Here is a 144,179-nt window from a genome sequence, read left to right as displayed (position 1 = left end):
GATATCTCTATTTCTTCTTGGCTGTTTTTATACTAAAATGGCATTGGATATTATCAAATTATTTTTCTGCATCTATGGAGTTAAATCATGTGATTTTTCTCCTTTATTTGAAAACAAAGAGAAACTACATGATTAATTTTCTAATACTTAATCAATCTTGCATTCGTCCCTGGAATAAATCCCACTTGTATTATCTAGTTGAGGAGTTTTCCATTTGTGTTGGTAAAAGAATTTAGCCTTATTTTGCTTTCCTTGAAAGGTTATTGTATGATTTGGGGATCAATGTTATCCTGGTCTCATATAAGAAATTGAAAATAATCCCCTCTTTTTTCTATTTCTTGAAAGCTTTTGTGCAAGAGTGATATTATTCACATTATTTCTTCCTGACATATTTGGAGGAATTCACCAGTGAAGCTACCCAGGTTTCCAGTTTTTGTGCATATCTGGGAAATTTGTAAATCATGAATTCAATTTCTTGGACAGACATAAGCTACTTAAATGTTCTAGTAGTTCTCATGCCAGTTGTGTTTTTCAAGATTTATGTATTTCACTTGTTTGCAAATATCTTAGCAAAACGGCCATCATAATATGTTCTTTTGTGATTGAGATATAATTGTCTTCTTTCCAATTTCATGTTAAAATGTAAGATTCATTGGGTTTTAGAACATTCCCAAGGTTAGGCAACCATCTCCACTAGGAACTCTAGAACTTTTCTGCCCATCCCAAAAGAGATCACAGCAGTCACTATTATTACCCCCCCACCCTGAGGCTCTGGAAATCATTAATCTTCTTACTGTCTCTATAAATTTGCGTTTCTGTACATTTCATATAAATAGAGTGATACACACTATGACTTTTTGAGTCTGGCTTCTTTCACTTGGTGTAGTGTTTTCAAGGTTCACCATGTCATATCATGTTTCACTACTTTGTTCCTTTTCTATGGCCCACCAACATCGCATTGTAATGGGTCCATCACATTTTGTTTATTCATTAGTTGATGGACATTTGGGTGGTTTCCATTTTCTGGATGCTACAAATACTGTTACTATGGAAAATTGTGTAAAATATTTTGTGTGAACACATCTTTTCAATTTCTGTGATAAATCTCTAAGGGAGTTTTTTGAGTCACAGGCTAACTGTGCTTAACATTTTCAGGAAGGGCCAAACAAAGCAGCTGTACCATCTTACATTTCCATCAGAGCAATGTAAGAAGTCCTCATTTCTCCCCTTCTGCACCAGTACTTGTTTCCTTTTTCTTTTTAGTAGTCATCCTAATAATGTGGTTATGATCTGCATTTTGTTTACTACTAATTCTGAACATCAAAGCACATTCCTGCTACATTTTCTTTTTCTACCCTCTGTAGTGACATTACCTCTCTCATATCTCAGCTGAGCAATTTCTGTTCCCTCTACTTTCAAATTATCAGTCTTGCTGGAGCTGTCAGGTTTATTCAAACTTTTAAAGAGCACACTTCAGCTTTGTCAATTTTCTCTGTTATATATTTGGGGTTTTTTCTGTTATTATTTTATGAATTCTCATTCTATTGACTTCAATTTACTGTTTTTGAAATTTTATGAACTCTAAGCTTAGGTTATGTCTTTCAGTCTTTCATGAATTCTAATATATGCATTAAAGCAATAATTTCCCTCTAAAGCACTAATTTAGGTGAATCCCCCAAACGAGTATATTTTTTTTGATAGTTTCTTTTTTTTTATTGGTTGTTCAAAACATTACAAAGCTCTTAGCTCTTGACATATCATATTTCATACATTAGATTCAAGTGGGTTATGAACTCCCATTTTTACCCCAAATACAGATTGCAGAATCACATCAGTTACACATCCACATTTTTACATAATGCCATATTAGTGACTGTTGTATTCTGCTACCTTTCAGGTAGCACAAACGAGTATATTTTTACTACCGTTCAGTCAAAAACATTTTCTAACTTACATTCTGATTTTTTTATTGTTTTTAATTGACTCATGAGTTCTTTGGAAGCTTGTTACTTAATCCAAATGTTTGGAGATCATCCATTTTTATGTTGTAAATTTCCAACTTGTTTTCACTATGATCAGAAAATATGCTATAAATGATTTACATCTTTAGTGGTTTTTTTTTGAGACTTGAAATTAATACCAAACATATAAAGACAACCGCAAAATATCTTGAAATCAACAGCTATGACTTTCCATTTCGAGGTTGGGACCTAAAGAAGGATCTAATTTTTATTCTTTCCCTTTTTTTAATGTATATTTAAAGTAAAGATATATTGCTTAAAGCATAACCATAACAAAACCTGTGCATGCACTCTGTGTCTTTCTGTATGTATATAAACATCTTTATTAGTCAGGGTTTGGATATGTACCTATGTATAATTATAAAAGGGGGATTTTATAGATTTATTCGATTGTCTTACATGTTCAGAAGCTGGATAGCTTTTGATATGCTTTTGAACACTGGAGAGCCAGAAGACCCAGGAGCTGCTCAGTCGAAGTTTGAGCCCCAGAACAAGAGGGACCAAAGATGCACCCACTCTGTGACTGAAGATCTGGGAACTCTCTGGAGAATTACTGGTCAGAGTCCACATTGGAAGATAAAGGAATTGGAGTTCAATGTCCTCCAGGTGATGGCAGCAATAATCAGCGTACCCATTCAGGAAGACTTGAGCTTGCATCTGCCTCGTTTCCTTCTTCCCCTGTCTTGTGTTCCATCTGGGGCCTTGGTCTATGGAACTGGGATACCTATGTTCAGAGCAGGTCTCCCCTCAATTTGCTGCCCCACATGCCTGTTATCTCTGGAAACACCCCCATCAACATACCCACAAATCTCTTAATTCTAAGCATCTCCTAATCCAGTCAATTTGACAATACAGATTAACCATCACACCATTCTATATCAGACCCTATAAGCCAGTGTTCATGTCACTTGGGCAAATTTTAATTAATGAAAAGATGAATGAAGATTTTTTTTCTCATTCAACAATGTAATCAAAACATCTAACTCTTAGAAATTAAGTGAAAATTCTTTCCATGTGATCTGACATTGCTACCAATTTTGTCCTTAAATTTCCTGGAGTCAAAATCAAGAAAACACTTAATGGACATGGATTTCTTATTCGTGCTTTGAAAGTCCATTGTATAGATAGCTGTATTTATTACTAGCCATTGGCTCAAAACAGGTGTCCTCAGGCCCTTTGAAGTCTGTCCATCTTGTCAATGATTATTCTATTTTTATCACCTTGCAACAAGTGCATTATTTTCTGTGTTCCTTGTTATCACATCTACATACAAAATGATACAGAGCATATCAATACTGACACAGAGAATATATCACAGCTTCAAATTGCAAAGGGCAGAGAAAAGTAGGAGTGAAAGAGAAATCACCAGCCTGTCACTGGTTTTTACAAACTTGAAGTCAAATCAAAACTCTCAGATTCTTCATTTGAATGACAAAAGAAAAAAAGAAAGAAAGAAAGAGAGTCTTCAAAGTCTTCAAAAAATAACTTAGATTCTTAATGTATTATTGTCTTTCACATGGCTAGTGATTAAAAAACATAAATTATTTCCTTCCACCTCTCTTACATGAGATCCTGAGTTCATGGCTAACGTGTACTACAAAGGGGAAAGCAGTGTTGAGAACCAAAGTCCACTGTCAGGATAAGTAGCTCTGATGGACTTTGAAGACAGTAAAATTTTCACATACCCTATATGAAAGTATAAGCTCAACTTTGCATTGACTTTTTGCTCAAATTTTTAAATAAGGAAAAACTATATTAAAAGACACATAAAATTACACAGACTCTGACACCTGGTGGGCATTTCCACCCTTAATTTCAGCTGTAAAACAGCATCTTAACTAGTTACCAGTATCATTTAGGAAAAAGTGATGGAGATTTAGAGAAAGGGAGAGAGAGGTTCATATCTGGATATGCTACCTAACTATATAGCAAGATATTAAATTATTCTCCCCCCTTTTCTTCCCTCATGCTAACAAACACAGAAAGCACCAGAATAGTATCTGGCACAAAATATAAACGGAATGACCATCCATTCTGTTCTTGCTCATGGAGCACCCTTGATAAATATGCTTTCTCTCTCCTTTCAGGGCTCCTCCTATTTTTTCTGTCCACTTTGCTTTCCTCATATTCTCCTCTTATTTCTGTTGCCTCTACTCTCCTGCTCCTTCTTCTTCTCCTGACTTTAAAAAAAAAAAATATATGACAAGAAACCAGATGTGGTGGCGCACGCCTATAATCCCAGCAGCTCAAGAATCTGAGACAGCAGGATCTCGAGTTCAAAGCCAGCCTCAGCAAAAGCGAGGTGCTAAGCAACTCAGTGAGACCCTGTCTCTAAATAAAATATAAATTAGGGCTGAGGATGTGGCTCAGTGGTCGAGTGCCCCTGAGTTCAATCCCAGTACCCCTCCAAAAATAATATATGAGAAGTAGTGGGGAAATGAAAGGAAAGGCTTATTATAGCTATTTCTAGAATCTCTTTTCTGATACCCTTCAAATCTATTACCTAATATCTTAGTTTTTAAATAGTAACAAATATGGAAATAATGAAAAATGTATTTCTACGACATAGATGAACGCTAGACAATTTTTAGCATAGAAATTTAAGCCTACAAGGTTTTTATTCAGATTGAGTTTGAGCCTTTTCTATAAACACAAGAAAATTCTAGATATTAACCCTTTGGGGGAAGGAACAAGTAAAGAATCTCTGTGTAGCTGTGCTGTGTGCAGGAAAATATCCTTCATCATTAAATCCAACCTGACATGCAGACTTGCTCCTTTGTCTTTAGCAAATGGAAATCAGGTCCTTGAGCACACATCAGTGACAACGTTCTTCTTTTTTTAAGTTGCTTAATATAAAGAAAATTTTAACTGGGCTCTCTCAGTTGTTTGTATTTTAAATGCAGCTCCAATTGTGTTATATTTTTCTTCTTTTTTTCTGATGTTGCTTCACGATGAGAAGCACATTAAACATTTTGGGGAGGAATTTCACAGAAAAGATGCTATGCTAAGTTGTCATCATCCTCTTAAGTTAAGCATAACTTTGAATTTTCCCATTTCTGACACTAGCTCTGACCACTGATTAAGGGGGCTTCAGCTGGGTTTTCTTCACGCTATGTCTATTCTTTTGACAGTTAAGTATCTGTAGGGAAATACTTTGAGACTTAAAAACATATTGTTCTCATTAAATGTTCACCCAGAGTTTCAACATCCACTGATATTTCTTGGCTGAATTAATCATTATTTTGATTGTTTTCGAATTGTGATTTGTCTACTTTTATTGTACTTTTACACTTATTAGCTAACATCATAAGAAAAAGAATGGCTCTTTTTTTCCCGTCCTTTCTTTATATTAGTAAGTACTCAGAGATGATTTAATTCTCTTGATTATAATCCATTATTATCAACCCCATCCAAAATCACCCAAAGTAGGTCAGTGGGAATCTCTCCATGGTGGATTCTGGGTCCTTCTGAGACCACCCTTTCATTCTTTGAAACTTTCTTTCTTTCTGACACAAAATACTGTTCTGGGGTGCTTTCCCTCCCCTGGTAAGTAGCCTCCAGAGGCCCACCTCCTTTGATGAAGAGTGTTAAGAGAAGTCAGCATCTTCATGAGGGCATGCATATTGTTGTTGGGATACTGTTATCTCAGACAGAACTAGGGAACATGTATTGTGCATACAGGCTAATTTACAACTACTTTCTCACTGCCAGTTTACACTGATGAATCCATCACCTCAAGCTTGTATAACGTTCTCCTTTTGCACATTTTTAATTCCTGCCTCTGACAGTTTTTTCCACTGTCCTTCCTCCCCAATCTGTGTTTCCATGCTGAGCTGCTGCAAACTGCGTTGACCTCCTCCACTGAAGCTCCTCTTGCCCCACTGATTCCAACACCACACACCAGCTGAGGCCACCACACCCACAGGACTCCCTCTCCCATGGCTCATCCGCCCTGCTGTGATGGGAGGATGTCCTCATTCAAAAGTCAAAAAAGGCAAGTGATTCTCAAAGACTTATTCATCCAGGTCTTACAAGAGAGAGGCAGATGTGTGAAGTATGGGTTTAATGTTAGAATTTTGCTCAAAGAAATATCTGTGTGAGAAAAAAACAGGCCAGGAGCCAGGCAATGCCTGGAGAACTGTGGGAGTGTGGTGTCCACCCCTGCCATGCTCAAGCATGGGTTGCAAACAGCCCATGGGAAGGAAGTCTGGGAAGATCCAGAGCAGCACAGCTGCCAGCATCTCTCAGCAATTACATTCCTGTATCTGGACGACAGTGACCACATTCTCATGCTCCCCAAACTAATATCATTTTTCCCTGATTACAATTATTCAATATTGTAACACTGAATAAAGTCGGCATCACATTAAAATAAGCCTTCTTACATAAGTAATACTTTAGAAGTATACCCAGTTCAATATCATTTACCAAACCATGGGCCCTTTATTTATTTATTTATTTTTATCATAACACAAAGCTGAAGACAATGCCACATTATGTTAACTCTTTTCACACAAAGATTTCTGGAAATGTACAATTTAGGACCTTTCTAGAAAAGAGTCGTTATTGAATGACAGGATATTGCTTATCCAATCCCTGTTATGAACCAATTCTAAACATGGAGGTTGAGCTGGACTTTCTAAAAGAAAATTTTGATGAAGTTTATTCCTTATCTGTGGCTCATATATTTCAGAACCTTGATTATTCATTTAGAAAGTTGGTGTTTGTTTTGAACGTTGTATCACACATCCCAACATTCATGAATACACAAATATAAACAACAGGCAGATTGTTTACGTTTTGAAAAATGTAAGAAAAAGGGAGGGCATTGTGGAAATGTAAAGCTATCCTACACTGTGGAATTTTATTTGGCACTTGTAGACATACTCCCAGGCCTCAGAACTACAATTCAGCATTTCATAATCTCTTCAATTTTACCTTTGAATTTAATTCTCACATTTTAACATCAATTTGGGTGAAAGCCATATGTTTTAGCTTCATTAAATCCACTTAAATTTGGCATAGACAGAGAATGTAGCAAGTAGTGGTAGAAATTAACATAAAATTAAAAGCAGCAACAGATAAATATACGAAAATGTAAGATACCTGTAATGGCTTTCTGATGAAAGTCTTAAAATTTAATTTTCACAAACATCCCTGAAATTTAGATTATATTTCAAGTGGGAGAAATACACAGGGGGAAATAATTTGAGAAGATAAAACCTAAGGGCAAAACACTATTCTTACGATAAATATTTATACAAATATTTACCATTTATAATACTTGACACTTTGCCAACTTTTGCTGAATGGCTACTGTGATAAGACATACTGTTCAAGAGACATTAACCTTTAAGTTGCCCATATATTTTGAGCCTTTAAATGTGGCTAGTTCAAGCTGAAGCTGTACTACAAGTAGATGTCAGAGACTTAGAATGAAAAAATAAGAATGCAAAAGATTTCATTAATAATTTTATATGAGGGGCTGGGGCTGGGGCTCAGCATTAGCGCGCACACCTAGCACGTGCGAGGCACTGGGTTTGATCCTCAGCACCACATAAAAATAAATAAACAAAATAAAGATATTGTGTCCAACTACAACTAAAAAATTTTTACATATAATTTTACATAATTATATGCAAAACAAAATATTTAGAATATTTTTGGTAAAATAAAATATGGATATTATTTAACAATATTTTTTGTACTTTCCTAATGTGGATACTAGATAATTAAGAATTACAAAAATATAAATTCTGTCATATTTCTATTGGGAATATGTGATTAGTTTTATCACAATACATATTCATGATTTTTGCAGAACAAATCCATCTTTCCATCCTTCATGGTGCCCAGTAGGATGGCACGCCCTCTCTCCCTTTGAAGTTAAGTGTGGCCAAAAGGCTTCTTTAAACCAAAGGGTTTTGAGGAGAAGTGTCACTTCTCAGAAGAGGCTTTAAGAGCCAGTGTGCAGTTACCTCCCCCAGCTGCTGTTACTGCAGAAATACATTGCAAAGAGGCCTCTGTCTTCCCAGCTACCTCGTGACTAAGATTAGAGCACTCTACTGGCATTGAGGGCACAGAGATTGGAGGCAGATAGAAGCTTTCACTAAATATTCCAAAAATATGTAATAGAAAATAACATGCTATAAAGAAGTAAAAAAACAATTACTTAAAAGTCACTTGTGCCCATAACTTGGCTTCTAATACTATTCTCCAATTCTTCCTTGAGGAAAGGACTGATTCTATGATTGAGGCAAGATGAGCCTGCAGCATTTTGTTGTAACAGAAAAGTAAGAAACTGTGCAAAAGAAAAAAACAGAAGCCAACTTGAAGTGCTCCAGATGGCCAAAATTGAAACAATTGAAATAATACCACATTTCACTGTATTTCAAAATATAAAACAAATAAAACCCAAATCCATGCTGATATAAATTAATGGTTGAATAAATACATGAATGGGATAGACAAATCAAGTTTTCCTTCCACAAGAATTCTAAATAATTGACGTTAGTGGAGGTGAAGCTCAACTCCTCACTCGGAAGTACAGGCCATTCTTAGTATTTGTGTCCAGGTAATACAGAATGGAGACGCACATGTAGGAAACTTAGCTTCACTTGGAGAAGTTTGACAAATGCTAGGATTTCCAGGTGGCCCATGTTCACACATAGATCATAAGTTATATGGGTGGTATGCATCATTGATAGCTGTTGGGAATGGTACTTCATCTCTGTGTCCTCCTTGTCAATAATAATTATTAATTAATAATAATAATAATAACAACCCACCTAATCCGAGGGGGAAAATACATTAGAATAAAACAAATGAGGTTCATTCTGCAAGATACCACAATAAGACCTCTCCAAACTGTCAAGGTCATGTAAAAGCAAGGAAAGGCTGAGAAACCATCACAGCTCAAAGCAAGCAAAGGAGACACAACCAAATGGCCACTGGCATCTTAAATAGGATCCAGGTACAAAAAGAGAACTTTATAGAAAAACTAATACGGTCTAAATAAATTTTTGAGCTCAGTAAATAGTATTATATCATATATCATGTATTCATGAGTTGTGCCCATGAAATGTGTGTATAGTAAGACAAGATGCTAAGAAGGGAGAAAAATGAGTATGGTATGTAAGGGAACTTATTACACTGTCTTTAAGAGATTTCAGTAAATCTAAAACTTCTAAGATAAAAATTTTATTTAAATATTAAAAAGTTGATAACCTCTTTGAAAATGTCCTGATTCTTTAATTGTAAGCCAGCAAAGCAAGATTCAGATCTTTCACCTCCTGCCTAACCTCCTAGGAATTTTTCCTGACCTCAGAGACAAGCACATAGGTTAGAATCTTCTTTCATGCAGACGGAACAGGGGCTTTACTCTGAGAAAGATTTTTGGCATTAGTATTGGTGTTTGTTGTTTCAATTAGCCTTGAGAAATCACTGAAATCTGGAGTTTTTAGAAATTAGGCCAAAATTAGTAAAGTATAAGCATATGAAACTATGTTTGTTGCCCCCATTACTTCAGTGGAGATAACTCAGCTTTGAACGGTTCTGAATCTAATCAAATTTGGATAAAAAATTTGCTGATTTTTACCTATAAAAAATGAATTTTAATCCAGGCCCCTGAAAATAAATTGGATGCTAGAAATGACTTCACTCAAAGTCATTGCTAACTCACTTGTATAAACGCATGTACAGAGTGGAGGTCATGAACAGGAATTATTTTATATTATGGAGGTTAGGATTTTATATATACATTTGCATCCTTAACCATTCTCATAAAACTAAATTCAAATTTCAATTGAATAACCTTAGGATGAGGACCCCACCATCATTTCTTTCTTTTCTCCTTTGCTTTCTTCCAATGTCCATCCCTCTTCTTTCTTAAATTTCATGTTTTTTTTTTTTTTTTCTATATTTCGCAATGCTCTGGAGAGAAGCCTGAATTGGAGGTTTCCAAGTACATCAGGCGCTGATTGCTGGGTGGGAAGAGCCAGAAGTGCAAGCACACCCCCCCCCCCAGCCTGGTGTGAGTGGCGACTCAGCAGCAGCTCGAAGACCCCTGTGCATCTACCAGAGTCACATGTGACCTGCAGCCATTGTAGCCCGTATTCCACCAGAGCCCTTTATTAATGGGCCAACAATGAAAGAGGAGATGGAAAAATTACTGTGAAAATTACTTTCATCAGTCTGACCTTCCTCCTCTTAGCCTTCAATAACTAGTCTCAAAATATTTTGCTTTCTTTACCTTTTCTCTTTCTGAAAAGCTGATACAACTACTTTGTGTTGAATCCTACATAAATACACATACACATACCAGAGTTGTGCCAATGTTTACTTTTCGATGAAGAGTTACTTTGTTATACTAAACTACTCATTTCACCTGTGTGAAATACCTCTAAAACTGTTGTTTTAGAGCCTGGGGTGTTACTTAGTGTTAGAGCAATTATTTAGCATGCCTAAGGGCCTGGATTCAATCCCTGCACTGCAAAAAAAATTAATGTTATTTATGCAGCATTCTAGACTTCATGTGATGAATAATTATACACTCTATTTAAGGGTGAGCCTTCAGTGTTTGACTAAAATTTATAGTAAATATATAAGTATTACTTTCTTCTAGATAAAACCTATTGACTTAAAATAACAGTCAAATAGAACTCTCCACATGTTTGTCAACAGTGTTAATTTGGAAAATTATTTGGGATTCAAATTATCATATCATCTTAAAGTTCAGACTGGAGAGTCAGAGACCTTTCTTAAAGCAAACAGCCAGGAATAAAAAAAAAAAACTGCTGAGAATTGTCTAAAATTCACTTTCTCTAGTAAGGTTGAAGTGAATCATCTGTACAGAAGTCCAGACCCAAACTATTCTTTCTGGTTGTAAATAAACAGAATAAATCCTTGAAGATATTACTCAGATCTAAAGTATGCACTAAATATTGGTGCAGTGGTTTCTGAACTTTAATTTGTAAATGACTACCTCTTAACTCTGCATAATTTTTTTCAGTTATCAATGCTTTATTTTCTCAAATCTACCATATCCACATATCTAGGCTATTGGTTTAGGAACAGGGGAAGATAAAAAGAATTTTCAAGATGCAATTTCTATCCTTTGGGAGATGACAAATTTTTTATCATAATATTACAATATGAAAAGAAGAAGAAAACCTACTGTCATAAATGTTAAGACATGCAGGTAGATCAACAGTAAATCCTATGTTCTTCATTTTACACCCTTTTCCAGTCCCACCCACCCACCTCGACTTAGAAACATTACATTAAGCACAAGATAATGGAGAAATATTCAAATTTGTTCCCCCATTTCCAATCACCTCCCCTGGTCCTTGTTTCATTCCACATTCAACCTGGAGTGGTGATGAAGGTCGAGGCCCCTGGAGGGTGACTGACTTTGTCCCTTGGGAAGCTTTGTGACTTTAGATAAGCAATTTACTCATTCTGAGGTTCCAGTTTCCTCATCTAGTACATTATGTTAATGTTAGATTTTACAGTATTAGTATAAAGTTTAAGTTAATTTAATAACAATACTTAGATAACTGTGTTTGGCATATAAAGTGTCTGATCAACATCTGCTGTTGTTTCTGATCCAGGGTTTAATAGCATCCTTGGACTCGGGCACCACAACTTAGATGAATGCCCTTTGCTTCTACAGCCAGATTATGTTAGGGTAACAGCACCATTGGCTTATCACTATGTTCTGGGACAGAGAGGTTCAACAGAAGGAGAATGCTTTCCCAGTCTAAGAGTCAGGGTAATGCAAAACTTGTTCTTTTCCCACAGAAACTCATAATTATATAACATTCTGCACACAATGTTTGCTTCCAAATTTTGAAGTAGACTTGCTTTGGATACAGATTGAAATGACCCTTGGCTGAAGCGTTGGCCCATGACTCCTTTTATGAAAATAATTCTGAAATCTGACCAAGTTTCATGCCTTGAAATTTGACTGAAATGTGATTTTTGTCTTGTTCTTTAGAATCACCTCAAACATTCCATTGGGTTAGTTTTTTGCTATGGAGAGTTTAAAATGGCATTTGGCTACAAGTAGCCTCAAGTTTTGACCCAAGGACAAGTGTCACAGAAGTTGGGAAATTGAATGATAAGAATCCTTATCTCCTTAAGCCTAGCCAGCAGCAGCAGGTCATGCATAAAAATATGTTCTCTTTGTAAATACTTTCAGTTCCTCCAACATCTGAGTACAGAAAATCTGCACTGAGGAGAATGCAGCCTTCTCGAGAAGGACAGGCGTGGTTTGGCTTTGAGTGATAAGGATAATTCACATCGGTTTACAAATTAACAGCCAGTATGAAAAACATGAAGCCAGTCAGTATGTGACACGGGACATTATTAAATAAGTGTCATCTTGTAGTATGTTTAAATTAGTTAATTTGTTTCAATTCATTAATTTTTAAATGAATCGGTTCTATATTCTTTTGCGAAAAAACTAAAGGGATTTTCCTACAGCTCAACATTGCCCTCCCATGGACTAAAAGCCATAAGATGGTATTTCTAGTATTTAAAAAAGAAACAAAGAAATTATACTCCTGTGGCTCAGGCTTTTAAAGATGCAAATGACTCCTAGAATTCTGAATAGCAGCACACGACTATCCCCAGCATTCTTAGCACGACTATCTCATATCTGAACTTCCTCCATGGGTCAGTCTGCTCTGAACCTTCCTGACTCTAGACCACCCTGTGTTCTGGTGCATGGGCAATTACCACATAAAAATGAGCAACATCATGATAAATCAGTAGTTTACTTACAGAGTCTGACCAATTCCTGAACAGGCATTCCAAGGTAATTTCACTTTCTGAGTATTGTATGTTATCTAAGCTAAAAATTTAAAAATACTTGGTAAATATCTGGTAGGTGTGGTGAGCTAGGAAGTAAAGGAAATGTTGCACTAATTAAGAGAAGAATAAAATCCTTGTTGGTTTTATAACCAAGGGTATTAGATAGAAATGAGTCAAATTCTCCTAAGACTTGTGGCAGACTTGTGTTAGTGGAAGTCAAAGAGAGATGCAGATTAGAAATAACTTATGAATCCTAGAATGGTGTTGATTGATCCAAATCAAGCAAAAAGAAAATGGGAGGGGGTCGAGAAATTGATTTTTTTTAAACAAAAGACCATTTATAAATTTCATTGTCCTTTTTTGAAATGACATTATGAAGAAAGCGTTTGTAGATGATGTTGAAAATTAATAAGTGGCCCAATAGCACCTTCATACATTGGGCATGAAAAGAATATTCCTTGATCATCATAAAATAAGTTACCACCAGGTGTGATGGTACACGCCTGTAATCCCAGCAACTCAGGAGGCTGAGGCAGGAGGATCATGAGTTCAAAGCCAGCCTCAGCAAAAGCGAGGCACTAAGCAACTCAGTGAGAGCCTTCTCTAAATATGAAAACACACAATAGAGCTGGGGATGTAGCTTAGTGGTCGAGTGTCCAAGTTCAATCCCTAGTACCTAAAATAAATCAAAAATAAATAAAAATAAAATAATTACCAATCCATGTGAGATAAACTATCTTAATCTCTCTTAGACTCAATTTCCTCACCTGTGAAATGGTATTTTTATTCCTATTTTACAAATTTTAGGGTGCCAATGAGAAAGAACATAAGCATAGTTAGTCCTTGAGCCTGAATCTGGGTGTGTTTGTTTGAGTTATGAAAATGTAACCCAATGCAACTGAGCTGTGGCAAGGGGGAGCCACCATCAGCACCTTCAGACATCAGCTCCTGCTCCAAGTTGAAGGATGGCTGTACCCCAACACAGACTACGCTGGAGCCAAGTTGGAACTAGTGGGAAGGTCATTCTTAATGTCACTCTCACTTAGGTTTGATATACCCAAATGGAACTCTTTTCATAATGCATAGACCTTGGGCACAAGAAGAACAAGAAATGATAATTTATCTCAGAAGGGAAAAGCATTCAGAAACAAAGACCAGACAGCCAATTGCAGCCTTGACACCATCACAGAATAAGAATTTCCTATAAGACCCGTGGCCCTAAACACAAATCCTGCCTCCAAAAACAAACTTTCTGCCAAATTGGTGCAGATTCTTTCCATAAGATGTGTTGTAAAATTGTTAATAGAAAAATTCTCACCTTAAGTAACACTTTTCATAACTCCAATTTCAATCAGATCTATAATGCTACAGAATGCATTTTAAACATGCTTAGTGCTCTTGCATCCCTGAGCTTAACAGGAAACATGAAAAGCTATTTGGAAGTGGGTTTTTGTAACTTCCTTGTTTCCTCTTTGTTCTTCCTGTGACTCAGGAAGACAGAAGGTCCCACTGACTTTGGAAAGGTCACAGTAAGCAGAAACATGGAGAAGGAAGGAGTCTGAATAGAGATCAGAGGAAGAAAAATTCATTAAATGAAAAACCAGGAGAGGAGAAAATGGAGGAATCATGGGGGAAAAAAAATGAAGTGACTAAAAAGCCCACCAGTTTCTGTTACCTACAATATCGTATATCGTTTTAAAACTTATTAGAGCTGGAGTTGGTTAAATTTTCAAGTTTTGGCATCCTGAGTTTTACAGTTACATACTTTGTCATTTCAAAAAAAGAAATCCACAGCCAGGTGGTGATTACTGGCATATGCCTGTAATCCCAGTGGCTCAGGAGGCTGGGACAGGAGAATCAAAGAGAGTTCAAAGCCAGCCTCAGCAATGGGCGAGGCGGTAAGCAACTCAGTGAGACCCTGTCTCTAAATAAAACACAAAATAGGGCTGGGGTTGTGGCTCAGTGGTCAAGTGCCTCTGAGTTCAATCCCCAGTACCAATAAAAGAAAATCCAGTTCTAAGGGAGGGCAGGAGGCCAATATTTTTTTGTCAGTCATCTGATTTTAAGGATGTGATGGTTAAAGGGGAAAACCAGCACCTAAGATGTGGAAAGATACACGGTGTGGGAAGGCTGCCACCTACAAGGAAAATCTAGAGAAGCAAAAAGTTCTGGTTATGCTAATTAAGTCTGGTCTTGTACTAAGGTTTTCCAGCTTGTTTGCCAGGCTACTGAAATGGAAATAGAAATAAGATGTAATTACTGGTTTGCCCGTTGAGAATTACAGACTGATTGAGATGTAAGGAAAGTAACTTGAGAGATCACAAGCCTAAACTCCCTTAGGTCACAAACCTGAGTGCTGACTGAAGTCCGTGACATGGATGACGAAGGGAACCCTGGCCACTGTGGCACTTGGATGCATCTGAATGCCAAGGAAAATGCAGCACCAGTGTCCTTTCACCTCTGCTCAAGATGATCTGACTACAGGCACCAAGGAAGTGTAAAAAGGAGAAAGGAAGTGGGGGAGGGGCAACTGTTATGCAAATCAGGTAAATTGCATCTAGGGTACCAGAGCTCTGAGCCCATGCAATATTTCAGAGGTAAGGCCTTTGGACCAGGGAAGAGAAGAGGGTAGCCTGAGGACACAGTTACCTCGTGGGAGAGCCAAGAGCATGTCAGGAGGAAGGTTCTCTTCCTGCCTGCTTAGTGCCCCCTGGCTTTTGAAGATTCCAAAGTCCTCACAAATTCATACTGAAATTCATACAGTTCTGTGAGTTTGGCAGTGGCCTTGGTTGTGTGCTTCCACGCCCTTGGCAGATAGTTTGAAAAGTCTCCAGATAACCCCCAGCTCCACAGCCCATATGCTCTGATCCATCAAGTCAATTTTCCCTCCATTTAGGCCTCAAGTTGGCAGAGAAGGTTAAACACTTAATGTTTTATGGAGGTCCAAAGAATTGAAGTCATTGTGACAGAAATCTTTACTCCATGCCAGGCTTAATGTCTTAGAATCTGTCTTTTCTTTCTATTGAACACTTCAAAGTGGTGGTACCGAGCCGAATGTAAAAGTAGCTCCAGGAAGATAAAGATTTATCAAAGATCAGAGTTCCTAAAAAGTACTCTGACTTAAATTGTGGCAGGTGCAAATTACAGCCAAGGATTCCTTGAAAAAAAAAAATTCTTGAACCAAAGTTCTACTGGTCAAAAGCATAAAGATGCTGCATGAAACAAAGATCACAACTGGTCAAAGGGACAGTAAGTTGGTGAAAAATGAGAACAAAACATCAGATAACCAGAATAAACAGGAATTTCACACTGTTAGGTAGTCATATTATTTTATTGTACTATAAATATGGTTTCCTTCTGTAGTAAGGAAATACCTCAAAACACCTTCAATCATACAAGAGAAAAGGAAGTTTTAAGACATTGTTGAAAAGGAACAATGTATAAGTGGAAATGCATTTAAGGCTTTTAGCTCCTTCAATGACACATTTGTTCACAAACACCCATCGCCACATGTATCTGTTTATATCCTAGAAATGACTCCTACACGGGACTTGGCTTAGGGAATATTTAGAGAGTCTCACACAATCATGATTAAGATTCATGACTAATGTGAATTATAAATATTTATATTAGGTCTGCTTTTGTACCAAAAAAAAAATGACTAGTGTCTAAACACTTGAGAGAGTTGAGGAGGAAAATATTAGGTAATATGTGATAACTGCTGATCCCGGAAGTTCACAGTACAACTTTCCTCTTGGGGGTTGATATGATGACTATCATCAGGGGTCTCCTCCAAAGCCTTGGAGATTTCAGTAAAAGCCTTAAGGAGTCATGCATAAAAAGGAATTTCTTTCATGTGTTTTCAACTAACAGAATTTAATTAAACCAAATCTTCAGACTTGTCTGCTATTATTGATCGTGTTAATCAACAAAACCCAAAAGTTTGGGGAAAGAGAGGACACATGTAGTACTTACGATTAAAATCAAATGAGGAAAAGAAAAGTCCAAGTAACAAGGAAATGGAATTAGAAGTATTTTTTTTTCTACTAGTAAAACAAACATTCTGAGTTTTCAGTAACCAAATTCATTTCCAGAAATTTCATTACCACCGAATAGGTAGGACATGAAAGTGTTTCAAAATACAAAATACCTTTTTATCACACCTTTGTTTCTTTGTCTCCTGCTGGGCTGAGTGGTGCTGGAGATCCCACCCAGGGTCTCTCAGGAGCTAGGCAAGCATTTTACCACTGAGCTACACTCTACCCTTCAGGGAGGGCCCTTCCTCTCACCTAGCTTACCTTTGAAGTGGCCTGCAGCTCACCTGTGTGAGAGGTACAGCCTCTCCCAGGATGACTGATGAACACAGGGCCCTCCCACAGCTGCTGCTCCTTTGAGACACTTGTTTCCCACTCCTGTCTTTCCTCAGCTTCTGTTTTAACCCAGACCTTGGAGACAGCTTCATGCCCTTCCTGGAGGAAAGGTGCCATTTAACCTGCCATGGCTAATGACAACCTTAATACTGGGTCCACCCACACCCATCCTTATGTAGGAAAAGCCCCTCTCCTGAACCAGAGGAGTCTCAGATTCACCAGAGTGATCTCATCATTTCCCCCTGAACAGAAGTATGTGAACAGAACTACCATCTGCTCAGTGGCCCAGAACAGAACCTGGCTTATAAGTGTTGTCTGCCCTTTCTCCCCTGTGCTATGATTTCCAATCAACTATTCATTCTGATTTCATCCAGCAATCTCGTTTACCTGTAGTTGGCCAAATTGTCTCAGACTCATGTTGGAGTGCCAGGATGTTGTCTGAATTTTTCCCGTATCTTCTTAACTGGGTCTCCTTTTCATTTCTTTTTTAAGACCCTCTATAATTAGTTCATTTCTGAAGGCAGATTGACCTTAAAAAATTATAACGCTGGTGGTGTTCGTTTGCTAAAAACCTTCAAATGTTTCCCGTGTTCTTAAGGTAAAATTTAAGTCCTGCATGACTTGCCCTGCTGACATGAGCCAAGACTATATTTATTTTATATTAGACAATATTGTGTGTGTGTGTGTGTGTGTGTGTGTATATATAGATATATAGATATAGATAGATAGATATAGATATATAACTATGGCAACTTAATAATAAGAAATATTAATCGAATTTCAACTATGGGCAAAAGACTTAGACATTTCTCAAAGAAAAAAATATAAATGGCCAATTAACACAGGTAAATGTGTTTGAGAACTTTATTTATCAGGGAAATGCAATTTATTATGAAATTGATCATTTAACTCCTCTATCACCCAGATATTCCAAGCCTAGGTAAATTTAACCAAGAGAAACACAAAATATATAAAACACAGTAGCAGACTAAAACTGAGTGAGATTTTGTACAAAATATATGTCCACAAGAAAATGTATGTAAAAAAATCTTCATAGCAGTTTTATTCATAGCAACCAAAACCTGTGAATGGATTAATGAGGTTTTTTTTAATATAATGGGTTAATATTCAGTAGGAAAAAAAACTAATAATTCCTCGTAACATTATGTAAGAATCTTATAAATATTTTGCTGTGTCAAATAAGTCAGGAACAAAGGAGTATATATTGAATGATTTCCCTTACATGAAGTCTAGGCAAGAGAACTAACTAAGCAATGCTGAGTGTTTGGTGTGTGCAGAGGTAGTGACAGAAATCACCTAGGAATGTTTGAAATGTTTTACATATTGACCCAGTGTGAATGACATACGTGTATCAAACTGCAAATTGCACATTTTAAAATCCACACATTTCACAACATATTAGTTACACTTCAATTATTTTTCTTTTCTTTGTATTAATCAAAATATATTATTTCAAAGTTCAATGTATTTATTTCTATCACTCACCAAATTAAATACAAATATCCATAAAAATTTTTTAAATAAAATAATTTATTGTCTGACTTTTTAAGCAAATTTCAGTTATCAGTTTATATTAATACACTTCAGTTAATTCTTTTTAATTGGGGAAGGTAGTGAGAATTTAACCCCAGGTCTTGTGCATGCTAGGCAAGCACTCTACCTCTGAGTTACATTCCTAGGCCTATTATGTTATTTTAATAAGTTTATTATATCTTAACTGAGTAAAAACAAACCAACTCAGGTAGGCCCAGAAGTTATTACTTTTTACGTGACTTTGAAGAGGCCTCCAAAGAGCAGGTGATATCACCTGCCTTGGCTCAACAACTAGTTCTGATCATTTCCCTTTCCCTTCCTGATTGACAGAAGCTGACAGAAAAGTTTAGCCTTGTGCTGCATAAAAGGACCCACACAGTAAACTTCTGCCAGTTAGAGATTTCTTCCAAATTTTGTTACTGTTTACTACAAAATGGGATTGGCTGCCCCAGCCTCAGCCCTCTGATTCCTTAGGAGGCTTCTAAAATAAACTCATCTTGAAGCCCCAAAGCACTTTTCATCTGCGGCCCTGAAGAGCAAATTTAACAACCTGCAGCTCTTAACAAATTGTTTTCTGATGCAGGCGCCTTCTGAAATAGCTGGCGTCTCTTATCACAGATGATTACCTTTGGAAGAACAGTAGCAAACTAAAACTGAGTGAGGTTTAAAACAATATGAAGTGGTTTCACATAAAAAAAAATGTTATATTGATTATTCAAAGAAAATAAAGCTTTTCATGCTTGCCTGAATCCAGAGCCTCAAAAACACCATATCTTTTGTTCCATCTTACATACACCAGGATACAGAATCGAGGACATTTTCACAACCTTTTAAAATTCCACTCTCCATAATAATAGGCTTTTCATCCAAGACTGACATGGAAATTCCAATAAAAGGTTGGAAATTGAATATTTCCACTTTTCAATCTCAATAGGGGAAGAAGAGAAATGTGAGCCCACATCTGTTCATAAATTTTGATAGTTGGATGATTTCATGATGAAACAAACATGGCATCAAAACTTACTATCTAGAAATGGAATTCTTCCTCACAAATGCAGAGCATATTAGCTTTTCATAAATGTAGGCTTTAACAAAAAAAAAAAAAAACAGGAAACAGATGAACTATGTAAATCATTTAAATAAAAATATAGTGTGGTGTATGCACAGTTCCTTATGATAGTGTCCATAAAACATTCTCTGGAAAATGCAGTTGATCTCTCAATAACACAAGCCAGATGCTGGTCAGATGCTAGATATATCCAGACTTACCCCAAATGTGACTGTGCTGTTACTGTGGGCAAGCTCGAATTACTGCCCTCTACACTGTGTTTAACCTAGGCTTATACATTTACAAGTAATGGCACTCTGTGTTCTCAAAAATGCATGGATAGAAAACCTCAGCATACTCTGCGTGGCACAGCCCACTGGCACATGTGGGCTGATGAGTTTCTCCAGGGATAAGCAGTGGTGAACTGAGGCCACAATTAGAACGAGATTATAATGTGATAAAATGTGTAATGATTACCTTTTCAAAAGTGGATTCTGGGTCAAAGTTCAAGACTTGTGAATATAAACGTTCTCTTCTTGTTTACTACCTTTTACAAGATCAAGATCAAGACATAAAAAATTCTGTGGCTCTTTCCTAGAATTATTACCCTATTTTAGTGAATCTGAGATTCTAAACTAATTTGGAACCCAGGTTTATACTTTATGTTCAAGACGTCAAAGTCTTCATTGTCTGAAGTTAGATCGTTTTTATCTTTTAAGGAATACATATTTTACCTTTCACTTTATGTTAATACAAACTTATTAACCAAAAGTCTAAAGGGAAAGAGATGAATTCTTTTGAATTATGTCAATTTTAACAATTAACACTGGGAAGTAATTAAGAGTCCAACCAGTAAAATGAGGTTACATACATGAGACATTGTTGTTTGCCCCCAAATTATTAAAAAACTGTTTTCTTACTAAAAGAAAGAAGAAGTGTAAATAAATGAGGATTCAGATAACACTTTTCTAAAGACAGAAGTTATATCTCTAGTATCAACATAGCACAAGGACATAGCCAGGATTCTCACTGCAATTCCAGATTCTAAGAATCCCAACTACTCCTCACTAATGGACCATACTTTGAAAAATGAAGCCATAGAACATTTTTACTGGAGTGAAACTTCAAAAAGATGTCTCATTGTGTAATGTTTTGTTTCTCATCTGTTTCTTTATAACCCCAGATTCTCCCAAAATGCCTCTTCTTTTTATAACCACATGTCTGTCTAAGAGCAAATCTTGAGGATTTGACTCAAAGGAGGAGAAAAGGTTAGACCAACTTTACAATAATCTGATTCATGTTGAAGATGCCACAGAAAAGAATTTTCTAGAATGCTTATGGAATAATAATTCTACATTTATTTCTGTTTTAAAAACTAGCATCAAGTAAAACAGCTGACAGATAAGTCCCTCAATCTGTTCAGTCATCCCTTGGGAAATCCAAGTACATGAACCTATCAGAGGTTTCAGGAAGTCCTGCAGCACAAGAACATTTAGTATGCCAAGCATTTAGCACGGAGTCTCCCAACTCTCCAGACACCGGAGCACTTCCAGATGTGGCAGTGTATTTGGGGAATTGCTGGGAACGATAAAGTGGACATGGGAAAAAAACGTTTTCCGATGAAGTCTCTGTGTTAAAATGTCAGTGTGTCATGGCCACCACACAATCATGAACTCCACCAAAACCTTTCAAATTTACTGTTTCATAAACATCTGTGGACTACAAAGGGCACACAGTGAGCTCACCCATTTTCAAGAATAAGCAACTTATATCCTCTAAACTGAAGTGAGGGTTCCTGATCCGGGCAGAGTGATGTAAACAACTCCAGTGTTACTCAGACCCACAACCTGTGGACCAGCTGCACGAGGACTCTGAAAATACATGGTGGAAGGTGGCTCAGGGAAGAATAGCGGAACCCAAAGCAGTCAGAGGGGAGCTTCCTTTTCTTCCCTTTTGCCTTTGAATCAGCGCATGTTTTAGGTCAGGGCACCAGGTATGCACAGGAAGAATTCCAAGAGAAATTCCTCCTTTTTGTCTCGATATTGGGAAGTAAGACAGTCTGAAGGAGATTATGGGGAAGAGAGAACTCAAGAAAGGAGATCCCCCAAAGTTTTATATGAACCTCTAAGTTCATTTTTCTTAGGGAACACCCCTAAGAAAAATGGTAGATTGGACCCTAAAGAGTGTTCCTGAATTGTTCTGAGCACTGACCCATTAGGGAGGCCACCACCCACATCTGAGACTGTTCACCAAGTGTCCGGCATTGCCAGGGAGAGCTGCACAACACAGCAGAGGATTGGAAAAGCACACTGACCTTTGACCCACAGTCCACACAAGACAAGTCAGAAACTGCACCCAGAACTAACTGGGTCAGTGGTCTACCAAAACAAATAGACCAGGAGCACAGCAATCTCCACAAGAATTACTCCAGACTCAGACTCATAACTCAATATTTAAAATGTCTAGCATCAATCCAAAATTAGTCAACATATAAAAGACCCAGGGAATTCTGACCAAAAAAAAAAAAAATCAGAAAATAAATAACAGTAATACCAGTAGACATCATGAACCCAATATGAACCAGATGTTGAATTTCCAAAGTCTTTTAAGAAGCTTATATATATATATATATATATATATATATATATATATATATATATATATATATATAATGCTCAAAAAGGTAACAATAAGCATTCTTAAAGCAAATGGAAAGATATAAAGCCTCATCAGAGACATAGGTGTTATGAGGAGAACCAAATATAACTGAAAACCAAAACTGCTAATTCTAGAGTCTAATTTTTTTTATAAAAAATTCTTCACAGCAGAATGGAGACATTAAATGAAAAAGGGAACTTGGAGCTAACTCAATAGAATTATCAATTTGAACAAGAGAGAAAAAGTTTGAAAAAAAATAAATAAATAGAGTCTCAGGAGCCTGTGGATACTACCAGAAGTGCTAACATTTATATGCTTGGAGTTCTAGAAAGGTATGAGGAAGATTATAGGGCAATTGACAATTTGTTTACACTGGTATGGAAGTCAGGCCCTGAACTCCTGGGCTCAGGAATCCTCCTGCCTCAACTTCCCTCTCTAATCACTATTTTTTTCATTTACTTTTTTTCTTGTGTGATGCCTCAAACATTCTAGGCAAGGGCTCTGCCTCTGAGCCACACCTTAGTCCTGATGTATTTTAAATAACACTTTATACTTTCAACAATATTCCTTGTTTCCACAATTTTCAGCCAAGTGAATGCACTTTCTCTTACTGAAGGTTCCAAGTTTATTTCTCCAACCCTTTACTTGTGTTGAGCTGCATTACTTGCTTTGGCAAGTAATTGTTCCAAGCCGAGACCCAAAGAGGCCTTTTATGTTTCCACTTGTGCTCACTTTTCCTGTAGGAAAACATTGCCAGGGTTATTCAACCAGGCCTGAGAGGGAGATGAGGGGCATATAGCAGAGAAAATCCCACGGAACTGAGCCCAGTGGACCAGCAACCCATGAGGTTAAATTAATGGAACTTAAAGGCATTGTGTTTTTTTATGCCATCTTTTATGTGGAAGAGTCTGTTTTTTTTTTTTTTTTTTTGAGGGGGGGGGTTGTTGTAAAGCACAAGTTGATTGACCTCTCAACCCTAATAGGACCTAGTCTTAGGGTAACAGTTATGAGAATCAGGACACCTCATATGGTGATCCGACAAAAGGGATGAAAGAAATCAAGTTCCAGTAAGTGAAGCACAGAGAGACAAGATGATAGGTGACTGGGAGGGAGAGAGGAACAGCTTTGGGGCAGTGGAAAGGGGCCTCCAGAGAGATGACCCACTGTTTCTCTTGAGTTGGCCATCTAGGGAGCTCAGTGATAAGTGTTATGGTAAAATTATAGTAAGGTTTTCATCATTTCCACTAAGTGCTTTCTGACATTTCTTATCTTCATTTTCATACTATTAACATCATTCCTTTGGACTATCTTACTCATCTGAAGTGGATGTCTCCTGCTATATTCATATCAGTGTATACTTTTAGATCCTGAAATATTGCCTTTAGAATTGTACTTCATGATCATGATCAACACACTCAGTTGGGTATTCCAAAACAGGGATGCCATATGTGGGCCGCTCCTTGCCTTTTTTATAAATGGCTAATAGCATCAATTTTTATGAAATTTTATTCACTGTACTGCAGACTATCTTAACAACTCTGGGAAAAAAAAAGTGATTCCCAAGTGATGCCCAATGACTAAGGGGTGAAAATTTGAACCTCTGTGGTTGTTCCTGTTAAGTCTTATGCAATACCATGATTGATTTTAGATATGACAGATGGAAAGTTTTCTGCCAAACTTCCTAAAACACTCCTTTAACAGCTGAAGGATATCAGAAGTTGAAGTAATAAAAAAAAAATGTTTATTTTTATTATGCTTTATAACTCTGGGTCTTAAGTAAAAAGTGAACCAAGTTTCATAGCATTGAATCTTGTTTTATTTGGAAAGATCTTGAATTTGTAAAAGTCACTTTTCTATCCAGTGTATACTAGGCTAAATCATCATTGCCAATCATTCCAGCTTGTTCTCAATGTAATCTTAAAATACTATTATTTACAGTACATAGTATCCAAATTATATTATACATAGACTAAACAATATAAAAAATGTTAAGTTAATCCTCATATTCTTTCAAAATTCTTTCAAAACTTTTCAAAGTTACTATTAGAAAGTAACTTAAGTTTTAACTTTGTCAGAGTTTGACCTTAAAAAAAAATGTATTTGGATTGGGCCAAGGGTGCATTCCTGTAATCCCAGTGGCTTGGGAAGCTGAGGCAGGAGGAATTGAAAATTCAAGGCCAGCCTCAACAACTAGGCGAAGCCGTAAGCAACTTAGCAAGACTCGGTCTCAAAACAATCAAAAATAAAAAAGAGGTGGGGATGTGGCTCAGTGATTAAGCATCCCTGGGTTCAATCTGGAAATACTGGAAATACTTTCATCAGACATAATTAAATTGGAAAAGAAAGTTTTATATTTATATTCAATTTAGCCAAAAATTTTATATTTACATATACCTTGAGAGTAACTTCATTTAAGAGGAAAACTCATTTGGTTGCACATTAGAATCACTGAAGTGACATTGGAATGAATTGGACATTACTTTCCTATGTTCATATATAGATACACTACCAGTGGAACTCCACACTGTGTACAACCCCAAGAATAGGAAGTGATACTAAAAAAAAAAAAAAAATCACTGAAGCACTTTTAAAAATATCTTTTCTTAGGCCCTACCCCCAGAGATTCTGACTTAATTGGTCAAGACTAGAAAAGGGTGTCTATATATATATATATATTTTTTTTTTTTTTAAATCTCTCCAGGAGATTTTAATGTGCAGTCTGACTTGAAAACCAATGGTCTTATAAATCAATGTGGTATGACACCTAGGTAAGATGATGAAGTTGTAACTTTATCTCTACAAATATAATGACCATATCAAAGGAGGCCACCAGGGCCACTGCAGTAGCCAGGTGCTTCTGTGTCCTACTCAGGTGGCACACCATCAAGTGTGATACTGACTGAGGAGAGAGAAGCAGGGAGACCTAAGGACATGGTGGTGACGTGGTTGCAGAAGCCAGAAATGTTTATCTTGAAGAGTAGATTTAGGAAAATTATAATCCATTGCTAACAGAAGAAGAGGAACTGAGTCTGGTATATGTTTCTTTATGAGGCAAAACTTGGGACCCGGGCTGGGGATGTGGCTCAAGTGGTAGCGCGCTCGCCTGGCATGCGTGTGGCCCAGGTTTGATCCTCAGCACCACATACAAACAAAGATGTTGTGTCTGCCAAAAGCTGAAAAATAAATATTGAAATTCTCTCTAAAAAAAAAAAAACAAAAAAAAAACTTGGGACCCAATGGAAGTTAGGAAGGCACCTGATACTGGAAAGAGCATTCTGAGAAGAAGAGCCTTCTAAGCTCAAATGAGAAATCGTCAAAATACTCACGCTGAAATCAAGTGTTCTGCGATGGACATGGAGAGGGAGGCTGGACTATATGATCTTTTCTTTAATATTGCAAAAATAATCTGAAAGAACATTTTTAAGCTTTATAGAACTTGGTAAATCATCAACTTGAGGTTGGTCTTGCTGAACAGGTTTGTAAATTAAAGAAATACCATTATGAAAAGCTTGCTCATCACAAAGGGAACATGAGCCAGGAGGAGACTGACAAAATTATGCTTAGTAAAAATTTAGAGTCAGCTTTTACAAAAATTGCAACAGCCTAAAACTTATCATTTAAAGCCAATAAGGTAAAATTTAATTTAATAGCTTTTTTATACTTGACTCAACAAAAACAAGAAAGTAAGTACTGTAAAGTGCAGTTCTGGCTACCCAGCTTCTAATATTAAGCATAACGAGATTTTCCCTGATAAACTGCAAATTGTGGGCAGTAAAATAAAGTTGCCCATCCCCCACCAAAAGTAATTGGATATGAGATTGTATTAAAAATATGAAACATGAGTAATCCTTCTCTTTGTTTCTGGACCACTTACGTCTAGCTTTACCTGCCATGTTGAATTCAGATCTCACCAAAAACCAGTGGACCCATTGACAAAGCTGTGTGTCTTATGTTAGCCCTGTAAATTCAGCAAGCCATGCCTAGGCACGAGGAGTGCCCAAGGTGTGCAGACAAAGACTAGCAAGGAGTATGAAGTTCCTAAGTGTGGAAAAGATGATGGGGTGAGGCATAGGAGGATAAAGGGAAGAAGGGAATGACTATGACTTCTGCTGTTAAGTACTTCTAATCCCATATTGAAAGGCTTTCATTTTTTATATGATTCCCAAATGCACAATTATAAACTTTAAGTAGAAGTCACAAAAGACAGATTTCAACAGTTACCCCCAAACAAATAAAGTTTCCTATTGGACATAAGTTTCATATGTTCATATATGGATACATTACCAGGGAAACTCTGTATCATGTACAACCACAAGAATGAGAACCTAATTAGAATAAGTTATACTACATGTATGTACACTATGTCAAAATACACTCTACTATCCTGTATATCTAAAAATAACAAATTTTAAAAATAAATTTAAAAAAAAAGTTTTCTGCTTGCCTGTCACTGGATTGGAATACAAGATGGTGTCCAAGTCATGTTTAAAACTTCAGGTACAATGATGGGCACCTACCAAACGCCCAATAAGCATTTGCTAAAGGAAGTTTTCAAGAGGAATCTGAACAGCCAACAACTAGGGATGGTGAAAGGGGGTTTGTTTAAGGGCAGGGCAGGACAGAGCTTGGACTATCTAGCTTTTTTATGTAATTTTTTATTTATATATGACAGCAGAATGAATTACAATTCTTATTACATATATACAGCACAATTTTTCATATATCTGGTTGTATACATAGTATATTCACACCAATTCATGTCTTCATACCTGTACCTTGAATAGTAAGGATCATCACATTCCACCATCATTAATTACCCCATGCCCCCTCCCTTCCCCTTCAACCACTCTGCCCTATCTAGAGTTCGTCTATTCCTCCCAAGCTCCCGCTCCTTATCCCACTATGAATCAGCCTCCTTATAGCAAAGAAAACATTTGGCATTGGTTTTTTTGGGATTGGCTAACTTCACTTAGCATTATATTCTCTAATTCCATCCATTTACCTGTAAATGCCATGATTTTATTCTCTTTTATTGCTGAGTAATATTCCATTGTGTATATATGCCACATGTTTTTTATCCATTCATTTATTTTGAAGGGCATCTAGGTTGGTTCCACAGTTTAGCTATTGTGAATTGTTCTGCTATAAACATTGATGTGGCTGTGTCCCTGTAGCATGCTGTTTTTAAGTCCTTTGGGTGTAGACTGAGGAGAGGGACAGCTGGGAGGACCACTTCAATCCTCAGATTCTCTAGTTGATAATACAAATTAAATCAGAAAATCCTAAGAACCCTAAGATTTTATTATTTGAATATGAATGTGTTTCTCAATATATCTTCTATGAAAAGTTCAGAGTTGTATCCCAATAAACCCATCACAAATTGAAAATATACTAAGTTGAAAACATTCAGTTCAGCTAACCTACTTAGGATCATAGTTTGCAGCACAACCTCTGGAGAGGATTTGTTCTTTACTCTTGAGATGCTGGCTAGGAGTTGTGGCTTCCTACTGCTGCTCAACAGAGCATATGGCACTGCTTGTCATTAGCCTGGCAAAAGAAAAAAATTCAAAGTTCAAAGTAGAGTTCAATGCATATTACTGAATGCATATTGCTTTTCTACATCAGAAAGTTAAAAAAAATCATTAAGTTGAATTATCTTCAGCCGTGGACTGTCCCTATGTGCCTTCTTATAACCTGTAATTGCTTTATTAGCTTAAAATAAGTCAAAATAACAAGCTATGGCTTAACCTAAAACTTCATTTCTCACACAAATCTGTGTGGGCCTGGAAACTCTGAAGGGCAACATCTTCCAAATAGTGACTCAGAGATCTGGGCCTCTCAAAATACGGGCTTTAAGGGTCTGTGAAATGGGCTTTTAAGTGGTTGACTTAACGAGTGATGACTATCACTTGTTCATTGGCCACTGGTCAAAGGAAGTCAGATGGCCCCCACCTTACTGAGCTGGTCAGGAAATGTGAAGCACATGTAAATCTCACCTAAAATTAAGATCCACAGTTATAAGCACCCAAGAGTGGATACCAATTAATTATGTCACAGAGACAAGCACTGCTTTCATAATTCTTGTTCTTTCCTAACCATAAAAAGAAAAAAGTGTAATCCTCAGTTAATATTTGCAAGAAAGTCTGTTGGAGGATGAAACTGTCTGAAATGTAGTGTAGACACCATGACGTCCAAAAATAATAACCTGAAGTTGAAGCCAAAACAAATGCCCCAAATTAGTAGATGAAACCCTTCTCACCTATGCCAACTTGGATGTAGGTGTACATCCATTCTTCATGTTTTTACTTGAAATTATAAAATTTAAACCCTGTCATTTATCCAATTTCTAAGATTCTACGGAAGAGGTGTTAAAAAGAGGTTTGGTGGAAATCAACAGGCCACACCCAGTGAGCAACGAAATCTGTAACCAGGGAGCGACCAAGCGCCAGTGTAAACACAGGACAGGGCCACACCTTCCCTGGCATTGGAAAACCTACGCTCTTCCCATACTAGTGTTTGAGAAATGTTTTCTAGTTTAACACTAAGATAAAATACAGAATTTTTTTTTCCTAACTCACTGTGTAGACGTAACATAAACAATGTGGTGTGTTAATCACTCAGAGAAAGAGGGCCCATTAGAGATGCAGGGAAGACAAGGATTTCTGTTCAGTTACTGATTGCTGTGTAACAGCACATGGAAGCTTGGTGACTTCAAACTATGCTGTCCTTATCTCTCATAGCTCTATGGGCTCACTGGGCTCAGCTGGGTGGCTTGCGTTGGGGTCTCATGTTTGAGGGTGGGCAGACGTTGACAGGGACTATGTTCACCAGAAGGTCAGATCAGGTCATTATCCACTTACTTCATCCACATGGCAGGCCCGAGTGTGGGAGCTCCTCTTCAGCGGCTGGACCCTTGGGTGTGGCCCTCCCATGCTGCAGGGGCTCATAGCAGCCACAGCAGCTGGGTTCAGAGGGAGTGCCCAAGAGGTGTTCCAAGAACTCAGAGCCAGGAAGCCTCCGGTCAGTGAAGGAAGAGGTTATACAGAGTCGTTTTGATTGCAGTATTTAATTCCATGGGGCCCACAGGGAACTAGACACTGGAGGAAGCTTGGGAGGTGTGGTTCCTGGAGAACTGTGTTTGGACACTTGCTATTCCTGACACCAAATCATTTCACTAAAACATAATTTTCATTTCCTCTCCTCTGGGCTTATAGAAGATCAGTGGGGAAGCTGACCTGGGACAACATGAAAAAGAAGGATTCAGGCAATCAGCCAGGGCACAGGATGCCCCATGGAAAGGGAAGAGTGATCAGGGAGAATTCTGTGTGCTGAACGTTTGAATTTTTAAAAGCTGGCAAAAACTGGAACTACCTTAGTGAACTTCCTGTTCCTGTTTCCTGATGGTCAATAACATCAGGAGAAACACATTTCACTAATCTTGAAAAAGTCAATAACAGAAATTATAACACTCAGTACCTGAATCACCCCCCATTTTTTTTTTTTTTTTGCCACAGGATTCTTGTCCTCAGGGAGCAATCACCAGCCCTGTGCTGATTCTGAAGTAAAAAATGATTGTGATTTTTTTCCCCTGACACATGGCAATTAAAAAATAATTGTTTTTATGATAGAACCTGTGGAAGTGCTCTAGTACTTTGTAAGATATTTGGTCTACTGCAAACCAATTGCTTTGGGGGTTATAATTAGACTTACTTATATATTTATTTCATTATTAGATATGTTCGTGTCTGACATTTACATGAAACAACCATTTCATCAGAATTAACTGGAAATATGCTAGCTACTGCTTATTTCAGAACAAGGGGTTACAATTCCTCCTTCTAAAATAATGTATGATAATACACGAATTTCTAAAAAGATCCAATCTCTATCATTTTTACAGATATTACCCTTTAAGAAAATTTTTGAAAGCATGATTTGAAAAAAAAAATAAATATCTTGCATTCTGTTTAAAATTTAGACTCTATTAGTATCCATTTTGACCACAAGGTGGGGCTATGATGTCACAATTTGGCAATATTTATAAAATACATTAATTATGCAAACAGATAAAAATAATTTAGTTTAAAAAGATAATTTAGTTTAAAAAGATAAGTTTTCAAATATGCATTATTGTGAATTAATTAATTATCTAATCATTAATTATCAGCAGCAAAAAATGCTTTCAAGAGTCCATTTCTCATTAAGCTTTGTCAAACACAAAACTGTAGTGAGCAAGTATGGAATTATGTATCACCCTGTGATGTCCTTTGGGATTACATTCCCAAAAGAAGCCACCAAATTTTAGACCAGTATTAATAGGAATGTCTTTAGAAATAATTTTGCTAAAATTATTGGATAATTAATTACATGAGTCCATTATTCATTACAATACATAATTTTTTTGATCTTCCTAGTTGCCTTAATTCTGTTTTGTAATCTAATATTTACATTCATATACATTCATATCTTACATTTACATGAAACAAGCCATTTCATTAGAAATAACTGGAAATATGCCAGCTACTCCTTATTTGGAGGATTTGAAACAAACTGTTTCTTTGTTTATGTCATGATCTTTTTCATTTCAATTGTTACAATCATTTTGAAGGTGACTACTTGTGTTTTATATTGTGAAGTATGAAGAAATCCATTTCTAATTTTGAAAAGAATCTAGCATTCAGATTGTTTGCCAAACACTTTACAGTGAAGACAGATCAGCTTGCCAAACTAATCACTGTCAAATTATTTTCAAATAAATGCATATTATCACCACCTTACTCACACCTGTCATCAATGAAACCACTTTCAGAAATAACTGTTTTCTAATTCTATCAAGAAGGAAATAAATGTATTAAAGCCAATCCTTAAAATTTTAAAAATAAAAAGTTGTCAGGGAAATTTAAGATTTTGAAGTCCACAAATCCTAAGCCTATATTTTCACCCTTACAATTATTCTATTTCATTTTGTCAAAATAATTTACACAGTACTTTGCATTTTTAAAACGTATCCACATGTATAGTTTTCTATTCTCTTCATTACTTATTCTTCATCTTATTTTAAAATTCATTGCTTTTGTTAAAAACTTTCATACATTTCTATTTTTCACCCCAATGGCCTTTTTTCTTAACAGTTATTGTAACAGAAGCCTGTAATTGCTGTTTTCTAAGAGTACTGGAAAGCTGGTATTTGACAAAGCTAGTGTTCACAAAGTCTTGAAGACATTAATTTTCCGAACAGTCAACACCGGATCCAAGAGAGGGATTTACAGAATCTCAACTGTGAATAGAATTTTAAAATTCTATGTGACTTTTCTGTAACTTGAAAAGATCTGCTGTATAAATTATTCCATATTCCAGATGAATGGCAGTTCCCCCGAATATCATATAACATGGGAATTAGGACTAAGGTAGCAGGAAAACTGATAAGTGCATAAGGAGGCAGGAAAACAGAAGGAGGGAATACAGAGTCATCACTGAGATGGATGGCTGGGTTCACACATGTAGAGCTTCCCGTGTTTTTATTCCATAGGGGGCATTCACCTCCTAGGTAAATTACCAATAAATGACTATGTTTTTCAAAGATAAAGCAAAATGGAGAAGAGACTGGATTATTACTGGAGTATATACACTAGGAAAAAATATTCATGTGGATTCCTTTTTATTAAGAATTAGAAAGATGGGGCTGGGATTGTGGCTCAGCGGTAGAGCGCTTGCCTAGCATAGGCGGGACCTGGGTTCGACGATCCCCAGCACCACATAAAAATAAAGGCATTGTGTTGTGTCCATCTACACCTAAAAAATAAATATTTAAAAAAAAAAAAGAATTAGCAAGAAAATGGGGCTGGAGGTGTAGTTCAAGTTCAATGCCAGGCTTTGTGGAGATCCTGGGTTCAATTCTAAGCACCAAGGGGGAAAAAAGGTACTATTAGGAAAAGTGCCAGAATGGTGAGTACATATAGCCCTCTCTGCTCATGTAGCCCCCCCCCAAAATGAATGATTACTAATGACATTCATATACTTCCACTTTTTCAAACTTAATTGTGAAACTTCCCCCCTTTTCTTTTTCCTGTTTTTCCTTTATGGAACAATTAATACCCAAACACATTTCCATAATAAAAAATTTCAATGATATAGAAATACAAAATGAAAAAAGCATAAATTCTACTTCCTCCTCTATAATCTCACACTACTATTCAGAGTATGTTCTTTTCTAGAAAAGATTCTTTCCTAGAGATATCTGAGTGTGGGTTACATACATATAAATTTTTTTTGGAAGGCTTTTTTAATACTCTGCAAAGTGAGTGAATCCTACCATAGAAATGATTCCTGCTAGAGTCATCTACTGTTTCCAGAGCTGCAGTTTTCTCTTTCCAAACCTACTAGTTTCCTATTTTTCAAATTCTCTGATCTACTGATAGGAGTTTTTCTCATTGTCCTTCACTAACTATGAATCTTCCTTTTGTAAAAAGTACTTTTTTAATATTATTTCAGAGAATCTGTGATAAGAGCAAAGATAGAAAAATGTGCTCAGTCCACAGCCCTGATCCAATTTCTGGAAACAGGGCATGATATGACAATAATTACAGTAGGTGGCCACCCACCACACCCCACCTGAAAAGCACCTGGTAGGCATCTCTCCTCGAAATGCACCCAAAGACGTGAGGGCTTGTGCTGAAGGAACTCCACCTGCTTTGCCTCTAGGGTCACTAGTGACTGCTTGGGGTCCATGACACATCATTTGCTCTCCTGGAAGTACAATTATGTAATTCACAAACTATCATGCAAATCATTACCTAAATGTTTCCTTACCTTGTTGATGGGTAGGGATTTACTTTAGGTATTAAGGGACACCAAAGAAGAGAACAGAGATAGACCGCAGCTTGCTGATTTCCCAAGTCCATCTCCCAGCAACAAAAGCATTCAGGTGATCCCTATATATGTGCTCAGTGCATAGAACACAAATGAGCCCACAGGAGACACAAAAGCGCCACCAAATATATACTTAAATATGGAACAATCATGTGGCCTTTATTTCCTCACTTGTAAAATGAGTCACATCCAATCCCTAGTCCTTACAAGACCAAGATTTCACAATTAATTTATAATCCAACTAATAGAGTCTTGATGTTATATTTTCAAAGCTACAAAACAAACTGAAAAAAAAAAAAAAGACAGTCTTTGTATCCAGATATTATTTCAGGCTATTCCATCATTTATTCACTTCTAATGATAAATCACCAATAATAAAGAAAACAACAAATTCTTATTTTAAATAATTTTATTTTTCAAAATTTTCTAACACATGGTGTTAGAAAAATGAATTTTGGCACCATGATTAAAAACTTCAAGTTTAACCTTTAAATTAAAAACAGTAGCTACAAGAAGGACATTTACACCTCACTCAGAGAAATGGTAATAAATGAAGTCAACAAATTTGGAAGGGGCTTAGAGTAAAGTAGAGAAGAACTCACAGATTAAAAAGGATAAAACAGAGATCACAGTTAGAAGGAAAAAAAAAATGAATAACCCTCCCCAAAAAGATTAAGAAGAGAGACAAAGGGCAAAAGGGAAGAAGCCAGGCTCACCAACTTTATTTTCCTGATATAAAATTCAAGTACTTAAAAAGTTTTATAAAAATCATAAAATGCGACTAGTCTCAATTTTTTTTCTTTTTCTTTACCATTTTCTACAATTAAAAAAGATGAAACTAACAAAAATTCTGTTTTGACATAAGGACACTTACGGATTTTAGATCTGGTGTCTACTTAATATTGCCCACTTTAGATGGTCCATGGGAAGGAATATGGGGTTTAATTTCTAATACAAATGTAAAATCATCTAATGCTCTAGAAAAAAAAATGTTTCTAATGGATTTGCTCTTTGGTTGTGTTTCCATTGTTTCTTGAGAAAAACATTGTTATTTTCTTTGTATCATCCCATAACTACTAGAGCAAGGACCTGCATAGGTGGTCAAGAAAGAACTTACATAATTGCACCCAAATTCAGTTAGAATCAGTTTCCCCAGGTTTCAAAACCCAGGTTTTCAAAACTTTCCATTTATATCCATTCGTTCTACATTTCCCTTACATGTTGATAAATAAAATTCTTCTCAGGCTCCTCTTAAATAAGAAAACATTATTAGGCTTATTTGTTACTTGTACATTTGTACCTGAATATTTTATCAACTTGAAACACAAATCCAGAAAATTGTCATTATTCTCAGAGACAGTAAAGCATAGAAATAAATATTTTCTTTTACTTTTTTTTCTTTCTTTTCTTCTTCAACCTGTGTTTTAAGGCTCAGAGCAGACATTAAGAAACATCAAACAACTTTTTACAAAAAGTGTTTTGAATGTTTGGCCCAAAGTGAAGTTGTTCTGTTGAAGTTATTTAAATATTCCTCTCATCTTCTCAAGCACAACTTCAAAGATGTGTTCGTGCCAGTCATCCATTCCAGAAGAAAATTCAATTCAATAAAAAGTAAATAACTTAGGGATCTATAAATGACACTGCAATGTATCTTGTTCCATTTTTAACAGGAAGTCCTTCATGCAAATGGGTAAGTCTCCCAGGATGCATGAAGCTCCAGCCCTTTCGTGGTGATTCAATAGAGCAGTTATATCTTAGAAATTTGCATCCACCACCCTAAAATGTAAAAAAAAAAAGTATCTGCTTATTATTTTCAATTTTTAACCAGCGTTAAAATTTCAAATTATGCCATCTTAGCAGAATCTAAAAAAGAAACAGGTAAATCCCTCTTGATAACACCATATTTAGTTAGAAAACTCTAAACAGATGAGTCATACTTGCCTGAAAATCTTCTCCCACATTATTGAGAGCAATATTGATAGTAAACGTTGAAGCGTCATGGTGGGGACGTAGAGACCGCTGTCTATCCGGGGAGTATTTTACTACGAAATTCAATAGTGCAAACCCCTAAAAAAGCAAAGTCAGTCAGGAGATTTGTTTAACAATAAAAACATAAAAAAGCTTATTCATGTAGAATGTGGCAGGGAGCATGCAGGAGGAGTGGGAGGATAACTACCTTTGTATAATAGCCTGCAAAGACCTTCAGTGTAACAGGTGCAATAAACTCCCGGATAAAATGAAGCCATACATTCTCCAGATCAATTTGCTTCATGTGGATATCATCAGTCGGGACATTTTCATAACCACCAGATATACGGCTATCCTGGAAACAGCATTGACACACCATAAAGGGGAGCCCGTGTGTAATTCACATTACCATTATCTTGGTATTTTTTTTATAAACACAGCTCATAATAGACAATAAAAATAACAGTTGCTCAATTGTGGTGTACCATCTGCTTTAATTATAAAATGGTCAAAAGTACTCAGATAATACAGCTTTGCAAATGTATTGGTGGTGAAGCAAATTACTGCAGAGTCAGTAGACCCCTTTCCTACATATTAAATGTATACCGGAGGTTTAATTATACAATTACTAAAACAGACTTTCCAAAGCCTCAAATCGGCCCTAAAAAAATGACTTTGTATCATGACTCTCTGGGGTCCTGGCTGCCTGATGGGCACGCATTCCGCATATATGTGTCCCCCGGATTACAAACTACGGAAAACAGGTTTTCCCCGCCGTGACCCTTGCTTTCGTTTTATGAAATCCCAAATCTTTCAGTGATTTTTCTTCCATCATCCCACAACACACTGACTTCAAGTTCCTCCTAATATTTCAGACTTTTCTCTCCCTCATCAAGTAAGTAGCTGGGGTGATGTTAACTGGGTGGAGGCAGTGATATTCCAGAGTATTTCATTACAATCCCTGGCCTCTGAGGGTTTTCAGGGGAAAAGAAACACATGGAACCCACACCCATAAAAATCACTGCCAAGTATTCACACATGAACATAAATGCAAAGCAGGATTACGCTGAGGGCATTCAAAACAAATCCTCTTTTCCATATTTACCCACAAAAAAAAAAAAAGTTTGCATTAGCATTTTCACTGCAGGAAATAAAAGGTGATCTTAGAGAAGAAAGACACCAATCATTATAGACATGTCTTACCTAATGCAACTCCAGCACAGGGACACTGGCCCTTACAGACCACACTCTGCAATTACATGCATAAATGAGAAACTGGGGCCCAGACAGATAACTGACTTCTTAGGTGTTAAAGGATCAGCTTTCCTCAAGACAGACTGAAAAGAGCATTCTCCTGATGGCCTGGCCCGCTCAGTTAGGCCAAGGAAAAAGTTAGAATATATCCCTTCTGAACTTGAATATCTATCCTGACCTTGCCCAGACAGACACACATTCTAGCTCTTTGTGTGAAACAGTAACTTACATGATGTTTCCCCCCAGACCACTGGCCATAGTGCTCCATTTCTTCCACCAATTCATCACAGGCTTTTTCAGAAAATATGGGGAACCAAAAGACATCTGGACAAGGCTATAAAACATGGCGCCACCATTAGAAGACATAATAATATCTGTGTCTTAAAAAGTTTAAACAACTCTTTGATATTATAAAATTTTAAGCATTTAAATGACAAGAAAATATCATCATAGTTTAATTTTTCTTTCTCTAGATACATAAGATAATGGCATATCTCGGAAATGAGGATAGCTTATACTTGGAGAATAGGTAAGAGCAATAATCTTGAACACATCTAAAAGAGAGTTCATTTTTAAAAAGGTCTCTCAGAGAAAAATCTCTTAGAAAGAGAGCCCAATGTCTTTCAAAGTTAAATGTTTATTGAAAGAATTCCATACCAGAAATCTTTCAATGATTCCTTATTTTGAAAGGTATCATAAAGCCAGAAAATTTAGGACCATTATTTTTTTTTCCAAAAGTATTATCTTAAAATATATTGTTAAATCTCCATTTTCACATCTGTATGATTCCAAGGCTGCAGAGTTGCTAATAAGCCATGTGAATTTTACCCAAAGGCCAGTTTCTCTATTTCACATTTTCCACTAAAGTAGTATTACACTAGAAATGCTTTCTTCTGGAAAATACAGCAAAATGCTCTATACATCATAGTAACTATTAATACAAACCTGTTCAACTATGTTTTCTGTGAAAATTTTTGGATAATCACGGTTTATATACTTTTCCTTCCAGTCCTATCAAAAAAAGAATTGTACATATTAACACAAATATCTTTTTCACAAATAATTCACTAGCAAATAAAAAGTATTTACTTTTTATGAATTAAGCAACTTAGAAATGGCTGTGTATATTCAACAGAACAGGAATTTTCAGAAACTAAGTTTATATTTCAATTTTTTCCTAATTCTGTATGTGCTCACATCATTGCAGGAAACATTTTTTTAAAAAACTTACTATGTTTCATGCTTCAGAATATTAAGACTTTAATAATCCTACAATGACTAGTTTTAGAATGATTAAATGTGTGGCATTTAAAAATTAAAAATAGGGCTAGAGGTTTAGCTCTATGGTTGAGCACATGCTTAGTATGCTTGAGGCCTGGGGTTCAATTCCCAAGACCAAAAAAAAAAAAGAAGGATAAAATAAGGAACAAAATTGTACCAATAAATAATAGCAAAAAACCATTAGTGAATTAATTAACTAGGGTCTTATTCAACTAACAAGGTCAAGAATTAGGTCCTTGTATTGAAAAAGGTTCCTCTTCATCTAATTCAGAAATTTTATTCTCTTTGACCAATCTCTGGCATAAATGAGAAAGTTTATGATGAAATATGGAGTGAATTAGGTATCTCCCCAATATCTTCTTAAATGCATTTAGACTCTTGAAAATTTTTTAACTTTCTTTTTTATAAAGTACAAATATGGGAAGTCACAGCATAAGCACAGACTCTAAATAATTTTAATAAAAACATGTTTCCAAAAATATTTATATTAAATATATCTCTGAGGCTGGATTTTGGCAGAGCAGATGATTTATATCATGCTAAATTTATATGCCATTCTTAGTTTTGTATGTTTATATGGAGCCTGTTTTTGATGTGGAGAAGCCAAAGCTATCTTCAAATTCTTTAAGGAATGTCATTTATACATAGTGTACAAATATGATGATATATTTTCTGCATTATTTCATTATTTCTCTAATATTTATTCATTTTCTAATTCTAAAATTTGATATAAATTAAATATAAATAGTCAAACAAGAAATTCAAGAATATATTTTTTTCCTATGCATCATTTTAAAAAAATTTCTTTAAAGTTTATGGAAAACAAAATCCCCAAGAATTTTACATTTGGGTATTAATAGTAACTTTTCATTTTAGGCAAACTTTCAAGTCATTGAGCAAATTGTGATTGTACTAATTTCTTAGGAATTTTGATGATGGGTCAATCACTAAGTATTTTGCCATGAGACAGCACTCAGCATATCCACAATTAGACTAATGTTTCAAAAAAAACAAAGAAAGCCATAGAAAGAAAAGTCATTTCTGTTCAGTTCTGACATTTTCATCCTATCCTCTCCAGAGACTGGAACTCTTACACAGAGGTGCAATTCAGGATATAATTTAGGGCATCTTGCCAGGAAGCTAACCTGCTATCTGAGAAGCCAAATAATTCTACACTCAAAACATTAAGAGATTCAATAAAATATGAATTCTACCCTCACATAAAATAGACCTCTTTTCAATTCTACTCCCATGAATGATAAAGACATCCAGCTAAAACGGGGCAAAAGTACTTTAAAAATACCAAAATGTCAAAAAACATTCTTTCTCTATTCAGGAGAGTATTCAAGAACTATTAAATTTACCATTTCTGGAACTCTCCCACAAAATAAAAGACAATTTTCATCAGGTGGAGTGAGTCTTGGTAACTGAAAACTTTTACTATTGCCAGGAGGAAAATCTTAAAAACAGCAGAGTAAGAGAACATGTCCCTTGAATAAATGTGTGGAGCTTACGAAAAGAAAGAAATCATTATAAAGCAAAAACAGAAGCTTTTTACTATCTGATGAAATCTTTAAGAAAACAAGAACACGTCTTTTAGACTTTAGAAAGTAAATCCTTTCTTCAACTTAAGACTTTTTTTACGCTGAAGGAGCTTACTCCTCAATTTTCTCTGGCTCTCTCAGGTGTACATTCACAAAACTGTCAAAACGGATTAACAAAATCATGAGATACTGTGTATTTTCCTTAGCTAATTCTTGAATTTTTCTTCCTGAAAATCAAAATATTATACACAAACTATTTGTAAACTTTTCTCTGAAATGGTGATTAAAGATTGTATAGAACTTTTGAATATATAACAGAAAATATGAGAAACCAAAGAAACTGATAATTAAGTTCCTCAAGCCTAAAATATATCTTTATGACACAAGTTCTTGGTAAAGTTTAGATCTACTCTATAGATCATTAAATACAATTAACTATTTCATTTTTTAAACACCTCTTATCATATTTTCGTATTATTAGCCAACTAGTTTATGTCCAGTTAGACTTACAGGAGAATAAGTAATAAAACAAGTTGAATATGAAACACATACCACAGGATTTTCAAATATCTGCCAGAGGTCATTATTATAATGGGAAGTGTTGTAATTAGCAGTGGATAGTAGTCGTCCAAATTCATGTCTATTAGAAATGTACATAAACACACCCTATATGCCAAAAAATAGGAGTGTTAATCTTAGAGGAAGGTACAAAATATAAGTTTAACCATAGATAAATATATAGTATGGTATATTAATTTCAACTTTTATAATTTCATTCATAAACATGCATTTTATTTTTCAAGTAAAACGTGCATGATTTAAAATAAAAGAAAGAAAATTTGGATTGTAAATTCAGACACCACACAAAACTAACAGATAGCACTGACACTCAACTGAAAAAAAGAAGATGAATGTATTGTTTTTATGCCTTTCTCTTTGGTCCTAGATGGAGACATCGGGAAAAAAAAATTCCTGTTTGAAAGCAGAAATATTTTTGAGACACCAAAATGCAATGGATTAGACCTTCTTTTGGCTTCTTTCCCTTTCAAAGAAGACAGTGTTACATTTTTAAACAAGAATTAAAAATGTCATTAGTGCATCACTGCATTTCATTCTTTTGTTGTTCTAATGTCTAAAGACAGAACACAAAACTTAGTCATGCATTATAAAGGCAGCTAAAAAAAAAGTGTGTTTCATATCCTTGCCATAAACCAAATAATCATGGCAAACACAACTGATGCAAGGACGTTGATTTTTGTACCTGTTTTAGTGGTAAAAGGGTTAGCGATCAATAAAATAAATCAAGAAGAGCTCCCAAGTCTCATTTCTTTAATCAAGATGCACTGTATATCCACCTCTACCTCTTCTCCCTGTCACCCACCAAAATAAAACCCAAAAGAACGAGTGCAAGAAACTTGGGTTTAACTTTTTCAACTGTCAACTATAAAATATAAATCAGCTCAAAGATCCAAGTGTTAACTTCCAATATCGGCTCAAAATCACACAGATATCTCTCTCTCTCTCTCTCTCTCTCTCTCTCTCTCTCTCTCTCTCTCTCTCACACACACACACACACACACACACACAGATTACTAACCCATGAACACCAACATTATATAAAGCTAAATGCAAAGAAGGTTCTTAAATAAACTTTACTTCTATGCAATTTACCATATTTAATATTAATTACATAAACAAAAAATAAATAAAAAATAAATAAAAATAACACCTTTGGGTGGCTGAGCATTTGGAATGTTTCCGGAGTAGGGGAGTCTTTTTCCCTTTGTAAAGTCTAAAATGAAGAGAAGCATTGGGTAAGTTGACTGCACACCCACTCTCTTGGGTATTCTTTGGTAAATAAAAAAAAAAAGCGGCTCTTGATGAAAAGCTGACATTCTGACATGTCCTTCACAGACAACATGCAGAACAAGCAAAGCTTATAGCGCACACAAAGAAACATGTCCAGCCTTTTCTTTCCATTTTTTTTTTTGGGGGGGGGGAGTCAAACACACATCCAAGCTCATTTCTAAGCAAAATTCATTAGAGACATATTTAAGACAAAGGAAAAAATAAATAAGATGCCATTCCGGGATGCGCTGTTGAGTGAAACCAGCCAAACATGAGCACAAAATACAATCACAGGTACTGAGGATATTCAATAATAACAAGGCACATAGATTTGTAGGAAAAACAAACAAATTCAAACAAATCATGCTTTGTTAAAATAAGAAAAAAATACTTGCCAACTTTTCTGATTTTTCTTAAACCACAAATACTTATATAAATTTGGGACTAATGTACACCTCCATCGTTTCTAAAATAGGAAATCATATAAATACATTTTGAAATATCCTGAAAAGGCAAGCTATTTCCTATAATTGTTTAATATTTATACTGACATTGTATTTGTAGAACAGCAATGTATCATTAATTTTTGACATCAGATTAAATATTCTACTTATTTTGACCTTTTTTCTAATTCTGTGATAAGGAACCTCTTTTGTTGATGTTGTTCTTTTTAGTTAAACATGACAATGGAGTCTATTTTGATATGTTTGTACAAATATGAAATACATCTTATTCTAATCAGGATCCAGTTTTGGTTTGTACATGGTGTGGAGTTTCACTGTGGTGTATTCATGTATGTAAACAGGACACTTATGTCAGATTCATTCCACTGTCTTTCCAAGAATGTGAGGTTGAGAACTACAATATACACCCAGCTAGAAAAAATGCAGGCACCACCTTCTAAACATCTTAAATATGTAATGATTATTTCACCTAATAAACCTTATTTAACTAATTTTATCTAGGATGAGTGAAAGCTACAAAACTTCAAATAGAAGAGAAGATGTATTCTTAAGACCAAAGCTGATCCATAAAAATTCCATCTTCATTATTAAATCTTGCTGTGATGGGTATGAGTCAGCCTCAATTAAAATTTTCAAACCACTTCTACAGGTTAATGTTTAAAAATAATACCCCCAAACTACTCTCAACTTTTTCAATGCAGTACCAAAAAAATTGGCTAGTACTTACATATTAGAGAGGAAAAAAAGGTATGAAAACACAACTGGCCAAGCAAGTTGTCTCATGAAAACATTCAAGCAAGCAGCCACTTGTGCATCTTACCATTTCTCTAGCATTTCGGCAAAGAGCCATATCAGGATCTAGTTTATCACGAACAAAATAATTCCTTTCATTCATCTCCGAACGGAGCGTTTTTCCTTTAATTAAGTACACATTAGCCATGTATGGGACATTCCATAGTCCTCTGAAAGTAAAAAAGACACTCCAAAATACCAGATACAAAAATATCTACATTTTTCTTACGTTTTTAAAACAAATGCTTTGTGTGCGTTTAGATTTTGCATATATAAGTTATAGAATCAACACACAAACACATTCATTGATACTTAACATACATAAAAGATTACTTGGTAGACATATGTTTTATGAGATTGAAGAGACAAATGACTCTCTAACTTCAATTTAAATAGGGCGATATCTGCTTGGCATTTTTGTCTGTTGGGTCACAGCTATGGCAGTAGGATCATAATATGTTGTTTTATAGAATGTTTCTATTTGTGATTGAAAAGTTTGATAGAGAAACAGACACAAAGAGCAGTGGTGTGCTAGAGCTCGCTCACACTGGCCCCTAGAGCTGACCATTAGTTCCAAGTCAATGGTTTGTGATTTCACTTTGCAAACTTGACATCAGACAGGACAGTAGTATTTATACCACGGAAATGGAAAACACTAACATTGGGGAATTCCCTCATTCCCAAGAGCCAGCTGTTACTAGCACACCATGGAGTAGAGCCTAAAATTCCCCTAAATTATATTCTCTTAAAGAATAGTAAACTGTGTCAAATCTTTTGAGAAAAAGGAAGATATGAAGAAATACAGCTGAAGCCTGTGAGTGTTGGGAGTCTCTCCCATGTCATTCTTTCCAACACCTACCTCCTCACCCTGGACATGACTCATTTCCTAGGAATGAAATGAAATAAGAATAGTTTTGCCTGAAGGACTCTGCCTGCTGCTTTTAGAAAAGAGAAAGGGAAGATCTTGACCTAGGAGATGGAGTTAGACATTCAAGAAATAGAATTTGTCTTATTAGATCAGCCTGAAAGAAAATGATCTCAAGAGGTATGCAGTCTGTTAGCTGAATTCAGAAATTAACCATGGCTGGAGTGTGAAGTGTCTCTGTCTGAACGGGAAATACAAATACACACATGTACATCCTGAGTCATCATTCCTTCTCCCAGTTCCTAGACAGGAAGTACCCTATAACATGAACTGGATCAAATGCCTCTGCCAGTTTCTTACACTCGAGACAACAATGACAGGAAGATGACACAGAAAAATCACCAGTGTCTGCAGCAAAATCAATGGCATACAACCAGAAACCACTGACATGAACTCTCTACTCTGTATCTGTTTCCCTTCAGCTGTACCCATGAGTCATATCAGACACATGATCATCAGAGTCAGTATAAGTACTTTGAAGCAATAAACTAAGATCTAATACAGTTTTCTTAGCCTATTCATGCTTTTTAATTACAGCAAGCAAAAGCCTTTATATATTTACATCATCCAAAATCAAAGATTTTATACCAATTAGTATTTTCACAAGCAAAGCATCTTTTCATATTCAACTAACCAACAACAAAAAAAAGGTGTCCTTTTTAAAAATAGCTCTTCTTTTTAATTATAAAAATGTTTCTCCTTTTCATTTGGTCTGACATGTTTAAAAGTAAGGCAAAGTGCAAAATATCCCAGTCCACTATCTGTATGGAAAAAAAGATGGCATTCTTCTCTGTATTGGTTTAGCAAAAACCCATTTCAATTGTGATAACTTTTAGTTTAAAAAATATCAACCAGCATCCCTGAAATAAATACCACTCATGCAAACATTCTGCAGCATGTATATTCTTGCCAGTATTTAGAAATGGAAATTAGATATTTGTGAATAAAGCTGCCTTTAAAGTAGAAGATGAACTATTTCACATTAATGTGTGTGTGCGTGTGTGTGTGTGTGTGTGTGTGGGAGTATTAGAAAGTTTTGGTTTTCTGTGTTCTTGTTGTGTGCTTATATATAAAATTTAAAAGCTTATATATGAATTTTAAAAAGTTGTGTAAAAGTCAAAGAAACTCTTAATCTCAATTATTAAATAAATTAATTAAACTAAATTCCGTTTCCAATACTAAAGAGTATTACTCTGATATCTATCATAAGATACACACATTAACCATACTTTGTCTCTTAGTATACCTTTAATAATGACTTTGTTCCTTTAAAGATTCAGAAATTCTAAAACAACTTTTTAAGATATTAAGTTTTACATGAATATTTCAGAATCCCAAGTGGTCCTCAAATTTCCATGAAACAAACAGCAAAAAAAAAAGATACATAAAAAATCTGAAGTACGTTAACACGCCCACATTTCTAGACTATAGTATTATATGTTAGAAAAGTAAATCAAGTAACGTACACTCTATTCCCTTGAACGATGTCCACGTAATCCTCAGATCGGGCATAATAGCCATCAGGACTCAAAGCTCCCCAGAAGTTGGACCACAGCTTTCCATGACGTGTGACAAGGGGAGCGATGATCTTTCTAAAGGGAGATCAATCAACATCATTACCTATTGTTAAATTGCCACGGGTTACATGTTCTGAGCTTAACACGACACATAACACAATAAAGTGCATTTAACATACATATGGCTCATCTGAAAGAAAAAATAAAATAAAAAGAGAAATTTCTTCCCAATATCTTTTCTTACATGGGTACTTGCTAGTTTTCAAAAAGTGCAGCAAAAAAGGAAAATGTCATTTAAAATGTTGATAAAAATTACTTTTAAAGGACTTTACATCCTAGAAACTACCTTATTCATATGGCTATTATTTTATTTTTATTCCAGTATTTCAGAAATTATACTAATTGAGGTCAAATATTTTCCTTCTTATTAGGCAGACAGAGAAGCCCCTGGGGCATTCAGGTATCCAATAAATATTTGTTGAATTAAAAATAATGAGGATGAGCTGAGACATTTGTACATAGTCCAGTTTTCCTAAAATTAAGTCCCAAATTACTTTTAGATATGTTTCCATTTTTCGTGACTTTTAAAATGGGTTGTGGTTATTGTAAGGCAACTCTGGCAACATGGAACATTTTTTCTGGTCATTTATTTCAGAAAATAAAATAGAGGGTGACTGCCTGCAAAGGCCTGAGCATCCCCCTACAAAACTCATGCTGAAACTTAACCGGCACTGTGATGATGGTGCTCAGAGGAGGACTTTAAGAAGTAGTGAGGTCAAGGGGGCACCACTCCATGAATGAATGAAGGCCCTGGTCTTGGGAGTGCACTTTAGCTATAAATGGGGGGGGGGGCGGGGGTCTGTGCTCTGTGTCCTCCCTCTCTCTCTCTCCTCTCTCTCTCTTCCTCTCAAGCTCCTTCACCATGGGATGTCTTCTATCATGTTACAAAGGAGCAAGAAAGTCCTCAACAGATATAGTTCCTGTGTCTTGGACTTCACAGCCTCCAGGGCTGTGAGCCAAATAAACATGCATTATTTATAATTCGCCTAGTCTCTGGTATTTTGTTACAGCGGCAGGAAATGAATTAAAACACTACCCCAGTGTTCCCTTTCTCTATGTAACAGGAAAGTGGTCCCTTTGAGACAAGTACACTTTAGGAGTTCAAAATGTACAAGCTTTTCATCTAGGGAAACTTAATTACAATGTTAATGTTTCCCCAAAGAGAAAACAAAACCTGAGGTTCCTCTAGAATTACTATCTATTTATTTAGTTATTTAGTTTGGTACTGGTGAATAAACCCAGGGGTGCTCTACTACTGAGCTTTATCCCCAGCCCTTTTTTTAAGTTTATTTGGAGACAGAGTGTAGCTAAATTGCCCAGGGTGGCCCCAGACTGGCAATCCTCCTTCTCCAGCCTCCTGAGCTGTTGGGATTACAGCTGAGGACCATCACATCCAGCTACAATTACTTGTTAAATGCAGTGGTGCTTTATAAGAAGAGTTCACACAACTCCTCCAAGAAATTTTTGGGGCAACCATTCCCCACATAAAACCTCTTTTACAATACTCCAACCTTGTGATGATTAGTTGGGCTCTTTCTCTTACATGCACAAAAGTGAAATAAAATAAACATACACTGCTCAGTGTGGTGGCACAGGCCTTTCTGTAATCCCTATTACTCTGAAGCCTGAGGCAAGAGGATTGCAAATTCAAGGTCAGCTGCAACAACTTAGCAAAGTAAAATTTTTAAATTTTAAACAAGGGATGGGGGATACAATTCAGTGATAGAGCACTTGCCTAGCCTGTGAGAGGCCCTGGATTCAAATCCCATTATGACAAGCAATAATAATATTAAAATAATAAATTGTACATAATCACACAAAACAAAAATTTTGTTTTTATTTTTCCCATTTTTTTTAATATTTAATTTTTAGTTGTAGTTATTTACATGTGGTGCTGAGGAGCAAACCCAGGGCTCTACTGCTGAGCCACAAACCCAGCCCTGAATTTGTACAATTTTAATTTGTCAAATATACATCAATAAAACTAGGAAAAAGAAAAAAAAAAAGAAGTTTATGGTGTATAGAAAACAATGTGACTTTTCTCAGTGTACTAAACACAATAAGGCATGTCCACAGTGATGTGGAATATTATCATTTTAATAATATAGTGATATCAAATCTTAGTACCTGTTTTGTTCAATCAAAACTTTTAAAGTCTTTGGATTTGTCAAGACGACATCTGCATCCAAACTAAAATAATAATCACACTTTTCATCCTGACGGCAAAAATCCCTGAAGTTGAAAATGAAAAGAGAGTTCGATAAAATAAATGTCTCTTGGTTGAAATATGTTAACATTGCATTTACACACAACATAAGGCTTCTCCAACACATTTTCCAATCAGAATTTAATTTTAAAATGGCCAGCTTATTAACACAGACACTCACAGGTGAGTAAAAAGTAAATCTGTAGGTCTGGCAAAATACATTTTAAGCCACTGAATTTTTTAAGGCATAAAACATCCAGTCCCAATGGTAATGTGCAGTTTAGTATCTAATGCTTTCTAATATTAGAGAAAGTAATTTACCCCAATGTGTTTACCCTTATAATACTCTTTTCTCACCAATCAAAATATGTTTGACATGTTCGTGCACACACACACATGCACGCATACACACACGCACATATGAAATCTTGCATCACCCAGTTTTAAGCGAATCTTGTGATTTAAGTGTATGACTCTTTAGTTGTCAATACTTTTTAAACTTGATTTTCATGGAATTCTTTCTATGATGGTTACTCCCTATGTGCTTATCAGGAGGCCTTGAATGTGCTATCAGATTTTCTAGCTGGTCTCTAGTGTTATCAGCAGGAATTCCAAAGAACAAACTGCTCATGATACTACCAACATATGTGAATTCCCCATGTGATGGCTCTGGCATTTGGGGTTATCTCCTTCTTAGTTCTCAGTTCTGTCCCCTTACTGCTGTTCCTTCTTATCTGCTCTTAATGCTGTGTATCTCCATACTACATTTTTTTTCTAAACAATTATCAAACAGGACACCAGGCAGGAAGATCTGTATTAATTATGAGAGAGAGAAAAAGAATAAGTTTCCAAGGTGTATGCCAGACATTCTCCAATGGATGAACCATTAGTACCAGCATCTCTCTGTTTTTTTTTTTTGTTGTTGTTGTTGTTGTTGTTTTTAGAGTTCTCTTTTCCTGCCTTTCCTGTCACCTCAAGCCTAGACAGAATCCATAACTCTGCCCCTGAGCTTCCACAGTATAAAGTCTAAGGGCCAGTAACAGACAGGAATATCTCCTGATGGGAAGGCGCCACGTCTTCATCTTATTATCTTTGAGAACTCCTGATTCAGTAATTTTCACTGAATAAATGGTTGCTCTTACTCTGCTAGAGTAAGTATTAAAAGAAGTATTGAAAGAGCTAAAGAAAGGACCTACGATAGGTCTACTGAGGACTCTAGGCCTGTCTAGATCATGAGCAACTAGAAAGTGGGACCCTCCTTTTCCCCCACAATTGAAAACATGGTTTCATCACCCACAACCTTCATTGTCAAATGCAACAGGCGTTGCCAAACAAGTCATACTCTTCATTTATCTGAGATTTTTCCTTTTTAATCTTGATCTGAAGTTCAGTTCATAGCTTAATTAAATATGTCAGCTCCTGTCATTAGAAGAAAACTGCCAGTAGCTTTGGTCGCTTTTTACACGCAAATACACTCAAACCCAGAAGTCTAATAGGAGACTCCTGCTACTGTATCCATGGCACATGCACAAATATCTGACATTCCCAAGGTTAGAAGATTAATTTGGAGGAACAATTGATTTTTCTTAAAGTTTCTTTAGTAAAATAATTTTACTTTTTAACGTAAATGTAATAAGACATACATTCCCATGTTTCTGGCTTCAGCTTGACTTAGATTTTCTTCTGGTCCTACTATTTTTATAGTGCTGATTTCATGTTTTGCTTTATCAAAAAACACCTTGATATCCTTTTCATGATAAACTTCCTGTAACATATTTTAAAAATGAAAAATTAGTAAATAAGACAATAAGATGTCTGAACTATGCATATGTAGAGAATGCTTCCAGAGTCATATATTCTAATAATTTACAATTCAGTTGCACAAGTTGATAACCATATTAAATATGCTATACTTCCTTATCCCCTAAATAGCATATGAAGAATCTAAAATATTTATATATCAATATTCTCAAAGAAGAAGATACTTAAAAGATTTTAAGTGTCTATTCCCAGACAAGTCCTTATGTAAATATTTAAATTCCCACAGGTCACTCCATAAATACCTAAATCTTGTATAATAAAAAATGTTTTTAACTCAAGCAGGAAAAAATAGCTTGCAGCCAGAAAATCGTAGATGTGTGTTCTAAAATATTCAGAAATGTCATTTAAATCTAATGATATTAATCTATCATATAATTACATTTTATAAAATAAAATGTTATAATATTATTTGAAGCAGAGATAATAATTGTCTCAGCAAAACCTTATTGAAAATATAAATAATGGGAAAACCACTAACTTAGAAGTTATTTATTTAGTGTGACGCAAACATGCTAAAATTTGGATAAGAATATCTATATCTCTACAACATTTCAACATTCAAAATTTTACTTCTGAATGATACTTTTCACAGCTTGTTAAAATCACTTATCACATAAAATCTACAATGTTCATCTTAAATAAAAGAAGATTGAAAACTCCTGCCATCAAGGACTTTAAAGGCCCTATGAAAGCAGAGAAAATATACCAATACCTAAAAATAAAACACTTTCAAGTAAGAACATACATTATAACACACGTCACAAGCAAATATTCAATCTTGCACACTTTTAAACTCATTGAAGCTGGCTTTCTGAAAATTTAAAAATTCTCTGGAAAAAATAAATGGATGGCTGACATGTAAATTGGGAAGAAAGACCAACAATAAACAGAAAAGCATTATGAAAGAAAGGGAAATGAAATACTTCACAACTACTGAGTTCACAACTATTTTTCTACATGATGTTCAATACTGACTTTTAACAGGAAGGAGATAAATACATGGGACAAAAACTGACAAAAATGTCTTTAAGCTTAGATTATATGTGGGAGGTATTTGGGAGGCTCTGGATATTTTTGAAGGAAATGACAATATCAACATCCCTTGGGGAAGAGCAGGCCATTGTGAGATTAATCAAAACCATACTCTATCTAGAATCTGTTTTGAGTTCTGATGTTAGGTAGTATCCCATGTTAAAAGTTAATTCTATAAAAGCAAGCAACAGAATTAATCAAAATGCAAAGCAATATAAGGCCCTCTGATATATCTTCATTATATATTAAGCTCAGCCACACAAAAATGGAATAACAATCAGCCGTTTTTTCAAACATTGGCAGTTTTCTGTAGCTCAATACTTTAAAGTCCTTAGGTACTAAAGAGAGAGAGCAGTAACTACGGTGGGGGGGGGGGACTTCCAATTTATTTAGAATAATAAACTTTGTTAGACACACATAACAAATACTTCCCAAATAATTTTAAAATAAAATATCTATTCATCAAATACTTACTTTGTTATGAATGAAGAGTTTAAGTGCCTCTTTTGGGTAATCCAGTGTCAATAGTGTGTCCAGAAATCGAGGTAGAAAAGGGGTTGGTTGCTCAATAAAGACACCTATTGTTACATTTGGATAGACCTTTGTTTTACAGCAAACAAAAACAAATAGTTATTAATGTGGTTTTATTTTAAACTTTATTAAAATCTTATTCAGTAACACAGAAAAAATACTAGAATCTCAGTTCAAGATAATGTGCTAACTTTGAACTGCCCCGGGGGCTGAGGTTGTGGCTCAGTGGTAGAGCACTTAGCTTACACATGTGAAGCACTGGGATTGATTCTCAGTAGCCCATATAAATAAATAAAGGTATTGTGTCCATCTACAACTAAAAGAACTAAAAATAAAAATAAATTAATTGCCTTATGGTCATTCTCTCTCACTGGGGAAAAGGTCTCTGTCAAAATGATTTATCTGAAGCACATGCTGTATTTAAAGAGGAGACTATCCTATCCACTGCACGCATACAATTATGGATACAGTCTACTCTTCTGGTCAGTGATGGCCGTTCAAGAAACTTCTTCAGATCTGAAGTTATTTTGTCTCTGCATCTAAGCAGCCAGAATGGGGATTGCATTTTCCGTTTTGTTCACATGGCTCAAAATCAGGTACTTAATCTGTGGGTCAAATAAATCAATCATGGAGGGCTTTATTTCTAACCTCGAATGTTCCCTTTTGTTTCATTCCACTAACAGGTTTTTACATTCTTTCATTGTTATATTAAATATGAGGAAAGCTATTTTTCTTTCGTTAGTATACTTTATCTTAATGCATTCTATTTTAAACATTTTCTTAGATCCCCTTTAGGTATGTTTTAGTGTACTGTTTATTCCTTCATTCATCATATGAAAATTTCTGAAGTACCTATAGTATATGTTAGTATTTGTGATGGGCAACATTTAGCAAAAGGAACAAAAGTTCCTAGTTTGAAAAACTTACATCTAGATGGGGAAAGAGGAACCCAGTCAATCACCATGTACCGGTGCTAATACCAGAATGGTACGAAGGCTTCTTTATAGCATCTTTTAAAAATTATGTCTTAAAGTTGGAAGTTAAGCATTACCGGATTTTTATTTTCATTTTTATTATTTTCTCCTGTCTTGGGGATTGAGCCCAGGGACTCAGGGACGCTAGGCAAGTGCTCTAGAACTGACTTACTTACCCAGCCTAAAGAATATAGATTTTCTTTTAATACCATATGTGTTGTATCCTTATATGCATGTCTGTATTATAACTTAATATTTGCTGGCACAGAAGTACCTTGTACACTTTAGACTTCTTTTGTCTATTAATTTGTTAACTCATCAAACCTTTAATCCAGTGATTTATCAACACACCAAGATATTTATTATTAAATGAATAAATACAAAAAAAAAAAAACTAAAAACATCTACCCTCTAAGAGTTCTCTATATAATGAGGGGAATAAGTAAAATGTAGATCCCAACCCTCTCATCAAAAGTAGATCATACCTCTCTCATGCATTTTGTTCAATTTCATAACGGCCTTCAAATCGAGGTTATTTATTATCCCAAATTTACACGAGGAAAATGGGATTTGGAAAAGTTAAATATTCAGAACACATAAATTAGTAAAGAGCTGAGCTTATACAAATTACAGCTCAATTAATCTGTTTATTTTTATATAATAATGATGACAATAGTTTGGTTTATTAAAATTATATAAAATGTACATTTAAAATGTTATTTTATATATTTTTCATATAGATGCATCATATATGTGTGTAAAATTTCATTTAACCTTCTTACCAACCCCCTGGGATGACCACAATTACTTTTACATACAAAGAAATTGCCTGTGGCTCATACTTAAAATTATGCTACACTTGGGATCTTAGCTTCTCACACACAATTTTAATTTGTATACACTACTGCATAATACTACACATAAAATGCACAGATTTTTTTGTTTTGCATTTAGAATTAGTTTTTCTTTCTAGTATATTTAAACAGGCTATCAGACACAATAGCATAAGAATCAAGTGACCTACTTCTACATGAAAAAAAATTAAAAATAAAAATATTAATATAAATGTTTTCTGTCTTTGCACCAGAAACTGTACACAAAAGGAAACAAAACAGATAAAAAGCATTAATTCTTCCTCCAAAGAACATTACTTTCTGCAAAATAGATCAAGACAAATTTTTAAACATCTTCATGATGGAGCCTCATTCAGAAATATCCTGGCAGTCTTTCCAGATAGGAAACATTCAGTTTGTGATTTGAAAGACTGGCCAAAAAGTTTTATTTTCAAGTAAAACAGGGTTTTATTCAGAAGCTCCTAAATGTAGACAAGTTAGTCTTTATCCTCCCTTCAGACGGTGAATTAAATAGAAATTATTTAATTCAGAAGCCTGAGTACATTAAACTGAAAATATTCTATGTTTGCACAGACCCATGAAGTATCAGAAGTATATTCCCGGGAGTTTTCTATTGGCTTATATTGCTTTTACTTAGTGGGCATGCTGGAGATGGTCAATAAACCTAGGTTGAATGAAGGGGAAAATTAGCCTTAATGGTAAAATCACTCTGTAGAATCCAATTGTTCATGCTCATAATATTCTTCCAAGTTACTAGAGCAATTTTGTGAAATAATAATGTTAGTACAGGATGTTCTAAAATTGCTCTGTCAAATGATGGAACAAGGGATAAAAATGTGTTATGGTCAAATAATAAAATTTTTCCAATTGCTTGGATATAAGCAATAAATTATAGCTACAATTCACTGTGAAATATCCATAAGTAACACCAAGCTTGGTGTGTAGTATGACATCCAGGTAAAACTGTGCATGATATTCTGGGCATGGTGGCACATGCCTACAATCCCAGCGCTCAGGAGGCTGAGGTAGGAGGACAGCAAGTTCAAGGACAGCATTGCAACTAAGCAAGGCCCTCAGAAACTTAGTGAGGGCCTATCTTAAAATAAAAAAAATAAAAAGGTCTGGGGTGTGGCTCAGCAGTAAAATGCCTCTGTGTTCAATCCTCAGTACCAAACAACCAAAACAAAAGACAAACACAAAAACTATGAAGCATCAATAGCACAGAGCCTAGAGATCCACTACCTAAATTCAAATCCATGCTTCATATGTGTCCCTAAGTAAGTTACTTGTTACCTTTATGTACTTCAATTTCTCATCTGAAAAAATGAATCACTAGTACTACTTTAGGCATTTACGGTGTTTAAATGAGTTAGTTTGTAAAATACCTAGAACAGCCCTTTGTTAGATAATCATGTTATTTTTGACATGATCAAATCTAAAACTCGTGCACAGATAAAAATTAGTCAATAAAAATTCCAAAGCAGTGTAACTCAATGCTTTGACCATATCAACAAACTAAAATAACACAAGAGCAACCAATCATTAGTTTAGGTATTAAAAATCAAGTCCCTTTTGCTGAGTTCAGCTATTACCTGACTTTGTCTTCAAAAACAGTTCAGGAACACTAATCAAGCAATTTTCTGAATCACTGTGGCTTAACATTATAAGCCCATTACCTACTATACAATCAAAACTACATAATAATTTGCCTTTTTTTCCCTACAAATCACTGCATTTTCACACAATGCACTTTCTATTACTCCTTTTCACACAGTCCATTCTACTTACCTCAACTGCAGATAAGTCAATTGTATCAAATTCACAATGAGTGCAGCCACTATCCTGTGTCCATGAATTAGGCACATAGTTTCCAAAATAATTCAGGAGAATCTAGTAAAGGATAGGAAATGAGATAAAAAAGGTAAGTCTTACCCATCAAAGTGCTTTCATTCTATAGTCATCTAACTTCAGAGTGTTTTCTGCACTAGGTACATGTCTTTAGTTACTCTACCAATATTTATCACTTAGCGTGCACAATAAACAGTAATTTTGTCAGACGGAACCATTAGGCAGGGCAGGCTATGTCTAGAAATGTCAAGACATGGTATAAATCATGAAGATCATTTTAGTTCATATAAGGAACGATAATGGAAAAGATAAAATAAAAATATGTCAAACAATGAAATATGGCTTTAAATAACAAATTAAACTTATTAGCAAAACCACAATGAGTCATGTGAATGGTAAGTTAGTAAAAAGGTAAATATGTTTAAAGAGCTAGCACAGAAACCCATTCACAGGGGCAAAGGGACCTCTTACCAGACTTCTGGGCACTGTTTCAGAAAAAGATTAAAACAGATCATATCAACATGTACAATCAGAAAAATGTGAAATTATACCCCATCTATGTATGATATATCGAAGTGCATAAATGCATTCTACTGTCATGTATAACTAATTAAAACAAATTTTAAAAATTTTAAAATAGATCCTATCAACAAATCCCATCAACAATAAAGTAAGGCACTGTGGATTAAAAGAGATCAATCAACAAGTCCTATGAATAATAAATTAAATTATGGCTTCCTGTATTGACATTTATTTTACCTGTAAAATCTGTGATTTTGTATTTGTATGCGATTTTTTTTTCTGGGGAGGTGGGACTGAGGGAAGTGAATGGGGTAGAGAAGGAAACAGACTAAAAGATGTTTTAGGGCTCAGAGAAAATCTTTTAGGGGAAATTATGATAATACATAAATAATAAACAAAGTTACTTCTCCTTATATAATTTCATACCAGTAGTGGCAGAAGTATTTATAAATTTATAGATTTTTTTTTTTTTTTACCTCCAGCCAGTGAAGCTATGATAGAACTCTGGCTGTAATTTTATACTACTATTAAAACATCTAAATCCTCATTATGTTTGTATGATAATTAATTTTTCATTTGAAAAGCAACATAAAACCAAATGAAAAATATCTATGTATTAAACACAAAGGCTAAAAAAAATCAGAGCAATGCCAACTAGATTTTTCTAACTTCCTAAAATCCTAAAAGAGATCCTAGTTGAAGTAATGAGTCCAGAGCCAATTTCACAGATTCCTCCCAAATATTTGGGATTCTGTCCAAACACTTCTATTGAACTGAACCTTTGACATAAATGCTGCTAAAGTAAATACACTATGAATAAAAAGGGGAAAATCTTTGTGCTATAGATACTATAGATACAGCCTCAATTAATCTCTGCAGTAAAATCAGAAGACATGGACAAGTAACTCATTCACATTTCTTTTGGATTACACGATAATTTGGAAAACAAATTACCAAGCAGGAAATATGTAGTCATGACATTCACTAATGACATTTCAAGAGTCAGTGTGGTCATTCTACTGTGTTTCTCTAACAAAAACAGAAAGAAAAGTGTACTGTTGACTGTCAATGACAAATGGAAACATTAATTTAACTACTCATGTCCTACAAAATATGATGGTTTGGGCGAAAGACAACAGATTTATGTGAAGATGGGTCCATTATTGAGCATTATTTTCAAAAGAGATTTTAAAAAGCAAGCATGAAATATATAGTTTTATTAAAATATCCGGGGACAGAATTTTTTATGGGAAGGACCCCATATATACTTGGATATACTTAAAATCCCTATCACATATAAAGAATGACACTTTCCCCATCTCAGACACTTCAGAAAAACAAATATTTATGCACACATTATTGATCAGCCTGCTGGAATCCCTATGTGAATATGAAATGATCAATAGTTTTAAGAGATGAGAGCATAAAAAGGCACTGCCTTGAGATTTCTGAATTAAAATTTGATCTTGTAACTTGTCCATTCTCTGCTGGGTACTTCAGCTTGTTTCACAGGTAATTAAGATTTCTAGAAGCAGTCCTTTTGAATGGAAACCTCCCTCTTTCGGGTCTCTCGCCACACAGGCTGAGGTTATCCACTATCAATTCAGCCACGCTAATTCACATCTGTTTTCTTCATAAAAACTGCAGACATTTCTGCTGGCAGCTCTGAAGGGGCAGAGAACTGTTTATGCACTTGGGCTGCTCTGGGCACTCCCGGCTACGAGGTGGTAGTATTTTACTGGCTCTTCTTTCACAATACCAAAATATTTCCAGGCATGATGTCATGGTCATTGGCAGAGAGACTTTTCCAGAAAAGTTCTTTCCTTTTTTGCTTCTTTGCTTTCTTCTTCTTAAAAAGCCATGCATTATTCAAGGTCATAGTGGTCCAAGCACTGTGGTTTTTATTCATAAAATTAAGTTCACTATCTTTATTGCACATCAAATCAGTTGCAGAAATGACTTGCTGTCAAGTGCAAAGCAGGTGATTTGATCTTGCCCTGTTTACCTAATCTGTATGTAAATGTACTACCCACTTCATGATGATTACCTTTAGATGTGTATTATCTGATTTTAGATGGCAAGTCTTAAACATCCTATGGCATCTTACTAACAATATATGAGCTTTAGGAAAAAAAAATGTAAAGTTTCAAACTAAAGTCATCAATTTGAGAAACATCAATTTATATTTGATTGTACCTAGAAAGGCACAAAAACTATTTAGAATAAATACAGAAATGTGTTTCAAATAAAAATCTAAATTTAAAAAGCCACAAAATTGTTTAGACACTATTATAAAAAACGAATAAAAACATGAACACTCATGGGTAGCCACCGAGAGGGCACAGAAAGCAACTACATCTGAAAATAGTTGTAGGGTAGTAGATTACAGGTGATTTTTAAAACTACTTATAATTTTTAAATTATTCTTAAAACATCAGATTTAGAGAAAGAAAGAAAAAATCATTTTTATATACATTTGTACTATCTCATTTACAGAATACATTTTTCTTAAATTAAATATGGCTTAAATTATTATTTAGTTCAATATTATGGCTCAAAACTATTGACACCATAATCATACTTTACTAAAAAGTAAAGCCAACATAAAAATTCACATGAAAAATTCTTTCACCTTTTGTGACAGTGAAATAAAGTTTTCAATAGCCTGTTTGTACCTGCGTTTTATTTTTAACACACTTGTATGAAATAAAATATTGTTTGCCAAATGCTTATTTATGCAACTTTTTGTCAAGTTTTTATATTATACCAAACATAGTTTTTAAATGAAACCTACTTCATGTTTTGTTGTCAAGTAGAATTATTAGAAAATATACTGGACAGGCTGGGTGTGGGGTGCACCCCTTCAACCCCAGGTACTAGGCAGCTGGGGCAGGAGGACCACTAGTGCAGAGCCAGCCTGGAAACTCATCAAAACCCTGTCTCAAAGGAAACAACAGGGAAGGGCTGTGGGTATGACTCCAGGACAGGGCATTTGCCCAGTATGCACGAGACCCCAGGTTCTACACCCAGTACCCCAAACTAGATGAGTTGATGACAGAGAAAATACAATAGGATCCCCCACAGAGCTTGAAATACTGGAAACACTAATCACCCAAACTGAAACTGTTTCCAGAATTCCTAAAAAAATCTTGGTCATAGATCTTTCTAAACAATGGAGAAGCACTGTTCCTGTGCTTGTGACAAGCCACTTTTATATAGCTTTTGACTGGTAGCACCTTTCCGGAAATTTTGAAGGAATTGAGACACACCAAAATCACTGAGCATCAATCAGGTCTTGAGCATAATCACTAAATTCTGAGGACCAAGTTTACTCTTTAAAGACACTTAAATCTAACTAAGATATCATATCCTCAAGAAGGAATAGAACACTCGTCATGGGAAAGGGTGAGTTGTAACAGCCCTTTCCTAACTGGCCCTGAAGTTACAATGAAGATTCCAACAGACATTACACAGACAGTAAAGGACTCCGTAAACAGAATTTATCCCATCTGTCAAATTTTCTCAAATTTTATGACATTTTTGCCTGGGTGGGGGGAACTTTCTTATCACTCCCAAGAATAATGTTAGGCCATTGAGATGGTTTATTGACTCCGACATTCAGTTAAAATCTGCAGAAAGGCTTAATATATGTTACTTGTGGCTGGACCTGGGAGAGACAAAAGTGAATGGCTAATATGATTTTTGTGATTCCTAGGCTAAAGGCCCCATAGGAACACTGTTAAATCCCATGTCTGTCCAGTGTCTGGTACACACTGTGATGAAAGAAGCAGTGTCGGGTGTTTCAGAAGCACACAGCAAGCATGGAGAGCTGAGACCAAGCTGACACCTAATGAATGAACAGGAGGATGTCACAAGTAGGGAGTCAGGAGCAGAGGATTCCGGAATAGGTGGGAGAATGGATTTGGTGGCCTCCTAAGCAGGAGAACAAGAAAGGACCTACTATGACAAGATCAGATATGCTACTCAGACCTACATCCACAGAAGAGCCCTCTGCAGAGAGGGATGTGGTGGGGCTTCTGCTTCAGCAGAATATTCTAGTTTCAGGTTGTTGGGGGCAGGAGGCATTGTACAACTAGTTGCTCCAGGTTGCCAATGGCCTGAACCAGGGAAGTTGCTATGGGCACTGAGAAAATAAGATAAAAAACACTATGTGCAAGAATTCAACCAGGGAGCTCCAGGCGTGGGAGTCAACACAAAAACCAGATTCTGATTCTGGTTGACCAGCCCAGATGAAAGGAGGCTTGAGCTCTGAGTATACATGGAATCTACCAATGAGCATTCAGACCAGAGCCCTGGAAGAACAGGAGGGAAAGTGAGGATTGAAAAACTGTCAGCATTAAGAGAGAATTTGCTGACGGGGAGGGAAGCAAAATACTCAGGAACATGTATAGAGCAGAAAAGGAAGATCTTGGACTGACACCTATGGGCATCAACTAAAGGAGCACAGGGAAAGAATCCACACCCACACACACATATGTGCACGCACACACGCACCCACATGTGATTGCACTCACACACACTCACACTCACCCACCCATTCATGCACACGCACACGCTCACTCACACTCACACGATGTAAAACTGTCATAATGTGCATTAGAAAAAGAAAGCGACTAAAGAGGAAAGAACAGGAAATTAGTAGACAGAGCAGAGCATCATGGGAAAGTGCTTCAGGTTGGACCCAGGAGGATCCACATTCTCAGATGCTGACTTCCGGTGGAGAGAGCTCCAGGACTCAATGGCATGCCACAGCAGACCAGGACAGGAGCATTTCCCCTTGTGGTGTGATGGGAGAGGGTAGAGGGGACAGTAGTCATGTGCTTCTAAGAAGTCTAGAGGAGAGGAGAGAAGAAGGAGAGGAAGAAGAGGAGGAGAGAAGAAGCCAGGAGCAGGGTGGAAGGCAGTGTATGTTACGTGGGGTGGGGGGGTGGGGGGTTACTTCAACTTGTTTTTTTTTTCTTCCCCCATTTATTTGTTTTATTTATCGGAAGGAAAGATTTGAGAGTGATTAAAACTGACGACTAGAGAACAGAGCTTGGAAAACTTATTATGAAACAGAAAAGAGAGTCCACAGGGAAGACTGCTCCATAGGACGGTGGAATGGACAAAGGGCAGAGGGGAATCATCAGCTAGAGGAGCAGATCCACACCTTCCATTCTGAGGGAAGAGAAGTTTCCTTCCATTTCCCGCCACTTGTGTAGCTGCTCTGGGCATTGGGCCCCTCCCTCCTCTGAAAAGGCAGGCTACACCCCACCTCTCTTCCCACAAGGCAAATCGACCTGTGGATCTCTTTTCCAGGTATTATGAGTAAGCCAGGACCTCAGCATGTCCAGCACTACTTTTAGTACAGAATTTATATATTTTTCTCAAAGCAATTTATGTTCCACTTTGGTTGGACACATGCAAACTTTTCATCCATATATTTTGTGGTCAATAACATTTTCAGCAAGCTCAATCATATGTATTTGAAAAAGAAAAACATGCTAAGTTTCATTAGTCAAATTATATCTGTCATTAACTTTGGTATAAAATGAGTGCAAGAGGAAACTTCCAAGTTACATCTCGATCTTAACAGTGTTGTTAACTTTAAAAATATTAAATCATGGGAAACAAATGATCCTCAATGGCCTGAGCAATTCCTGTTCAGAGGATATGGAATGATGGAGAGATGGAAACCCTCTCGAGCTAGCTCTTCCAGCATTATTAAACAGAACACTTTCATTCAATGTGCTGTATGTAGATAGAATAAAAGGTTGTCACCCTGTTGAGGAGAAACCTTCCATTTAATTGATTAAATCAGATAATATACTGTATAAAAGACAAAGCCAATCAATTGTTCACATCAAAATACAGTTTTTGATTTCTTTTTTTTTAAAAAAAGATGATGACATACCACATACATCTCCATAGTCCACCTCCTAAAAACTACAGAGCAATCACCCCAACTCACCTTGGTGGGTCCATTTCCATTAATCACTGCTGGTAATGTTTCATAAAATGTATTCTTAACTCTGGTTTTTCTATCTTCAAATTTTAAAACAACTTCATCTGAGTTAAAAAGAGAACAGAGGTTTAGTGACATTCAATGTGTGTGATTGTGAGTGTCACAAAACTTGCTGTAGATAAGACACACCATATGTTGTGACACTTAGAAATGGTGCCCACCCCATGTCAGCAGATCCCCACAAAGAAGGAGGATGATGAAAGAGATGCACACCTGTTCCAGGGCACCCCACTCCCTCTGACAAAATGAGCGTGGTGCTAAGCCTTGGGCTGTGCAGAGGAAACAAAGCATCTTCACAGCGCTCCCCCAAATGACCCTTTGATAAGAAAGGGAGCAGCCCATTCATCTGCATAAAGGGCCCCATGCCTACTCTGCAGGGTTACTGCAAAGAAACAATAAAGTGTGTGGAGACTAGAAAGCTTCCTGCCTTAAGTAAGGTTTTCACTGGCCAGCATTGGTAGTTTTTCCAGTTTTTGAAAATCAGATTTCATACAATCATCCAGAGAGACACAAGAAACAGAGGAAGGGAAGCTAGGTTTTGGTTTCAGGTTCCTTTTGTGTTTCAGATTCCCATCTCCTGAGAATGCCAAACTCAGGCTTTAATTTCCCAGAATCCTTTTACCGTATGAACTGTACTGAATTCCAATCTATTTTTAACTTTTAAAGTATGAATGAATCAATGGATTGAGATACTTTGATTTTAAAAGGTATTCATTAATTATTTTAATGTGTTAATGTACACACGCAGGTAGATTTGCATGTGCAAGTGTGTACATGGGTATGTACACACACACACACACACACACACACTCTTCCACAGCCTAGTTATACAGGTTTTACTAGTTACCCAGCAGCTGAGTCCAAAGGAGCTACTCTAATACTTCCAAGTAGTTCACAGTACAAAGAATTTAAACTGAAAAATGTGTAATAATGAGGTGTAATTAATTCATAAATATATTTGCAATTCCCAGAGGGTAAGAGATTAAATTTCAAGTTATCTAGGACCAGAAGCTTATATTTTCACACTAGTTTTAGGAAATGATTTCAATGGAATATTTTGAACTTTATCCAGCTAAGTTCAAATTAAATATTTTTTAAAGGTTGTAATATGTACACTGCAGACCTTAGTCCCCACCCCAAAATGGATATAACAAAGGGAAGACAGTTCAAAACACAGGTGTCTGTTTTCAGACATAGGAATCCGGCATTTAGAAAGCATACCTACGGCTCCATTTAAGGCCTGGAAAATTCTGCACTTATGATCCAACGTGATGTTAATAGCTTCCTAAAAATTAAGAATAAAAATAATATTGAAAATCACAAGAAAAACAGCAAATACCATTCTCATGTTAGTATAGTTTGCTCTTTGGGGAATTTATGTCTTAAAATGCTCATGCTGACTGTCTAATGAAAATGTTGAAATGACTGAACTATTTAGCTGAGACAGAGAGCACTAAGTGCAAATCACTGCTATACAGTTTTAAATCAAATTTGTTTCCCAGTGACAACACCACAAATACATAATTCCATAAATGTTAAAAAATTATATTCATTACATATATATATATAAATTATGAAACATTAGCTTGTGTTATGTAAATATGGGAAAGCATATTCTTGAATCAGTTTGCATCAAACTGTAATTTAAGTCGATTTCCAGAGTGGCAAAAGCCCACAGAAGATTAACTGTTGTCCCAGTGATCTCCCCAACAGCAGACTCAGAACACAGTGCGGCATTTTGCTTGAAATAAAGAGCAAAATTCCCTTCGTGTGTCATGAGCAGCTACATAAATATGTTCTGATCATAGAAAAGTATGAGAAAGTATTTTGTGGGACTTCTAAAAGGCTACTAGGAGAGTTGATGAAACTGAGATGACCGTATTTTACTCTTCTGCCTTTTCACTGCCCAGAATATGGATGCGATGGCTGGTGCTCCACTTGGCATTTTGGATAAGGAGGTTACATTGAAAAATCAGAGATAAAGGCTCCCAGTTGAGCAGCAAAGAGCTACCTTGACACCATAAAAGCACCCCGACAGTCTTGTGCTCCCTACCTTTTAATTTTTTTAATATGACAAAGGGAAAAATATCAACACATAGATAAAACATTTATCTTATTTAGGCCACTGCTAATTTAAATTGTTTTCTTTGTGACAGTTATTCTATTTTTTTTAAGGTACTGAAGATTGAGCCCAAGGGCATTTAACCACTGAGCTACATCCCCAACACTTTTTATGTTTTATTTAGAGACAGGGTGTCACTAAATTGCTTAGGGCTTCACTAAATTGCTCAGGCTGGCCTTGAACTTGTGATCCTCCTGCCTCAGCTTCCTGAGCTGCTGGGATTATAGGCATGCCCCACCATGCCCAGTGTGACAATTATTTTTACTAAAAAAGGGCATAAGACTCTGTCTACACCATAGCCTTGTGGATGCTCAGGCCCTAACCTCTCTAGGACTTCACTTTTATCTCTTTATTCAAGGTTCTATAGTCTCAAAAATTCTACAGACTGAAATGGGCTATAAAGCTCCCTGGGGCTCTAGCCAAAGAATCACACCAACCAACCATATCTGTGGGGACAACCCACTCTGGACCACCAACCGCTCAACACAGATTAGGGCTCTGTCTTCAGTGTTTCCCCTATACCCTCAATCTCCATGTTTCAAGTCTTGCAGGCAGGTCCCTGTCTTTCCTAGTATCACAACTAACTATAAAATTAAAAACTGTCCTTTAAGTGGTTTTTTTCACATGTTATTTCAAAGCATTAAAAAAAAGTGTTATTTTACAAATTTAGTCAACTGAGTACATTAAGTCAATATTGCTATTACATGAAATAGAGAACAAATCTTGATTTGGGTATTCAGGAAACCCAAGATCCACTTCCTACAGTTACTCTGTGGCCTGTTTCTCCCTGGGTGAAGTGTGGATACACAGTCTGGCTTCTCACTTACTGAGGAACAAAGAAGCTCATAGGAATACAAAGAGACCTTTCAAAGGCTAAAAGATTGACAAACGAGAATGTACTATATTTTTTTTTAACATTACAAAAGTACATTGGCATCCAATAGCTTCAAAGTATCTTAGGCAAAAAAACAAAAAAGAGTACAGCTAAATATAAAAGAATAAAAAAACACACAGTCCTAATTCTTTGTATCTTAATAAATGACAGCTATTTGAAAATTTTACAAAAGCATTCTCCCAAGAGTCTCTGGAATTTTATTACTGCCTCTTTAAATCTCCAGCCTCAGAAGCTGTGATGACATAATTCACTCTGCTACTGAGAGGCAGCCAGGGACTTGGGAGGACCCCAGCGGAGGGGCAGCTGTAATGCTGAGAGAGGCCTCCCTTTTGTTTCTTTTATCAGGTTGCTTCAATATGTGTTTCAATAAACTACACAAAAAAGCAAAAGTTTGTATTTTCACTTTTCTTCTCGGTGACCCACCCAAGTTGGACAAGGTTGCTGACTTGGCCTCAAAGGGGAGGCAAAAGGACAGTTTAGCTGGTACTTTTCCAGGTGGGAGGACCCAGGCTCAGGCACTATTTGTTTGCTTCCTTGACTTTGTTTTTAAAATATGTAATGGGCAAGAACGTGTTGCAATTCAGTTTTCCAATTGCCATTCTGTCCATAAAAGTCCTTTGTTTCTGACCACTCCATATTAACAAGGCAACCAAAGCAATAGGATGTAAGGAACAATAAAATGCAATAGACACAGCAACCAAAACAATAAAAAAGGAATTAGGAAGAAAGGAACGGGTGGGCGATTAGTTACCCTGTTCAGTGGATCAATGTATATTTTTGTGTAAAAGAGCTGATCATCGTCATTATCCTGGAGATTCCACTGTTGAACTATACGGTTGACGGATGGAGCATAGCCAATAAATCCTGCAACAGAGCAGAAACGGAGAATGGAGAACTGCAAGCCCAAAACCTATGCTGTGTTAATCCCACCGAACAGCTGCACAGAACTGAAGCCCTGAGGTTTAACCTTAGGATGGAGGTTCACAGATCACCACAAAACAAACAGGAGTTCCTGAGTGTTCTTTGCTTATACATCAGTGACAAAAGCCAAGTTCCTGACCAATTACAGAACAGAAAATCATCAGACGCTTTATAAATAATCACATTCCCCATATTCATTGACACAAAAGGGGAACTAACTTTTTCCAGTGCTACTAAGGGAAAATGACAAAACTAGGAATAGAACGAGACGGAAAAATTTTCTCTGTGACCTTCTAAAATGCTCTTCTTAGAGCCCCTGCAGAGGACCCACTGTTTCTGAAAGAAGAAAGTCTCCAAGACAGTGGTTTTAATGTCCGTGCCAGGGATGCTAATGTAATCGAAGGAATGTGGGACTTGTCACTGATTGCAAAAATCCCAAAGAAATTTTATACCTAGGACTTTTGGGTAATTTTTCCATTACTTGACAGACTCATTACTGTGCCTGCTAAAACATTTTCTGGCTAGGTTTTTATGTCATAGTCTGGAAAAAAGGAAGTCTAAAATTGGATTGTTCCCCTTGGCCTTTGAGCATGAGCATTAACTACTCCAATAACATTTGTCTGAAAAAGCCATAGACAACAGGATCAGCTATCCCATTTGATCCACCTCTGAATTTCAGAACTGCAGGCAAGCTGCTGTGTTTTATTGACACACAATACTTTTTAAAAGGGACCGGTGCTACTCCTCTGAATAGAAAGGAGATGTAATTTTTATTATTAAAATTAAAATTCTCTCACAGGAATAAACGAATTCAAAGAAATAGGTTCAGGAATATTACAGTTACCTAGAGAAGAAAAAGCAAAATGAAAAAGTGACAAAACCACCACTGGTTTCTCATTTTTTGTTATTCCTGCCAAATTAAAAAATTCTAAAATTTTTAGAACAGATAATGTGTGTTTTAACTTCTACAAGTTTGTGGAGAGACGTATACTAAATAGGGACACGTAACATTTTCAATGGTTTCTATGTCTGATTTTGAAAAATCATGTTTCCTTATCATTTTTACAAAGCGGAATATCCCCAAATAAAAAGAAATATATTTTCATAATATGTGATATATACCTTATATGATTATATTTTATTATTAAAACTACTTTTATTAGAGGAGGAATTATAATTTACAAGAGGAGGAATTCCATCAAAATAGAAGATCAATGGAGTAGAGAAAGGGAATTGAGGGGAAGGAAGGGCAGGTGCGACAAGGAAAGACAAGGGCATGACCTAACTTTTTCATGTACATACATGAATATAGCAAAGAGAATCTCACAATTATGTATACCCATAAGGCACAGGTTAAAAAAAAACTATTAAAAATCTTATAAAAAATAATTGACACATCTACAAATATATTGCATATCCCTTAAATAACTCTCAATATATCACCCATGAAATGATACAAACATTTAACATATTTATATTTTCTATCATCTAATAATTTTGACTACAAAAAGCTTAAGGCTGATTCTTTGGTATCCCTTAACAATAATTTTGTCACTTAAAAACTATGTCAGCAACACATACGCAGATCACCCAAAAAGTTCCCTTTTCTCAATATGGCTTGCAATTCACATCCAACTGAACTATCCAAGAAGTCCTTGGTCCTATTTGGTATGTCTTCTGCCCATTTATTTATATTAAACTCCATCTAAGAGAAACATATTTTAAAGTCAACATTATCTGAGGTCAATTTATTTTTATTTGTTAAGGGAGGGTGTGATAATGTGTGTTTTAATTCATGGTGGCATAGATAATACAACACTCTAAGTATACCCAGATGTTCAATGAAGAATCACATGATTACTGATTACAGGACAAATCACTTATTTACTCCGATATATTTCAAAAATAATCAAATTAAACAATGCCCACTTTTAAAAGCTACATGATGATTATAGATTGAAAATGAACCTTTTCCCAAGAAAGGAAACTTACTAAACCTATTATACTAGAGCCAGAAAATTCTCAGTAAAATTAGAATCAGACTTAGATCTCTGTTGTTTTTTTTTTCCTGAACAACCCAATGTCTTTAGGGAAAGTTCCTCAACTCATTAAGTTCCAAGTTGTTAATTCTGCAAACAAAATAACCATTCAAAAACTATTTCAAAGTTCCCGTAGTGGTATATTTGTGGCTCAATTAAGTTTGTATAGGTGTTTCACATTTGCAATGATGGAAAAAAAATGGATTAAATTTGGACATAAGTTTCCTCACTTATGCAGAAATTGTAACATCTACACTGCCTAATATAGTCAAGAGTATCAAATATCATAATCTATGGGAAAAGCGTTTGTCAAGTCTAAAATGTGCTGTGGATTTTACACTGATATTTTTATAACAGTCATAAGATGACAGTTATTTAGAACTTCATGTCTACATATTTTTTTAAATGATGATACATCAGAACCTAAAATTTATTCAGATTGGCATTAAACATTTTCCCCAGGTGTCACCCACCTCCAGCATTCAGGTAGCGCTTCCCAAAGTGCACCACAGGATGCTTGTCTGCCAGTCTCTTATCTGGCCAGAGAATTCCATCTGCTGCAAAGACTACTTTGTGGTTTGTCTTTTGAAACTTTTTTAGAACTTCTTCTGGACCACCAGCAAATAAAACATCAAAGCTATTCAATGAAAGAAAAAATGAGTTTTAAAATACATATGCTGGAATTTAAGTATATAAACACCAAGAAAAGGTCCTTAATAAAAATCAGGATTTAGAATCCAACACAAGATTAATTAACCAGCTATTTACAGAGCACATCAAAAAATTTCCCCAGACTTAAACTACGTGGATTGTATTGAATTTTAGTGTTTACTGTATATTAGCCAAATAGAATTCCAAATAAAAGACAGTTTTTTTGCAGTGATAGTCTTGATATTATTTAATAATCACCACCAAAATAAAAAGCTCTAAAATGGTATTGAAATGTTATAAATTATTACATGTTGTCTAAATTAATAATACAGACATAATCTTTTAACAACATTGCTACTTTAACTACCTAATATTTCAATTCAATTTGTACTAATCCACTATCATTTATGAATAAATATCATGAATATACACTTAATATTTCAGTTATTATATATACTGCAATCTTAAAAAAATTGTTCTGACCAGCATATTTTTTACAGCTCAATAAATCTGAAAAAATGTGGTAATAGATAATATAATTTAACTTTTATTTATGAATGGATTTATTTCTCATCATTTATTCAAAGAATCACAACGATCAATGTAAAAGCCATTGTCTAAAATATTTTTGCTCTGTGGTATGTTCCCTATTCACTACAACCTCAAAACCTTTGCATTTTTTTTAATATCAGTGTATCACAAGGCCACACATTTTCAAAGATAATAATTTAATGACTTATCCCAGGTGGCAAGCAATCCAAGGGAACAAATGCTCTCAAATCCAGCTCAAGGTCTTCCTCAGAGTCAATATTACAGATGGATTCATTCTCAAGGAGCTAGCTAATATGCTTGGCTAACAGTTGGGCATGACATAATACTTAGTAAATTATAACATTACATATGAATAATTCTATCAAAATAAAACACACTATTGTTTATCTCTTGGATAAAAAAAATTAAACACATTAGCGAGAGTATTGGAAATTTTTACTTATTATTTAAACTTGTAGCAGAGATGCCAAATGACCTCCATTATACATTCTCAGGCCCGTGTTTTAATAGTGGAATCCACCAAATGTAAGACATATGACCATCCTGCTTAGAAGCTACAGTGAAGCTCCATGTGGCCTCATGACCTATTTAGTTCAAGGGAATACAGGTAAAACTTGGATAGACAGTCTCAGGTCCTTTGTTTTAAAAAGGAAGTTGCTTGCTTCAACTTGCTGCCCTCCCCTCTTTGTGGAGAGCCAGAGTTCATAAGTGAAAAAAATACCCTGACCTATACACCCTCACTATATATTCAATTCTCACTCTAGGAAAAAAGAAAAAGAGAAAAAGCCAGAAAGGGAGTTAAAAATGTAGAGAATGTACAACTAAATTTTGTTGTTTTGCTGCTTCATTTATGTAATTTTTAAAATAATAACAGCATTGGGATCAGAGGTACAGATTATTTCTTTTTATTTCAAACTGTTCTGGAGGAATAAAATTTATCATTTGTTTTTACTTTAGCTATGAAAATCATCATTTCAAAATTAAAATATCTACATATGAGTATGTAGACACAGATAGATATACACATATATATAGTGGTACATACTTTTTTTTTCCTTCCAGGATCAACAGGCAAGAAAGTACGTATTAAATAGCCTTATCACAACATCACTCACAGCACACAGTTTGAAGTCTGCCAGTTGAGTCTCTAAAGCCAGTGTTACCACTTGCTCTAAGAGTAATCATGGACAATTTATTGGATCTCCCTATGATTTAGTTCCTTTATTTATAAAATGGAGCAGAAGTAGTATCGATCTCATCAATCACTTGTAAAAAGAGATTAAAAACTAACAACAAACCCTGGAAGTTGTAAGCATCAATGTTATCCAAAACTAAGACCATTATTAACTAAAAAAGAAGGCTCCTATCACAGGAGAGGCAGAAGATACCTCATTTTTAAGTTTATGCCAATCTGAAAGTTAAAATAATTTAATTTTTATCCAGAGGTAGGTATTTTTTAAAATATAAAGTTATTCTGATTAAAACCTCAAAACAACTATTCCATTCCTAATTATTAAAAAACAATAACAACAACTGAATTAATTTGACTTTAAAAAGAAAATAACAAATTTCTTCTCTTTTTCTTCTAAGCACAACGGATTTCTTCAGTTCTGTGTTTGTAAATACAGGTACTTTCCTTCAAACTACTAGCTGTTGATAATTCTTTTAAATATTGAATATTAAGACATAAGAGTAGTTTTTATTTGGGTTGTGAGTGCTGTCTCTCTAAGATAGACACTGCCATAGACCTCCAAAGAAAAGAGGAACCCAATCTATTTTTTGGAAATAGGGTGGAGCAGGTATGCTTAGAGAATCTTATGATCGAAGGCTTACGCCAGATTAATTCAGAAATTTTTCAGGTAGCATCACTTATTTAAACGCTATAAATGCAATTTTGGAAAGTGAATACTAAATCTTTGAAATCCCAGTGAACAGTACAGACCTATACACACTGTATGGCAACTATAAAGGTCAACATTCTGTCATGGAGGAGTTGTGGCAATTTTCACCTGAATAATTAATTCATAAGCATGAATTCATTTAAAACATGCAATTATTTTAAAGAAAACAGTGAAGGAAAAATTATTTTCATATAATTCAAGTAAATTTTGATTGTATAAAAATATAAAGTTGTTGAAATTTTTCCCCTTTCAATCTAGTAGCACTGTTCCTTTGTGTTTGAGTACTTTAGAAACATTTTTTTGGAATCTATTTAAGACTTCTCAAAGGGCAAGAAAGTTTTTCTACTTAAAATCATTTTGGCCACAAAAACTCAAATTTTGTTTTCAACAAAGAATGCACAAAGGTCATAAAAATAATTCTCATAGGAACTCAGGCCACTTAAATATGAAGAATAAAATAAAACTTTCCACAGTTAACTATGGTAAATATTCCTGAGTCCTGCAAAAGCCATAGATTCCACATTACGTGGTCATATTGAGTCCTGTACCAGACATGTCAGAGCCCCATCTCCAACAGGTCATTGAGACTGACACGTGTTTGCCCTTCTGTGTTCCCTGGTTCTATGGTCCCATCAGCCACTCGATTCCCAGACTGAAAACGTTCATGTAGCCTTGACTCCTCCCTCTCACAGCCTGTCATTAAATCTTCTGCCAAACACTAGTGATTCCATCTCCTTAATCTGTTTAGCATTCAGATCCTCTACAGCATCACTAGAAGGCACTGGCCTAGACTCATTAAGACATCCTATGGGTTGCCACATCACCCATCTCCACATCACCCACTTCTAATTAGGACTGTCTGACATCTCTTCACAGTGCCCGTCCCCAGACCCAATCAGTGCTTTTCAACTATGATCTAAAGCAGGAGTCAGCAAATATTCACTCCATCTCTCACCTTTTACAGAAAATAGTTTAGCTCTGAAGGCCACATGGTCTCCGTTAAACATGGTAACCCTGCCACGGTGGTGCAAGAGCGGCCACAGACTGTATGTAAATGAACAAGCAGGGCTGGGTTCCCAGAACACTGCTCTACAAAGCAGGCAATGGATTAATATTCAGAATATACCAAGAATCCAACAAACTTAACCCCCCCACACCAATAACTCAATGAACAAATGCGCAAAAGAACTGAACATAGAACTTCTTAAAAGAATAAACACAAATGGCCAACAAATATATGAAATAATGTTCAACATCTCTAGAAATCAGGGAAATGCAAGGAAAAACGGCACTGAGATTTCATCTCACTCCCGTCAGAATGACAATGATCAAAAATACAAACAACAACAAATGCTGGCAAGGTTGTGGGGGAGAAAGGAACCCTTGTATGTTGTTGGGAGGCATGCACACTAATACACCCACTCTGGAAAGCAGGGTGGAGATTCCTCAAAACACTAGGAATGGAACCACCATACAACCCAGCTATCCCACTCCTGAGTGTTTTCCCAAAAGATCTAAAATTGGCATTCTACAGCAATAGAGCCACATCAATATTTGTAGCAGCACAATTCACAATAGCTAGATTATGGAATGAACCCAAATGCCTGTCAATAGATGAATGGATTAATAAATTGTGGTGTGTGTGTGTATAAATATATATAAACATATGGCTGAGTTCTATTCAACCATAAAAAAGAATGAAATTGTGGCGTTTCCTGGTAAATGGATGGAAATGGAGACTATCATGCTTAAGAGAAATTAGCCAAACTCAGAAACTTAAAAGTCAGATGTTGGGCTGGGGATGTGGCTCAAGCAGTATAGCGCTCCCCTGGCATGCGTCCGGCCCGGGTTCGATCCTCAGCACCACATACAAACAAAGATGTTGTGTCCGCTGAAAACTAAAAAAAAAAAAATATTAAAATTCTCTCTCTCAAAAAAAAAAAGTCAGATGTTTCCTCTCTTATGCAGAAGCTAGAATAAAAGGGAAGATAAGGATAATAAATATCAATTAAAAGACAAGCAAAAGGAAGTCTAGTAGAACAGAGAAAGGAGAATGGGAGAGGGCAAAGTAGCTGGGAAGGAAAGGGGAGAATTATGAACTGAAATAGATTTCCATGCACGTGTGAGTTTGTCAGGATGAAACCAACTATACAGCTCTAATTAAAAAAAAAAAAATAGGCAATGGGCTGAACCACAGTTTATTGACCCGTAGAATGAAATCTAAATGAATCAGCATAGTGTTAACAGCCAAACTGAGTCATATGATGTGTCATCTGCACCTTTCCTCATGATGGCACCTCCTCTTAGTACCTATTTTCTCAACTGGGTCCAAAGCAACACATTTCAGGGTCCTTTCCCAGGACACCTCCTCTACAAAGTTCTCCTTGATGACCATTACTGGAAAACACCATTTCCTTCCTCTTATCACCCACAGCTCTTCTCCTCTCTGCCTTCACCACAGGTATTGTTTTCTGTCCTTCAAGCTAAGAATGCTTACCTCGGATTAGACTACATGTTTCTCCTTCAAATGCTAGATCCATGTCTTTTTTCTTCTATATATCTCCTTGGCCTTAGATTTTGAAGATAGCCAATAAATATTTGTTGTACAAATAAATGAATTAGTGAATGAATGAATCACTCCAAGTCTCATCAAGAAGCAAAACCTACCATGCAGCGGGAAAAATAAAGCAACAGAAGTCTCCCCTAATTGTGACTTATTCTTTCCCAATCCAATATTTTCATTATCATCACTAGCATAAACTTAAATAAAAGTTATAATCATCCAAACTATTAGCAGTTAGTGTCTGAAAGCTTAAATAAAGTCTCATAAACTGAAGCTTTAGAAGGCATAACAAAAAAAACCCCTAAAAATTCTGTTGTCACATCTTCACTTCAAATATATATCTGTATTTCCAGAGACAAAATTAACACCACAAACCAACACCAAGGTGCCATACTTTAACAGCCCCTAGGCACACACACAATCAACCCATTTAAAATATCCACCCACAGGTACTTGCAGAATAAATTATGATCAAATCACAGTAGAAAATTATCACATAAATTTTAGCCACTTTGGAGAGAAGAAAAGGGAGCTAGTTGGGGGACTATTTTAAAAATCAAATATTGTTTGGTAAATTTTCCTCCTAATGGCATATAATTCCATTTGCATTTCACTTCATGAGGTCGGGCAGAGGCAGGGTCAGTGAAGACTGCCTAGTTGGAAGGTCGCTTCCCACAAACCGTGTTTTGGAAAGTTGCAGCCAAGTGCTGGACAAACCTCTGGCAGGGAGAGAAGCCAGGGAGAGAGGAGTGGCAAAGACGTTAGTGGGCTCGCTCCAGCGGCAGCTTTCTGCGGGGAGGGGGCACAAGGCTTCACCTGCTTCTGCACCAGTCTCTTTAATTGGGAAATGATGAGATTAATTAAAATAAAAATTCCCCTCCAGTTCTAAAATAATAATGAAGCTTATCTCTAAAACATTAACACTTTGAATGCTGACATACATTTAGTGCATAAGTGTTCAATGGATCAATAAAGAAATAAATCTTTTTTTTTTAATTCCTTACACTTAGTGTGACACAGCTGGGATGTGCCAAATACAACACACACAAAACTGTTGAGCAAAGCATGTACCCAGAGGGTTGGATTTCCATCTCGGTTGGTGTCCCCAGCCACAGCAGCTAGTACCATATTTTGCACATATAGGTGCTTAATGAATACATGTTTACTAAGAAGAGCAAAATTGAAGGATAGACCCACTCACTATTAAATAGAGGGGAGTGAAGGCAGGGGAGAGGATATAGGGGTAGGAAAGATAGCAGAATGGATGAAACTATTGCCTTATGTACATATATAACTATATAACCAGTGGAATTCTACATCATGTATAACCAGAAGAACAAGAAATTATACTTCAAAATGCATGATGTATCAAAGTGCATTCTACTGTCTTGTATAACTAATTAAAACAAATTTTTAAAAATTTAAAAATGTGAAGAGTAGACAGTCTGCTTTGGGAATACATACAGAGCAATCACACGTGAGACCGGCTAGGACAATCAACCAAGACTGATATGATCACCAAAACCCCTTTGTGTTTTTAAGTCACATGCTCCTTCTTCCTCATTCCTACCTATGGGGCACTAATGCGCCCACTCAAACCTCAGCAGATATCAGCAATAAAAACCCAGATTCACTCCTTTCCCACTTTATTCCTAAGCACATTGTACTCTTTCCCAGATGACCAAGAAGACGGTGTAATATATCTGAGTGACAGCTGACGATTTAAATCTTTCTGTCAAAAAAGAAAGAATGAAACAGTATAGAAACAGGAACCTTGACGTGTTTTGGCTTTCTTTCATGCTAACATAATGAAATGTTGTCCCTCATTAATGACTGGGTTCTCAGTGCCTGCACACTCCACCTGCCTCACAGCCCAGGAGGAGGAGCCTGTTAAATAAATCTACCATTAAAATTATAGATATCATATTGGAAGGTTTTGCTTCTATATAAACTGTGTAAGACAAAACAAAGGTGGACATACTAGGTACACATTAACTTGAATTATGAGAGATATAAAATGTTTACTAGAAAACAAATACAATAGATCTTGTTAATTTTAGAATAATGTGCATAAATTACACTTTTATAACAATAATAATAGCTGGTTGCAGTGGCACACACCAGTAACCCCAGCAACTCTGGAGGCTGAGACAGGAGGATCTCAAGGCCAGCCTCAGTAACTTAGTGAAAGTGTAAGCAACTTACTGAGTGTCTTCCTCAAAATAAAAATAAAAAGGGCTGATGATATAATTCAGTGGAAAAGGACCCCTAGGTTCATTACCCAGTACCAAATAATAATAAGAATAAAATCAGAAAAATAATATTCTAACAAACAATTCACCAAGTGATCCACTAAAACATGATCTTTGCATAATTTACTAAAGTAAATGATGCTAAAGTTAAGATGACGACAACATTCAGGTTGTTTTGAAAACACACATCCTGAAGTTTGTTCAGTCTTGGTGGCTGAGGAGGTGTGACACAAGTGAGAACTCCCTGGGAATCTGCACATGGCTCTTTCTCTACAGTGCTACTGTCAATGCCTAGATCACATTTTGTGCTCAATACACGCACACTGAGTGCTGAGAGAAAAACTGGCTCCGTGAACTCACTTTTTCAATAAATAATGCTCAGTGAGAAGCCAAAAGAAACAAACACTGGTTGACATAAGAAGGATCAGAAAAGGCAACAGCATCCTTTTCACAGTTTCTGTTTAGAAGTCAATTTTTAATAATTTTAATCCTTACAAAGTTCCAAATGTCTTTCTGACTTTAGAATTCATTTTATTTTTCAAATAAATAAAAGAAAAAAGTTTGAAAAAAGTTTGGAAATACTCATCATATTTCTCCCCTTCAAAAGGTCTGTTTCTCCTTGTGAAGCAATACACTGTTACCCAGTATTTATGGATCCCTTGCTATGGTGCCCAGAAAATACACAAACACATAAATAAACCAACGTCACAGTGTGGAGCAAACAACTAAATTCAGCCTAGAGGATCAGTGATAGGGCACAAGGTAGAACAGCACAGACTGGTGTGATTAGATTGCTCCTCCATTTTTTAGCCACAGTTTATTTATCTTGGACCAACTTCCCATAACACAGCCACCCAGGAAACTACTGAAATAATGACTTCACTTTAGATTATTTTAATCATATATATCAGCATTCATGGTGTAGCACTGACTACCATTCTACTTTTTTTCTTTTTTGGTGGTACCAGGGATTGAACCCAAAGACCCTTAACCCCTGAGCCAAGCCCTCAGCTAAGTTGCTTAGGGCCTTGCTAAATTGTTGAGGCTGATTTTGAACTTTCCATCCTCCTGCCTCAGCCTCCAGAGCCACTGAGATTACAAGTGTGCGCCATTGTGCCCCACCCATTCTAATTTTTTTAAGTTTAGTTTTCCTTACGTTGTCTTTAATTGGCAATAGCCAATCCCTTTATCTTATGTCAAAGGCTTAATCATGTTTAAACAAATACATGGATGAACTGGAAGGTTTCTACATACCAAAATATTTTAAGCAGATGCTTTCACAAAAGAAAATACTCCTTTTTCATAAGGCCAATAACTACCACCAAATATATCTTGTGAATAATACATATACTGAGGGTCTTTAAAACCGAGCACATTCGAGTGCTGATTAATTGAGATATACACATTACTGGCAATGAAATTCTGCCCTGTCCCTAATTCAAACTCAAGTAACTGCACTGACGTTATTTCTAACTAGTTTTCTTCAACATAATTTTTTTAGTTTAAAAGAAATTTTCTCAAGTCTATAAGAATAAAAGTGTCAACATTTTTACTAAATGACCTTATCTGATACTCAAAAATCTGGTAGAATAGTTCCACCATGTGCTTACGTTAGGTCCTGGGATGCTGCTGGCTTCCAGTTCACTGTGTACAGCACAGCAAGCATTATGTGAGGATATTCAGTGAGTATCAAATTTACTCCCAAGAACACCACTTTTTGTTACAGTTTAGTTTATGCACTGTATCTACAAAAGAAAGAAACAACATGTGGTCCCCATAGAAAAATTAAAGCTGCTCACCTGTCTTCATTGTGAACACAGTAAAAGAAATACATGCTTTATAAGGCAATTCTAAAAGTAACACAAAGTACTTTATAAATGCTCTTCCAGAGAGATAAAGGTATTATAAAACCATCTAGGATAATTTCTCTTCCTAAGGGAATCTGCAGCTATCAAGTAACAATATTTATCCTCCAAATTTTCATTAGTTTGCTTCAAAAGAATAATTTTTGTCCTTTAAAAGCCACTAAATGCACTGCACATGTCCATAGTTGCTCTAACCAAGAGATCATCAAGCCATATAAATTGCAAATAAACACATGTACTCACATACACACACACACACAAAAAAAAAAAACTTTAAATAACTTTTTTAAAAATATTGGAGGCAATTTCATATGTAGAGAGCCTCAGGTTTAGTTTTCTTTTGAAAAGAATCCAAAACCTTGACAAATATTAATTTTTATCTAAATTAAATATGATAAATCTTATTCTGTAGAGTGAGTTTTTTAAAAGATCCAGCCTCTTATTTTAGATGTTCCAAAATTTAATTCAGAATATACATTCTCGTGACACAAGTTCATAAAACTGTTTCTAATTTAATGCACAAATGCTATCTAAATGGGGACAAAAGACCCTTATCATATATTAGAAATGTTCTAAAATTGAATAGTAATGATGATTATACAACTTTGTTCAGTATACCAAAATCACTAAATTTTACATTTAAAATACACAAGTCATGATATAAAAATTATTTTAAAGGCCTATGTAAACAAATAATCACATAAATCTGTGCATTTTTATATAGTAGTGCCTTATGCTTTTACAAAACTATTATAATTGAATCATCCTTTTAAAAAATCACATGAAAAATAGGTGTTTGTTTGCTTAAGATGAATGTATCTTGAATTCTGACCCTTCATCAAAAGATGAGCAATTTTTTAAAAATAGAATAGGCAATGGATTTAAAATAATTTATAAAGAGCTGAATTCAATTCTCCTGGGCCCAGTACACAATACCGACATAATGTTCAATTATACTCAACACACTGTATACAATGCTTTTTTGAAGTGCTGTTTTAAAAAATAAGAGGAAAAATATACCCTAAAATGACAGCAGCTGTTCCGCCCCTCTGTGCCCTCTTGGCTACTTTCCCCTGCACCCTTGGCTGAGCCACAAGATGGGGACACTGGGTGATGGTGGAGAAAACTTTAATGACTCCTTCTGGACAAGGACTTAGCTGAGTTGGGCCTCGGTCTTTCCAGCTGGCTGGCTGTTCTCAGAGGTGTGAGACATGGCTTCCATCTGACTCACTGATCAATATCAAACACTAAGACCTCGAAGACACTGGCCTTCTATTAAAATACGACCATTGTTTCTGTCCAGCTGGGTTTAAATATCATCTGAATACACAAACCCAACATCCAGCTGGCTCTAGATCACAGGGAGACCCAAGTCTCCTTAGAAACAAACTGGCCTCACTTCACCATTTCCCCAAGGCAAAAGCTTGGATTGGCAGGAGAGGGAACAGGGATGATAGGTGAGGGGAAAAGGATAGGATTCTTCTGAAAACCCATGAAGAGTTTGAGGAATCTGAAATCACTATTAGCTCATATGTGGAAGCTTTCACAAGGAGAATCTGCTTCACAGTCAAAACCCAAATGTACATTTGGAAACTTCAAGCTAACTGATCTAGTTATTGGAAATCTATAGTAATTTTAAACCAAAATATACCCAATATTTAATCTAAACAGTTTTTATGATGAATTATTTTATTTTATTTTTATTAGGGAAAAATACATAACAACAGACAATGTAGAAAAATTCCCAGTACACAAGCTCAGCCCACAGGGTTTCTGAGGTATGCCATGCCAAAGCACATCTTGCCCAAAAAGGTAAACACGAGCAGAATGTAATTTCTTGCCTGGGAGACATCAGGAAAATTCCAAAGATACAAGTATTATGGATTCTTTCCAAGTTTTCAGGTGCTGATGGTATGGAAACTTCATTATTTCTACTTTCATGTTCACATTTATGTCTCTTATTTACATCCTTATATTTTAAAAAGCTCTCTTATTTTCATCAGCAAATAAGAGTCCTTTTAACTTTTTTCAAAATAAAAGATACAGAAAGTCCTTTCTAAGTTAAAGAGGAAAATACAAGGGGATTTAAAATGAGTGATCAGTAACCAAAAACATAAAAATAAAAATGAAAAAAACAAAGAATGTGAGAAAGAAAAGTGACAACTTGAAAGAGTCATGACAAGTTGATCTATTTTTTTTTTTAATATAAGAAGAAGCTAAGAGAAGATTGCAGATACTCCAAATTATTCAGGTCAGCGGAGTATACAAAAAGCAGTACTTATGGGCTAGGGGGATATAGTATTTATACGCTAGGGGGATAGCTGGGTGTTAAAGCTTCCTTTGAATGCAAACCGAGGGCTGATTCCCAGCACCAAAACAAAAAGATATTTATACATTGAGAAGGTTCTTCTCTCACAACACCGGCTTTCTTGCATTTCACTTGTGTTTATAACTTTACATAATCTTTTTTTCCACCCCAGGGTAATCAGAATTGGTTGAGCCACCCTTCTTAACAGAAAAGTTCAACATGACCTTTACTTCTTCACTAAAACATGAATTTCACAAAAATATTAGCCTATACTATGTTTTCTCATTAGTGTCCATAGCAACTCTTTTTTTTTTTTTAATGCCAGGGATTAAACCCTAAGCCTGTACATGCTAGGAAAGCATTCTATCATTGAGCTGCATCCCCAGTCCTCTGTATTTTTCATTTTGAGATAGGGTTTCACTAAGTCTCCCAGGATGGCCAAACTTATGCTCCTCCTGCTTCAGCCTCCCATGGTGCTGGGATTATAGGTGTGCACTATTTCACCTAGCGTAAATCCTCACTTTAAACATATTACACGATTATGTCAGACCATAGTTTTATAACTATGAGAAAAATATACTTTTCAAAACAATGATTCCTCATCAATAAGATAATTTAATGTATAATAATACATAGATATAAATCTCAACCTTTTAAAAAAATAATTTAATATAGACAGAAAAATCCACAGGGTGTGTCTCTTACCATTCAGTGAACAGGATGACCAGATCATCTTGACTGGCATATTGTTCCATGACTTCTTTCATTAATCTCACTTTTTGGCCCCCTCCAATACTATTAATGCCATCTCCCCCTCTCCACTCTTCTCCTTGACCAAGGACCTATCAAAGAAATCAACATTTCAACCCTAAGCAAAACTCAGATTAAATTATGACAACACCATAAAAAACTTAAAATCATCACCAACTTTACAGTCCTACACCATAACCCACTCTCCACATGTCACATAAAATCATGATGCCAGAAAAAAGAAATTAATGACTGGATCAGTCATACTTCTTTAATATTATCCACCCCAAAAATGCCATTCCCAATTTTATCATTTCAAAATTTGAGTCTACTGCATGCAGCTGGACTGAGGAAATATTTCTTGTATCTTATTATTCTTTGTTCAGCATAAAATTAAAAAGAAAATGAAGAGATCTTCCATATCAGTTTTTCTTTCAATCTGGTAGGAAATGTGTAAGATCAAGATTAAAATCCCCTGAAGCCCAGGGTTCTCCTCGACTGGCCCTGAAGGAATTTCTTACCAAACCAAAATGGATTGTTCAGGGAAATGCAAAGGCCATCAAACAGGGCACTTTCTTTACCTTCTAAATCTTCAAATGTCTTTGTTCTTGTTAAGAATTTATCAATGCAAGAAACTGCCTGCACACAATTAACTGGAGCTACACCTGTACCCTTGATCTTCACTATGCATCTGTGCCCTTGATCTTCACGGTACACCTGCACCCTTAGTGCTACACCTGTACCTCTGACCTTCACTGTACTCTGTACCCTTGAAGCTACACCTATACCCTTGATCTTCACTGTGCACCTGTACCCTTAGAACTACACCTGTACCCTGGACCTTCACTGGCACATGAGTCTCCACAGGGCCTCCTGAGTTGGAAACACACTGTTTACACACCTGGCCCTGAGGCAAGAGGAGCATAAGATGTGTCCCTCCTGTCATACACAGTTTTATCTTTTGTTTCCTCAAAACAGTGTCTGAAGGTGCTAAAATATTGATGTATTAGGAGACTAGGGGGAACATAACTGAGAACATAACTAAAAATAAAGACGAATGAAAAAAGTAAACTAAAAATAAATAAATATCATGAGTTGTCACTGTCCTTAACACAGCGCCAAATATAAATCTGTTGGCAAAGCAAGCCAGTAGGACTCCCAGCCTCAAATCTCTCAGAATCATTTTATCTCTACCTATAATGAGGAATGGGAGGAATATTCCACCCATGAAAACTCAAACTCGTGTGGATCAGGATTCAAATTATTTCTAATCTAGCAGAATTATTGGTTTTTACTTGATTGGTTTCACAACCCTTCTGGAGGCTCTGATGCTGCAATAGCAACTGCCCTGGCCACACCTGAGGGTCATACAGTACAGTGACAGGCCATGCAGCATGCGCCGGACCTCAGGGTGCACCAGAATCACACCAGAATCCGTGGACAGCTGGAGAAAGCACAGAATTTGTTATTCAGCTGTTCTGAGGTGGCCTGAGTGTTTCCTTTCTAACTAGTTCCCAGGTGACGAGGGTACTGTGGTTTGAAGTCCACACTTTGAAAATCACTGCATTACAAAATGGGAAGCCAGCAGAAAGGGCATGAACTCCAGAGCCAGTCAAATAGGGCTGTGGTCTAAGACCTCACAGGTTGTAGCTATGGACCCTGGAGCAGGTTCTCTTTGCCCATAAATAAATATGTACCTTACACTGTTCATATAATGACTAAGAAGGTACCATATGGAAAGTTCCTAGTCAGGTGCCTTGCACACAACAGTCTATTTTGTCAGCCTAGTCTGAACCCAAAAGATCCTCCTCAAAGACTTCAGGAATGTTTTATCCTAATTCTTCTTTGACTTCAGTGAATATCACTATATTTCTTGTCTCTCTTAACGTACTTTGAACATATTTTCATTGATCTTTTATTAAGCACCTGTACCTCTGACCTTCACTGTACTCTGTACCCTTGTTACCACCCTCTTTCCCTGCAAATTCCACCTCTTGACTAGCTGTGCATCACCATCAGTACCTTCTACTCCAGAGGCTGCCTAAGGAATACGACCTTTTATTGAATTACATGTAAGTATAGCTCAGTTTCTCCCCAGGCCAAAGCAATCTTTCCCCTCCTTTTATTTATTTTTTTTAATTTCCTGCCTAGATACTTGCTTATTCTCCTTTTATTTGGAGAAAATATCTGGCTAGCAGATCCTTCTATCAAATGAATAAATCAATAAAAATACTAAGACGCTCCCTCCTCAGTTTAATAGTTCTATCAACCTCCTCAAGTCTCCTCTGATCACATATGAGTAAAATGTCCCCTAGAGATGTCTTCTAAATGTGTTTAGTGTTCCCAAATTCCTCTAAAACAGATACAGAAACAAAGCAAGAAAGGAAAAGTAACTCTTAGTGATGGACAAGACAGGTCTCCCCTCCCACAGCCATGCTTCCAATTCCCTGTAAAGAAACCACCTCTGTGGACAACCCATAACAGAAAAAATTATTCAGTCACCAAAGAACACTACTGTCTAATCTTTGTACAGCCCCACAAAATAAATTATTTATATATGCATATACAGATACACATTTACATATTCTTTGTGTTTTATAGAACATGCTTATGTCAAATATTAGCAAATATTAACAAATTTATTGTCTGCATGGCAAATATTAGTAAGGCCAAAATATAGCTTTCAATGTGCATAGAAATAGCAATGATGCAAACAAATTTCATTTTCCTTGAAGGAATTACAGATTTTGTTGTTGACATGAAAAATGTACTTTGAACACATATTCCACCATCTCTATAAAGTAAAAATATACTATACCTTCACGGTATAATTGAAATATTTGGCTGAGTGCATAAATCGGTGAAATCCATCACTTTCTTTTGTTGCTACAGTTATGACTAATAATTTATCTGCAAAGACAGAAGGAAATAATGTAAGTAGGTTTACCAAGAGTTTAAATGCTAACACTTTACAACTCAATATAGTGATTAGAAACCTCATTAACCCATGGGAATGTTCTGGTGTGTTATTCTACGTAAGATGAAACACAGGGCTATTGAAAACCAGGCAATTCAAATTTAATTCCAAATAACTAGCCCCTCAATGACAAATTATATTAATGGTAAAGAAAAAGTTCATTAGTGTTGGAGGAAAAGCATGTCCTCAATGGAGTATTTCAACATTAAGAAGAAAAAAAAAAGTCCATTATATGCACATTTTAAAAATCTGTTAACAGTAAGACCATTAGATACTATCTAATCCCCCAGCTTCACTGTCACCTGTAAATCTTCCCAGATTTATGACACACATCACTGAGGTGCACCAGACGATTACAGTTTGCTACAGACATGTGGCAAACAAAGAAAAGATCTAATCATAAGACTGATCCGAGTCCACAACAAATCTGAAGTAAGTATTTAAAAACAAAGTCTTAATTTTTCCTTCTTAACCATGAATTCTTTACAAGTCTCAAAAGCCACAAAATTTGCATCTTTTATTTATTGTTTATTTTTTTTCCTTTAAAGAATTAGTAGATATGCAGTTTTGAGTAACTATGTTATAAAAGATTATTACTTTCAACCTAATATCTCTCCTTAGCAGAATCAGGTAGATTTAAGGAGCTAGTTCTTAATATCTACAGAAGCCACTAAGAATAAGACCTATTAGGAAAGGCATGTTGGGAATGCATAAAAGAAACAAAAACAACAGCAAATGCCAAATGGGCTGCGATGCCATTTTTTTTCCCTCAGTCTGAAGATTTAGGAGGATCCCTGGACTAAGAAAGGCAAAGTTGCTGCATGCAATGGCATATGCCTGTGATCCTGGTTGCTCTGGAGGCTGAGGCAGGAGGAGCACAAGTTCAAGGTCAGCCTCAGCAACTTAGTGAGATCCTGTCTCAAAATTTCAAAAAGTAAAAAGGGCTTAGGAATGAAGATGTAGCTCAGTGGTAGAGCATCCCTGGGATCAAGGCCAGCCCTACAAATATTTTTTTAAAAAAAAAACAAAACTAATATCTTCAATATTCTAAACAGTGAGTTATACCCTTTGATTTTCCCTGTCCATTAGGGAATATTCAGAAACTCTTACATAACCCCTAAGCAATAGAAAGTCACTGGTCAATATTAATTGCATCATATAACCAGTTAAAATAATTGTATAGGAACCAAGGTAATTCCTCATCAAGTTTTGAAAATAACTAAAACAATACAATATAAATAACTATAATACACATAAAGAAATAATAAATTCAGCTGGGCACAGTGGCACACGCCTATAATCCCAATGACTCTGGAGGCTGAAGCAGAATGACCTTAAGTTCAAAGCCAGCCAAAACAATTTAATGAGGCCCTAAGCAACTCAGTGAGACCCTGTCTCTAAATAAAATACAAAAATGGCTAGGGATGTGGCTAAGTGGTTAGGCACCCAGGGTTCAATCCCTGGTAGGCAAAAAAAAAAAAAAAAAAAGAAAAGAAATAGTAAATTCAAACATACATTTGTCAAACAAATAAGAAAAGCATTTCAATGAAAATAAATATCCACATTCTTAGGTTTTTTAACATAAGAAATAAATATTCCAAGAAAAATAAAATCATTTTCATTGTCAAGTACATATTTTAAATATTTTTAAATTACCCATTGTGTTTTTTTAAAGAGAGAGAGAGAAAGAATTTATATATATATATATATATATATATATATATATATATATATATATATATATATATATATATATATATATATTTAGTTCTCGGTGGACACAACATCTTTGTATGTGGTGCTGAGGATCGAACCCCAGCCGCACGCATGCCAGGCAAGCGCTACCACTTGAGCCACATCCCCAACCCAAATTACCCATTGTTTTTACAAAAAAATCAAATTATCCTTTATAGAGTTCCCAACAAGCCTTAATAGATTAAAAGAATTTGACATGGTACCAGTCATAATAATTTTAAATTAAGAAATACCATATTTTATGAGAGGAAGGAGCATATTTTAAAGGTCTCTTTTCTCTGTAATAAAAAGACTATTTAAAGATAACTTTTTATTTATTTTTTTTCTACATAAATCATAAGAATTAACTACACGCTTAGATTTTTTTTTTTTTTACTGGACAGAGTTTTACATTAATCATTTCCAGTATAAAATTAACAGCAAGAATTTTATCATCCTTAATAGGAAAGTAATGTTGGCCAGACCGTGATATGACAAAAATGTCACCAAATTCAATGACTCAGAAGGCAAAGCTTAAACTTAAAGAGTCTGACAGTGTCTAGCAATCCTATGCCAAATAAGGGCTCTGTCACTTGAGAACTGTTGCTAATTACACACGAAGAACAAAACAGAAAGACTATGCAATTGTGTCAAAGAAAGGAGCATTTAATGACACTGTATATGAGCTGACCCCTCACCTGCATCTCTGCACATCATCTTTCTCATCTTCTCATGAGAAATAATCTTACTCAGCTGAAGAAGGTGCTGAGATGCTCCACTCTCAACTTCTTATCAGTCAATTCAGAGTCCACTTCTTTTAAAAACAAAATTAACCTAAACTTGAAACTTGCTTAGGTTCCAAAATAACTTGAGACCCTGGCCACCCTTCTGAGGAAGGGTAAATTCAAATTTACTAGAAATAAAGGGACAGACCATGATGAGTGACAGAAAAGAGATGCCACCAATAAAATCCAGAACATGAGAATTTCTACAGGATAAATGACATATAGAATCAATGGCCAAAGGGAAAAAGGGAAGGAAAACCTGTATTCACTTACAACTAAGAGACATTTCAGCTCTTTAAAAATCATGAACTGTAACTGAGCCCTGACTTGGGAAAACTTAAATATTTCCTGATAACCTGAAATAATTTATTTTTAGTAGGCTGAAGGCATTTACATTTTTTAAAGTCATATTCAGACATGCATACTCAAGTATTTACCCAATGAAAACGTATAGTAGCCATGATCTGTTTTAAAACTTCATGGCAAATAAGCAACAATGAAGGAAGAAAATAAAGATTAAACAAGACTGGCTGCACTGCACGTGATGACTGCTGGAACTAGGTTAGTTTTGTGCATGTCTGCAAATTCCTATAATTACAAAACAAAGAGTTCAACTTCTGTGTGAAATTTCTCATCTCCCAAACATAAAATTGGGAGAAAAGTATGTACTACAATTTTGTTAATAGTCTGAATCACCTAAGAAAAAGGAAAAATGAAATGCACAAAGAAACTGTTAGAACCAAACAAGATTATAATTTGAACAACTATAATTAATACCTTACCCAATCCATCCTCTACAAAACAAGATAAAATAAGATGACCAAGGAAATGGACTTCAGAGTAAGAACCTACCAACCTCTATTACTGTCATCTTAAGAACAACAGCTGTGGAGAATAATGACTTGAGTCATGGTCTCTCTGCCTGCCTTGTGGTTGTGTTGTGCTGGGAACTTCCTGAGTGCAAAGTTGCAGGTCAAGCTGGCCCAGTTGCTACAGTGACACCCAGCCCAACAAGGCTCCATGCAAAGGTGCAGAGATGCATCATTCTGGACCTTGATCTCAGGCGCCAACTCGTGGGACATAGAATTCTGAGCACAGCAAGAAAATCCCAATGTCTTACCAGTCCTGCATCCTTCAGATCGACTGCTTTGATGAAACCTTCCCCAAAATAACCTTTTGATAAATCTATATAATAAATATGCTGCACTAGTTCCTAGTCATTATCCTCCATCAGAGGTTAATGACCCACCTAACCCCAGCTTTTTCTCTCTATGTGTGTCTGTTTGTCTCTTCTCAAACCTCCTTCACCCCTTGTCTGGTGTTTTCCTTAATTAACAGCTGCGGCTGAGAGATGGGGCCTTGGCAACCTGGCTCCCAGCCTCAAAGAACAGGCGAATGAAGCACAACTGTAATGGTTACCTCTGGCATTGCCTTTTGACTCCATGAAAAATAGATCAATATAGTTTGTGTGGGTAAGAAATACATGAAAACAGTGAAGTAGATTTGAAGAATCACTTACCAAATGCAAACTACTTCACAATGCACTATATCTTACTAACGCACTACAGGCTTCAGAGGAGATGGGCATGTGTTGTTAGAACCATTTCTTTTTCCTCCTCCAAACAGATGCTGCTATTAGGGGAGAGTTTATCAATACCCAGTGGTGATCTAACTTCCCTTTTCATAAATGAACTATGAGTATAAAACACAAAGTCATTTTGCTGGCACATCCTGTCACGAGATGCTGAAATCCACTGTTTTAATGATGGCATCCCATTAAGTAGCTCAGCACTAGCCCACCTGCTTTTGATACCTATCTTTCTAAGTACCTTTACACACAGACCTTGATTTTTAATTTGCAAAAATCAAGAATAATACTCCTATCACAGAGCTCCGAGAACACCGCGTTCACTCTACAACTAATTTATCTTGTGGTGAGACACACCCTTCATCTGTAAAGGTTAATGGTTCTCAATTTTCTACTAACAGCAAGATTTTGCTATAAAAGATCAAATAGTAACTAGTTTAGGCCTATGGGTAACATAGAGTTTCCATCACTTTTCTACTTACTTCTTTCTCTTTTTCATTCTTTATGTGAGATAGTGAATGACACACTCTCCAGAATCTCATTATCTTTTTCTACTCAAAAGATGCACAAGTAAGATACTTTGTAGCTGATCTGAAAACCCCAGTAAGTTATAATTCCATTTCTTTCTTTACCAGAGATCCAACTAAGGTTTATTTTGGTTTGGGGTTTTTAAGCAGACTTAAGAGCTGAGTGGTAGAGCACCCCTTGGTTCAATCCCCAGTACCACAAGAAGAAGAAAGAAGAGGAGGAGGAGGAGGAGGAGGACAAGGAGGAGGAGGAGAAGAAGAAATTTTTGCATTTCTCAGCAAGCCATAATTCTAAACCCATGACAATTATCACTTGCCTAGGCATCTACCATAACCTCCCAAGCCCATTTTGCCCACTCTAATCATATCTCTACAAAATTACCACAGAGGTCTTTTCAGAACACCTAAATATCTGGTCAAGGCACCCTGCTACTAAACACCCTCAAATGGCTTTCCACTGATTGATCTTAGGACAGAAGCCAAAACTCCATTACCATAATGGGGTCCCTGATGACCTCTCTCCTCTCCAATCTCATCCACTTCCTCTCTTCCCTTTGCTCGATCTGCTCCAACCACACTGAACTTTCTTTCTTTCTTTCTTTCTTTCCCCAACATTGTCTGCTTCTTTCCACCCAAGAGAAGAGTGAGTGAAAGACCATCAACTAATGTCCCTCCCTCAACTCTGGATGGGAGCCACTTGAAATTCTTAACCACAAACCAATTCTTAGACATCTGACCCTCCCCGACTTACAGGAATAGGTCATTACTCATTGCACAGTACTCTCTACCTCTCCTCCAGAGCATTTACCAGAAACTGTAATTACAAAGTAATCTGTACAGTTAATATTTAAGACTAAAATTTCTATTTCCAACTCGATTTCAGAACGGCAGGATGCCTTTTTTCTCACTATTAGTTTTCCGGAGTACTTAGCATAGTTCTCACAGTATTCAGCACACAGTAATGTCTTTGCATTTTTTTCTTTTTAATTTTTAAAGTGATACATAAAAGCATAAAACTATACATCTGGATGGGGTGTCATGCAATGTTTGGATATAAGCATACATTGTGTAATGTTCAGGCTTTTCAATGATGAATTCAGGAACAAGTGATAATATAAATCTCATGTGTACGTGTGTATAAAACAAGGGAGTTTAATTTAGCCAAAGTTATCTAACAAGCTACTAGCAGAACCAGGTATTATCCTTCAAAGTGCATTTTTTTCAAATATATCAGGTGGACTTACTTCGTGGCAAAAGGTCAAGGGGCTAGAAGCAAACTTTGAGATTTATTCTGTGTGTGAAGTACAAAGACAAGTCTGAGACTTCTGTCTTCAGAATGACCTGCTCACAGGGTTGGTCCTTGGCTGGCATCTGGAGAGTCGGATCTGAGATTCTTACCAGATGGCTCTCCAATGGGAAGAGCTTCCCCTTTTCCAAGATAAGAATGGCTCTCTGCGCCTTAACAGTACAAACAATGCAGTTCATGCTAAACAACTGCTTTTCTTCTGGGAGTTTGGAAATGAGGTACACAAGTTGCCTATGTGGCCAATTCTCATTGAAAACTGTGGGCACCATTTCTCTACTGAGTTTCCCTGATAGACAGCATTTCACACATGTTGTCACAAGTAGTAGCTGGGGAAATTAAGCACATGCTGTTCAACTCCACCAGGAACGGGCTATTGGCAGCTTATCCCTGGCTTTTCCAGACCTCTCTCATGTACCTTTTCCCTTGTCTGTTTTGCTTTGTATCCTTGTGCTGAAATATAGAGATAGCAGTACAATGAATGCTGAATTCTATCGGCTCCAGCACATCACTGAATCCGGGCATGTCTGGAGGATTCCTGACGTACTGTTAGCAACAGGCAGCAAGGTTCGTCTCAAAGAGGCACTTCAGGGCTAACTGGATATGTACGTGATACAAGGTTGGGCACGGGTTCTGGACTCAGAAGCCATGCTAGAAAGATATAGACAGGAATCAAACAGACTCAAGAAAAGGAATTTTTGACCCAGATGTAAATCACATTCTGCTCCTCCACTGAAGTCATCTGCTCCACTGAAGGCATCTCAACCCATTTTGTCCCTGTTGTCCTAGATGAGAAACACTTAGAAAGATTATATGATAACTTTTAAATAATATTTGAATATCTACATGTTTTCAGAGTTGAAATCTTGGTACCTAATGGGTTCAAGTGAATTATAACTCCTGGGAGAAAACAAGACTTGTCCAGGATCCTACAGCTAGATGGCAACCAATTTAGACTGAACTCGAGATTCACAACCACTAAAAAATACGGTTTTCCTAGGGCTTTTTGTACAAATGTGTTGTTTTATTAAATGCTTTGAGTCACTCAAAGCATTCTGACAAATAAACTGAAACCATGCAGTGTAGGTGGTAAGGGAGCAAATTTTATTTTGTGGAATTGTTGAAAGAAATTCAAGACAAAAATTCCTCAAGAGCAATTCATGTCATAATTTCACCAAGGAGAAACCCTATAAGGATGTGTCAGAGTGACTTCAGAGAAGTCCCTAGCATTTTTTAATGAAACGGGGGAGAAAAGGAAATGCTTTAAAGATAACAAAAATAACAACTTCCTATGCACAGGGCATCTTCACACTTGCTAATGTACAACTGGATGCCTGGGCTTCCAGAGCTGGCTCTGGACAATGGACAGACAAACAGAACATGAAGAGAGATGATGGTGGGTCAGCAGGAAGAGCAGCCTTCCCAGTGTGCCAGGGCTGAGCAGGTTCCCAGAACACTCAGTTTCATGACTAGGGGAGTCCTGGGCAGACCAGGGGGAGGTTGTCACACAGCAGTGGGCCTAGGGGACAAGAATCTCCAGTGTTTCCAGAAACACTGCAGGATGAGGGATCCTGGAGGAGGCAAAGTCGAGGAACCAGCTCAACACCAGCTAACAAGGGAAACAGGGCCCAATTAAGGCTACAGAAGTGACAGACATCTAGAAGACCACAGAGACCATCCCCAACCTCACAAAAACTTCAAATGGTAAAACACTCCTAAAAACCTTCAAATAAAAACTAAATATACACTAATATTAAAGACTTTGTTTCAGATTTCCTGATTTTGGCAGATGGTACCATATTTTCTGGTGTTATATGCACATGTTTATTCTGTCTACTGGGCAACCACACACTGAATGGAAGACAAATTTCATGTCAGAGCTAAAAGCAAGGTTAATATTATGATCAAGAATTCCTAGTAGCTAGCAACCCTCACAGTGCTATGAAGGGCATTTAGGAGAAACATAAAAGTAGATCCTCATATTACAAAAAGTCAGAAGGTATTTGTAACCAATAAAATTTGAATAATTACTAGGCAAAAGTGAAACTCCAAAATAAGAGATTCAATTTCTCATAGTATAAGGTATAATTTTTAATATAAAATATCATGGGCTTTTTCACAACCATATTAACCACAGCAAACATCGATCAAGGAAATTATAACTTGAATACCCTGATAGAGTACAGTGACCAATTTAAATAAATTAAATAAATTTATTCTCTCCTCACTTCAAAAATCATCTACACACTTTAGAAAGTCATTAATATAGACATATAAATCATATAATTTAATCTGCAAAAAATACACTTTATTCAGAAGCACCATGTAATAACTCTCTTCACTGTCCCTAGCCACCCCTCTTTGCTCTCAACAACTATGACGACTTAACTGCTAAGGACTCAATCCAAACATCACAAACAAGACAGATGAGTACGAAGGAGACTCGTTCCTCCACCTCCATATCATCCCCTCCCAGAAACATAGAGATAAAACACAAGGACTGCACTGCAGCCAAGAACTGTCCACAAAGTTCCAGCAAATTCCTCCCAGAGTTCCAAAGGGGGACATAAGATCCAAACAACCAAGAATGCTCATGCCAAGGAAGGTTTCAATGGGAGTCAGAAAAACCTGAGTTAAAATTTAATGTATAGTATGGGCCTCACTTGAACACAAATTCAAAAACAAGCCAACACCTGAGACAGTTGTTGGTCTGCCAAACCAAAGGCAGAACCAAGAGATCCTAACAGGAGAGGTGGTTCCCACTGTCATCTCCATAGCCTGTGAAAAGTATGGGAACCTGGCACACTATACTAAAGAGACATTTGACAATATGGAGTTTGGCCAACATAGTAATAGATCTGGCAATCACATCATATACTGAATAGTTAAAAAAAAATTTCTCTACAGGGTGTGTGTGTGGAGGGGAGCAGATATGCTACCTCCCAACCAACTCATCACATTTGAAGGAAAAAAAAAAAAAAACAATGAGCTTTCCCATATGATTTTAGAAAAGAGAGTTGGCTGGGGTGTTGGGAGGGGAAATAATTAAGGGAAGGCAAATTTTGTATCCACACCAAGTACAATAAAAAAACAGCCAAGATGAATGGGATGTCCTGGCTAAAGCAGCATGTTTCCTTTTTCATAAACATTAAAGCACAGAAGACCGCTTTCCAGAACTTATGACTTGGAGCCCACATTTGATCCCTCCATATATTTTGAAATTTATATACTAGATATAATTTTAATGTCAAAGGAAAAAAAAAAAAGATCTACCACCTTCACAGACAGAACGGAATTCATTCTGCTAAATTCCAAAGATTCAAAGATGTCAGCAAATAGAAAGATGTATCAGTAATGAGAACCTTATTCCACCGAGACGGGGTAACCCATCTGTTGGCCAAATGCTTTATCAGAAACTGTGAACTCCCTCCCAGAAATCTGGTAGCAAGGTTATGTAGCTTGTTGAAGCACACTTGATCTATTACTGATTATTCCATATTTTGCACAGGTACTAAAAGTACTTCCTATGCTCATACGCAAAGAGCACCACCAGTCACGTTAGGAACCAGGACACCTGCCCCCTCACACACAGATAAGAAAAGCTGCCCTCTGCCACCTGCAGTAGGCTGAGCAAGCCGCATTCTAAGGGAAAGTTCTAAGAGTGATGGGCTTCAACCAAGATAACCTTCACTTCTCCTTAATGGAAAGAGAAAAATCTTTCTGTATAAGTCTGCCTAACCTAAAGGAATGGAAAACAATGAATCTGAGAAGAAAAATCAAAAGCAGATGTACAAAAGTATAGTGTGGCTGAAATGGAATAAAAGAAAAGTCGCAGCTTGCATTTATCATCTTCAGTTATAGGGAAACATACTTTCTTCCACTCCACACTGCCCTGAACACATCAGAAAATTGTTTTGTAAAAGGTGACATTGTTCATTTTTTCTACCTTGCATAAAATTTAAATTGGGTGGTGGCCCATCCTAAGCCCAACTTAAAGCTTTATGGTGTCTGCTTGGGCAGCTCTGAATTCTCCCTCAACAATTTGGTAGTTCTCCACATTGTTGGAGGGATTATAGGATTATAGTGGTCTGTAAAGACATTACTAAAAAACTGAATTGCCATATTAGATGATTTGGGGACTTAAAATTTAATGAAGATTGTATGAAGTCACTAATAGATATGGTCTTTTATGGAATTACTCTAAGACTGCACAAAATATCTCCTCATTCATTTTATGCTACAAACTGTCTTATACTCTCATCTTTATGTAAGAAGTTTTGTCTTTTTTGGAGTATATCCTAGAAAACATTAGAAAACTTCCAGCATCCATTGTGCCAAGCTAGAGATTAAAAATATATATTCATATACATGACTAATTTTTCCTTCTTTGTCATTTAACTTTTGGAGTAGATAATGAAGCAAAAAAAATGATATTATTTTCCAGACATCTGGTTGACTTCCCCTCAGGAGATAACAAAGATATTGGTTCTGATTATGGTCAAGAGATATTTCAATACATATAAAAGTAAATATTTTATACTAGCATACAGTAGCATACTCTGTACACCAATCTATATCTTCCTTTTTAAATTTTATATATCTTTCAGCACAGGAGCACACTATTCTATGATATGTAGGAACCATAATCGAATTAACCATTATGCTAGCAACTTATTTAAGCTGTTTCATATCCATTAAAAACTATAATTGATAATGGTATACAAAAATAAATTCTTACATATAGGACAATATCTATACAATAAATTACTAGTAGAACTCCTAGGTAGAGTATCTGCCTCCCATTTACCATTTAGCTTTTGATTTTTTGTTCTACTACACAAATTTCGCCAGAAAGAAATTTCTTTTTTTATAACATTGTTTTTAATCAGTCAATGATTCTTACATCTTCTGGATTTTGTGCCTCATCTTTCAGAAAGACCTTCCATGTGTTACAATTACAAAATGATTCTTCTGTATTTTTTTCTAGCATTTTTAGAGTTTCAGTTTTTTGGATAGGTTTTTTTTATTACATGTTTATACTGAAAAAACAAAATGCTGAAACTACTCTGTCTTTACCTCATTCTAAACAACGAAGTCTTTTTATGAATTGTCAAACCTATGATGAATTAGTATGTCACAATTTTAATATTATTCATTTCAACTCTGATTACAAGATACTCTGCATTTTTTTAAACAATAGAATTTTTAAAAGATGTATTTTATGTGTCCAAGCATACCAACTCTGGAAATATTAAAAATAATAGAAGATAATATAACTCAGTTATGTGTCAGTTCCTTTCTAAGAAAATGGCTTTATAAAACTATTTTGATTGGGGAACAATCACCATTTGTCACATTTGCAAAAACTCCCCTAAGATGTAATACTCCCTGATTCAATCAGCTCCCTGTTGTCCAAGTGCCTGGTTTTCCTCCCTTCCTATTTCTTCACTCAGTTTTCAATAGTGCCCTCCTTGAATTCTGAGCCAGAGCACATGTGAAAAGACACAATATGAACTCTCACTGACAACTCTGCTCTGTGTCTGAATGGTCTTAGAACTGTGAGAAAGTTACCCCCAACCCAATAAGGCCTCCCTCACCCAGCATGGTTCATCAGCCCTGGGATGCTGGACACACTCCCAGATCTAGGCTAATTCCATGAGATGGGGATGGAGAGGAACAGGTAAGCATGCCCCTCGACGTGGACACAGGAGCATTGAAGGACAGCATCAGATGTAAGAAGAACAGAATTATTTAATTTATTAATTAGAAAGGAGAGAATCAAAGAATCTGGAATTATATAGTAAAAAAATACATGTGATTAAAATGTGATTTATATTCATACACAGAAAATTACTACCATTTTTTTAATTTCAGACCATTATCTTCCAGGCACCAGAGAGATAGTAAGATGTCTAATGTGTACATGACCTTTTTTTCAAGTAAAATATTTAAACTGATGTGCAGCTAACAAGATACTTTGGTGACCCTAATGACTTGCCCTTCTAGACTCTAATCACCACACCAGAGGCCATTTAACCTTAGTCAGGGGAACACATGGACCTTACTCTTAGTACGTGTGTTCTTCCTATTCCATGCTCTTTTGCAGAGATGTACCCCATTCCTTAGTAAGTCGGTAGCCTTTCTTTTACTTTCTTCCATCCGGGTTCTGGTTTCTATCATGACATCATCTTTTGAGAGAGGACTGGAGTGTGGTTTTGTAACCTCTTCTTCAATGATTAGTTTCTGTGATCACATTCCAATCTCTGAGCTGGTACCCCAGACATTCACCTCTCAGAACAGGCCATTGGGCTGCCTCACTCTTAGGCTTACCATTCGCAAGACTTGCCCAAAGCTAACCCTCAGATCTTCTAAGATCTACGCTAATTATTAACTTTCAACATTTACTCAAAACAAGAAAGTTGAAATCACAGATTTAGGCACCCAGTAATAGATTTCCATGCCCCTGGATGCTCTTGATCCTGTATCTGTATCTTCAGTTTCTTATGTATTTCAGTGAAATGTGATTTTGTTACTCAGTCTCTGAACTTTGTACCTCTGGCCCTCCTAATCTTTACATTCCTTCCATTCCTGGGGATTGCTGAACACTGACAAACCAACTGGACCTTTATCTCAGATCTTCCCAGTCTCCTTTATCATGCAATGTCTTTATTCAGTGGTTATCAAACCTGAGCAGGCAATATAACTACCCAAATCCTTGTTAAAACATAGATTGCTGGGTCACAGCCCTAAAGCTTCTGACTCAGTATTTATGAGAAGTGCTGGGGCAAAAATTCTGAAGACAAGCCTAAGCAACGTCTTATGCTGATGCTGAACTACCATCCTAGATACATGTGTAAATATAGCATCCTAGATATGCTGATGAATGCCAGATGAGTCATCTTAAGGACTTCAGGATGTATGAACCATCATCCTAAATATGCCAATGAATGACCACCATTAGACATCTTTGATTCTAGATAACAGCCCAATGAGGAGGTTAAACAATGAGATGCAATAACACAGACAAAGAAGAAATCAACAACAGTTGGGGTTACACCACAGAAGAAATCAATTTTAGATTGGTCTCAAAGATAAGATATAGATACTCAGAATTGGAGGGGGGATATTACCATCTTCAGTATTCAAAAAGCCAGAAAATGGTTAATTGCAAATCACCCTTTGGAACTGTGAGAGAGCAGCTGGAAGCCCCGACAAGGCAGGCCGTGAAGGCCACAGCTCAGAGAACTCATGGGCTCTGCAAGGAAAAGATGCTGCACATTAGGTTTTGGGCAAAGAATTAACATTCTGAGAGTGTCATAAGCTCATTAATTCCTTCCAGGTTTCTCTGCAAGGGGGGCCTGATGTAGAGGAAGTGAGCTAAGCAGATCCTGGGGGAGAGCATCCCAGGAGGAGGATACCATAAATACAAAGAATCTCGGGGTGCCTGGTTCTGGTCCAGGACTCATATATCAGTGAGAGAGAGAGGGGTGGACACCACAGGCACCCAAATGTCCAGAAGAGACTGAACAAGAGAAAATGAGATAAGTGCAAAACTCAAAGTGAATGGATGCATCTCTGCAAAGACTTCTGCCTTTACTCAACAAGTAACAGGAAGCTGTCAGAGGATTCCAAGAAAAGGAACAACATAACAGCTTCTAAAATAAGATTTGGCAATAATAACGAAGTACAAATACTATTAATGAACTCATTCCAAGTACTGCCATTCTCCAAATTATACATTTGAATGTGTGGGCCAGAATGCAATATAGAGTACGTGGCAGGGCCCGGATGTGAACCCAAGACAGCCCGGCTCAGGAGTTTGTGCTCCTAATTTCCATGTAGTATCTCCTCCTCTGACTGAAGTTTAACAGGATTACTCTGGTTTCACTGAAAGAAGTGAAGGGAAAATTAGGGAGCTAGGTGAAGGGGGCATTCCTAGCAATATTCTCAGCTAGAGATCATGGTGCCATGGACCAAGAGCAATAGTGAAGGAGGTAAAAAGTGACCAGTTTCATGACTGAAGGAGAGAAGTGACGAATGACTCCCGAAGTATTTAAATGACTAACCTGCAAAGCTGAGCCTTCTGCTTGGATAAAGCATGAGAAGAAAATGTTTAAATCAGACGAACTTACTGTGAGTTTGTAGAGAATAAGAAATCTGAATGCCATATCCTCTACCTGAAAGGGGACACAGTCTCTATCACTTCTCCCATTGACACTTGTTTTCTCCTGGGAGAGTAGTGGACAACCTACGTGTATACTAAGAGTTTGATTATAATGCATAAGACAAGACAATGACTGAGCTTATCCTAAAATGTAAAACTGCTCTGCACTTCACAATATTTTACTCGGATTTTCTCTAAACTTAAGCAGAAATCAATATGCAGACGTTTCTGTCTTTTCTTAAAACAATGTATAGAACAAGGGAACCCACAGTTGCACATTCTTGTCTAAACGCCATCACTTGAAGTCATTAGGAAGAAATTTCTTAAAAGGGCTACAACATGTACGTTGAAACATAACTGAGGGAGAGAAAAACTATTTTGGCAAAGAGCACTGTGAGCAGGAGGTCACTGTGAAAAAGCTGACTTATACCTCCCTGTCTTCATTCCTCCCTCCTTTCTCTGTGCCTGATCCAGTCACATTCAATTAATTCCTCACAGCAGCACATTAGAGATGAGTGGCTCACCAATTGTTTCTTCAAAACCTAGGACTGCTCCAGAAGAACATAGCAAGGCATTAATTAGTCATAAACAAAACACATATTTAAAGCAGATGTTCATAAGATAGCTCTGCTTTGAATGCAAACTAATCTCACCAGTATAAATCCATACAGGGCAGGATGTTCCCCATGTGCTGGGTCAGGCTGCTCTGCATCTTATAAGGGAGAGAGAGAGTGAGCAGCTCCTTTAGGGAACTTCTGTAGCAGGAAGCGGGCAGCCCCTTGGTGGGAAGCTCAGCTGATATCACAGGGGCCAGTTCCTAGCACAGCCCCTTAAACACCTACGCTCTGAAGACTTGGACACCAGAGAGTCAAATAAGCAAACAGTCCCATTACTAAAAGGCTTCATGACCTCACTCACCAGATAACTGTTCCAAATGAAGTCTGGCTTCACTGTGACCTGGCAGGGGTAGCACTCGGTATCTCTTTAGCCTCAATGACCCCCCAATACATCTCGATCTCAGAATTTCTCAAAGTAGGAGGAAACACACAAGAATCTATGTGGAAATAATGTACATTATCAAGATTCAACTACATGGTGTGTATTCTTCAGAACTATGCAATATGGCTTAAAATAAGAATAGAAAAATCTCTCAAATTCACAAATTCCTCTGCATTTTTCATTCTAAAACATTCCAACCAGTTAAAATCACAATGCCCTTGACTTCCTTCTAAACAATCTTTAATAGGCATCATTCTGTGACATGCCACAATTAAGCAAATCAATACAACCTCTTCCTAAGGTCTCATGATCATTTCTGACTACTTTTCAGTGCCACTGTAAGTCCCCAGAATGCATCAAACACTACAGGGTCCTTAGCCCCATAATAAGGCCCCAGACCGAAGCCTCTTCACCCGCTGCTTCAGACATTTAGTTTCTAGGTCTCCACTCTAGTGTCTCAAGGCTAGTGTGCTAGCAGGCTCCCTTGCTGCCCCTTACAATGTTTACAATATATAATGGCCTCAGAGGCAGCAAGCTCATTTGTTCACACTGTATATTAAATTAAGTCACTAAATAGCTTTCCTATCTTAGTCATAAATAATATTAAAAATAGCTGATATGCAGTTATGTGCAAAGTACAAAGTTAACTATATTAAAATTAAAATTCCATGAATGTTTACCAGTGATAAATAAACCACTTCCCTACAGAGTCTTCAGAGATTTAATCCTGTGGCTTACTCAAACTGCATGCAAGTCCCAAACACTGTTTGTAGAAAAGATACAACCCAGGGAGGTCCTGGTTTGAATGGAAAGAAAAGTCACACTGACCTAAAACTCTTCCAGGCTGAAGCAATGAGAAATCCCTCAGGCTTCCATGGCATTAGGTGAAAATTTGAGTTGCTTTGATAATTATTTTAATGGCATGAAAAAAATTCAGAACCCCTGTAGAAAGACACACACACACACACACACACACACACAACCAGTTCCTCTACCCAAACAAAACAAGTAGGTATCTGAAGAGAAGAGAACCCGCACACATAAATGCCATCTTCTCCCCTTAGAGTGCAGTTACGAACACTCACCCATAACACAGACTCCTACAGAAATGCTTTAAATGTACAGATGCCTAGGACCCACCCAGATGAGTTAATAATTCAGAATCTCTGGGCTATTCTACTCTTTCCTTTTTCAGAAGAAAAGATCACCACAGTCAGGGAGAAAAAATCATCTGCACCCAAGTGGCACCCAAGGCAAGGCTATGAGGGGGCAAAGGAGTCCTCAGCCTCAGGTGAAGTTTGTTTTCCTCCACTGCATGCTTAACCCCTGACGCCACTCCACAGGCAGCCCCGCAGAGGGTCCTCCATGGGCTCTCATCTCATTCTTGCATCAGTCACTCCAGCTCACTGTGAAGCAGCACTGCTTCATACTAGAGATGCAGAGCAAGACCTGGCACTTAGGAGAGGGTACACACCCAATGTCCCAAACACTGAACTCTCACAGCTGAGCACTCAGCATCTGTTTCTGAAAGGCTCGATCCCTGCTTTCATGGATCTTACCATCCACTGGGGATGGAACAGTGTAAGCAAATAAATGCTCAAGTAGAAGTGGGAGTTGCAGTAAATAGTAAGGATAAATTGTAATGCAAAAATAAATAAATATTAAAAAAAAGAAAGTAGTTCTACATAAGCTACAACTGAAGTTGTTTTATTTAATGTCCTTTATTAAAAGGTGAAAAATGTTGTACATTCTTTGTTGCCAAGAAAAATATTTCCGGTCCGGCAGCCGCACCTAGAGGTTGGAGCTGGGCTGCGTGCCGAGCCCTGTCCTCCGAAGGCTGGACTGCAGCCTTGAGCGTCTCTGTGGCCTGTTCGCCGCTGCACCTTCGGGCAGAGCCTGCTCTGGGGTCGTTCTGCATCCCCCTGCCAGGGGACCCGTGCTCCGGAGGAGGGGGATGGAGAGCCGCGGCGGCAGCCGCTTGGGCCCCTGGGGCCTGGCACCGGGCTGAAGAGCTGCGGAGGCCAGGGCGGCTCTGCTACGGTCGCAGACAAGCGCGACGCTCGTCAGCACGGCCCAGAGACGGAGGCGACGGCGGCAGGGTTTCATTTCTAGAAATCTGGACTGGAAACAGAAGCAGCAGTTTGTGTAATCCCAAGAACTTGCTTATACCAGGAAGCTGTAAGGGCAACATGAATATCACTGAGGAGATGTAACATGGTGGCAGGCGCAGAGAGATCAAGTCTCTGACATCTTCAACTGCGCGGGCATAGGGAGCCGTAAACTGTCTAAATGCTGTTTGCTCAGGATCACTAGGCAATGCGGAGCTGACGTGGATCTGGGGTGTACAGGCTGGGCCCCTCAGAACACACACACAGAGCCCGAATCGGAGGCAATTAAGCTCCGGTTCGCCTGCTTCGTGTGACTCAGCACTAACGATCCCGCTGAAATAATTGGCCGGCCCTTAGGAACTTACAGAGGTAAAAGCCAACCGAGCCTTCATAGGCAGTGGCCACAGGACTGAAACGGGGATTGGGAGAGACAGTCAGGACCCACCCGTTGCATTGGTCATCCGGCAAAGGGAACAAACGGTCACCATTTGCATGGGATATCACCATGGCAGAGAAATGGCGTCACGGGCGGAGGAGATAACTGCATTGAAACCAGCGCGACAGGTGTGTAATCCCCTAGCCATCTCTCTCCACACAGCGGGGAAACCTTAAGGGCCACTCCCAGCTCTCCCGTGAACGCAATAACCAGACTGAGGGAATCAGGAGTGGCGCGGGACTCGCGGCACGGAACTCCCGGCTACCGCTCCCACCAGTGCTGACAACTGAGGTCGCTTGCACCAGCTACCGGGGGCGTGGCTACAGGAGGGCAAGCAAATTCGCTGGGGGATCTCAGCCCCAAGCTCTACAAACTTAGGGTCTGAGGGAGGCAAACAGGGAGAGTGAGCCCAGGTGTTCATGAAAACAGGGCTCCCAGGAGCAGCAGACCTGGCGTGTAGCCAGTATTGTGGTGAGCGCCACAGGTGAGCACGGCCTGGCTTTAGGAAACACAAGACAAGGCCCTAGACACTCAGGATTGGAGACCCGCCCAGTCTAGGAGAAAGAGCTGCTGCACAGTGAATGGTTCCCACCTATTGAGAGGAGAAGCTTGGCCCAGTGGGCACAGCTCCACCTACTGGAAGAGAAGTTAATAGAACTCTAGGACTGCATTTATTATTATTATTATTATCATTTTTTTTTCTTTTCTCTTTCTTTTTTTTTCTCTTTTTCTTTCATTTTCAATTTTTATTTGTTGTTGTTTAATTTTTTTTCAATGTTTCTATTTTTTTTAATTTTTTTTATTTTATTATTATTATTTTTTTTAATTTTAATTTTCATTTTTTATTATCACTATTATTTTTGTTAAAAATTTTTTTTCGTATTTTCTTTCTTTCTTTATTATCTAATCTTTGTTATTCTTGTTTCTTTTGTCTTTTCATTTCTTTTCAATCTTCTTATTCCCCCTTCCTTGAATTCTACCTGCCTACTCTCATTCTCTTTAGTGACTTCTTCCCTTCTCTTCTAATATCTTTCCTCTCAAGCTTCAAATAAATCTATAAGAGTAAACAGTAACTCAGCAGTCAAACAGAACAAGAAGTAACATGAGCAGCATAAAAAAGCAAGGAAGAAAAGGAGTACAAACAATGAAGGACAGCCTAAATATTCAGGAGGACCTAGAGTCAGCAGAAAAATGGTCATATAAAGAACTCAAGGAATACCTTAGACAGATGGAATGGAACCTTAAAGAAGATACGAGACAGCAAATCCAAACAGTGAAAGAACACTTTGAAAATGAATTACATAGACAGATAAAAGAAGAAGTTAAGCATCTTTATCAGGAGATTGAGATTATAAAAAAAAAACCAAACAATAATTCTAGAAATGAAGGAAATGATAAACCAAATTAAAAACTCAATTGAGAGTATCACTAACAGAGTGGAGCAAGTAGAAGCCAGAACATCAGATAATGAAGACAAAATATATCATCTTGAAAAGAGCCTAGCCAACTCAGAAAGGCTGGTTAAAAACCACGAGAAAAACATCCAAGAGATATGGGATAACATAAAGAAACCAAACCTACGAGTCATCGGGATAGAAGAAGGTACAGAGATTCAAACCAAGGGAATGAGTAACCTGCTGAAAGAAATAATTACAGAAAACTTTCCAGAAATAAAAAAGGAAACGGATATACAAATTGTAGATGCATACAGGACACCGAGCACACAAAATCACAGTAGACCAACGCCAAGACACATTGTTATGAAGATATCCAATATACAGAACAAAGAGAAAATACTAAAAGCTACAAGAGAAAGGAGGCAGATTACATTCAGGGGTAAACCAATAAAGTTAACAACGGATTTTTCATCACAGACGCTGAAAGCGAGAAGATCCTGGAACAACGTATTTCAAACACTGAAAGACAATGGATGCCAACCAAGAATTCTGTATCCAGCAAAATTAAGCTTCAGGTACGATAACGAAATAAAAATCTTTCATGATAAACAAAAGCTAAAAGAATTTGCAGCCAGAAAACCAGCATTGCAAAGCATCTTGAGCAAAACACTACACGAGGAAGAAATGAAAAACAATAACCAAAACCATCAGTGGGAAGTGCCTCTATAAAGACAGAGGGCGGGGGGAAAGCTAACCATGGAGAAACAAACTAAATTAAAAAAAAAAAAGAAGAAGATAAATAATCAAACATGGCTGGAAGTACAAACCATATATCAATAGTAACTCTAAACATTAATGGCTTAAACTCTCCAATAAAGCGACATAGGCTGGTAACATGGATTAAAAAAACAAATCCAACAATATGCTGCCTCCAGGAGACACATCTGATTGGAAAAGACATACACAGGCTGAAGGTGAAAGGTTGGGGAAAAAATATACCATGCACATGGTCCTCGTAAGCAAGCAGGGGTGGCCATCCTCATATCGAATAAAATTGACTTCAAGACTAAATTAATCAAAAGGGATAAGGAAGGACATTATATACTGATAAAAGGAACCATTCACCAACAAGACATAACAATTATCAATATTTATGCACCAAATAATGGTGCTGCGACGTTCATAAAACAAATTCTCCTCAAGTTCAAGAATCAAATAGACCACAACACAATAATTATGGGTGACGTCAACACACCTCTCTCACAATTGGACAGATCCTCCAAACAAAAGCTGAATAAAGAAACTATAGAACTCAATATCACAATCAACAACCTAGACTTAACTGATATATATAGAATATATCAACCATCATCAAGTGGATATACTTTTTTCTCAGCAGCACATGGATCCTCCTCAAAAATAGACCATATATTATGTCATAGGGCATCCCTCAGTAAATATACAGGGGTGGAGATAATGCCATGCATTTTATCTGATCATAATGGAATGAAACTGGAAATCAATGATAAAAGACGGAAGGAAAAATCCTACATCACATGGAAAATGAACAATATGTTACTGAATGATCAATGGGTTACAGAAGACATAAAGGAAGAAATCAAAAAATTCTTAGAGATAAATGAAAATACAGACACAACATATCGGAATCTATGGGACACAATGAAAGCAGTTTTAAGAGGGAAATTCATCGCTTGGAGGTCATTCCTCAAAAAAAGGAAAAACCAACAAATAAATGAGCTCACACTTCATCTCAAAGCCCTAGAAAAGGAAGAGCAAAACAACAGCAAATGTAGCAGAAGGCAAGAAATAATTAAAATCAGAGCGGAAATCAATGAAATTGAAACAAAAGAAACTATTGAAAAAATTAACAAAACTAAAAGTTGGTTCTTTGAAAAAATAAATAAGATTGACAGACCCTTAGCCATGCTAACGAAGAGAAGAAGAGAGAGAACTCAAATCACTAACATACAGGATGAAGAAGGCAATATCACAACGGACACTACAGAAATACAGAAGACAATTAGAAATTATTTTGAAAACCTATATTCCAATAAAATAGAAGATAGTGAAGACATTGATAAATTCCTTAAGTCATATGATTTGCCCAGACTGAGTCAGGAGGATACTCACAACATAAACAGACCAATAACAATAGATGAAATAGAAGAAGCAATCAAAAGACTTCCAACCAAGAAAAGCCTAGGACCGGATGGGTATACAGCGGAGTTTTACAAAACCTTTAAGGAAGAATTAATACCAATACTTTTCAAGTTATTTCAGGAAATAGAAAAAGAAGGAGCTCTGCCAAATTCATTCTATGAGGCCAACATCACCCTGATTCCAAAACCAGACAAAGACACCTCAAAGAAAGAAAACTACAGACCAATATGTCTGATGAACATAGATGCAAAAATCCTCAATAAAATTCTGGCGAATCGGATACAAAGGCACATCAAAAAAATTGTGCACCATGATCAAGTAGGATTCATCCCTGGGATGCAAGGATGGTTCAATATACGGAAATCAAAAAATGTTATTCACCACATCAACAGACTTAAAAATAAGAACCATATGATCATCTCAATAGACGCAGAAAAAGCATTCGACAAAGTACAGCATCGCTTTATGTTCAAAACATTAGAAAAACTAGGGATAACAGGAACTTACCTCAACATTGTAAAAGCTATCTATGCTAAGCCTCAGGCTAGCATCATTCTCAATGGAGAAAAATTGAAGGCATTCCCCCTAAAATCTGGAACAAGACAGGGATGCCCTCTATCACCACTTCTATTCAATATAGTTCTCGAAACACTGGCCAGAGCAATTAGACAGACGAAAGAAATTAAAGGCATAAAAATAGGAAAGGAAGAACTTAAATTATCACTATTTGCAGATGACATGATTCTATACCTAGAAGACCCAAAAGGGTCTACAAAAAAACTACTAGAACTAATAAATGAATTCAGCAAAGTGGCAGGATATAAAATCAACACGCATAAATCAAAGGCATTTCTGTATATCAGCGACAAAACTTCTGAAACTGAAATGAGGAAAAACACTCCATTCACAATATCCTCAAAAAAAATAAAATACTTGGGAATCAACCTAACAAAAGAGGTGAAAGATTTATATAATGAAAACTACAAAACCCTAAAAAGAGAAGTAGAAGAAGATCTTAGAAGATGGAAAAATATACCCTGTTCATGGATAGGCAGAACTAACATCATCAAAATGGCGATATTACCAAAAGTTCTCTATAGGTTTAATGCAATGCCAATCAAAATCCCAACGGCATTTCTTGTAGAAATGGATAAAGCAATCATGAAATTCATATGGAAAAATAAAAGACCCAGAATAGCAAAAGCAATTCTAAGCAGGAAGTGCGAATCAGGCGGTATAGCGATACCAGACTTCAAACTATATTACAGAGCAATTGTAACAAAAACAGCATGGTACTGGTACCAAAACAGGAGGGTGGACCAATGGTACAGAATAGAGGACACAGAGACTAATCCACAAAGTTACAACTATCTTATATTTGATAAAGGAGCTAAAAGCATGCAATGGAGGGAGGATAGCATCTTCAACAAATGGTGCTGGGAAAACTGGAAATCCATATGCAACAAAATGAAACTGAATCCCCTCCTCTCGCCATGCACAAAAGTTAACTCAAAGTGGATCAAGGAGCTAGATATCAAATCAGAGACTCTGCGTCTGATAGAAGAAAAAGTTGGCTCCAATCTACATATTGTAGGGTCGGGCTCCAAATTCCTTAATAGGACACCCATAGCACAAAAGTTGATAACAAAAATCAACAAATGGGACTTACTTAAACTGAAAAGTTTTCTCTCAGCAAGAGAAACAATAAAAGAGGTAAATAGGGAGCCTACATCATGGGAACAAATTTTTACTCCTCACACTTCAGATAGAGCCCTAATATCCAGAGTATACAAAGAACTCAAAAAATTAAACAATAAGAAAACAAATAACCCAATCAACAAATGGGCCAAAGACCTGAACAGACACTTCTCAGAGGAGGACATACAATCAATCAACAAGTACATGAAAAAATGCTCACCATCTCTAGCAGTCAGAGAAATGCAAATCAAAACCACCCTAAGATACCATCTCACTCCAGTAAGATTGGCAGCCATTATGAAGTCAAACAACAACAAGTGCTGGAGAGGATGTGGGGAAAAGGGTACTCTTGTACATTGCTGGTGGGACTGCAAACTGGTGCGGCCAATCTGGAAAACAGTATGGAGACTCCTGGGAAAGCTGGGAATGGAACCACCATTTGACCCAGCTATTGCCCTTCTTGGACTTTTCCCTGAAGACCTTAAAAGAGCGTACTACAGGGATACTGCTACATCGATGTTCATAGCAGCACAATTCACAATTGCTAGACTGTGGAACCAACCCAGATGCCCTTCAATAGATGAATGGATAAAAAAAATGTGGCATTTATACACCATGGAGTATTACGCAGCACTAAAAAATGACAAAATCATAGAATTTGCAGGGAAATGGATGGCACTAGAGCAGATTATGCTTAGTGAAGCTAGCCAATCCCTAAAAAACAAATACCAAATGTCTTCTTTGATATAATGAGAGCAACTAAGAACAGAGCAGGGAGGAAGAGCAGGAAGAAAAGATTAACATTAAACAGATACATGAGGTGGGATGGAAAGGGAGAGAAAAGGGAAATTGCATGGTAATGGAGGGAGACCCTCATTGTTATACAAAATTACATATAAGAGGTTGTGAGGGGAATGGGAAAATAAACAAGGAGAGATATGAATTACAGTGCATGGGGTAGAGAGAGAAGATGGGAGGGGAGGGAGGGGGGATGGTAGAGGATAGGAAAGGTAGCAGAATACAACAGTTACTAATAGGGCATTATGTAAAAATGTGGATGTGTAACCGATGTGATTCTGCAATCTGTATTTGGGGTAAAATTGGGAGTTCATAACCAACTTGAATCTAATGTATGAAATATGATATGTCAAGAGCTTTATAATGTTTTGAACAACCAATAAAAAAAAATTAAAAAAAAAAAAGAAAAAAGAAAAATATTTCCTAAATCCATATGAAAAGGATGTTTCCCCTTTGTTGCAGTAAATAGAAAATTATGTAACCCAACAAATTTCCCTGTTTGATTAACTCAGCAAAGTAGTGTAGTGCCAAATTCACTGTCCGGCTGAATTAACCTATTCCGTCCTGGTCTATCTGTCTGCTGTTTTATTTTCATCTCTGCCTATTCATTCTCAATAGTGGGGGTAGCACAAATCAAAATGAGCAAGGTTCGTTTTCAACTTCAGGTAGCTGAATTTCTATGAGAAGGATGGTCAGTATAAGTACTGCGAATCCCAACTCTCCAGCATTGCAAGACTGATCTTCTCACTGAACTTAATGAAGAGTAGGGTGGGAGGGGCAGTATTTTCCAGGAACTTGAGTCTCCTAGTGCTTGCCCGTAGGCACAGTTTAAACACATCCATCTCCCAGTGCCTGCCTTTAAACATAATTCAACCATAATAAATAACAAGAAATAGAAGCTGAATTCAAAATACAACTTTTTAATTAATATACTGCATTAGAGTATAAGAAAGGCGCAAGGTCAGCACATTCCCATCTCCCATCAAATCAAACACGCTTGATGCTTCCGCACAAACCACAGCTGACTCAGGGGCTCTGCTGCACCACTGATCCTAGAGCCAGAGAGCCAGATAGCCCCCCTCGTTTGTTCCCCCTCTTTCTTGCTTTGATTATATGATAATTCTATAAACTTAAAAGTCTGCTTCAAGGGACTCTGGAATGTTTCAGTGCTAGAACTAACATTTCACAGAACGCTGTCTCCCAAACTCTCAGCCCCATGAGTCACGGCAGCTGTGCTGGCCTTTGTCCTAGAGTTTAACACTCCAACTTCCCTTGCAGGATTTCTGTTTCAGAAGTCTGTTTTTCAACACTAGCACTCTACTAAATAAACACTTGGATAATATTGTATATACAAGAAAGTCTATAAAATTTAATAACACTGATTGTTAAAATGACAGTCAAACAGTCACCAAAGACCCTCAAAAATTTCCCATCTCTTGATTGTGAGCCTAGAAAGCATGGCAGGCAGTGTGTACTTTCCAGTTGGTGAGGACGTAATGCAGACTTAAACTTCTGACTGTGCTGTTCACGTACACAGTTTGGAGTCCTCGGTCACTCCTGTGTTCTTACATTCCCAACCAATCTGCTGGCAAATTCTATCAGCATTACAGAACCCAGTTGCTCCAGACCACCTTTTCTGGGCCGGGCCTAAATATGGCACCATCATCTCCTTCTGATTTACTGACACCGTCTCCTAAAGGCTCTCCCTGAATGTATCCCTGCCCTAATCAATCTATTCTTTACCATGCCACCAAAATGATATGGCTAACCACTGTATCAACTCAGGGCTACAATGTATCCGGTTTAGCAACTGTAATGTGCCCCAGTCTGGCTGGGCACAATCAGGAGCCACTTGTCAAAAGAAACTAACTTTATTTTTAGAACCACACACGCCAAACAAAACAGCTCCTCAGGATGAATTGGAATTGAAAAAAAAAAAACAATCTTTAATACCTATAACTAAAACATACCAGGTTTTTGGCAAAGCAGACAATTGAGGAACCCCTGATTGAGCAGGTCCCATAATAACCATCTCATTATTAATGGCTCTTAAATCTTGCAATAATCTCCATTTACCAGATTTATTTTTAATGACAAAAATGGGAGTATTATAGGGAGATATGGAAGGTTGTATATGTCCCTCTGCTAATTGTTGTTTGACCAGGTCATGGGCTGCTTGTATCTTTTCTTTAGTCAGGGGCCACTGAGGAACCCATAATGGTCTTTCTGATTTCCAAGTAATTTTTATTGTCTCAGTGGCCCTTTCTGAAAATCCAACCCATGTCTGTCTCTTCCTTGATCTATTTGTATTGGTGCTGCTATACCTTGTTCTTGTTTTTCTAATCTTTTTCCTTTCCTAAAACCTTGTCTAGTCATAATAGTGGGTGCATTTTGGTTGATGTTATTTGTTAATGTCAAACCTAATTGATCTAGGACATCTCGTCCCCATAAATTTACGGGAAGATGATCCAATACATATGGCTGTATAGTTCCTTCACATCCTTCAGGATCCTTCCAATCTAATACCATTGCACTTCTATGGGGATTAGTCGCCACTCCTAGGCCTCAAAGCGTTTGAGTGGCTTGTTGTAATGGCCAATGTTTTGGCCATTCTTGATGAGAGATGATGCTAAGGTCTGCACCTGTATCCAGTAGCCCATTAAATTCATGTCCTTGAATATTTAGTTTTAGCATGGGGCGAGAATCTAAATTTAAAGAAAGAATAGCCCGATCTACACCTGTGGAGCCTAATCCCTTGGAACCTCTTTCTACAGTATGACTGGAAAATTTATCATGTAGGCTGGGTATTATTAGTAACTGTGCTATTCTATCTCCTGGTGAAATTACTGATATACCCTTTGGAGAACTGGCTATAATTTTTATTTCACCTTCATAATCGGGATCAATTACCCCAGGACTTATCATAAGTCCTTTTAGAGTAGAAGAGCTGCGTCCCAATAATAAGCCTACTGTTCCTTTGGGAAGAGGTCCTTTTACCCCTGTGGGAATGATTTGAACTCCCATCTCTGGAGTTAGTACTGCTCTGGCGGAGGCGCAGATGTCCAACCCTGCGCTCCCTCTGGTTTGTCTGATGAGGGATCTGATGGACAATGTGTCCTGGGCACTACCCTGATGGGGTTTCTGGGTTCCTCCAGTGCTCCGTATATTTGTGGTTTTGGGCCCCGGAGCATTGGGCCCCCCTGTCCATTTTTTGGCAATGGAGCCCGATGCCTTTCTCCATGATATCGTGGATAAACACCTGGTCCTTGTTCGTTTTTTGATAATTGAGTTCCCTCTACGGTGGTTTGAGAACGGCATTCATTAGCCCAATGTCTCCCTCTACGGCATCGTGGGCAAATACCTGGTATTCTACTCCTTTGATACCTAGTTTTGTTAAACCCTCCTCCAATGGGGCAATTCCTTTTAAAATGTCCTGTTTGTTCACAATTGTAGCATGTTCTTGGCCTGGCATCTAAAGCCTGTTTTACTGCAGCTGCCACAATTTGCCCTTGTTCATTAATGTCTCTGGCATCTAAAGCCTGTTTTACTGCAGCTGCCACGACTTGCTCTTGTTCATTAATGTCTCTACATAATTTAATATATGTGTTTAAATCTTCATGTTTCCATGGTCTAATGATATCTCTGCACCAACGATTCGCTTGCTCATAAGCCAGTTGTTTTAGTAATGGCATTGCTTGTTCTTTATTCCCAAAAACTCTGGTAGCTGTTTGAATAAGCCTATCTACAAATTCAGCATAAGGTTCATTAGCTCCTTGTATTACCTTAGATAATTGACCTTGTAAACCTCCATGTCCTTGTAAAGTCTTCCATGCCTTAATTGCATCTGCAGCAATTTGTACGTATACACCAGGATCATATGCAATTTGTTGCTGCTGATCCTCATAAGGTCCCTTTCCTAACAACATATCTAGATTTCTCTGAGGATAACCAGCTGCTGCATTTCGCCTAGCCGTCTCCTTGCAAAATTCCTCATTGGCAACCTTCCATAACAGGTATTGTCCTCCATTTAGCACAGCTTTACACATATTAACCCAATCTGCTGGCGTCATGTTTAAGTTGTTAATGGATTCGACCATGCTTACAGTGAAGGGTGCTTGAGGACCATAGGTTGTTACAGCCTCTTTTAGCTGCTTCACTGTTTTGAAATTTAAAGCACGGTAAACTCGCTGCCCTCCTGCCTCAAATACAGGGCATGTTAATATTTGAGATCTTGTCTCAGGATCCCAACTATCAACTGCGGGGGTTGGGGGCCTCCCAGCATATGGAGGTGGCCTTGTTAGTTGGACACTTACATCCTCTGGTGATAGAAAGGTGTTAGTAGCAGTCTCCTGTAGAGGTGGTGCTGTTGGTTGGACACTTACACTCTCTGGTGATAGAAAGGTGTTAGTAGCAGTCTCCTGTTGTAACTTTCCCCCTGATGGCTTTTTCTGTTTTACACTTTCTTTCTCTGTCTGACTAGCTTGAGAGGCCTTCTCTTTTACTTGAATCAATATGTCTTCTCCTTCCTCTACCATTGTCTGAACTGAAGGCTTTGGACTAAGCAAACAAGATACGAACGTCCACAATGGCAATGTGCCAACTGGCAGAGTCCCTGGGCTTTTCTTTTCTATTCTTTTTAAATATTCACCATGATGGTCCCATTGTGATATATTTAACAACTCCTCCTTAAAAAGCCATGGGCTACATTTTTGTATTGTATCAACGTATGCCCTGACTGCTCTTGATTTTACTGGGATGCCTCCTTCCTCTAACAATTTACTTAACACTCTTTTGGTTTGTTTTTTACTAATTTCTGATCCCATATTTCTACTATAATACAACCCAACAAGATAACACCAAAGACACCTTCCAGAGGGCCCCAAGGAGAAAAGGCGTTGAAATCCAGCCTGTATTGTATTCACTGTCCGTATGTTCATAGGTAATATTCTTATTTGCACTAATCTTGTCTCTTCCCTCCTCAGAATGTTCCAGGGGGATGTCTTGTTCTCCTTACCACAATGCCCAAGTCCCTAGTGATCTGCTCCTGTCTGTCAATCTGATATCCTTTTCAAGTGCCCCCTCCCTGCCCCCACTGCAGGCACACTGGACTCCTGGCCATCCACAGACAAAAAAGAGCACACCCTGGGCTCAGTGCAGGTGAGGTTCCTGTAATCCTCTTCTCCAGGAAGCAATCTCTTTCTGCAAGCCTCTGCTCCAATATAAAGAAACAAGAAAACCTTTCCCTAAAAACTACTAGAATGACATTCCCGACCCCCTTGTCCCCCACCCCTTCTTCTGATTCGTTTATTGAGCTTTCTCACCAGACTAGACTGCACACTCCCCTGAAATGCAGCTGCCACTCACAGAAGAGGCAAGGGGAAAAAAAGAGGGGTTTTATTTTGGCAGGCAAAGATATGAATAAATCACTATAACTTTAACAAATAAAAAATCAAAATAAAGAGAATCCAATACTATTCTCCTCTAAAAACTGTAATAAAGTCTTTTGAAAAGTACTGCTGCCAAGAATTCCATACAACACACCATCTCGTACACTGTGGCTTGGAGCCACAATCCACACAAGTTTCTGGAGAACAACTCAATAATACCTAGTGAGAGACATAAAAAAAGGATTAATCCTGCTTGCTTTCAATAGTTTTTTAATCAATCCTATGCAAATAAGTAAAAGACAGAAACCCAAAGCTACAATCAATAATATCCCTACAATATCATGCCCATTAGTGCCAAACAGCCAACAGTGGGTTAACAGTTGTACAATCTATGTTATAATCCAGAGGTGGATGTCAAAATGTTACTTTAACATCACGGCTTGAAAAGTATTAAATGATAGGAAAAATGCTTACAATATCGTAATAAGACAGAGCACAAAATTGTTCTTAATGCTCATCCATGTGTGTGTATCCTATGCTTATAAAGACAGATGAAGATGTAGACATACAAAAAATTATCACAACATTTTATGTTGTTTACAAGTTAATGGGAAGGCCGTTGACAGACTTATTCATTCTTTACTGCCTTTGTTTTCAGTTATAAGCATTCATTTTATTGCAATCAAAAGTATAATTTTTAACTAGGCATGGTAGCACATGCTTATAATCCAAGTGGTGTAGGAGGCAGAGGCAGGAGGATCACAAGTTCAAAACCAGCCTCAGCAAAAGGGAGGCACTAAGCAACTCAGTGAGACCCTGTCTCTAAATAAAAATACAAAATGGGCTGGGGATGTGGCTCAGTGGTCCAGTGCCCCTGAGTTTAATTTCTAGTACCAAAAAAAAAAGGTACAATTTTTAAATGAAATTAGGCCATGATCATCAAATCTGTTACATTCTTGTTTTCACTGATTCCTAGTGGTGCATTGAGATTTTTTAGAACAGTCTTCATAGCAACTTAGAGATGAAAAGCCTACATACTGGACTCGTGTTATAGTATTAGGCACATCACAGAAATAAATTCACATTCACCCAAGATTTATTATCATGTTCATCAAAATGAAAGCAAACATTTTTGAGATGTACCATTTTAAATACACACACACACACATACACACACACACGCACACACACAATCACAAAGCTAATATGCTATATAGCAGCATTTTGAACCTACTTAGGTCTTACATTTAAGTCTTCTAATCACTTTGGGGAATAATGAAAATATGGCACACACATGCAATGGGATACTTTCAGCCATAGAAAGAATGAAATCCTGCTGCTTAGGACAACATGGATGGAACTAGAGATCACTGTGCCGAGTAAAATACTCAGGAAAAGAAAGACAAGCACAAAGGGAGCCCACTCCCACATGAGATTCAAAAAAGCCCATCTCCTAAAGTCAAGAATGGAATGGTGACTAGCAGTGGCTGGGGAGGTGGGGTGCTGATCTATGGGGTGCTGTTTTGGTTGGAAACAACACATAGTTCTGATGTGGTATTGTTCCGTAGGCTGATCATAGATAACAATAATGACCTTTTTATGTCAAAAAGCTAGAAGAAAGAATGTTGAAAGATTTTTGTCAAAATTAATTAATAAATGTTTGGAAAAAAGATATGTTTCAAGAATGTAAGCAAAAGTAAATGTTAGCAAGGATGTGGGGAAAAGAAAAGACTCATACAGTACTGGTGGAACTGCAAATTGGTGCAACCACTCTGGAAAGCAGCATGAAGATTCCTCAAAAAAAAAAAAAAAAAAAACTAGGAATGGAACCACCATTTTATCCAGTTATTCCACTCCTAGGTATATATACAGAGGATTTAAAATCTGCATACTACAGTGATGCAGCTACATCAATGTTTATGCAAGGTCAATTCACAATAGCTATGGAATCAACTCAGTTGCCTTACAACTGATAAATGGATAAACTATGGTATATATATATATATATATATATATATATATATATATGCAATAGAGTATTACTCAGCCATAAAGAAGAATGACTATGGCATTTGCCAGTATAAATGGATGGAATTGTGGACTACTATGCTAAGTGAAATATGCCAATCCCCAAAAATATCAAAGGTCAAATGTTCTTTCTGATATGTGTAGGAGGGATGGGGGAGAAATAGAAGTTCAGTGGATTAGACAAAAGGGAATAAAGTGAGAGGTGGGGGGTTAGGAATAGGAAAGAAAGTGGAATGAATCTGCAATAACTTTCCTATGTACATATATCAATATACCACAGTGAATCTCAACATCATGTACACAAAACTGGGATCCTAATTAAAATAAAATATACTCCATGTTTTTATAAATATGTCAAAATAGACTTTACTGTTATATATAAATAAATAGAGCAAATAAAAAAATTTGTAAAAGGAACTTATTTAATCTGATATAAACATTACTTACATGGCACTCCCTTAATAGATACACTTTAAAGTTTTTATGCCTTAGTTTAAAAAAACTGAATATTATAAATTTAAAAAACTATACAATTATTTTTTAATCAATCTCATACATCTGCTCCCAATGCAGTTTTGTTCATTCATTTATCACTGAGGCATATCTACTTACCACCTGTAACTGTCACAAACAATAAGCAAAACAAATGAAATTTTAAAATAAATATGTGCACATGTAGTTAGGATAACCTAGAAAAGTTGAGTAAGGTGAAATCGTGCTTGTATATCCCAATTCAAAGTAATATGAGGAAAACCAATTCTAATTGCAATGCAAAATCCTCCTCTGCAGATTTGTTCAATAGGAATTTTTGCCACAAGCTTATTTATAGTATCTGTTATGAGCAAAGAAACTACAAACATAAAAAGCAGTTACAGGAACACCAAACTTTCAAATAAAAATCAGAAAACAAATCGATGATTACAAAGTGCCACTTTGGTGGTACTCAGAGTTTTCCTTGGCACTTTTAATGTCATGTACTTAAAAGGCTGAGTCAAATTAATTCCTTCCCAAATGAGACAGAAGTTTTCTGTTATCTCTTGACCTTCTCAAATTACAGAACCCTTAAACAAGCCCCGGTTGTTTCATCTCAGAAAAGTAACATTAGTCAGCTAAATATTTACCAAAAGTTAATAGGGTGCGATATAAAGGCAAAGCACAAGAAAACAAGAAAATGAATAAATTACGAAAAGTCAAAAAGACACTATAAAATTGTAAACAGAGATAAGTCTCTCTACACTGTCCCTCATATAACTTATGATCCCTGAGTCTAAAACCCAAAGTGAGGGAACCTGAATCCCTATTATTTAGTTACTTTTATTTTAGAGTTTTATTTATTTTCCCATCACTTTCTTCATCAATTTTTCTTAAAACCGACAAAATGCAAGGGGCTGGGGCTGTAGCTCAGTGACAGAGCACTTGCCTAGCATGTATGAGGCACTGGGTTCAATCCTTAGCACCACATAAAAACAAACAAAATAAAGGCATTCTGTCCATTTACAACTACAAAAAATTTTTTTAAACTGACAAAGCGTGAAATAATCTTAGCACTTTGTCACAGATCTCCATGTCAATAAGATGAGTATTTATTTTCTGTAATGCTGAACCCATTCTGTGGACCCTATTGTCAAAAAGACTTATCCACACAATTCCAAAATTTATGACAGGTTTGTCAAACTTCAAGAAAAAATAATTACTGAAGAAATTTCCAGGAAAATCAAATATTAACCAGGCACACTCCTGTTATACCAGCAGCTCAGGAGGCTGAGGCAGGAGGATCATGGGTTCAAGGTCAGCTTCAGTAACTTAGGGAGGCCTTATGCAACTCACTGAGAAAATAAGAAAATGAATAAGTAAAATTTTTTTAAAAGCTGGGGATGTGGCTCAGTGTTTAAGCATCCCTGGGTTCAAATCCCAGTACCAAAAAAAAAGAAAAGAAAAGAAAATGTTAAAGGTGCATTTCCCCAATTCCTCTGAAGCTGAGTGTCTAGATGAAAATTACTCCCCTCCTTTGATTTATTCCTCTGAGATTTGAAAGACACATGGTTTGGTCTACTACTTTCAGTCTTTTCTTTTAGTAAGCATGGCAGAAAGACTACCCTGTGTTTGTAGTTCAAGGTTGGCCTTTTATTTCATGGCAGCAGAGGAGGAAGGCAGAGAGAGGAAAAGAGAGGGAGAGAGACACACATACAAATAAATAGCAGAGGCAGTAGCTAATTCTGCATTCTAGAGTCTATCACCAGCCTCATGGGCATAAGGAGATGTGGAGACGGCTTCCCAACCCTGGATTACATTTATAATAGTGTATGTGTGAGCCACATGTTTCTAGGCATCCTGCTGATCCCCTTCAACTGTAACAGAAGGAGCAACCTCCTCATCTGGTCAGCTCTCTCACATTCTGGAAGTCACTTCTGCAGACCCAACCTAAAGTCCACTCTTCTTCCATGCTTTCCAAAAAATATGCAGTTTCATAACTACTTTGTTAGGCTGGCTCTGCTCAAGGTACCTAAAATGAACTGATTTTTTTTCCTGAATGGAACCCTGACCAGTGCAAGTGTCTACTGTTTGCATTATTTATAAGTGATCTCACTGTCCCTCTGTGGGGCCAGCAGACAAAGAAGCTTCTGGATGCTTAGGTGCTAAGGCAGAGCAGTTCACAGATTTCATACCAACAACGGGAGATGCTGTTTCTGTCTTCTTGCAGTTGAAATCCACCCAGGAATACAATGTTTTCACTTGAAAAGGTGAGAATAGCCCACTACATATCTAATTAAATAAGAGATGATATTTTAGCAAGAATTCAGCATAGAAGAGAGAGCAAAGAACCATGGATGAAATGGGAGAAACCATGGATGTATGACTTAATATCTCTAGATTTAGTTTCTTGAACTAGAGAAGCAGGGATGGTAGTAAGGGAACGTGTTAAAATAGATCTTCAAGGAATTTTCCATTTTTAAAGGAATTTTGGAGAATAGTGTGATGAAATGTCATCATAAATTTTTTCATCAGAGAACTAAAAATGGAGGCCTTAAAAATGATAGGTAGAATTTTCACAGTCCAGGGACCTGGAAATATTCCCGGAAGGGGTCAGGGCTGGGCAAAAGCATAGCTTCCTGGCTGAAGAGTGAAGAATTCAGTCCGATCATAAATCCCATATAAATATCAAACTGGGAAACAATGAGAGCAGGACTTGGAATCAGACAAGGGCCACCACACTGCAGCATTTCCAGCCCCAGCACTGCTGACAGTTAGGGGCACGCAGTCCTTTCTGGCAGGCAGACGTGCTGTGCACTGTAAGATGTTTTTGCAGCATGCCTGTCCCCTTCCCACAGGAGAGCACCCACTACTAATGACAAATGAAATGTTCACAGACTTTACCAAACACCCACAGGCTAAGAGTCACTGGACTCAACAATGATGACAAAAGAGAAGCAATTTAAGAAGCACTATCATTAGCTCATTTGGTGATCTATGTCCAAACCAGAGATTGCAAAAGTCCATTAGTGAAGGAGCCAAGTGGGCACTGGGGACCGGGAGGGACAGAAGTGCACAAGCCACACCCGCAGGAGGGCCCTTCCGGGCCAACACTTGCTGCCTGGTGGGAAGGCAAGTCCAGGGTTCCTAACAGGCTTCCTTTTCTATTTTTCCACCAAGCAAAGAAAATCAGGTTTTTAAGTAAAATGTCCTGATTTTAAAAACATAAGAATTAAGAGTTTTCTGAAATACAGTATGCAGACTGAATATGACTCTCAGGTTGCCAGGGTCCTGCCGCCTGCACTAAGGTGGTGACAGTTTGGAAGGGTATTTAAGAAGAGAATTTCATGAATCCTGATCAAACAAACTAACTATAAAAAGGCATTTTTGAGACTGGACTGAAAAAGTGAAACTGAATGGATATTTGAGGACAGTAAGGAATCTCTGTTGAGTGTGATAACAGCACTATGTTTTTTTTAAGTCCTTATCTGTTTCAGATATATAATTACACAAACATACATATACATGTAAAGTTTCTATTATAGATTAAAGAAAATTTTAAAATGAGAGAGAGAACGGTGGGTGCAATGACAATTCTGAATATCAAGAATAAATCATGGAAATGAGGAAAATTTAAAGCTTTGAATTTGAGTAAACCATCAAAGAACATCACCAAAGAGACTGATCTGCACTACTACATTCATGGTGTTTTTTTCTTTGAGTTCCCCCCGGAAAAAAGTTGACTTTATATTTAAATTGTTAGAACTTATTTTTAGAATTCCCTGATAGCCTACGTTTTTCTCCCCATTATCAGAACACAAGAATTAGCTCGGCTCATTCTAGGCTCCACTTTAGAAAAATGCTGATTATAATTATATTGTACAGAATGAGAACAAGCCTTGGAGCACATAGCTAGCAATCTGTTTGCAGGCCTTGTGCCAAGCTTTTTAGAGGTATACTCACATTTTATTCTCAAATCAACCTTATGAAGGCCAGAAGAGGTGGCTCATGCCTGTAATCCCAGCAGCTTAGGAGACTGAAGAGGATTCCAAGTTCAAAGCCAGCCTCAGCAAGAGAAAGGCACTAAGCAACTCAGTGAGACCCTGTCTCTAAATAAGATAAAAACAGGGCTGAAGATGTGACTCAGGGGTTGAGTGCCCCTGAGTTCAATACCCACTATCCAAAACAAACAGACAAAAAAATCAACTTTATGAAGCAACTACTATTATAAAGAAACTATGACAATTTAGAGAAGTTAAGAAAATTGTTTCAAGAACAGCCCATGAATAGTTGCTTATTCTTAAATATCCCTCCAAACTGTCACCACTTTAGTGCAGGCGGCAGGACCCTGACAATAGAGGTAGAAATGGTATTTCAATTCATACGTCTGATTCTAAAACATCATCCTCTTAACTGCTACCTTACACTATCTCCCATGGGGTGTCTTTCGTGAGTATTTGACCTTAAAAGAAATCATGCAGTCCAGCAATCCAGGCAAGAGCATATGTACCTTTAATTTTCTCATCCCAGTCCTCTACAGAGAACCTTCTCCGGCCATATCCAGAAAGCACTCTCTTCTATATTGCTTCTACATTTGTCCTAATATCTGAAAAGTGAAGTGACGTCATCTTGAATTCTTTGTCAAATGTTTAATCAAAATGAAAGTGGAACCCATCTCGAGATCATTCAGATACAACAGACTTGTGCCTCTTTTTTTTTTTTTTTTTTTTTTGTGGTGCTGGGTATTGAATCCATGGCCTTGTGCATGCAAGGCAAGCACTCTACCAACTGAGCTATATTCTCAGCCCATGTGCCTCAATTTATCAGAATTACCAAGAGATGTGAAGTGCCCTTCACATCCACGGAGCTCATCCCTGCACGCATGCTTGCTGCTGCTTGCCAAGGCAGCCAGCTGATCTTCTACAACTAAATGAGAAGCAAACACAGTACTACACACTGTCTCAGGGTGTATGTCCCACCAGGGCCCAACAATACCACACCACAGGCTGAGGGTCATGGAATGGCAAAAAGTAGCTGGGACCTTCCATTTGTTATGATTAATAGAAATGTTACAACATCAGTTAGGATAAACCTGACAAATAAATCTCAAGGCCTAAACTTAACCAAATCATATTTCTGTACAATTTTATATATCCAAAATTTCCCATTGCTAGCATGGGGGCTTCGAATTCAGACTTTTCTTAAAAATCCCACACAATCCACTCAATCATAAACCATGGAGCCATTTGTTCTGGTGTAACAGAGCTACTCAATGACTTCTATGAAGAAGAGGAGCTTGGCTGCTAATGGATGGTCTATGCTATAAAAAATTGCTTTCTTTTGAGGGACATAAAACTATCAAGTACATGATATTTAAGAGTAACATAAAGGTTAGTTTATCATTTTAATAAACCAATCTCTTTTTTTAACCTAATATACAGTACAGGAGCAACAACTACTGATGTTTGGTTGCTTATTCAATAAATCCTGGTTAATTCCCAAGAGCAATGCTCTAGCTAAATGCTCCTGTGGTTTCTGATGACTTCACTTGAAAAAGCAATAACTGTATCTGTTTTCAAAATTAAGTTACACTCTTTCTCTTCCAGTTGTTCTATTGAACTACTTCCTTCAACTTACATCAAATCCTTTTGGTTACTGTAGGAAAAAGAGCCAGAAAAAGAGAAAAAGGCACTGAACAAAAGGATCTCCTCTGAGGAGCAGGTATTAGGCTATCACTCACAACATACTTTCCATTCCAGAGCTGCAAACACAGGACAAACAAACTCCGTGAGGACAACGACCAAGCAGCATATCAAAGAAGGAAAGTCCAGATCAAAAGGCATTCATGCTTTCTGCTCTAGTCTTAGGGTTTAAGAGTAATCTCTGTGACTAGTGAACACATGGGTGTGTATTTTCTCCCTCGAACAGATTTTCTTTTTTAGTTAAAGTGGTTCTAGTTCACAAAATGCCATCATATTTTAAAGATTTTCAACAAATCTAAAAGGTGCATGCAGGTGATCGGATTTCAGTAATAATTTGAAGAGCAAATATCATAAAGAGATGTTTTATAACTTCTAAAGTTCCCAGCACCATTTTTTTAATCTATGTATCATTTTAATAGAAAGGAAGCAGGCGAATATGCAGTTATTTTTTTAAAACAGCTCAGTATATTTAAATATGATGAATAGTATAAGATTCCTCTCAGAAGACAGATAATAGTTTCATATGAACATGGAACTGTTTTCCTCTCTCATATAAAAAACACTCAGAATATTTTATAATGCAAATTTAATTCTACTTAATCTCGGCTTTCCTTTCTTACCTCTAAATCAAAAGCTAATTAGCAAAAAAGTAACATCCTATTCTAGCCAAATCCAGCTCCTGCTACAACTAGAATCAAAAGCAGAATTGAAAACACAAAACCAAACATGTGCCTATACTTCCTCTGGCCCAACAAGTAAACTAATAACAAGTTTCTTTGAAGCTGCTTTTCTGCTTCATGCAGGACTCTGTCTCTACCACTCATCCTGATGCTTAGAACTCAAAAAATTCCAAACAACAGAGACAGAAGATAACAAGTGACTAGTGGCATCTGGAGGGGCTCAGTAATGGGTCAAGATTGGTGGGTAGAGGACCTGGACCCCAGACCCAGGGTTCCTGATACCAACTTTGGACACTTTTCCTCCTGCTTCATCCTAAGCCCATCTCAGACTTCTTTTGCATGTGCATTACTTTCCTGTTAATAGTCTCAGAATTTCAATGTGGAAGGAGAACTGAGCCTGGTGTGTGTTTTGTTTGTTTGCTTTATTTTTTTAAAATTTTTCCTCCACATAAGGCAACAGAACACAGACTAGTCATTCAATAAATACTAAAAAGTTTAAATATTAATTGTCACACTTAAGTATTATACAATGGAAATCATTTTTTGAATACATTTGCATCAAAATAGTTACCATACTATTAGATACCTCTCCTAAAAATATATTAGGGAAGAATTTTTAAAGCTTAGTTAATTCAATAAGTAAATGTGAGTTTATTAAATTATATAGATATAAAGCAATTACAAATTCATACTCAGAACCAAGAATGAAAGCAATCCAAAAGGAGTTACGAAGTCAGATATGGTGATACATGCCTATAATCCTACTACTCAGGAGACTGTTGCAGGAGGATTCTAAGTTTTAGGCAGGCCTGGGCAGCTTAGTAAGACTCTGTCTTAAAACCAAAATAAATAAATAAAAGGCTGGGAATGGAGCTCAGCGGTAGAGTACTTACCTAGGAGGTGCAAGCCCTGGGTTCAATCTGCAGTACCACCAACAACTAAAAAGTTGGGCAAAAACTTTCACCCACTCAGTGCTTAATGGTTAGAGTCATGCTATTGACCTCCAAGAAACTACAAAATACAATCCATCTAGTACCCCTTATCTATCCAGGGATCCCAGTGGGATCCAACCATGGAGAAGAGCTATCTTTGTGTTTAAAAAAAGAAAGAAAGAAAGAAAGAAAGAAAGAAAGAAAGAGAATAGAAAAAAAAAATAAGTCGGTCCTGGCGGCACACTCCTATAATCCCAGAGGCTTGGAAGGCTGAGGCAGGAGGATTGCAAGTTCAAAGCCAGCCTCAGCAACTTAGAGAGACCCTTTCTCAAAATAAAATATAAAAAAAAAAGGGGCTGGGGATGTGGCTCAGTGGTTAAGCACCCTTGGGTTGAATCCCTGGTACCAAAAAACAAAATTTGTGGGAAGAGTGAGGAGTGAGATGGAGGAGTGAAGAAGGAAAAGCTGGAAAAGGACACAGAATTTATGGACCCCCCCAAGAATGTGCCAGGATTGTGCGGCTCTAACTGTATACTGAAGTCAGGAAAGTAGGAACTCGGTCTGTCTACTTGGTAAGTCTGTTCATTTCTTTGCTTTGGTGATTTTCCAGTTTGGGTTTTGTTTTGTTTTGCTCTTGGTTACCTAGTAAAGTCACTGTTTAAAAAATTCCAGCCTCGTCTACACTGAAGTCAGAAGAAAAGGAGAACTGTCCTTCTCTAGACGTGGCTGAAAGGAATTTCGGAGGGCCTTGGAAGAGTGGGCCAATCTGGTCACAGGGGTGGTGCCAGCTAAAGGCCAGGAAAGGACAGCATGGCTGGAGCTGGAGAAGGGACCTCTGAAGACCAGGGGCCTCACAGCTGGCTCAGGACAAACTGGAAAAACCCCATCAAAGCCCCATTTCCCTCTGCATAAGGCTCCGCCACACTTCACCAGGACACTGAATCAGGGAGGCCACTCCAGCTCGCCTGCCAACTGCTGACCAGTCTCTTCTTTTTTTTTTTTTTAAGAAATGATTTACATTTTGTATTTGTAGATTTGTTTTTTGAAATGAAATAGCTGCTGGTATTAAGCTACAACTCAGAAGGAAAGAGTCTGTTAGAGAATGCATTTAAAATACCTAAAGTTTGCAGCTACTTTAAGTAATTAGCACCCTAAAGCCCCATAAATCATGGCTTCAAACCAATTTAAACCGAGTAGTCCATGACAGTCTTCCTGATGTCAGGAGGCTAGGACTGCAGGCATCACATACCTCTTCTACTTGTTGCTGAGCCTGTGGGAGGGTCAAGCTGGGTGGCAGGAGGCACAGCTAACATCTCTGGATTATACCTGACTGCCTGGGACTGACTGGGTATGATAACGAGAGAGATAAAGACCACATATGCTTCAAGATCCTTCAACCCATAAAGAATCTTAACCTGTCCAAGGCACAGGGCATAGGAATAGGACCACAGCATTAAAGTCAGAAGAAAAATCCTCTCTTCTTATGTCTTCTGGAAGGAACTCTGAAATAAGTTGGCAGTAACTAGAAAGCAAATGGGGAATTCCTCTTAAACACTTGTGAATGTAACAAGCTAAAAAAAAAATATGCCCACATTATAAACACCAGGAAGTCTTACACCTCCAAAATAACAAAAACAGTATTAAACCATTAAACCATCAATATAACAAATGAGTTTTAATTTTAACTCTGGCATAGTTTAGAAACTCTCCCAGATTTGGTAGAAGCACTTTTCGGACCACCCCCACATTCAGCCCCTCACTTTGGCTGTATGTTTACTAAAAACCTTATTTGTATTAAAACTTTTTTTAGAGGTTATTTACAGTTATAATCATGGTTTTTGAATTGCATCCAAATTTTGTTAACTTAACTATCTATTTATTTATTTGCATTTCTAGTGAAGATTTTGATTATGGTTCTCCAGAAATAGAAGCCAACAACCTAAAAAGAGGAGGGTAGTGCAGGAGACTCCAAGCTCTCTCTTGGAGACGCTTCGGGAGCGGTGTTACTCAGAAACTTGCATAAGAACTGATACTTTGTTGAGAAAAGTGAAAATCAAAAAGAGCAGTGGGAAAAAAAATATTTAACTGTTGACTGCTCTTTTAAAAAGCAAAATAGTTCTTTATTCCTTGGTTGCACAGAATTTAACTCCAAACCTAAACAAACAAAATTTCATATAGCAGAATATAATACTAAACATGAGCTATATTTCCGATCTCACAAATGAAGCATTTTCTCAATTAATCACATCTTCTTTAAGCAAATTCAAGAAGGGGAGGGCACATATCCATAGGTCAAGTCAATATGAATAAGAAAGAATTTCCTAAAACTGCAATATGCTAATACTTGATTATATAACCAAGACTTGAAAAACTTCAAAGTCATCCAGTAACTAGAAATGCAAATGCTCTAACCTGAATTAAAGTTTTCTTTTTAAATAGGGAGATTTATATGTTATAAAAAACTAAAATTATTGAAAAAAATAGATATCCCTCTTTAACCCATAAGAAAATATGTAACAGAAATTTGTCCTTTTTGTATAATGTTCCTTCAACTGTAATTTTTTAAAAAATTATCCTGAATGAGAAATAGTCAACTTGCTTGAAGTTACTGTATTTTAAACTCATGAAGAGGATCCTAAGTATAAAAGCTCTCCTCACTATAAACATAGACTACACCTTGGCCTTCACCCGTTGTGGCCAATCGTCCTATATAAAGGTCACCTATAAAAACCTATGAAATGTTATAGGACACCTATAAAATTGCTCAGTTTAAGCTTTTGTCTGTGTCATATATAGAGAATTATAGACTATATGGGTTAAGGTTGTAATAAGGACAAGAAATAGGAGACCACTGTCTGTATTCTACTACCAAGAATAACTATTTTTTGGAAACTACAATCTCAATAGCTAAGAAAATTAGTTGTGCTAAGTTTAATTTAGTCAGATAAGCTCTCCACAGAAAATGCAAGGAAAATTAAAAAGATTATGTCACTTTAAAAGTCACTAATTTCTCAATTTAGCCCAATGTATAGGAATAGTTAAAGAAGAATAAAAGTGCTCAGTGATAAATGTGCTAATTATTTCCTCTGAGAAGGCAAGTCACGAACTCATGACCAAGTTTTGAGAACAAATTTGTAGAAAATACACAAACTCTGAAGAAATATGCATGGCCTTTCCAACTGGCTACAAGAGTCCTTTATTTATTTTTGACCATGTGAACACTATTACACTAAAGAACGTATCTAGTGAGCTTCCAGTGCTGTTTAAAATGATGTAACAGAGAAGCTCTATGTTTGAATTCAGAACACCAAGGGAATCACTGGCAAAGTCTAAAATGAAAAACAGGCCTTGGACATGCCCAGAGCCAGCTGCTACTGTCCAAAGCCCAGCTCTTTCCAACAGAGCAGCAGATCTGCATGAGCCACAGCATAAAAGGGATGGTCACCTCCTAAGGCAAGGTCAGCACAGCCCCCTGCACAGGAGAAGGCAGCAAGCGTGTGGACTCCGCAGGCCACACATAGGATTCCTCCCACATGCAATCAAGCAGCCACACAGCAGGCGAGCCTGTGATGGTGGCTATGCCTCAGTAAGACGTTAATTCCACATGTCTGTATAATTTCATATAATTTTCTTTTGATACTTCCCAACTGTTTTAAAATGTAAAAATCACTGTTAGCCCACAGGCCTTATAAAAACAGGTAGCTGCTAGGCACTATGATGTATACTTATAATTCCAGAGACTCCAGAGGCCCAGGCAGGAGAACTGCAAGTTCAAGGACAGCCTTGACAACTTAGCAATACCCTGTCTCAAAATTTAAAAAATAAATAAATAATAAAATGGGCTGGTGATGTAGCTCAGAGGTAAAGAAACTCTGAGTTCAGTCCTGAGTTCAATATAAGAATTGTTTAAAAATAAATAAATAAATAAATAAAGATTGCGGGCTTTGACCTCCTCAATTTGGCCCAAGGGCATAGTCTGTCTCCCAGCCCAGGGCCCTTTGTTTTCTTACAGGCTGTGCTAACCCTATTCCTTTCCCCTGTATCTACATAAACCTACAAATTAGGGGCTTTCCCTTTTAGCAAAGCATTCCTTTTGCTTCTCTCAGTTACTGAAGCCCTAATCCTCCTTCTCTCCCATTGGTCCTAAAAGTCCAACTGAACAACAATGAAGACAGGGAGAAGAGGCTGCAGGAAGGTCACCAGCTGTCCACTGCTGTCCAGCTGTGTGATCTTGAGCAAGTGATGTGGCATTCCAAGGCTCCACATCACCAGCTACAAGAAAGGACTATGGCACTGAAGCTCCTGAAAGTAATAGTGCAGGAGCCACTTTCTATCAAGTAAGGCAGGTAGAAGGGAAACCGTAAGCTAGAGAGAAGAACTGTCAATTACAGCTCAGAAACAAAAGCCTGCCTGGTCTTTCAGTTATGTTGCTAGGCCATGGCCATGTCTGGGTCCCTCAGGAAAGAAAAGAAGTTATTTAAAGTTGTGGAAAAGAGAGCAACTAGTCATCTCATGGACTGCATGGCCATTTCCAGAATTCTCAGGGCGAGGCCTAGGTTCAACACACATGAACCCAGAATCTGTGCGTGGCAAAGAACAGGGCAGAGCCTAAAAATGAATCAAACTCAGTCCTTCATGTCAAAGAACTTACAACTTCTTAAACAACACCCAGAATACAAAGCAGGTTGGATTTGTAGAAACCAACTTTATTAAGAATTTAGAAAGAGGGCCAAACAAAAGTCAAGGGAAGAATTCTCTAGGAGTGAGACTTCAACAATGGATAGGATTTCAAGAACAGACACAAAAAGTACCCTGGGAGCAGCCTTTCTCTCTTTTCCCTTCCAGCAATTTCTCCAGAGCATTGCTCTTTTCCTCTCCACCCTGTAAATTGCTGGTTTGCATTGGTAGATAGGGACAAAACTTTCCTGTCCTCCTCAAATGTACCAGAGCAAATTAAAGAGCTTATAAATGAACATGGTTGAAAAATACTAGTCTTGACAGAAACATCTGAAAACATTTCCTTCATGTTTGCCCAAAACTTGGTGTCGACCCAATTTAGATCAATAAAATAGTCAAGGTGCCGCAGAAAGCACAAACAAATCTTGATCCAGGTCTGGAATCCTGGTTGCAAAGAATTGGCCAGAATACATTCATCCCGTATTACTCTCATGTAGAACACAGAGTAGGGGAAATAAATCAGTGTCTCAACCTGATTTATTGACAGTGATGGAATCAAAGAGTTCTACCTGGGAAAGGTCTCATAAGGAAACATGTTTCACACATGATTTCTATAAATGTTCCTATAAATGATTCTAGGAGAAGTTGGGGTGGTGGTGGCACATGCCTGTAATCCCAGCTATTTGGGAGGCTGAGGCAGGAGGATGGCAAGTTTTTAGGCCAGTGTCAGCAATTTAGGAAGGCCCTAAGGCAACTTACACAGATCCTGTCTCTAAATGAAAAATCAAAAGGGCTGGGGATGTGTCTCAGTAGTAGAGCACCCTTAGGTTCAATTCCCAGTACAAAAAAAAAAAAAAAAACTTCTAGGAGAAAATGAGTTTTAAACCGAAATCTTGTTCAGATTCTCTCCATCTAAAAATAAAATGAAAACCAAAAGGGTACCAACACCGTTCACAGTGGAACTCTCAGTAGATGTGACACAAAGCAGAGTTCTTAACTCTGATCAACACATAGCACCAAAGCTGAGAAAAACTATATTCCAAAAATGGATAAATGTGATGAAAACACTATGTTCTCTAGTACAGTGGAAAAACGGAAAATGACTATAAATATATGCTCTTGAAAAAACAGTTGCTGCCCGGTTTGGTAGTGTTACTTGGGAGGCTGAGGCTCCCAAGTAACAGGGATGTTCACTTGAGCTCAGGAATTTGAGGCCAGCCTGGGCAACATAGGAAGACTGAATCTCAAAAAAAACAAGTTGTTGTTATTATTCTAGTAACACTATAATTCTGCGTTACTTCAGATATACATAGATTAATCTAGCCCAGCAATTCTGAAGCCTGGGCCATTTTGCTCCTCAGGACACATTTGTTCATTTTTTTTTTTTTGAGACATGTTTTGCTCTCACATTTATAAGTGGATACTATTGGCATCTTGTGGGCATAGAGCAAGGAGCCTTGCAAACATCCTACAATGCAAAGATCAGCCCCCAACATCTGGATCCAAATCTCAATAGGGCCAAGAAATTTTAATTTAGTCCATTTCTCAATGACTAGCTGGAAAATACTGACACATACAGAGGGTTAGAGATGAGAAGCCATCTTTCTAAATACCCACTATTAATCTAGGACCACTGAGAATCCTAAGGAAAAGCTTGATATTTGTATAGTAATTTCAATTGTAATGCCTAAGGGATAAAATAGACCACAGTCCATGATTCTGACCATGTACTCAAATAGTTTATCTTTTGCATTTAGGAGCTTACTACATAACCTGTAAGAACCTCTAATACAATAGTTGGTAATCAAACTGGCTACTGCTGGCTCCATCTATTATAAATTAACATTTTCCCACAAATTAATTCCTAACTGAACTCCCTGTGCCCAGCTACCAAGTAACCATTCCTCAGATTGTATTTAGTCTTTTGCTGAGAGAAACATTCATATCTGAAATTCCCTTTCTCTGATGTTACAAAACTTTAAAAGTTGAGTGTCCAATTTCATGAAAGTTAAAATCCAGAATGGGGAAGAAGCCAAATCTTGACTTTAAAGGCAACTACAAAAGGAAGGGTTGGTAATGAGGTGGAATAAAATAATACAAAGGCTGAAAGAGACTCTCTAAAAATAACAAAGCCCTCAGTGGTTATTTTATTTCCCTATAAAAGTTTCCTTGGGTGTTTCAACAACAACAAAATAGTTTCTGGGAAAGTTTTTTAACTTTTTATGTTTTGCCTCCATTTCTGTTTGCTAGATGTTACACTAAGTGAATTATTTTTTAAATTATGACAAAATTTAGTTCACATTTAGAGAAATCATACATGTTCAAATACCCATTTCTAAACCATCAGTATTCGTTACAGAAAGGAAAGCATTCTGTAACTGACAGAAATCCACCTGAGTTCCCAGTTTCTCAGGCTAACAAAGCAAGTACTGTTCCATGGGAATGTAGAAAGATAGGCAGATTAGACTCCTTGAGTTTTCCCAAACACCTGAAGATTAAGACAAACCACTGCTCTTTGGATTGCCTGGTCTCTACACCAAATATCACTTTCTAAACAACCCTGAAGTTAAAATGTCTGTCCTTAGGCTTATAGAAAACTCAAGCCCAAAAAAAAGCACTCAATTAACTTAAGTGGGTAAAAACATGCCAAAATGATCCGCCCCCACCTCCCCAAAAAACAAAAGGCATATCAGAAGGTTATTTAAATGCAATATCCAGTTTCAGAGAGTTGAGCAGAAAGGTACAAAAGTGAAAAACTCCAAGGATTTCTCCTTTGCAGCAAATGCAGCAGAAGAGTGTTTAGACAAGCATGTGCAGAGTCTCTCTTGGCTAAACGTAAAATATTTTGTTTTACATGAACATAACTGCACTATTCGCTGCCGTTTCAGCTTCTGAACACAAGTAACAGCCAGGGCTGAGGATAAGGGTGGCAAAGAGGAGAAGATATGTCCACAGTCTCCTCTCCAAATCCCAAAGGAGGAAAGCTGCCTCCTGGACGTGCTGGGTGGCCAGGAAGCCTTTCAGAAAACAACCAAGGTTTTTGAGCATTGATTTTGGCAAGAGATAGGTGTTACCAGCAGCTTCCTAGGGCACTGGAAGGAATGTGTCACCATCAATTAGAAACTACACTGAGTCCCGTGTTTAGGTCACAAAGGGAGTACTGCCTGGTCCAGATAAAGCATGCCAAGCAGCAGAAAGGAGAGCAGAAGCAGGAAAGGTGTTGGAGTGTCCAGGGATTCCTAAGACCAAAAGGAAACCCCAACTTAATTCAGAAGCACAATCTGGGCGCGCTCAGTTTACAGAGAAACTCCCAGAGAAGACGAGGGTGAGTGTTCCCTCACTTGCACGGGTTTCAGCGCCTCCCGGGTGCAGTTCTGGGGATGACTTCAGCTGTCCTGGGGCGGAGGGTCAGTCTACCCCACTCACCTTGGCGGTCCTGAGGAGGAGAGATAGGCCCTCCCCTACTCACCTGGCAACCTTATGAAAAGGGCGGGAAGATCAATGGACCGTCCATCCCACCCAGCCCCTCGGGGCAGCGGCGGACTGCGGGGATGCTCACCTGCCCGGATACTAGAGGGCTTCTCCGAGTTGGCACCAAGACAAGGATTCCAGGGGTGGAGGACGAGCGCTAGCAGCAGCAGCAGCTGGGACTTCACGGTGCACCTCCCCATCTTCCGCCCCTGAAGGGCCCGCGCCGGCTGCGGCACCCCCTCTGCCCAGCAGCGGCGCACTTCTCGCGAGAACGCAGCGACCCCCTGGTCAGCCCGAGGCTGGCGATTGCGGACCCCAGCGGTCCTGCAAGATGGGCCCACCCGGTGGCTGCAGCCCCAGCGCGGAGAAAGCAGACAGGGCCGGGCAAGGCGGAGGCGCGCAGCCGCGGGCGCCGGGACCTTATAGACTCCCCAAGGGGGAGGTGACAGGACGGGCCGCGCCCTGGCTATTGGCCGCCTGCTGACCCGCCGCCGCTGCGGTCGCCTGTGCTGGCCCCCAGGGCTCCACGTCTGGGATTGTTTGCTCAAGTCGGACCCTATTTAAAGCGCTGTCTGCGGCTACGTGTAGAGGCTCACGCAGCGCTGCTGGCTGGAACAGAGGACCTTGTACTTTGGTTTGCGAGTGGGCTGGGAGAGGGGGAGGAGTCCCCCGGAGCCGGGCTGGCGGGCAGCGCCCCCCTCTCCCACGCTCTCGGCTGCCTGCGCGCCAGAACCTTCCACCGCAGCCCCAGAGGCTGAGGGTTTGCTCTTCTCGGACCTGTAGGCTCCCCCGCAGTCAGGGTGACAGCAGATCCGCTGTGATCTTAGCTGAACCGGGTCTTGCCAAGCCCTACGACCCTTTAATTCAGAGGGCCGGCTTCACCACCCTGTAAGGGGAAGACAGTGTTTTTATTTTACTCCGTTCAACGGAAACTTTATTGTCCAGTGAACATCATACACCGTTAGGGCCATGAGAGCTGTAGACTCTTTCCAGCAACGAGGCTTGTAAATCCCGTGGAATCGGAGCCCAGCGTGTGTAAGCTCGGGCTGTTTCCTACAAGATCTCCCTCCCGTCCACATGGAAAAATACTCCGTAAGACCTCGTCCAGCACAGGCTCCGCGCTCCTGGGCGCTCCCACATTGCTTCCAGTTTTGATAAATGTCTAACTATGTTCCTTCTTTTCTCTCTTCTCTCACATTATAGCTAGCCCAGGGTTTAAACTATTGAGGTGAGCAGGGGCCAATGTACAGATGACAGCAAAAGTTTGATAACTTTGCTTCATACGTTCCCTGCCATGGGAGAAAAGAGAATCAAAGTCATTACAGATTATAATCTTCCACCTAAATCTTCCCGAAACTTGGAAAAACAGACTCTGAAACCAACACCCATTCTAACTCAGAGCTTTAGAGATTAAAAAAATATATATTTTAAAAGATATATTCCATTATGATCACATTTTGTCTAAAATCAACATAATATTATGATAAGATAAATATCAATGGACAGATTTAAAATCAAGTAGAGGTGTGGAGTTGTAGCTTAGCAGTAGAGCACATGCTAGGCAAACAGGAGGCCCAGTGTTCAATCCCATGGAGGGAGGGTGTGGAGAGGAGGGGAAGGCAAGGAAGAGGGGAAGAAAAAAGAAAAAAATCAGAAAGTAAAACCTGTTAAGATACCTTGCCTAGGAGTGACATTTTAGAAGAAGAATCATTTCCTGTGCCCAGAACTGAGCCAGTTATTACTGTGTTTTGAAGTTCTGATTGTAGATTTTTAAAGGACAAGGAACACTGGAGAAAGTTCAGAGAAGAGTAGAAATAATTATAAGAAATGGAAATTATGACCTGGGACAGAAATGTAATACGGTTTATTTAGTCTGAAGAAGAAAATGTGGAGAGAAGGATTCCTTAATAATATCCTTCACCGGGTAGCAAGGGCAGCTGAGAAAACTGTCCTCAGAGTCCCAATATCTTACTAGGAATGGCTGGAGATTTGGCCAAATCTCCATAATTCTACATCCATCTCTGCTGAATTCCTTGAACTTCACTTTCGATTCCTGAATTCTCCAGTATCTTGGAGAACATGCATGGCTAGAATCTGGAATTCTGCCTTCCCACACCTCCTCTTTCCCCATGCACAGGTGCACATATTCTAACTGTAATGTGTGCCTGTCATTGCGGGTTACTATGACCTTCCTTTTTCTCTGTTAAGAATCACAAGCTCAAGCCTCCAAGGCTTGTGTAAAGCAAGTTCTTCTTTAGGATTTTTGAAATAGCCAGATGCTTCAATGATCCTCTGAAAGTGCCCAAATTCTGAAACCAAATTCTTCCTGCCTTCTTATAAATTGCCTGTCCAGTCGTCTGTGGAACATTTCTACTTGGATCTTCCATTGGCAGAACCACACTGTGTATTTAACTCACTAAACAAGAGCCGGTTCCCGGATTCTTCATCTCTGTTAATGATACTTCTCTATCACTCATCTGACTTCCGACATTTTTTTTTTTTTGGTCTTTTTCTGCCCCCCACCCCCAGACATCTGTCAACTCATGCAGCTGGACTCTAAATCCTGTCTTTTTTTCCCCTTCACATTTTATCTCTATTTCTCCCTTTCCATTATCACTGTCACCTCACTAACTGATGCACTCTCAAATGTATCCCAGGGGTAACTCTTGGGTTCTTCTGCAACCGGCAGTCCACCCTGTAGACTATCCCTTTCCCCAACCCAGTACCACTGCATGAAACAGCTAGATCAATTACATGGTTACTCAGTTATCCTTTTGATTACTTCACCTCCAAACTCAAAGGTTTCATTAAGTATTTAGAAACAATTCGAATTCCTACAACTCAAATTCTTTCACTATGAAACTAAAATCATCTTTTTCTAGATTCTAGACCCAACCAATCCGGTTTACTTTATTATCTCTCGAATTGTTCGCTGTCATTATTCTCAAGAATCTGGGTAGGAATCAATGTCTTTATTTGACTTCCTCCAGAGGCCAATCCAGAGCCAAGATTCAAGGAACAGCAGTTTGTGGGATTTTAAAGGAAATCATGTTATCAAGGTAGAGTGGCACAGGAAAGGGAAGATGGCCAGGACTGGAGGCATGTGTAAATCTAATGCAGTGGGCACCTAGAGCTTAGTCCTAAAGAATTGATATACAGATTGTCCCTCAAAAGTAGCTTGCCCAGGGAGCAAGAGAACTAGAATAAATATATATCCCCCCTAAGACCAATTGGTCGTTGATTTAAGGGCTCAGGTGCACTCGTTAATTCCCAGGCATTCCCAGCCTTCTCTGCTCAAAGGTGTAGCAGCCCTTCTGTGATGTTCTCTTCTTGACCATGAGAAGCCAGATTGGCTTGCTGGAAGTGAGGAGGGGGGTAGAGAAATGAGAGTAGCACCAGCAGCAGCTGCTGAGTCCCCAGGCCTTTTTATAAGAAAGACCCAAGGGCCTCTTCTCCTCCCTTCCACAGACCAGCATCTCCCAAGCTCAGGGGTCACCTCCTACACCACACCTTATTAGAGGATCTTGCCTGACGATAGAGAGGTTAGTGTTCTCCATTATGCTTTCTAAATCCTTTAGCAAGTCTCTCTCCTCTGTGACAGTTTATTAGATACTTCCTTAAATATCAGAGAAAAGGAGAAAAAAAAAACTCTCTTTATGGAGCATTTACTCACCAGTGAGGAAAGAGATGATAAAGCTATATGGTAATGAGTTATACCCAGAAAGTGAATCAGGAAATGTAAACAGAAAGGACCAAGAAAGAGGGGGTAGGCTGAAACCCTAAGGGCCCTGGGAGGCCCCACTGAGAAGATGGTACTCAAGCAAGGACACAGTGAGAAAAGAGGTGGCTGCACTCTGTGGGGGAGCTATGATCCAAGCAGAAGAAACAGGGATAGGCAAGGACCCTGAAGCCAGAATATATCTGGAGTGTTGTAAAAAGGCAAGAGGTCAAGGAGGGTCCAGGGACTGTGGGTAAGAAGAGCAAGGCATGAAGCCCAAGAGGTCAAAGCAGGACAGAGGCAGACAGGCACAAAGATAGTCCTTTACTAACTTTGTCCTTTTCTCTGAATGAACTGAAAACTATTTGGATAATTGTGAACAGAGTAGGAGCCAACTCCGAAGGAGGGTCTGAAAGGGATCAGATCGCATCTGCCACGTTAGAGGAGGGATGGAAAAATGATACCCAAAGCCTGGAGACCAATCTGAAAGCTAGTGCCATGGCCCAGCCAAGAGATGGTGACATTAACCAGGTTGTAGCCATTTCTAGGGAAGTTTCAATGTACAGCCAACAAAATTTGGTGGTTCAAAAGTGGGTGTATGAGGGAAAAAAAGAATATTTATTCAATGAACATCTGTCGGAGAATGAGCAATTATCCTTAGAGAACACATGTAATAACTATGGGGGTGGACAGGGAGGGAAAAGCTAAATGAAATAGATGAGATGGAAAAACAACTAGACAGGCCAGAATGGACACTCAGAGATAGCAAACCAATTTGGGGAGAGAGAAAAAAAAGTCATGAAAGGAGTTTGACAAAGTCAGAAGCCTGGGAGAAGCTCATTGATCTCTAGCATTAGGAACACAAGCTGAACATCCAAACTTTGGGTAGGAACAGATCTAAAGATGAGGCAGGGTGCGTCCTGGGAAGCACAGCTTTCACTCAGTGACTCTACAGTCTAAATCCTGTGTGCGTCAGGGTACGGCCATTCTAATTTTAGGGTGATCAAGTTGCCACAAAGCTGAAGCTGCCCTTTATATATGAGAGGTTTGTAGCATCCTCCGTGGGCCCCAGCAATTTCCTTTTTAAATTCCTCAAGCTGTAATTTGAAGGGAATAATTTACCAGGTGACTATTTCTAGGTTGGACATCCTTTCAAATAAATCCAGTATGAAGATGTTAACACAAGAACAGCCAAATAGATTTCTTCATCAAGGAATTCAGTTACTTCTCACAGGAGCATAGGTTTTCCTCTAAGATATTTTACTGCTGTGATTCCTGATTTGTCTTTGAGAAAAAAATAAGCACCCTTTAAACACACACACACACACACACACACACATATCCTGGTTTCTTATTCAACACTTCTAGACTAAATATCGCTCTTTAAACCTTGATTATATGTTTCAGCCATCTTAGCATGCTCATCTGGAATTTTTCCTACATAGACGTGAGTTGTGAAATCCTTGTACCTAGGAAAATGATGTCAGATGTAAAACGAAACTCAGCCAAGTTCAAATAAAATGTGCAGGCCAGGATAACACTGAGAGCCAGTTAGTGCACAAGGACTCTAAAGATGATCCTAGCAGACATTTTGCGATGAGTTGAGAGGATTGGGACAGAACCGTCTGGGCTGTGACTCATCCTCCAGGGTCAGGGGCAGACGTTTGTGGTGTCTGCATTCAGTCTTTCAAACATGTTTCACTGAAATTCCACACTGCCACATATTTGTTGACATAGATAACACCAGAATGGCACTCATTGCGATGAACCACAGCATTCTGTCCACATTTCCTTGTTCAATAATAGTGTCTAATGATTTCTTCTTGGCTCTTTGCTTTAGCAATTTGTCGTTGTCCTGTTTGAGTACTGCCTGGAGGGGTGTTCACCCTGAAACTAATGAAGCTCAAGTGTCAGTTAGAACCCTCTGACTATTAGGAATGGTTAAGAGTTGTACAATACCCTGGGTTGAGAAGGAAGCCAAGTTGTAATCAGGAAGAATCATTAAGAATCATTTCTCGGGCTGGGGATGTGGCTCAAGTGGTAGCGCACTCACCTGGCATTCGTGCGGCCCTGGGTTCGATCCTCAGCACCATATACAAATAAAGATGCTGTATCTGCTGAAAACTAAAAAATAAATGTTAAAAAATTATAAAAAAAAATAAAAATTAAAAAAAAGAATCATTTCTCAAACCACCAATAGAGGTCTTATTAAAAAAGGGGGGGGGCTAAGTTCCAGGGATCCAGTCAATTATTAGGTTTTCTTTTCTTGTGCTAAATAACTCACTTCCTCACTATGTTTTGTAACTCTTATATACATATTCTTTATCTCTAAAATAGTATACAAATAAAACCCTATTTAAACTTTGGTTATCCAACTTCTAGACTCTAGAACCAATCCTCTCCATTAGTATTGAGAATATAAGGAGTTTCTGATCAATAATTCTGGACTCAGCCTAGAACTGGACCTTTATTTCTAATAAAGGGAGTTCTACTTAATTCCCCTGTGACTCAGCACTATCTTACACATCTTAGCTGAAGTATCTAAGTCACTGTCTTGGATCCCTGTCTGATAGCTTAATTCATCTCAGTCTGAGACCTTTCCTTACATCTCTGAATTTCCAGAGAATGGAGTCCTGTATTTCTCTGAACCTTTGAACCCTCTCAGGGCCTCCTGTTTTTACCATATCCTACCACCTGCTATTGGGTGTCTCTGGGGCTGATGGGCTACTGGTTCAGGTCATCCTTATTCTGGCAAAGCTGGTTATGGCCAACCTGAATTTAAGGAATATTGGTTACTAGTATTTGAATTTAACCAGAACACTTCTGAGTTTTAAATAATAGTATATAATGCCACTTGGTGATTTCTCCAAAGGCACAGCCTAGCTGGGAAAGTACAAAAATCCATTACGTTAAAAATCATAAATAACTATAATATTTTTTAGAAAACAAGGGAGGATAAAATAATAACTTGTAAAGCTTCGGTCTTATGGAAGTGGACATTTTTTTTGAATATATGCCATTAAAGTGCTAACCCTCTTTTCATCCATCATTCCTAAAATCTGGGATGTGCATTCTGTGGCATACACTGAAGGAAATACTTTTGCAATAGAGTCGAAAGGGAGGGGAATTTACTTTAAAGGGTATGCCAAAAGAGAAAATCGGGGCATTGGCCAACCTGCTGTGCCTTGCCAAGTCTGCATGAACCACCTCAGAAGTCTGTGTGGCCTCCCTGAGTATTCCAGGGTTCCAGAGGCTTGCTTTGCCTCAGGTGTAATTTTCTACATTGTAGGCACAGATCACAATGCACAGAGCTGCTTACTCCTTTTTGAAGTTGGCCCTAATGATCACTCTTTTGCTTACTGCATGTGAACTGGGCTGTGGACTCCCTGTGGGCATTGTATTTCCTAAATTATCTGACATTATCACCCCACCATGCTAGAGTGAGAGGGTAGTCATTTGGTGACTGCCCTCTAATTCATCTTTTACTTAATCACAGTGTTTTTCTTAATCACTGTTGTAGTGTTACTTTTTTAATGTGTGTGGGCTCTCTTATCTTTTTCCAGGCATTAATATACTTCTTTTTTAAAAAAATCACAATTTAGAGATAATTAACATCAATTTTATCCCAAAATTTAAAAAAAAAAAAAAACACTGTTCAGGTGTGAAGTTTAATTACTACAAACTAAAAAAAAAAAAAATTAGGTATAGACTATAAAAGGCAAAATAATTATTTAAAGTACAAGTATTTAAAAATTACTTTTTTAATTTTTAAATCTGCAAATAAAATATATTATGAAATCAATTACTTTAATGCCTCCTTTGAATTCTTCAGTTTGAAAAATTAAAAATGACATATACTATACTAAATGATCGAAATATTGAAAAAAAATATCATTATTGTCTCATTCAAAACAAATCAGTTATAATTAGTCTTCATACAGTGAGATTGCCCAAAATCAGTCAACAGTTACCATGCAGCACTATATTGGAGACATTCTCGTGATCCCAAGACGAGTTAGACTCCTCCTTGAAAACCTGCATGCACAAGCAAATCACTCTTATAGACGATGAATTAGATCAAATTGAGTTTTCTAAATCTAAGTATATCTAAATAAAATTTATTAAAGAAAAAAGTAAATGCTGTAAATTTTGCCTACTAGAAGAATTCGAAGATAATTAAAATAATAATTCAAATTATTATTTCAAGATAATGTTTTTGTCACTTATTGCTTATAATAATAACACTTGTTTGATATTGCTATATAATTAAATAATAAAAGTTGTGGAACTTCTGTTCTTTTGTGTCTTTTTTTTTTTGTCTATGTTAATTCTGAGTATCCATCTCTTCAAAAACATATAAAACAGACCACTTCAGTTACCTAAAAGAAAAAAAAAAGTACCAAAAATGTTATTATTTATTGCAAGAATAAAGTATTGAAAGGTCATTTATTAGGGGTTTAGGGGGAAGGGCATTGGTCTTTACTGTTGACCAATAGGGTGTGTCACCTAACTTTCATATGCCTCAATTTCTCTCTTACCAAATTGATTTGCCTTCCTAAAGGATCTCTGAAGATACTTCAGCAATTGCAATATGCCATTGTGTTCATCTCAAGTCTTTGACTCAGGCCAACTTGGGTTTCAATCCCTCTACTCTCACTTAGTATCTGTCCCCCTGGGCCGGTTTCTCAGCCTCTTGATTTGACTGATATTAAATAAAACTTGTTGTGCATGACTACGTGTCCAAGGGTAGGAAAGTCCTCACACATAGTATGTTAGGTCTCTCTCTATCTCTATTTTTCTTTGGTGCCACTGGCTCTTCCCTGTAATGATTTTTAGACTGGTATAAAAACGTTTGTAGCAGTTCTGACATGATGTTGACAGAAAGTTATCCAGAAAAATAAAAGAAACAGGAATAAACCTGTTTTTACCCAGAAGGTACCCAAAAGACTTGCCCTTGCATTATTGGCCAGAATTAGGTTTTGTGGTTTTTCTTAACCCAATCATGCCAGGGGGAAATGATTACCACTCATGTTTTGCTCATTGGGATCTATTCTTGACCTGTGAATGGGGGTCAGCTTTCTCTGAATCACATGGAACAGAGTCTGTTTTGGAAACGTGTTCAGTCCACTCTCATACTTTAAATATCAATTTTGAAGGATAGTAGAATGAAATAGACATTATTATTACTGTGTGTATATACGTGACTGCGTGACCAATGTGATTCTGCAACCTGCACACTCAGAAAAATGAGAAATTATATCCCATCTGAATCAGATGTATTATATGTCAAGGTCATTGTACTATAATGTGTAACTAATTAAAACAAAAAATTTAAAAAATAAATAAAAAATAAATGAATATCAATTTTGGGTCGAATGTTATTTTCATCTGGAACTTTGGATCACTTGTTTCATTGTCACAATGACTTCTGATTAAGTACATATTTTCTCTCTCTCTCTCAATCCCCCATTAAAATCTTCTGTTTTCTAAAATTCACAGAGACATTATGATACACCTTGAATTAAGTAAGTACTTTTGTGCATGCCTAGGTATCCAAGGATGGAAAAGTCCTCAAGAATCATGAGTTAGGTCTCTATATCTATTTTCCTCTGATGCTATTGGCTCTTCTCTGCTGATTCCTTGGCTTTACCAAAATGCTTTCAGCAGTTCTAAAATTTTTTTAAAAGTTGTTCCACTCTTTTTACTCTACTCTTCCTACTGCCTTGATTCACTAATTTCCTTTTCTTTTATTCTCCTGTTTTCCATTTCTTTGCCTTTTTGTTTCCCTTTCTTAGAAATTCTTTTTTGTTTTCTCCTTTTTTGGGGTAAGGTTGAGGATTGAACTTGCTAAGCAAGTGAGCTATCACTGAGCTACAACCCCAAATCTTTTAGAAAAGTCTATAAATTTATCTTCCACTCCAAATGTATGGTGATATAATTTATATCTTAGGGGCTCTATCTTACTTCTGAATATTCATCTTCAAAAAGCATCCCATTCATGTATTCCAAATACACCTTTTTTTCCTTTCTTAAAGGTAGTGTTTGTGTGTGAAGGAATATCTTTTATTTCATGATTACTCCTTGGTTTGCTTTGGCCACTGTATTTATGTGGAGCTCTACCCCCTGGATATCCTTGACATTTTGTTCATACATGAATGAGGTGCTCAGAAGATCACAGAGAGAGAGAGAGCTTAGAGTGCACTGGTGTTTTTGGTCAACTAGTGATGGAAGGTGATGTTATAGTTAAAGCTTCGTCCCAGGGTTTCATGAACTGACTTCCAGACCACTCACGTATAATCGAATCAAGCCTTTATTGAAGCACACGGGTGGCGGCTGATCAGAACATAAATCTGTTCCCCTGATCAGCCCCCGAACAATTGCTAGGGCACTCCTTATAAGCCTGAAAACCGCAAAAGGGATGTTCGGGGGGTCTAGCCAATGCAAGCAAGCCAGGTTACAGAAGCGGGCCAGTGCAATCAAGCAGAGGGAAGCCTAACTAATCACAGTTAGCCCAGTCACCCCAGTTACAGAAACAGAGCCCCGTTACCCTAGTTACAGAAACAATATCCCATTAGGTAGTTCCGTGTTCTTAAAGGTTTCTATAGCAAAAGGAAAAGAACATCTTGCTCCAGTCATGACTCTTCTACTTGGCATGGTCGTTTTACAGGATGAAGTCATAAAACAAAATGGAGTCACATTTGCTCCTACTATCACAGTGGGAGGACCTGAACATTTTGCTTGGGAAAAGTTCCAAATGTCAGTGTCCTTCTTTCCTCTGGAAGCCTTTCATCTCCTGAGTATTAGAGAGGTATAGCTTTCTCTGGCTGGGGTAGCTGGCTCCTACGGAGGGTGGGGTTGAAGAGCAACATGAGCCTTACTACTTAGTGTGTAGAGATTTGTTTAAAGGTCACATTTTCTGTTTGTTGCCCTCTATTGCACTGGTTTGATGTGAGGTCCTTAGTCCCATATTCTACCCCATCTTCTATACAGAATAAATATCTGGGGTTTGGATTCAAAGCAGGGAGAGATTGCTGTCCAAGCCAGGTGGGACAAGGGACACACCTTCCTATGCAGATTATAAAGCTATCCTTTTCCTTATAGCCCTATTACTTAATCTCACATTCCAAAGAATTTTATAGGGCCAAATCTTGAGCCCTTTGCTTAATAAGGGTTGCTTTGTTTAGCTTTGTAAAAACTGTGTATAAATTTGAGTGATCAACATTTTATATATACATTTAAAAAAACTATATCATTGAAATGAACTTAGTCACTAAGGAATGAGCTTGGAGGCATTAGCATTCCAAAAGAAAAAGGGAAGCAGTTAATAATTTTATTTATTCAAGGGACCTCCCCTCCCCCCCCCATCGCTGAATCTGCAAAAGACCCCTCCATGCCTGCCCTGCCTGGCATTCTTTGTGTCTCCTTGCTTGGCACTTGCAGTTTCAGAGTGTACTTAGCTCCTCATGTAAGGTTGTATTTTCGTTTGAGGGAATGACATGCCTGATTCATGTTTGTATCCCTCAAGGCGCTGGCACTGTGCCTTGACAATCACAGATCTGCATTAACTACCCAATGAATGAATGAGAGCATTTACCTTTTCCTCCCTTTTCTGTTACATATAAAGACCTCATTCAGTGGTTCCCTTTCCTAAACCAGGTTTCGGCAATTGACACATACCTATTTTACGTACTATACAGTGATTAATAAAATGCAATATTGACACTCCTTGTGTAATTTTGAACCCAAACGCAAATTATATTATAATTGCATTTTCTGTTTTTAATTGCTACTCTCTTTCACTTTGTTATTTTCGAATCTCTACTTCTTCATTTCTTTTGGGCTTTAATGGTGGGAAGCTGGCGTTAAGACAATAATAAAATCTTGATTGTCATAAAGCAGTATTATTCAAGGAAAAGTGACTATTTAGATTTTCATTCCAGTGAGAGCGTTGAGCTGAGCTGTAATTTTTTTTTTCCAGAAGAAGTCTTTCATTATTTTAAGAGAAAAATGTCACTTGGTATTTTTATGTAGAGACTTATAAATCTTATACTCCCCCGAACTGGCATTTTCAAAATTATTATTTAAAAATAAATTTGATGTATTATCAAATTTGAAACAAAATATAATAAGAACCAAAATGTTTTTATTGAAATAATTCTGTCATTTGGTAATAGAAGTCAATAGGAAACAGAAGGACTTGACTTTTACAAAATTGCCTTACAGAAACTATGAAGCCAGCTCTTGAAATTGCAACTGTTTTATAAAATTGTTTGTTTTCTAATTTTAATAAAATGCATAGCAGTATTTGTTAAAGTCAACTAATTCTTTATAAAGAGCATTCATAACATGATTCTTGATGAATTCCTCAGAAGACATCCATTTTCTTATAAATTGCTTATTACACAATGAAATATTTGCTATTTCTCCAAGATGCTGAGTTGTGAGGGTTTTTGTTTTGGGTTTTTGTTAGTTTGTTTAGGATTTTTTTTTAATAATAGGTGGTGTGCTTGAAGGTTCAAAGGCACCCAAAAGTTTTTTTTTTTAAAACATCTGCTTGTTTTTCATTGTGTAAATAAGTAAATTTTGTGTGCCTCTCCCAATCACTATACAATTGACCTAGAAAAAATAAAAAATGAGTACACTATGTTGGATGAAATTTGGAGAATAAGAAGTATTTGAAGAAATAAACTTTAAGTCAATCAACTCTTTTGTATTTTTCAAATAATGCATTTTAAATATCCATCCATCTTCATTTGACCTCACATTTTTAATTTTCATCCAAAGTATGTGCTGATAAGTAACACTCCATTGGGAGCTGAAATCAGAAAAGGGCTTCTGCTGGGGTATGGAGGGAAAGGAGGGGGCTTACCTGGAAAGGATAAGAGGAAGTTTTCCCTGGGAATGGAAGTGTTCTCAATCTTGATTGGGGTGGTGTTCATGTAAGTATATATATTTGATATCTTGAAAGATCTGTTCATTTTAATGCATTTATGTAATTAAACCAAAATAAAATTTCAACTTAGTTTGTGAGGAGGAAGTGATCCAAGGAGAAATGTTTTTAAAAGATCTTTATATATTTATATATAGCCTGTATTTATCTGTTAGCAAGGACAGATTTGTGGTTCTGACTAAATTACCCTGGACTATTCATGGTGCCCTTTAAAGAAATGCAATGCATTCTGGGTTTTTTAAGTCAATAGATGCAGGTCTCAGGAACTGGATGAAAATATCCTTTATTAAATCATTTTGATGCTTTATTGAATGCCAAATACATTAATTACTTCTCTGTAAAGCTTTGTGCACTGTGTGTATCCTGAGTCCTGGGGACAGAAGGTGTGTTTTCAGTCCTACTTGGAATGTCCAATCTATCAGAGAGGACAAAGGTGGAAAAAGGATTCCAAGTGTGTCTAAAGTGATGAAACAAGAAACAGAGAAGCTCGGAGGGCCTGGGCGTGGGCAGGTGTAGAGGGTGACTTAAGAGAAGGCTTTGAGTAAATATGTTTAAACAAAGGCCTGAAGTGTAAGTAAGATTTGCTGGATGAAGGGAGAATTAGGGAGAGGGTGTTCCTGGGATTTGGAGGTCATAAAGCAGGACAGAAAACACGTACAGCAGACTCTTGGTAAGCAAGGGGCTGTGGGAGAGGAGATGGCACTAAAGGGGCAGGGTAGATGAGGTAGGCAGAAGAGATCTGCCTTTATATAAATGTCAATTGGAAGTCACCAAAGAGTTTGAAATAAGGCAGGGACATGATCAGATTGACTGTTGAAAAATAACCTCCCAACTTCCCTGTAGAGAATGAATTGAAGGGATGCTTCCTTTGGATACAAAGACAGTACAGCGGCATTTCTTTTACTTCTTTCCTTAAAAGGGAATAGAAAAATGAGAAATCATATCCATAAATAAATAACCCAATAGACATGCATTAAACTTAAAAAGGGTGGGGGATAGTATTAAAATAGGATTCTCTTTGTTTTTCTCGTGGTAGAAAATGTTTTTAAGAAATAATCTCTTTTTAGAAGTGGTTGTGAGCCTCCATCACAGCAAGAAGGTTTGGCCCAAAGTCAGGACAGGGAATGCAAGAGAACCAACTCTAACACCTTAAACTATGCAGCAACCCAACACATGTTCCCTTAAAATATTCAGAGAATATTTTAAGGAATAATTATATAACTGTCCTGAGAATGTTTATCATAATTGGAGAGTATCAAAATGTGTCTGTAAATAAAATGTTACATGTGGTATATAAAAATCTATTAAAAATAATACAGAATGCATACAAGTTAGGAAAGAAAAATAAAAACCAAGTACCATTTGTTTTCAATGAAGTTTCACATTCAGTATTGATGGACTGAGTCCTTAACTTTTGAAGGAGAATGCATCCTTTATTTATTATTGCAAAAACGACTTTAATAAAAAGGATTTTAAAAAATTTATTTTATAGTTGTAGATAGACAGCATGCTTTTATTTTATTTGTTTATTTTTATGTGGTGCTGAGGATCAAACCCAGGACCTCACACTGAGCTACAGCCCCAGTCCCCTAAAAAGGACTTTATAGCATAATTTTTTCCATTTATATTTAAAATGATCTGCACACACAATACCAAGTCAATTTATAGACAATAAAGCAACATAGCACATATTATAAAAAACCCTTTAAGACTTCTTAGAAGCCGAAGACTTTGTGGATGCCGAATAAAAAAAAATAAATTTTAAGCACATTAAAAGTAGAAAGGGAAAAATTCTAAGTTAAAAAATAGCTTTGTTAAAAGCCTTTTTAATAAGACTCAAATTTAAGA

General features: G+C 37.3%; 1 protein-coding gene across 2 annotated transcripts; it reads right to left on the bottom strand.

Moving 5' to 3' along the window:
* Window positions 1-33,726: 33,726 nt before the first annotated feature.
* Window positions 33,727-130,253, bottom strand: Plod2 (procollagen-lysine,2-oxoglutarate 5-dioxygenase 2). 2 transcript variants are annotated; one of them, XM_046431815.2, is made up of 20 exons: window positions 129,752-130,253; window positions 82,439-82,530; window positions 79,576-79,712; window positions 67,252-67,415; window positions 64,570-64,682; window positions 62,023-62,086; window positions 60,748-60,845; window positions 54,195-54,296; window positions 50,522-50,647; window positions 48,838-48,959; window positions 47,116-47,220; window positions 44,878-45,003; window positions 42,515-42,656; window positions 41,112-41,174; window positions 39,935-40,048; window positions 37,503-37,568; window positions 36,787-36,891; window positions 35,512-35,658; window positions 35,277-35,402; window positions 33,727-35,111 (listed from the first exon to the last, which is right to left on the bottom strand). In XM_046431815.2, exons 1-20 carry the CDS (start codon window positions 129,861-129,863, stop codon window positions 34,956-34,958), a joined length of 2,280 nt encoding a protein of 759 aa, XP_046287771.1. In that variant the 5' UTR covers window positions 129,864-130,253; the 3' UTR covers window positions 33,727-34,955. The 2 variants fall into 2 exon arrangements, with proteins under 2 accessions (XP_046287771.1, XP_046287772.1); XM_046431816.2 differs by lacking the exon at window positions 41,112-41,174 and having other exon boundaries at window positions 129,752-130,250.
* Between the last annotated feature and the right edge of the window lie 13,926 nt (window positions 130,254-144,179).

This window comes from Marmota monax, unplaced genomic scaffold, assembly GCF_021218885.2.
Source record: "Marmota monax isolate L192 unplaced genomic scaffold, Marmota_monax_Labrador192_F-V1.1 WCK01_AAM20220418_F8-fsc00022, whole genome shotgun sequence".
In the NCBI taxonomy this organism is placed as follows: domain Eukaryota; kingdom Metazoa; phylum Chordata; class Mammalia; order Rodentia; family Sciuridae; genus Marmota; species Marmota monax.
The sequence above is the reverse complement of the archived record's forward strand: the minus strand, read 5'-3'. Positions and strand labels throughout refer to the sequence as shown.

What these genes read in the sequence shown, in the direction of transcription:
- Plod2 (XM_046431815.2), bottom strand. Translation starts at nt 129,863, where the DNA reads ATGGGGAGGTGCACCGTGAAGTCCCAGCTGCTGCTGCTGCTAGCGCTC. An exon ending in ACATTGATCCACTGAACAGG is followed by an intron (nt 62,087 to 64,569) that starts GTAACTAATCGC and finishes CTTAATTTTTAG; the next exon opens with GAAGCTATTAACATCACGTT. An exon ending in AGATATTTGAAAATCCTGTG is followed by an intron (nt 37,569 to 39,934) that starts GTATGTGTTTCA and finishes TTTTTTTGATAG; the next exon opens with GACTGGAAGGAAAAGTATAT.